This window comes from Ambystoma mexicanum, chromosome 4q, assembly GCF_040938575.1.
Source record: "Ambystoma mexicanum isolate Mex_15411 chromosome 4q, UKY_AmexF1_1, whole genome shotgun sequence".
In the NCBI taxonomy this organism is placed as follows: domain Eukaryota; kingdom Metazoa; phylum Chordata; class Amphibia; order Caudata; family Ambystomatidae; genus Ambystoma; species Ambystoma mexicanum.
The window spans coordinates 294,576,325-294,720,503 of record NC_090928.1 but is presented as its reverse complement, the minus strand read 5'-3'; positions in this window follow the sequence as shown (position 1 = coordinate 294,720,503).

The window sequence follows — 144,179 nt, the reverse complement described above, 5'->3', positions numbered from 1 at the left end:
GACCCTAATACACATCCTGGTTTCTGTGTGTCTGAGTGGTATGCATGAGTGTTCTCGCCAGTGGTCCTGATTGGACCACTGTGGGGTGTGTGTGTGTGCTAGTTCTGCCATTGGCTAGTGGGAGTTTCGACTCCTACCTGGCTTTTAGGATAAGAAGAGGGCGCCTACATGCAATTCTTGGAGATCCTGGAAGAACCTGAAGGAGCCAAGAATCCGTCCAGCTGAGAAGACCTGCAAAGAAACCTGTAACCTGTCTGAAGGAGGTTTGGCAACCAACTTCTACTACAGTCCTGGTGGAGCTCTGTCTGTCTCTTGATCTCCAGTAGGCCTGCAAAGGTGCTACGACCCCTGAATTAGAGGGACCATCCATTCCTGAAGCCTACTTGGTACCCAGTGCAACAACCGCCTTCGGGAGTGCCCGGGAATCGTCCTGTGGCTGACCAGCTTCGTTTTTGGGCTACTGGGTTATCTTCGTTGCCATTCTGAGTTTCCACCTGAAACTTGACAATCCCTCAGCTGACACTGGAATGACACCCTCTGTGAAATGTCGGTATCCTAGCACCAAGGGGACCCGAGGAAGACCAGAAAGTCCGACCGCAGCTACTGAGTCCTGCTGCATCACTGTGCACGACGTGCACAGTCCGAAACCTGCTTTTCTGACCCACTTCCAGTCCCGAGAAGGGTGCTGCATCATTTGTTTCTGCATTTCTTCATCAAGAGTCCTTGCACCAGCAAAAGATCCTAACCGGAGAATCACTCGGACCTGCAACCCGTGAAAATCGAGGACTGTGGAATTCAGTGGGAAAAGCAGGCCAGGACACCCTTCCTTTGTTCTGGAAAGTCTTGGGAAGATTCGGAGTGAGGGGGGTAAATTATTGAGCTTTGAACATACCCCTACACTCACATTGTAAGTCAATGGACTTATAATATTCTTTATCTTAAACCTATTGGCTTCGCCAATACTTGTCGTGGCAAGACGTCTAACTGTTGGGGGGAATTTCGAACACTGTCTATTTTGAACCCTTGCTCTAAGAATCCATCACTGGACCCCAGAGACCCTACCTACATTTTCTCCTGCCTCCTGAGTGCTGTATCTTTGTATCCTGAACAATAGAGCACAAGGCCCCAGGCAACTTAGGGTTGGACAATATTAGTAAGGGTTAAATTCTCTGTGGACCTTTTTGTGTGTAATAGTCACCTGTTCATTCCCTTGCAGGAGTATCTTGAGTTGTATTATGCACTTGAACCTGTGATTGTATATATGTATTTTAGTTTGATGGTATTGGTTGATAAGTCTACTTGCTTGTGTTCATTTTTCGTATAGTGTATTTGGCCATATTCAAATAACTGGATTTTTATACATCCTGTCTAAGGGTAATTTGTGACTCCCATTGTGTGACCTCATTGTGGACCCTTTACACTCACCCCTCTGAAGATCCTTGCCTAGACCGCCTGTCACTACCAACTTAAACTGGTTTGGCTACAGCTTCCCAGAGTTGTCCCTGTCACAATATAGGTTGGCCTTCTATACACCTGTCCACCAGGCCAGAGTATAGGAAATTAGTCTTAACAAATTGGTGACAGCGGTGGGATGACCCTCTCCACATGACATCTGGGTGTTTTGTGAACAGGATCAGCATTGGGTGCCACAGTGTAGATCACTGGTGGTGTGTCCAGATTATACTTACACAAGACACTATAATATCTGATTGCCTTGTGGATATAAGTCACCTACTAAACTAAGTATCATGGAAACAATCACTTTCACCACTTTGAGTGCCTTTAAAGTGGAACAATTGAGAAAGTTAAGTGTTGATAGAGGCTTGACAGTCTCTGGTTTAAAAGCTGAGTTAATTGTAAAAATTCGGGATTTTGAAAGAAACAAACTTGTGCCTATCTTAACTAATGGTCCTGACAGTGGAGCTCAGGGTAGACCCAGCACCAGTAATGTCATTACTGTCACTCCAGTGACTGGTGTTGTAGATGAGGAGGGAGAAAGGGCATCCTCTGAACTTCTGTTTGAGGCCTACTCTAATGCTGAGGCATTGTTCAATTGAAGAAAGACACCCACAGGTTCAAGGAAAAAGAACCTTAGTTGCCATGGCCATATTGGAACTGGAGAGGGTTGAGAAGCAGAAAGATAGGTATCACCAGCTGGAGCTTACCAAGATTCAGGCTTCACACTGTTCTTCCATAGGATCTGGAGATGGTTCTGGGTCCTCTTCACATCCTAGGTTAAGTAAAGATCGCCTGAGTATGTATGAGGAAAAGAATGATATAAATGACTGGCTTGTAACTTTTGAATATGCTTGTGAGGTACAAGGAGTGAGTGATGCTGACAGAATTGTATGGTTGATCAGCAGACTGCCCAATTCTCGCTGTAGTGCCCTTAAGGAAATGTCAAAGGCTGATAGGTTAGACTTTGTAAAACTTAATCAATTTCTTATCCTCAAGTTTGGGAAGACTCCTGCCCAATACTTGGGGAGGTTTAGAGAATATAGAAAGAAAGAATGTATGACCTATGTAAGTTTTGTTGCAGATTCTCTGAAAAACTTGAGTGGCTGGATAGAAGGCTATCAGGTAACCACCTTTGAGGGCATGATTCATTTGGTCACGCTTGAACATATGTTTGCTTCTTGTTCCCCAGAGCCTAAGCAGCATTTGGCTGACTCAAAGGAGTTAAATCCAAAGAGGTTAGCCATTTCTGCTGACTTATGGGTTTCACATCGAGTGTCCCATAAGGACAAGCCTGCTTCAGGTAAGCAGGAGGAGGGAATGAAGCAGAAAGAGAAAGAGGGTGGGGATACTGATAAAACTATGTCCAAGAAGGCCCACAAAATGTTTAATAAGGATAAGTCATCAGAATCAGGTAAGGGTAGTGGGACTAACCCTCCCAAGCAAGTAAGTGGCTACTCTAAGCCTCCCTATGTGTCAAGTGCCAGTGGGGCTTGTTACACTTGTGGAGCAAGTGACCACAGGAAGGGGGACCCCACATGTAAGGGTAAGACCTTGGGGGTCCACTCTGCTAGTCTGGCCTTCTCTCAGTATGAGGAAGAAGAGAATCAGGGGTGTCCTTCCCTTTAGTCTCCATTCCCTCAGAGGAAGAGTCTGAAGTTTGTCTAGATTCCTTGGAAACTAGCAGTGCTGGAGCCTTGCCTCCCATTACTGTCCTACTGCATAGTAATAATTCTGTTGAGGATAGTGTTCAGGTAGTAGGTGTAAGTACCTCTACTGTTAGGAACACTAGGCCCAGTCCTACTGAAGTAGCTTCCTCCATGGTAAACCCACTGGTTCTTGCCCGAGTTCCTGTGGGGGATACTCAGTTGGCTGGTAGGCCCTCTCTTAATGTTCCAGTAGCACATGTCATTCAACCTGTGAATAGAGAAATGGTCAGAGCATCTGTCAATGTCAGGAGAGTGGTTCCTAGAAGAGTGCTGGGTGAGTTGAGTCTTCAAGACTTAGGTCCTGGTAGGCCCTCACCAGACCCCTCAGGCACTATGTCACAAAATCAGGCTGTCTTAGCCAAGTCTAAGAGAAAGCCTAGGCCTAAGGGGAAACCCATGGCCAGTGGAGTCAGAGGAACAGGCAGAGGAAAGAGAATATTCCTCTTTCCTTACCTACAACTGATGTTGAGGCAGTTGGAAGTGTCCCCGTTCCTAGTTTGGAAGAGGGACCCCCAGAAAACCTTGAATCCTATGGGCCTCCTCAGCTGCCTAGTATACAGGTAGAGGAGAGTCCTAGGAGAACAAGAAGTATGGGCCAACAGAAAAGGAAACCATCATGGTTAGGCCTAGGGAGAAAGGCCTGCTTCTAATTAGAGGATTCTCCTCCAGTGAAGCAAAGAATTCACCAGGAAGGTGGGTTACTGCAAAGTAAGCCCACAGAGCCCACCAGAGCAAACCTTGAGAGGTTGGAGGTTACCCAGGTTGTGAGGCCCTTCCTCCTACAGTTGGTGTGTGACATTCCTCTTGTGATGCATCCTAGTGTCAGGATATCACATGTGTGGTCTAACACACATTCCTGCTGGCCCATGATGGGTTTCCCAGAGGAAAACCAATGTAGGGGTCTCACTCTCTGTCACCAGGTTGACAGAAGTGAAACAGGAATTCGATTGCTCCGGAGTTCACTTTTAGGAGTACACTCATTGTTACCAGAAACAAGGCCTAATTTTATTAGCCCTTGGACTCTGGAGACCTCAGGCAATAAGTTGCAATCAGGGATTACTGATCATAGTCCCATATGCCCTTATGCCAACCCACAGGGAATGACTGCCAAGTTAGTCATTGACACCATGCTGAATGACAGCTACAGGGGTAGCTCCTCTGCTGTCATCAGTAGTGGTCAGACCCAGTGGGGGAATGGTGAAGTGACCTATCAAGTGTCACTGAGCTGTCCTCCACAGGATGGTCTGAGAGAGAGATCAGTCAGATCTCTCAGGAGTTTCATTGGAGCTCTCTGTGAGCCCCAGAGAAGGAGATGGGACCTTCTCCTGTCAAATCTGTTCTACAAATCCCTGACTACCTGTCAGTGGTCTGGGCCTGGTCATGTTTCACAGCTTGACAGGGTAAACTATTCTCAAGGCTTTGGTGAACCTGTACAGGTTGCCATACAGTTTCCTGTGAATAGTATGGTGGATTTTATCTTGCGAGATAAAATTGGAGCCCTGCTTATGGCTAGAGAGTGGGAGCCAGAGAAATCTATGTGTCTCCCTACCCTGTGTCAAAGCAGCCTTTCAAATGGCTTCAGTGAGGATGGCCTAGTGTCTCCTCACCTGGCCTTACATCAGCAAGGTGAGCTGGAGAGTTTGCTGAGGCAATCTCCCCTCTTTTTGTCACTGACACCCTTTATAACAGGATGGTGGGATCCAGACTGTATACTGGGAATAAGTGAACCCTCCAAGATTGGGTGTTGTGGTGGTTCAGAACCAAGACAAAGTTCTGACCGTTGGTGTGAGATCCACCCTGTGTTGGAACAAAGTGTGCCTGGGGATTCTAGCTGTCAAGAGTTCAGTTCTGAGGAACGGGAGGGATATACATGTAAAGCCAGTTTTGGATTATGTATGGACACTAGAGCTCTGGGTTCTGTCCCCAAGACAGAAGCACACTCTTCACTAAAGGCTAATACCTTAGTGGTTCAGCTCTGTATTGAAAAGTACAGCGGCTGTTATGATCTCTCTGCAGAGTATGGCAACATATTTCTGACAGTCTGTGGTGAGGAGGAGACAGCAGTTTCTGCGTTTTCAGAGCCCTACTTCAGTGTAAGGTCTTCTGGATTGGTGGCTTCAACTGACACCTGTCAACTGAGCTTAGCCCCTGTTCTGAATGGGAAAATGGATCTCAGCAATATATGTCTGGATGACATGGCAGATTCAACCCCCACTTGGGAGGAACTGGGTCTGACTGAAGAGACTGAGTGTCAGGACCTCCATCAGGCCAACTTGTTCAGAAAGACAGCCAAGTGTCAAAATGAACAGGAGCCATTGGCCTTCCTCATGCATGAAGTTGGTGTATGTGGGGACAAGATGCAACCTCTTGTCAGTCAAGTACTTCATGTACAGAACTGGGAAGCCCCCACTACCCAAGCCCAAGTGAGGACTTTCCTGGGCCTCACTGGGGAAAAACAGGAGTAAAGTGGCAGCCTATAGAATATAGTTGTTCCTCTGACTGCCCTCACTGTTCATAGGGGACCTAAAGATTTCTTATGGACTCCTGAGTGTGAGAAGGTCTTCGCTGGCCTGAAAGAATCCCTAGGTCAGGCCCCTGGTCTAAGGGCACCTGATTGGAAGAGACCTTTCATAGTGCAGACAGATGCCTATGCCACTGGGATAGTTGACAGACTTTCACAGCTAAATGACAAAGGTGAGGAACACTTTATATGTCTAGTCAGCTACCAGTTTAGGAGTGGAGAACTCAGTTGCCTCCAGGTGAAAAGAGTTGCTTTTCCAATGTATGGTGCCTTAGGAAGTTGAGGTCCTACCTCTATGGGACTCACTTCACTGTGTATGCTCCCCCTCAAACTTTGAAGTGGTTGGGCATAGGCCATATCCCAAATGTAGCAACGTTGATGGGCTGTCCAACAGGGTTAACCGACTGGAACAGAGGACCCATCCAGGGTTGAATTAATTCCTCCTTTCCCTTAGTATGGGTGGGGAGGCGTGTGTTAGGAAAGATTCTCTTTACTCCACCTTTCCTTCCATCTTTATGGAACCCCCAAACTTTTTGCTTTCATTTTTCAATCTGACCTGTACTTTTTGCAGTACAGTGAAGCCTTAAGCTTCACTGTACTGGCCTTTGCTCACATGTTATGGGGAAACTGATATGTCCTTAATGCTATCAGTACTGGGAAACAGTGTTTCCCTTAGTCGTGTGACTATGTTGCTACTTGTGGTTACTTCTGTATCACATGTGGTAACTTTTTATCATTGCACACAGCAGCTTACACTGCAATGCAATGGGGTTCATTTTTGTTTTGCCCTAGACTAACACTCAAAGCATTTTTTGGTTATTCTGAGGTGCTTAAAAGATGGGCTGGTGGCAGCAGTGACTTTTCCCCACTTTTTGGGAATTCCGTTTTAGCTTAACCACGTTTACCCCGTTTGGCTACTTACGGTGACTACTGGCCAAACATGGCCGTGCCAGAAGGTTTTTCACTCATTCTTTTTGCATCTTGTTGTTCAGCCTTCTTCCTGGCCTAAGAGGCCAGAAAGATTCTTTTAAGGATTTCCAGTGCCCGGGAAAGCAGGAGCTTTTGGCGGGCTACTGGAGGGCTTTGTGTTTTTGCAGGCAGGATGTGGGCTGGGTCAGTCTGACCCTAATACACATCCTGGTTTCTGTGTGTCTGAGTGGTATGCATGAGTGTTCCCGCCAGTGGTCCTGATTGGACCACTGTGGGTTGTGTGTGTGTGCTAGTTCTGCCATTGGCTAGTGGGAGTTTCGACTCCTACCTGGCTTTAAGGATAAGAAGAGGGCCCCTGCATGCAATTCTCGGAGATCTTGGAAGAACCTGAAGGAGCCAAGAATCCGTCCAGCTGAGAAGACCCGCAAAGAAACCTGTAACCTGTCTGAAGGAGGCCTGGCAACCAACTTCTACTGCAGTCCTGGTGGAGCCCTGTCTGTCTCTTGATCTCCAGTAGGCCTGCGAAGGTGCTACAACCCATGGATTGGAGGGACCATCCATTCCCGAAGCCTACTTGGTGCCCAGCACAAAAACCACCTTCGGAAGTGCCCGGGAATCGTCCTGTGGCTGACCAGCTTCGTTGCCGTTCCGAGTTTCTGCCTGAAACTTGACACACCCTCAGCTGACACTGCAACAACACTCTCTGTGAAATTTCGGTGTCCTAGCACCAAGGGGGCCCGAGAAAGACTGGAAAGTCCGATCGGGGCTACTGAGTCCTGCTGCATCGCTGTGCGAGGTGTGCACGGTCCGAAACCTGCTTTCCTGACCCACCTCCAGTCCCGAGAAGGGTGCTTCATCATTTGTTTCTGCATTTCTTCATCAAGAGTCCTTGCACCAGCAAAAGATCCTAATCAGAGAATCACTCGAACCTGCAACCCCGTGAAAATCGAGGACTGCGGAATTCAGCGGGAAAAGCAAGCCAGGACACCCTTCCTTTGTTCTGGAAAGTCTTGGGGAGATTCGGAGTGAGGGGGGTAAGTTATTGAGCTTTTAACATACCCATACACTCCCATTGTAAGTCAATGGACTTATAATATTCTTTATCTCAAACCTATTGGCTTTGCCAATACTTGCCTTGGCAAGACTTATAACTGTTGGGGGGAATTTCGGACACCGTCTATCTTGAACCCTGGTTCTAAGAATCCATCACTGGACCCCAGAGACCCTATCTACATTTTCTCCTGCCTCCTGAGTGCTGTATCTTTGTATCCTGAACAATAGGGCACAAGGCCCCAGGCAATTAGGGTTGGACAATATTAGTTAGGGGTAAATTCTCTGTGGACCTTTTTGTGTGTAATACTCACCTGTTCAATCCTTTGCAGGATTAACTTGAGTTGTATTACGCACTTGAACCTATGATTGTATATATGTATTTTTGTTTGACGGTATTGGTTATTAAGTCTACTTCCTTGTGTTCATTTTTCTTATAGTGTATTTGGCCATAAATTAATACCTGTATTTTTATACATCCTGTCTAAGGGCAATTTGTGACTCCCATTGTGTGACCTCATTGTGGACCCTTTACACTCTCACCCCTCTGAAGATCTTAGCCTAGACCGCCTGTCACTGCTACCTTAAACTGGTTTGGCTACAGCTTCCCAGAGTTCTCCCTGTCACAATATAGGTTGGCCTTCTATACATCTGTCCACCAGGCCAGAGTATAGGAAATCAGTCTTAACATCAATGACTAATTAAGAGACTGTAATTGTTGCTAGTTTTGAAGGTGCTGCACTATTAACTAATTCTGAGAATGTAACTGGTGCTAGTTTTGAAGGCGCTGACCAGTAATACATTTTTTTAATGCAACTGTTGCTAGTTTTGAAGGCCAGAATAATACCTGCAGCTCTGACGTTGTTAACAGTTTGGAAAACCTAGCTAATGCAGCAGTTAAACCTGTTGACAGCCCATCTGTTCAATCTCTATCTATTCACTGGGGCAAGCTTGCACCGCCTCTGCAGGAAGACACTCGAATAGTGGCAAATGAGGGGGTTGTGGGGTGTATACAACCGGTTGTTATAACTGCTACCCTAGTGACACAATGAGCAAGTCAGATGTGTTGATGACTGCTTTGCAAGACAATGGGGTACAATTTACTATCAGACAGTCACCCTGGGAGTTTTCAGATACTATCTCTACTACCTGGTACATATCCTTAAGGATGCTGGCATTGTTAACATTGCCAGTGAAACAGGTGCATGTATCTATACTACTGACAGTCAAGACTTCAGTGTCATTAATATTGTCTCTGTTCATGCACAAGAGGGGGTTATTCACAAGTATGGGGAGGGGTACAATTCCGGTGCTATAAATAATGTTTCCGTTGCTGCTCAAGAGGGGGTATGCACAGGAATGGGGAGGGGAACAATGCTGGTGTTATTAATATTGCTTCTGTTGATGCACAAGAGGGGGGTATGAACAGGATTGGAGAGGGGTACAATGCCAGTATTAATATTGCTTCTGCTGATGCACAAGAGGGGGGTATGCACAAATCTGGTGAGGGGTACAATGCTGATGTTATTAATATTGCAAATGACCAGCTGGAAAAGTGTCCAGCCTCAGGCTGATGCTTTCTCTAAACTCACATCAACATCATACTCTAGTGGCAACATAGCTATTAAAGCACCTTGCAACGAACCTTCACCAACCCTGGCTAGTGATATTGTTGGTACAACTGAACAGCAGGGTTATGTGACAGTGCCTGTATTTGAATGCTGGTGATCATGATGTGGGGACGGGTCACAACATTGATGACATTAACATTTGAAACGCTGTCAACCCAAATGAAATTACTGTGATTACCTGTACACATGTATCTGTTATTCAAAAGAATAAGAATAAAAAGAACCCACTTTAAAACAAAGTTTTAAGAACATTCTGGCCTTGTCAAAAGTTTAATAACGTACTGCAAGAAGAAGGGGAATGTGCTTTCTGTGGTTCAGGGTATATTTGAAGATGTAGAAAGGAGGGTTTTTATGCAACAAAAGCATCTGAGGGGTGATACTACTGCCTTATCGACTGGCACTTGTAAGTCAGTCATAGGGGTGCAGAGCGTTATTATAGTACCCAATGGAGCAGTTGTTGAGCCCAGCACGCCAGTCACAGGGTTGTCTTTTAATGCATATTCTGAAACATCCACAGGGGCCCTGCCTGACACTACACTAGACAGTCTCCACAGGTTGACAACAGCACATTAACCCCCGAGCCACATAAGGATTCGGAAAATAATAGCGTAACCGCTATCCCACAGAGGCCCATTGTTTCTAGTACACCCATCACCCTGTCAATACCCAACCTGGACCTGGTCCCATTATCAAACATACCAGAGGAGCAAAAAGATGTGAGTATCAACTAACAACCCTCCCTCAAACCAGTGTTATTAGAAAACATAAAACAAATCAAGAACTAACACACATCCCCCAGTGTCCCAGGGAATCTGGTGAAATTAAAAACACTGGTCATGTCACAGAGGAGGTGATTGTTCAGAGCGGGGGGAGGATAGTCATTTGAACGCTGCTCCAAAGACCCAGCACAAAACTTAAAATGGAGCAGAGAACAGGCTCAGAGGGGTCAGATATTTAACATCTTTGAAAAGGCCTGCTTGGTTATATCCAGGCACAATCTGCCTAGCACATCGCAGGCACCAACACCACAGACCCCCGGATACACCAATTTATTTGGAAAGTGTGAAAACTTATACAAGAAGTTATAAAAGATTCTCGACCCTGGGGCATTATGAGGAATTTAGATTTGTGATCTTGAACCACTTGCTCTCCCTGTGGTACAGACTAACGGTCATAACGGATGCTGGGGAAACACTGGTCCATCAGATATTGGAAACTGTCGGCCCCAATGATTTTGTTCAAATAAGAATTTAGGCTGTGAGTTTAAACAAACCCTTGTTTACAAGGCAATGCCCCTCATGATACTTTCTGCATTTTACAGTTTTTGTAGAATCTGCAGAAACAGAGTGAGATCCTGTGGTTTGCGCCGCTAAGAAACGTGGCGCTAGTTGTCAGGCCACGGTACGGCGGTACTTATAAACCTTTAAACAAAATTCTGCATAGCCACATCATAAAATCCAAAGGGAGATGGTTGTTAAATTTTTATAGTGGGCCCTTAAATCTCTGCCTGGAGTCTAGTCTCATAGGTTTAAATGAACCGCAAAGCATAACAGATGCCGATGTATTTGCAAAGGTTTTGCGAATACAAGAGAATCTAGGTCTTCCAATGGAAACTTTGGCAGGTTTTGGCCAGCTGAATCTCTTTGAAAAGTATTTTGATAGACCCATGAAAATACTCTACTTTAACAATGGGGTGTGATGGTATTTTCTGCTAACGGCTAAAACAGCAAGAAATACTTTGCATGTTTTCTATTACGATGCTCATTTCTATGGTGTAATCAATCTAAAAGGTTTTCTGGGGGCTAAACATCCCTGTCAGCACTGCCATCACATTGTCAAAACAAGCATAGACACAATTGTCAGTATCACTGTCACTTGTGTTTAAGAGAAGAATGTCAATCCTCAAGGAAAACCTTGCAAAATGTCCTTGGTGTAACCTATTCGCAAGGTCTTGGGCCTGTCTAGACATGCACACTCAGCGAGTGGCATTGAGAGCTGACATGTGCGAACTGCGCATTGACTGCACCGCCTGCAAGAAATGTCTTCCCAAGAGTCATTACTGTAACACAATAATCTGTAAGGTGTGCAAAGCTTCCATTATCAACATAGCTGAAAACATGTGTTACATGACGGCCGGTAGACCTCAAAATTAAACTGAGGACTACATAGTGTATGACATGGAGGCCCACGAAGAGAATGTAACCCACCAACCAAACTATATCTATGCCAGACATCTAAGTGGTCAAAGCTGTTGGGAATTTACAGATGACTCATGTGTGGCTGCCTTTGTTAGCACTTTTGTAACAAGCAAATTCACAAGGTATACCTTTCTAGAGAATAATTCAAAAGCCTATGATGGATACTTTGTACTGCGACAATTGGGTCGGGAGGGAATTCAAGTGAAACTTATCACCCAGGGTGCTAAGCTTATGGCGATCTTTGTGCTACCTCTACAAATATGCTTTATTGACTCCTTGAACATTTTGCCCATAAAACATAGCAAGCTGCCAAGAGATTTTAGTTTCCCTGTTTCTTTTCACATCTTTTTAACACAGAGGCTTACCAGAACTACATATGCCGTATTCCACCCCCGAACAATTCTTCATTCAATGCATGATGCCTAGTGATATACATCAGTTCAGAATGTGGTACAAGGTGAATGAACATGCAGTGTTTAACTTGCCGCAAAAGAGTTAAGGGCTTACTGCCAAGAAGATGTCAATATTTTAATACAAGCTTGTGATTTATTCAGGGATGGGATCATTCGAATGACTCATCGTGAAACACCTATAAAGGGATGGCTACACGTGTCATACATCAAACATTTTCAAAGTATCATGCTAGATAGTTGTATGCAAATCTACAGACAACTATTTCTAAAACCTGAAACAATTGCGCTGCTTCCCCATGATTCATACCGTGCGTGGCAAAAATGTTACAAATGCAGACAACACAAACATATTCATGGCAGCGTCCACAACCGCTGACGCCTTCTTGAAGCTGTATGCTGTGATGGAGCAATTGCAAGAACGGGTACTTCACCATAATACCAATAGCATTATTTTTGTCAGCCGGCCCGGAGATGTCAACCCACCCATTGGTGATTATCTAGGTGATATAACTTCTGCGCTAGCTCCTGACAAATACATTGTTGAGTTTGTTTCCACAGGGCCTAAAGCATACGCCTATCCCATATCTCTAGGAATTGTCAATATGAAAGTGAAAGGTATAACGCTAAATGTTAGCAACACTGTCACAATACATTTTGACAGTTTGAAAGAACTGGTACAGTGTTGTGTACAAAAAGACACATGAACACCCCACAGTCTGTCATCGTTACACATCTGGGCATACTGTGTGAAAAAATATGGTTGAAAATTAACACTGTTACTCTACAAAAGGTGATTAGTGTTGTATTTAACAAAAGAACGCACCGCTTATGGCTACTAAATATTTTGCTGTTAATCTCTTACCTACCCTCTCACTATTTCACAGTGCCTCTGCAATCTCTACCTTTAAAGCACCCAGGTCACACTGACGATGTGCCCGGCCTCGTTGGTTGTTTGAATATGCATGTTTATTTTTCCTTTCCATTGCAACTTTTTCTCTCTGCACTGTCCTGATTTTACATAATCTTTTTTCCTTTGAGTATTAAATAAGTCTTTTTTACATAAATACATGTATTTATTTTATTTTATTTTATTCTTATACAGTGTGCCACACACCCACAGGCCTAAGGGTGCACACAAAACAATACAACACAAGACAAAGTGGAGCAAAAAATATGTTTTCGTTTCATAAAAGGGTCTGGCTCTTTATAACGCGGTCCCTTGTTGTTATGGATAATGATACCCATCGCTTGTCGAATTTTAAAAAGGTTATTTTATTCATAAGTGTAACGCTAGACTTTGTTGGTAACCAACAATCTGTAATGTGCGAAAGGAACAATTTCTATATTTTTAATCACACAGTGTAAACTAAGGCACAGAGTAGAACACTGTTGTTGTTCCAGATGATGACTTTCTATTTTCACAGATGATGCTACAAGCTCTTAACACCCTTTGTCTTAATATATTTCCAACAGCTTTCTGTCCGTTGATGTTCGCCCCCATAAACGCTCAACATAGAGAACAACTAGGTGTTATAAAAAACACATTTTTATTGACATTTTCATTCAGATTTTATTCACAATAGTTTGGGTTGTCAGATGCTGCACGACAATCCTTTCGGCTACAAAATCTGTAGTATCAGCAATTACTTCATACACTGGCTGTCTTTTACTGCGTCGATAAGCAAACATACACAATAGAGAAACGGTTGACAAAAATCCATAAAGTTCCCTGCCATACAGCTTAACGCATCAGGAACTCTGTTGCATGTTGGCCACCTTCATTCGCAATGAGGGCCCCACCTGTGACCTAAATCGCCAAAACCTCAGTTGTAGTGCTTTTGCCAGTAGTTGTCCATTAGCAGATGGCTGTTTTTGGTGCATATGTTTGCGATACATAAAAGATTGTTCTGGAGAGAAGTGCCTGTGCGTGTGCTGCAAACTCTCATCTCAGAACAGATTATCATCCATGTTCAGAACAGGTTATCATGCTGTGTTCTTTCTGGAGAGGAGCGCCTGCTACCTTTTTTAAATATTTGCACGGAACTTGGGGTTAGTCACCATGAGTTACCTGGGGGAAACCAGATGTGGACTCCCTGCTCACTGTGCTCAGAGAGGCACAGATTCACCTCACTGATGAGGCCCAACAAGGCTGAAACACGTGTGTGGGGTTGCTGTTGGTACTCTTGTTCAGAGAGGAATTGCCATAGCATTTCGGTGCTGGACTGACCATGTGGGTGGGACAAAGACTGATATGCAAATGGTTATTTCCCATCTGTGAAAGGTACAGTGAGCAAAACGCGTGTGCTGCAAACTCTCATCTCAGAACAGGTTATCATGCCATGTTCAGAACAGGTTATCATGCCTTGTTCTTTCTGGAGAGGAGCGCCTGCTACCTTTTTTGAAACATAAAAGATTGTGTAATTCCCTTCTGTATGTCTCTGTTGGTGCTTCCAGATAACACAACATGCTTGGACATATAGGGCCTCATCAGGGTTTGGGCGGAGTGGTAATAATGCAGCAGTAATAATATTACTGCTGCATTACCGCTCCACCCAATCCCGAGTTTGGGCGGAAGGTTGGAGATTACCTCCAGCTTTGACCTACATGTAAATCTGGGCACTTTCTGCCCATTTCTTGGTGCTATTAATTCAGCGCAATTAGCCCTGCAGTAATTGTGCCAAAAAAGCCCCATTGGGTCCAATGGATCCAATACAAATGTGGACATAATGCTTTGCCACAAGTCAGGATCTGATGCTAAAAGCGCTGGACCGAGTTGCGGTAACTCTATTTGCTTTGGACAGTACCCTGGCCGATTTACCACTGGGATACTTCCCAACTTGTGATGACCGCTATAGTACTCAAATGCTCTTTAAGTAAATCCATCAATAATCATTGTATATATCCAATGGTGGGTTTCACATTAAATGGATTACTTTCCAGCAGATGTTCATTTTTTATTTCCTGTACATAAGCGCAAATACATATGAAAACTTCTAAAGTCTCAATCCTCGTATGCCACTTTATGAGGCCCCATGCTCGTTGCTCTACTATATGTTTTTTTATATACTTTATCCCCCCACTTGCAAACTGTTTTCTCAATGATACTTATACCACATATTGGACAACCCTGTCTAAACTGCTTCCTTTTCAGAAGGGGATTATTCAACAATTGTATAGTCCATAATGTTTTAGACATGCATCGTTCAGTCCCTACACCAAACCTTAGCTGTGTTAGCAAGTGTATCACTAGCATCCGTTCTACAAGGCGTTTAGGGCTCAACATGTGACATATTTTACATAGCAAATTATAAGTGTAAGATATTTCCAAACATTCATGCGCATCCTGCCGGGGGTCATCAATTTTGTGCCCAGAACACCATCTGTGAAAGTGTTGTTTTAAACATGTTTTCACCACAATGGCCATAAAACCTTGAATGGCAATAATACCAATCCATGTCACAGAAGATGTGAGCATGTCATCTTTTATGCTATTGGTCTCCATTAGCGAAACACAGGTCTTATAGAGGCTGTTATCGCAATCCCCCGGATTTTCAATTTGGTTTGAACAGTAAGCACAGTAAATATTGATAAACTCCGCTATAGCTTCATTCTCTTCAACACGTCCACTTTTTCGAATACAGACTGTTAACAAAACAAAGATGAATAGTTTTAACTATGGTTATTTGTTACACCCTACAAAATACAAATGCTTGCTTTAAAATATACCTACCAGATAACAAGCCGTCCGATAGCCGAAGCGCTTGAACCCCTGTTTTGCCCCCTGCGCCTTTGAAATGGGTTTGCTCTCTGACACCATGGCCGTATTCGCCTACAGCGTCATAGATTCATATCCACTGTCTTCAGTGCATGCATCAGCCACGATTGGAGGCCCAGATACCACTACCTGCCGCTGGTCCAGAACCACATTGTCGCCATCCCATGTAGCCATTTCCAGATTAACAGCTGTTATGGGCACATGTTCCTTAATGTTTTCAATCCAATATTCAACAGTCTGCCCCATAACGGTAACAGTAAGCAGAGTTTTGCGGTCGACAGAGAATATAGCCAGGTTCTTGCAAAGCTCACCGGCCTCACAATCCACCATCAAGTCTTAAGCGACCTCCAATGAATCAATCTTCATAAGACAATAAGGGGTGTAACTATCCTCAGAACACCTGGGCCTTCCTGGGGGTGTTCTCCCCATGTCATAACTGTAGCTGTTCATAATTCGTGTTTCATGAATATCACGCCTGATAGTCGTAGAAAGGTGAAAGAGCACTTGTGTTTTCCATCCCTACTGCAAAAACAATATCCGGGCTGTAAACCCCTCCCTCGGCCTCGTCATAGCCTTAGAAGAAGCCCAGACCTTTCTATACCTCGATCATTTTTATATCAAAACTATACCCATCTATACATACTCACTATTTAGCCCGTATCCTTGAAATTAGAACAACATGATGTCATCTATATGCTCTATAAAATGTATATCCACTTCCTATCGCGTTAAAGGCCAAACTTGTGATGACCGCCATAGTACTCAAATGCTCTTTAAGTAAATCCAGCAATAATCATTCCAACATCATCGCCGCATCACATCACAATACCCTAAGTTAAAAGTCCCTGTCCTCAGATCTAACCTTGAAATAAAAACAGAATGACATCATCTATACTCTCTTTAAAATATATATCTGCTTCATATCACAATAAAGGCCAAACACACTCTGACCTCATCACCTATAACAAACACCTAGTCGAGTTAGTAGAAACCGTGGCGCCGCTCACCACCAAACTAACTAGGAGGAACAGCAACAACCAAAAATGGTACACACCTGAGCTCCTTCTATTGAAGAAGGAAAAACGGATATTGGAAAGAAAATGGATCGCAGACAAATCGGTGGACAGTAAAGCGAGTTGGAAAAGGAAGGATAGGGAATATAAAGAGAAAATCAAGTCAGTCAAGGCTAATTTCTTTAATACCGAAATTGAGCATGCTGATAACAATACAAGTAAACTTTTCAATGTTTTGAAAAGCATAGAAAAACCTGTTTCTCTTACTCCCCCATTTACTCCATCCAAGGAGGACTGCAATATGGTGCTTAATGCATTCCAAGCCAAAACGGAAAAGGCGAGGCAAAACATTATAAAGGCCAGATCTACCCCTAACCAGGAGATCCGCCCCACTGAAGGGAATGTACCTGTCAGGGAACAACTCTTTAAATTTGACCCCATCTCAGAAGCAGATATGCTAGAGGTGATGAATAACATGAAACCCACTACCTGTGCGGAAAATGTCCTGCCCCCTGGCATTATTCTTCAACATAAGGATATATTTGCTCCCATCCTCCGGAAAATTGTGAATGCGTCATTTCATGAGGGTTTGGTGCCTACAGATCTGAAGAGAGTCACCATCACTCCTCTCATTAAAAAAGCGGGTCTAGATCCCAAGGAACCCGCAAATCTTCGCCCCATAACTAATTCGAATTTTGTTCTCAAACTGCTGGACAAGGTAGCCACACAGCAACTCCAACATTTCGTCGAAGATCAAGAGATTCTGCACCAACAACAATCCGGCTTTAGAGCTTCCCACAGTACTGAAACAGCTATGCTGGACTTGCAGAATCAGATGTTGACGATGCTGGACGACAACAAATTGGGGATGCTGATGCTTTTAGATCTCAGCGCAGCATTTGATCTAGTGGATCATAGCCTTCTTATCAAGGCGCTTAGGGAGAGCGTTGGCTGCTCGGAGGGAGCTATTGATTGGCTACTATCCTTTCTTTCCAACCGCCAAGCGAGAGTACACTGGGGTAACAGCTTCTCCGATTCATGCGACATCATATTCGGAGTGCCCCAGGCGGCTAGCTTATCCCCAATGCTTTTCAACATATATATGCGCACTCTGTGCACCCTTCTGGTGAAAGCCGGAGTGTCATTTACTAACTACGCAGACGACACCCAACTCATATTGGAGTTGGGGGGCAGGAATCACGCCACAGATAGCGAAGTGCTCACCAAGGTTTATAAGCTAATTGAAGACTGGATGCAGGCAAACTGGATGTGCCTGAACGACTCCAAAACTGAATTAATGTTGTTCGGCTCCAGTCGTCGGTTGGAAAAACTGGGGGCAGAATACAACTCTTTTCAAATTAAAAATGCCATTATCCAGGTGGTTCCCAAGGTGAAGACCCTGGGCATGATGGTCGATTCAGTTGTCGACTCTCACGCCCAAACTAACTTCCTCCAAAAAAACACAGCATACTATCTTAGGCTTATGAAAGCAATTAAACCACCGCTTAACGAAGTAAACAGGGCTACGATAGCAAGAGCCATCATTCTCTCACGGCTCGACTATGGGAACGCCCTGTTGTTGGGGGCCGCTTCCATGGATCTATCCAGTTGTCAGGTTATCCAGAACAACGCGGTCAGAATAGTAAAAAATCTGAAAAGGAAAGACCATGTTACCGAAGAGAGGCTAGCTCTGCACTGGCTCAGAGTAGAGGAGCGCATTAAGTTTAAAGCTCTCTGCCTGGTCCACAAATGCCTTTATGGCACAGCGCCTCCCTATTTGAAAACACACTTAAGGCCCTACAACCCCACCAGAAACCTACGCTCGGGTGGAAAATGCCTTCTGCACGTGCCCAAGTTTAAGCTAAAAACAGGGCTGGGTAGATCCTTTCTTGTGCTGGCTCCTAAACTGTGGAACAGCGTCCCGGAATCACTTAGGTCTGAAGTCAATCACTCAGTTTTTAGGAAGAGGCTAAAAACACACCTCTTCAGATAGGATCGTGGGCGCAGGACCTCACTCTGAGACCTCGCCGCTCAATAGCTAGCTGTACCATCTGTCCGTCTCAAACGGGTTTTCCGTTTTGTTTGTTTCGCAGTCTCAGTGTTCTTTGCACAAGCGCCCTGATGCCCTTGGGCTATCGGCGCTATATAAAAACTAAATACATACAAAATACATACACTGCGCCATGCTGCAAAACCCTAAATCCCTGTTCTCAGAGCTCACTTCGCCCTCTGTAGTCGACCAGGCAACACCAATGCCGGCTGCTCCTATCTTTCTATACATTTGATAAAAAAAGATATCAACAATGTTTGTTGATACCCGTTATATATAAAATGTATATTTTATATCAAATTGATATACAAATTATGACCACTTTATATCAAATATGTATTTTATATAAAATCGATATCAAATCATGTTGATATCTTTTTGATATACATTTTACATTAAATTGATATCAAAACCCTATCAAAAGGGGGCGGGACTAAACACAAAGTGGGCATGCCCACCTGTCAAAACTTTGCATTGCGGAAAAGGGGGCCCCTACTACTGTATCCCTAATACTTAGGCTAGTAGAGATATTTTAATACCTATTTCCTTGTAATGGAATACCTCAATTCACGGATCACCCAAGTATTTCAGAGAAAGATTTTGAAACATACTTTTGAGAGATTTAAAGCCCCATCCTGCCACTTTGTTGTGTTGCCACTGTGATTTTTGATTGTTCCCAACTGGTTTATCCAAATCTTTCCCTAACAAGCACAGATCTGAAGCCTACTCAGAGACTTAAATTGTGTTTTTGACCCCTAGGAAACCCAAAGAAAAGGCCATGAACCCTTTTTTCTCCTGCCCAAGTCTCCTTGTAGGACTGGTGGAAGCCAGCTTTTTTATGATTCTCGTGGGATACAATATTTTGTACATGGGACTAGCACTACTAGGATACCAATGTAAAATTCACTGCTTTGTTCTGTGGCAAGAAATTGTTCTTTTAACCATGTAATTGTGATACAAATGAGCACATAGTTGGTCAGTTTTGCTACAGGCCTCGGAGACTGAAGACTACAGTTGCCACGACCAGATAATACAAGTTTGTGAATGGGGTTTATTTTCAAAACTAAGTTCATACCAGCGAGAAACCCTGAGACGAACCTTAAAAAAGTTGAATCTGGCATATCTGGAATCCCCACTGCTTGGGTGTCAGGTTGGTGCCACCTCCACCTGGGATGATCCAGATGCTGGGGAAGACCGCATCTCCGTCTTTCCGCATGTGCAATAGACACACTAAATACCACAGTGTCTACAATTGCCATCCCAGCATTCTCTGCCACAAGCAATGAATCAATGATTAATGCATAAATCATTGAAATTATTTTAAATCAGAAAGTGTTACACCACAATTGAATTTAATTTAACTAGAATATTTTAACACCACATATGTGCAGTCAGTATGTCGGACGATGATGTCTCCTCCTCCATGCGTGACATACCTTCGTCACCAAATGCAATTCAAAATGAAAGTTCTAATGAAGCTCTTCAACTGCAGGCTTTTCTTTGATTGGACTTCACTGACTCGAGTAACTTAGAAACTAGATGGGCCATGCGGGTGAAAGCCTTTGGGTCTGCAAGATGAGAGACGTGCAAGAGGCATGTTGATACCTTCTCTGGGTCCCATAGTACTTAGCATTAACCACAAATTGGTAGAATGGGAGATACACATCTTTCAAGGGTTGAAGGACTGCTTAAATATGTATTTTGCTGCACATAAAGATGTGAATTTTGAGCAACATGTTTTTCATACCTCTGCTCAAGCTAAGGTTGGACAATCTTGTGATGAGTACTGCGACATGGACAAACCCTCTGCTCCCAAATAATTTCTGGATGTGAATCATCCGCTAACAAAAAACTACAGAAAATAAGAACCCTTGAAGAAATACTCATGATAGCTCGTATTGCAATGACAACTGACGCTCAAGCACAAGCAAGGGATAATATCAAAATATCACAATTAACAACAGCTCCTGTAGGTGAAGTATATACAACCCAAATAGTTGAGGTCACTCAAAAACATGAATGCTGTAGATATGGAAATAATGTTCCTCATGTCATCCCATGCCCAACAATTGGAACTATGTGCCACTCGTATGGTGGTGAATACCACTTTAGATCTGTTTGTAATATATAAACGTGCTGATTGCACATTGGACATGCCCTCATCGAACCAGTCCAAATATTATCCTAGAGAAGTATCTAAGTCTTTCCCAGATCATCATCATTGCTCTCCACATTGCTTGAGACGGCCACCTGATCATCACTGACGATCCTCTGCTCGACACAAAAAGGCACCGGAAGAAACCTGCAAGCAAAGATCACATCACAAGGTCAGATACCTTAAGTCAATTTCTCGTACACATATCCCATCAGATGCGTCTTCAAGTGGTGAGTGGATATGTGGCTACTTTTTAGCAATTGGAAATACTACTGCCAGTGAGCATAGCCCTGCCCTTCTTCTGAAACTGAACGAAAGCTCCCTTAAATTTTTGATCGATACTGCCACGGAAAATGTCATCAGCGAAACTGAAAACATATCTCTGCATCATTCACTCATTCATTTGTTATTCATTTTCATCATTTGTAAAGCAACCTTCACCATAGGAATGGTCCCAATGTGCTGTAGGTTGAACGCTCTCGGAGGGGCCGAAGTTCAAAGTATGGAAGGTGCTATTATATGTGTGTGCATAATGGCCATTAAAGGTTGTGGTGGCCCAGTCCCTGCTAGCCAATCATGTCTAACTGGCATGTGAATCGGTGGAGAGAGGTACACTAGAGAAATATACTGAAGTGGGTGTGCAAGACGCTAGTCACTCATATGTCTTGCTACAGTTTGAATTTTTTTCATGAAAGGAAGTTGCATTCTTATGGTAGAAGTACTGTGCAGAGTGTCATTCGAGTTGTGCATGTAAGCGGATGCATGCAGGAATGTGGCTGTGACTTTGACTAATTCCATAAACGTGGGGTGCGAGAGGAAAACATGCATTGGTTATATTCAAAGGAATCCCTAGAACCAGTACATTCTGCAAGATTCAAAACATCTGTGTAAATAAATGAAGGTGGGATCATTCTGCCATCATAAGGCTACATGCTAAACCCAAAATGACCAGTAGAGGCTGCATTCTGTCAACACCTGCATTCCCTCATGACGTGTTCTATAATCGCCTGGAAGCAATACATTGACTACCCTCATACCCAGCCCCAAAACATTTCAAGTGCTATGTGGAGGCTATCACATGATATCTTCAGGGTGCAATGGCTGCAATCTGTGCAATGAAATGGCTACCCTCACAAATCTTCTGCGAGCAACACCCAGGTCACTCTCATTAATTATTCCAGGTGCATTGGCATTATATTGGCCAATTGCTCAAATCCTCTAAGTGCAACGCATTTGATACCCTTATTAATTTCATAGAGCATTACAATGCCACACTTATAAACCATCCAAGTGCTAGACATTTGGCCATCATTCAGGACCATCCAGTTCAACACATTGGCCACCCCCAAATGCATCCGAGTGCAACACATTGTCCTGTCCCCAAAATCCATCCATGTGCAATACATTGCCCATCACCACTATCCATCTAAGTGCAATACATTGCCCACCCTAATAATCATTCTAAGTGCAATACATTGGCTGCACCTAAAATCTGTCCAGGTGCAATACAATGCCCACCCCAATAACACTTCTAAGTGCAATACACTGCACATCCCCCAAATCCATCCAAGTGCAACAAATTGCCTGCCTTCAAAAATCCTTCTAAATGCAATACATTGCCTATCTACAAAATCCATCTAAATGCAACTATTTGCCAACTGCCAGTAATCCATTTAAGTGCAATACATTGCCTAAACTTAATAATCCTTCTAAGTGCAATACATTGCCTATCTCTGAAATTCATCTAAGTGCAACACATTGCACACCCAATGATCCACTTAAGTGCAATACATTGCTAACCTCCAGTAATCCTTCTAAGTGCAATACTTTGCCTATCCCTAAAAACCATCTAAGTGCAACACATTTCCCACCCCCAATAATCCATTAAAGTGCAACACATGGCCTACTCCCAATAATCCTTCTAGGTGCAATACATTGCCTATCCCTGAAATCCATCTAAGTGAAACATATTGTCCACCCCCAATAATCCTTCTAGGTACAATACATTGCCCATCCCTAAAATCCATCATGCACCAAGACTAAAAATCGCTGACATAGATATATACTCAAACGGCTCAGAAATGGCACTCCCATGTCAAGGTGTGCTTACAACAACTTGTTCATATAAAGACAAGGCACCAAATTATACGTCTATGCAATTTAATCTTATGTAACCTAGATTTGCATCCTCAGTTTTAAATCTGCCATAAAAGTGGGACTCATTCACATATTGTATGGACTAATGGCAGCCTATGAGGAAGCGCCAAAGACATTATTATAAAATTATTTCTGTCATTATTACAAGACCTAGGAAAAACAAGAAATCACCCAAAAAATATTCACATCAACGAGAATGTCAATCCTCCAGCTCCACACTACAGGGCAGTGCCCCTAAATACACAGATGCAAGTTGAGGATGAAATCAGGTAGCTACTGGATTAAGATATCATTGAACCTGCAAGAGATCCAACACCGTGTTTATCACCAAATGTGACCAGTGACCAAGAAAGAATCAAATGAACACATTTGCCAATGTGTCAAAATGCGTATGCCAACAAAGACATGTAAAGGGAAAGACACCTAGCACCTGGCATGACCGACATGATGCATTTAATTCACAGAGCCACAGTATTCTCCAAACTTGACTTAACACAGATTACCATCAGTTGGAACTGCATCCAGCCTCACACTATATTTCAACCTTTGCAACATACCTTGGACTGTTCAGATACAAATGCCTTAGCTTTGGCATCTCATCCACAGCCAAGATTTTCCAGGAGGAAATCAGCAAGATAATTCGACACATGCCTCAATGCTTAAACTATAGTGATGATATTCTAGTGTTTGAGCAAGCCAAGAAGGTCACGATGCCACCCTTCACTGAGTATGTATGGCATTAGAAGATGCCCATCTCACCCTAAACACTGACACGTGCAAATCAATCCTAATGTTCTTTGGCCACATATGCTCAAGTAACTGTCTACAACTTGATCCAGAGAAGGCTCTGGCACTTGTATCTACTGCAAGCCCAACAACCTTGTCTGCAGTACGATTGTTTCTAGCAATAGCCAGCTACTGCATAAGATTTATCAAAGATTTAGGGTCTGATTCATGGATTTATTTGAATTATGCAAAGTGACTTTTCACTGGTGCAAAGTGACTTTGCAGTGCCAATAAACACCCTGATTCATGAGCAGTGGAAAGAGTATTTTTGCAGTTGATGTTTCAGAGAACAATTCACACAAGGATACTGCATCACCCGAATCAGGATGCAGATGCCCTTGTGATGGGAAATGTACAATGAACTGATAAGAACAATACATTGAAAATGAAAGAATACGCAGATAAAAGGTGAGGGGCAAAAGAGTGATGCTTCAAAAAGGGGATTGTGTGCGTGTACATCAGCCTCAGATAAACAAATCAATGCCTGCGTTCAGTCCTGTGCCTTTGTCTGTAACAAGAATAAAAGGGTAGATGATCTCTGTTGATCACAGTGGGCACAACAGAACCAGGAATTCATCATTTTTCAAAAGTAAAACTGCCAGTGATCTGGTCACAGACGATGAATTGACATCACAGGGATCTGACGCAAGTACTTCTTGCTACATGCAGGGTGACATTGATACAAGGGGCAGTGACATCAAGGAACACGATCTACCTTGTGTGCAAACAAAGCCCTCCCAGCGAGTCATCCAAAAGCCCATCCATGGATTGAAGAAAAACACATGTATTCATTTAAATATGGGGGAGATGTAATGTCCTCTTTCTTTGTCCATTCCTGGATGATAGGAGGAAGAGGAAGTGACGTAGAGGACAGGGAAGAGGGCTGGTTAGTTTGAGTGAAAATGCAAAATATAGAGAATGCCGTTATTCAAGATTTATGACTTTCTGCTATCATTTTACTGATCTACTTTGTTTATTAAATGACAATTCAACATCGAGGAGCAGAAATGAAGCACGTCAAAAATGTTAAACTAAAGAGCCTATCATGCAGTGTAGGAGGGCTAGCTCCTAAACGGGGTGATGCCAACTGACAGCATTTTACTGGTGAGGTTTGCATTTGTTTTTTTCCAAGAGAATTTGGCAACATACTCAGTTTTAAGAAGGTTAATTGAAATAAAAAAAAATAAAAAAAGAAGGTTATTTGTCCCTGGCCTCTCCTGATAATTCTGGGGTCTAAGGGCGTGTTCCCTTATTTCATTGTCAAAAAAAGGTTTGTGGATTCTTCTGTTGTAATGAAGGCAATGTGTCTATTACGCAATGCTTTAGAGAGTTCATATTAGTTTGAGAAGTACTTTATAAACTTGTGTTTTGCAGTTTCTATTTTTTGTTTCAAACCAGGTCCTCTATGCAAGGGGCGATGGCTGAGGTTTCTGACAGCGTATAACCACCGCTTAGTAGCGAAAGCAATGCAGGCACAAACATTTAAACACTTATATCTGTCGATGCATCACTAAACTATGCTATTTAACATTGTGCTTCAACCTTTCAGTATTCATTAGAAATACCGTAATTACCCAGGGAAACAATTCTGGTCCTGAAATGGAAATGAATGAAGGCAAATGAATCAGAGCTGTGCATACGAAATGAAGTCAATTCGATTCAATGCGTTACCAGAAGCGGCACATTTCCAAGGAAAGCAGTGGCAATGAACAGTCACAATGTGTAATGGGGGACATTGTGTGGGGGCGCTAATAATGGTGGCAAACTACAGGGTTGAACGTTTGTAACTACTTTGCAAATAACAAAGCGTTCTTCTGCCTTCACACTTCTGACTGAGAACTGAGGCAGTGCAAAGTGGGAAAAGGAAATGTTATTGCATGATAATGCAACAGTCCCTTTTCCTAATTGGGCATTGGATCTTTATGTAGCCACCACATGCTTTGCTAAATCAACTTTTATGCACATACACACACACACACACATATATTTAGGACTATACATTTCAAATATTTAAATGAGTGCATTTCTTTGACTTCACAATATGTCCCAATCCCACTCCACACCATGACTACTCTCTCTGCCACACTACTACCACTACACCCCCAACACCTACTCAGGAATCCTCCTTTCTCTCATAAAACACTTCACATTCACCCCCTACACTTTTTATCCTGAACACACTTGCCACTCTTTCATGCACACTCACAATGCAATAACCTTGCACTCACTAACCAATACCTCACCTGCTCCAGAACATTCCTGCACACTCTGCTTCTCCTTCCTTCCCTCTTGCTGGTCTCTTGGTCTGCCACCTCCTCCTCCTCTGATCTCACCCAAACAACCCAGAACCTCCTGCTTCCTGCTGCTCTCTTTATGCCTTCTCTTGCTATCGGATTACTTTCCCTTCTCAATCTGACCCTGTCTTCCCCATCGGGAGGTGCTGCAAGCAGCAAATCTGTTAATTAGTGGGATAAACCCGACACTTTTCTCCATGTGGACCCGCCACAGAATAGTGATGACGGCCCAGACAGGACAGCTTGCATAACTGGATATTTTCGCTTGGATTACCATTGGAAACACTTTGGACTATTTTGGAGGCACTACTGCGTTGTTGATGCAAACAACCACGCCCAACATCCCAGCATCCTACATAATGTCAAGAACTTGCGTATTTGCATGCACACGTTTGGGCAATTGTGTTTGGCTAAGTGTGCTGTCTCGCTGGAGCCGTTGCTTGTCTGCTTGCATACTTGGATATTTTCGTTTGGATTACCATTGGAAACACTTTGGACTATTTTGGAAGCACTACTGCGTTGTTGATGCAAATAACCACGCCAGACAGGACCGCATCCAAGTTTGTACTAGAAGGTATTGCGTTAGGTGCCCCTGAGGTAAGAACAGTCTGTGCTGGTGTCTGTGCCCATTATTTTAGCTCCTGGTGGTCTCTGGCTGTTGTTGTGACCAAAAGGTGATTGCAGCTGCTGCTGGGGAGCATAGTGTGGTCTGATTCTGCTCCATGTAGGTGGAGTTACTTCCCAGCCATTTCCCTCTTCCCACTTGATCTCTGCCTCAGGCATGCTGCACTCTGTGGCAGCCACGAGAGGGCTGCTATCCTTTATCCGGGACCCAGTCTCTGGCCTCTTAATGCAGACAACATGTGGCGTTGATGGATGTTTACTCTCTGCTCTTCCTTGCTGCTGCACTGGTCCAGCAAATTGTTTCTAGAGAAGAGATGAAGATTCTGGTGCGAATCCTGCTTAAGAGACCTGGCGTGACTCATAGGTGTAGTGCCCATTAACAAGCTGGCACAAAGGGGGGCAGGGTTTGGGACCATCTCAGCTGCCACTGTCCACCTCAGTGGTAAGAAAGGCTCTAGATATGTCCCTGGTAGGCCTCCAACACTCAGATTACAGGGATTCCCACCCCCTCTTGACAATAATAGGGTTCTGGCCATGTCATATATTATTATTCTTTTTAACATTTGTCCATGTAGACCACCACAGTTAACTGTGTTCAGTCCACTCTACCAAACAAACTTATTTATTTTCTCTAAGGCAAGGTCATGCCCCATGTCATACGTGATGGGTCAGAGTCTGTGTTTTCTCTGGGCTGAGTGACCTAGCTGTTATGTTTATCCTTATGCTCTCCTAATACTGTATAGTACATGCTCTCAAGCTTCAGCAGAACCATCTTCGGTTCAGGAAGCGGCTCACGAACGTCCTCTTCGAATCCGCTTTCTCACTTCCTCTCCCCTGCTGATAACCTGGCTGTTCCACGCACCTGGTCACCTGGCCACCCTCTGAAATTGGGACCAGGTCCCTACCTGTCCAGTTGCACCTTGCACTGCCTCTTGGCCCCCCTAGCACTTGTGGTCTCTATCTGTAACCCTACAGTCCACCCACTCTCTGCACTTATTAGCCACCCGCTGGCTGCACCCTCTGATTACCGGCACTTAGCCATCCGTTGGCTGCACTCTGTTACCTGCACTTCAACATCTCCCCTCCCTTTTGCAATTCTCCACCCCACCCTCCCTCCTTTTGCATTTCTCCCCTCCACCTCCCTGCGCTTGCGCGATCTGAATGACACAAGGCCTAGTAAGATCGTTGTTTTGTTCTCCCTTTGTTTCCCCCACCTTGTATTGTAGCGCCTAGATACACTTATGTGCAGGCGCTTTATAAATGCCATATCATATCATAGGGTACCCAACTGATATGGAATCATGTTTTAAACTTCTAAGAAAACAATACTGGTGTATTTTAGTTGGTGGCCTCAGGATCCTGAAAGGGGTTTATGTGTACCATTCCGATGGCCAATTTCTGTCTTTGTATGATGGAATGGTCAATTGGTCATGATTGTTAAATGATACTGCTTGTATGGCTGTAGTCAACTCAATACTCAGTTTAAGAATTGACTTCCAGACATTGGGGCAGCTTGAGATCGTCTTCTCCTACCCCATCATCAAATATCCCTTCTCCCACAGAGAAAAAGCAGGTCATGACATCAACTGGGTATAGTAAACCCCCCCAAAACGTACAACTCACAGTACCGTTGAGAGTACCCACACGGCTGCTTACATGGTGGGGGAGAGAGGGACCATGGGAAGACTGGGTCAGAGGGCACACAAGCAGTGGCAAGTCCATTCACAGGAATCATTCTACGTGGTGTCCATGAAAATATACAGGTGTACTCACAGGTAGCAGCTCTCCCATGTCCTGCACTTAATGACTATGTCCATGCTGTGGCCGTGAGGCTATGGACAGTCAGAGGAATGTGGTGAAGGGCACACAAGCAGTGGCAAGTCCATTCACAGAAATCATTCTACGTGGTGACCATGAAAATATACAGGTGTACTCACAGCTAGAAATCTCTCCAATATCCTGGCCTCAATAAGCTGGTCCATACTGTGACCCTAACGTTTTTAAGAGTAGTGTTACTGTGCTTCTGGCACAGGTGCACATTTGAACAAAATGCACTGTGGCTGTGTTGATGACTAAAATATTGTGCCGTCCTCCAGACCTTCACTTGATCTTCTTTAATGCAAAGTACTGCATTGACAGGTTTTTGTGTTCAGGTACAAAATGTAATCTTGTAACCCTCACCTTTGGGATGATGAAACGTGCACAAAACGGTAAACTGGAAATATCCCATGGCACTATGTTCCGTACTGTGCAGCCTTATCTTTTCCCAGTTCTTCACTGAGCTTCTACCAGTCACGGATGGCATGCAAACTCCTGAAATATTACTAAAGCTGTACTCTCATACTCATGCAGTTCTTGCCATCTTGTAGATATGCAGTGCCATTCTGCCTATGTTGCACAATTGCCATGCTTGCCGATGGTGTGTACCATTAGATGTAAAATGTGTGTCTGCCAATGTGGCACAATGCTATTAGTTCTCACTTTGTTTGTGTAAGTAGCTTTGTACTCATGATGAGCCAGGATCATTCTGAAAACTGATGCCCTTTTTGCCACTATGACCAGGCAGTCAGTATTGTAGCCTGTAAGTGTATTATCCTATCCTTTATTGCAGTTTGTGGTTGGGGCATGCTGCAGGGCAGTGGAGCTCTTGGTGCACTCTGCTGTATCTTTCAGTGTGTAGTCATTGGGCCAACCTGAACAATGGTGTTATTCGACTTGCAGCTCTCCAAATGTGTTATCCTACAACTCCCATTATCCCACACCATTGACTAAGGATGATGGGGATTTTAGTTGCAAGCATGTGTGGAGCCTACACATGCAGTCGGAGTTGCCAAATAGCTGTTTGGATCCCTTATTTTCGCTTTTATTTTTATTTCTATTTAATGTATTTAATATAAGGTGTGACATATGCCACAAAAGGTTATTGACTAGCCTTGCAAGAGCTGACAGAATCTGAAACAGAGTTAGCAAGTCAAGACTGGAGAGACTAGCCAGGTTTTGAGTTTACACTGAACTGTAGAAAAAGAGGAACACAGGGAAATGGAGACAGCACGTTTTTTCCATTCGGGAGGACCAGAGAAAAAGAAAGTCCGCCCATAGCTATGGGCTCGATGGAAAGGGCAGGCACCCTGGTCGGTAGAACACAGGGTTGATTGTAAGGCTTACGTTTGGCAGCAAGAAAGCAAGGACCTCAATGGGAGAAAGAATGATATAGCGTGAACAAGGTGCTAAAGATAACTTTTGTTTGAAGGATGCTCCATGAAGCTTCGCTAGCAGCGGAGTGATGTGTATAAAAGTGGAGACCGGAAATAATATAGACAACCGAGTTCTAGAACATGTGAAGCTGGTGGATATTATAAGTAGCGGTTTTGAGTTGAGGGCTTTAATATAATACAGATATAGTGAATCACGGCATTGGCTGAGAAAATGCTTGCCGTAAAAGCATGGAAGGGGACGATTTGGTATAGCAGGCAAAGGTAATAGTGACATGAGGAGAGTGCTTGGTTAATCTGGGGAGAGAGGGTGAGATCAGAATCAAATGTAAACCCCTGATTCAATAGAAACAGCGACAGGGCATGGTCCAGGTGGGTGCACGGTAGGAGGTATGTGGACCCCAGACCGAGGTGGCCTTCTAAATAAACAACTTCTCATTTATCATAGTTGAGTTTTAGTGAGTGACAGGAGATCCACATTGAAATGGAGGCATGCATAGTTGGAGTTTGACCTCAGTGGAACTCAATCCTCATTGACATGAAGGAGGTGCTTATTGCCATCTTTGCATGTAAAATTGGGGAACCGCATAAGATAATGAGAGTGGACAGAAGGAGAAACATAAAGATCAAACAAAATAGAGGAAAGGGAGGATCACTTATGAACACAACAGGTGAGAATACGGGGTGATGTGAAAGGCTGCAGAGAAGCAGAATGGATGTGGTCAGAGATACAAATGCTGCAGCATTAACTAGCATTGATGAAATAAGGTGAACAGTTGCAGAACAATCTTAACAACGACATTTTATTGTTGAATCTAGTGAAACAAGAACGTATTCTTGGTCTTGGAGAAGAAGTTGCTTTGAACTCTTTTGTCAAAAGTGAAAAGAGGAAAACCTTGTGGAATACTTTTGAACTGTTGGATGAGTTCAAGTTGGAACACATGGCACCATACTAGAACTTTTGTTGTCAAGTCGGAACCAAAAGAACAGAGTTAGAACTTTATTATAAAGCAGGATTTCCGTATTCTTTGGTCCACGTTTGGGCAAGTGTGTTTGGCTAAGTGTGCTGTCTCGCTGGAGCCGTTGCTTGCCTGCTTACATAGCTGGATATTTTCGTTTGGATTACCATCGGAAACACTTTGGACTATTTTGGAAGCACTACTGCGTTGTTGATGCAAACAACCACACCCAACATCCCAGCATCCTTCATAATGTCGAGAATTCGCGTATTTTCATGTACACGTTTGAGCAATTGTGTTTGGTTAAGTGTGCTGTCTCGCTGGAGCCGTTGCTTGCCTGCTTGCATACCTGGATATTTTCGTTTGGATTACCATTGGAAACACTTTGGACTATTTTGGAATCACTACTGCGGTATGGATGTGACTGATGAACATCTAGTATAAATCATTACGCTGCCACATTCACGAAGTAATATCGTTGAATTGTGTTCACTTTCAGTTGTTGAGACATATAACCACGCCCGACATCCCAGCATCCTACATAACATCAGGAACTCGTGCATTTGCTCACACACATTTGGGCAAGTGTGTTTTGCTAAGTGTGCTGTCTCGCTGTCTAGCTGGAAGCTGGTGCGAGACATTGCGTCTATGATAACGCACTACTTTGCAGGCGTTTATTACCTTTACCTTACATTAGTGTGTTAGTCTAACAACAGATAAAAGAGAAACGAGGCGAGGAAGGAAAGAGGAAGAGAAGTAAGGTTGTTGCTTGTCTACCCTCTCCCCCAGTTATTTGCTCAACTCAAACACTTGTTTGAAAAGCTGTTTGTAAATTTGATAACGATCTATTTGAATTGATTTAAACTATTTTTCATCATGATCTCGACTCATTATTCCTTGAAATCTGGCATTCTGCCATGCAAACAAGTTATTGAAACTGCTTCTTCTAGAAAGCCGTTGAAAAAACCGTTAGTCACTGCGAATACTTTCCCTGAAATCCCAACGACGTACAATGTCAATGGGAACGGATATACGCACCTATTTTAATGTTGGCGGAATTCGAACAGCGCATGCAGGCGGAAATTCCAATTCTGCCAAACACCCCAAACCACACCAAGAAGTCACTGACATGATTGCACCCTCGAAAAAATCCTTACCCAAAGTCATAACTTCCTTGGACATCGGGTGGGAAATATCAGACTTGAGAATCGAGGCTGCATATTTGTATTGTGATTCGCTTCCTCTTAGCTTGGGCTCCATCGATCCAGGCAGCGTTATGCCTAGCAATAAACCGGGATCCTGTACTGTTGCTGCACAGCATAAGTTACAAGAAGCCTACAATGCATTGACAGTCACAGGCCAGGTTGATGATGATGCATTAGAATTTATGAATTTAAATAACAGCACATGTCTTGAGTCCCAAGAGGTTTTATTTATTCACTCTAATACATGTCATCTAATACAATTATATGGCTATATGGATGAGGATATCTCAGCAAATCAGGGAATCCCTGAAATTGCTCTTACATTGCCGCTGAAACAGTCAGCTCCTGTGCATAATAGACCCAGTGAACATACCATATTACAATCACCCAACATATTTGGCCACTCTGTACATCAGTCATCTTCATTCGCTGTCCTTTATTGCCCCTACTTCATGACTTTCTAACTTTATTTTGAAATCTGCTGGTGCACAAAAATCAACTGACGAGCAATGCAACTCTCATTTTCCACAAGCTGAGATATCTGCGGTTAATAATGCACTTGCCGCAATGAACGCAGCTTTATTGGCTATAGCAAGATTATATGGCACTAGATCAAAAAGTAAACCATCAGACAATCATTCTAGCACAACTGGCTAGTTACAAGCAGCCTGTCGTAGCCAATGATAATGTTTATCTGCCTTCTACGTCATATGAAATCTTTCAGCACTGTAGTCAAACTACTGTAGGCACACAAACTGAATGTTTTGTTGGGGAGATCATGACACACAACAACAATGTGAATCCTATGGAGAGATCTACCATTAAGCAAAATCACATTGAAATACATCAGCCTACCTCTAGTGAGCTGATGACCTTGCCCACTACTGCTGTAAAATCTATAATAGTCGACATGGAGATATTCCAAATTCCAATTCACATCGGTTTAAAATGAATGGACAGCAAACAATCCTTTGCAATCTTCATTTAATATGTTTAGTAAAACAAAAGCAGTAGTTGAGATGAAAAATAAGAACGTGGTGAAAATACTGAAAATAAAAAGAATAGGCAAGATCTAAAAGATGACTAAAACAACAACAAAAACGAGGTGGTTTATTAATGCCCTAACTACTCCTGGTAAAACAACAGAAGCCACGATGCCCCAGGCTGCCCCTAAAGCTAATGAAAAGCAACCGCTGGTAACTGATGCTCAAATTATGCCACCTCCACCTATTTTGAATTACAAACCACTAAATGATCTGATTGAACTATCCTCACAAATACAAGCGCCAGAAAGCACTTTACAGCCTTCAGCTACCTTACAACACCCAAAAACTACAGGAACTGATGAAATGATGTCTATGACGACATTACAATCCGCTCCTCTGACAATTGAACAGATGTGTGAAGAGGAAATCTATAGTTCAGTACACAGCTTGCAATCAAGGTATGGTGATGGATCATTTGGAACCTAATTTGTCACATCTGCCAGTCCCCTCTTTTGATCCTATATTGGAAGGTCCCCACTCACCATTACCTGTACAACAAAAGTGACAAACCCAGTTAACATCATCTGCTGGTAATAGAATGATGCCCCAGAAAACTCAAACATCTTCATTGAACTCAGTGAATAGCAACAGCTTGTTGGCATTATCAGATAAGCAACAAAAGTATAAGAATTGTCATCGCCTATTAATCAAATGCCGAGATCATCCATACTTGAAATATGAGTTAAATCGCTCGAGCATATTAAATATATGTATGGAAATTCCAAGCTTGGAGGATATAATTTCCTCAGATATTGATGCAGTAGACTTCCTGGATGATTTCGATCTTACGAAGGCTAGACTTTTTATTCGTTCAGGGGTGGTATTAAACTCCTTGTGGGGAGCAAGAACATACCTATATGACCTAGATTTTCTTTTGACCCAAGACCATAGCCACTCAAACACTCAAACATTATCGATGATCAGTGTGTAACAAATAGAACTCTGAGAGTCTAAGGTGCTGTCATACCTTCACATATGCAAACTCCAACTCCATAACTACTGGCCAGCATAGGTCCCAAGACCCTGAAATGCAGTCATGGCAACTCTCGGTTCAGGAAGTAGGGTAGCTAGTCTCCTGGAATATGCAAGGCTTTAGACACCTCATTAATTCAAAGTCTAGTGATTTAGACAAATACAACATAATCGTACTCCAGGAGACCTGGCTAGCAGATGTGCCTGTATGCGATGCCTTTAATGTGCTAATAGTGCCAGCTATAACACGTCCTAGAGGTCATCCTATAGCTGGCCTCCTGATAGCCACGAAAAACTCCAATGCCTTAATGCTCAATCATGCAGCTCACCTACTCCATACATAAAAGCTGTCAAAATTGAAAAAAAACATCTACACAATTGCCATAATAAATATCTATTGGGGCAGAGTTTATCTGCTGCCTGATGCCTTTTTTAATCATATTGAAACAGTTCTTGACAATCTGGCTCTTGAGAGTAATGTAAACTATGCTTTAGTTATAGGACATTTAAATCTCCACATGTTGGGCAATACTGATAGTCAGAGAAATGCTGATGAAGTTAGATGGAGTAACCTAATGCCAGAGAGGCAATATGTGATGCTTAAGGTTACCATACAGGGTGACATTCTGTCACAACACACATGGCGTAGAGGGCCCTTAAAGGCTACAATTGATTACATATACACTGATCAGAGGTTTATGGATATAGCAAAAACCCTAGTCATAACTCCAAGTGAGCTGAGTGATCACAGTCAGCTATGTCTAACATGGTCATGGATGTTACATCAAAAGCAAAAAATCAGTTGTACCCTATAAGGACCAGATCTCCGCTAACATTGGGAGACACCGTCTAAAATGGATGGACGGCTCCTTAGCAGACTTTCAATGATCTTTAACATCTCAGACCTCCAGCCTGAGCTTCCACCATGATAGATGCTATTTCACCTCCATGCAGAAGTACGTGCAAGTGAGAACGACTGAGCGAAAGTGTGGCTACAAATATCTTCACATATTTGATCAAACCCTAAAGTAAAGAAAAGCTAATTTGAGGTGAAGCATACGTGACCTGAAATATCTTCCCCAACCAGAAAGACTAGTTCAGTCGAAACAGCTTAGAACAGTCTATACAAATTGAATTAGAGGAAGGAAGGCCTTACAACACCAAAGGGTTGGAGAAGAAATGTTAAAACAAATAGCAGCTAAGACGTCTGCAGGAATATGATCACTATTAAATGAAGCAACATATACATCGCAACCCTCAGTTCAATTAAGTGCCATCACTGAAAGATCTTGGACTGAATATTACCATCAGGTTTATCAAACATACTTGCCAGAATGCCAGTTAAACATTAGTGTAATTTATCAGGATCACACAATACTATTTGATCGAGCCAACATACTATTCTGTATATGAAACCTGAGTGCTTCCAGAGCCCCCGGGCCAGATGGCCTTGATAACTCCATGATAAAGAAAAGTCTGCAGGCCTGGGCATCAATTCTCTGCCTTATTTTCACTCAAGTCATGCGCACAGGGTCAGTTCCACCCTCATGGAAAAGATTGGTTATAATTCCAATCTTCAAAAAGGGCGATAGAACTGACCCAGTTATTTGTAGACCTATAGCATTGCTTGATTGCCCTGGCAAACTCTTTGCCCAACTGGTCTTGAGAGAATTCAACTTGTGGATCACAAAACAAAACCTACAAGATCCATATCAGATCGTATTCATCTCGGGGCTTGGGACAAGTGTTAATCTGTTAACTCTGAATGTGATTTTAGCTCATGAACACCAGAGAGAGCAACTGCTGTATATGGCCTTTGTGGATTATTCATACAGCTTTTGATTCAGTACAGAGAGAACTGCTCTTCAAAAAGCTAATGGACTGTAAATGCCCATGGCATATTTTGAAATGGCAGTACGAATTCCATGAAGAAACAACCTTACAAATACGGTTGGGTTTGGATGGCTCTTTGTCGGCCCCAGTATCTACTGCAAGAGGGTTTAACCAGGGGTGTATACTTGCTTCAGCCCACTTCAATTTTTTTTATTGCCGATATGGGTAAATGCTTTGCAGGCTTGGTGACTGATTCACCTATCTTAAACGGACATAAAATTAAATGGTTGCTCTACGCGGACAACCTTGTCCTGATCTCTAAAACACCAAGATGATTGAGAAACAGGCTAGAAGCATTAGATAAATATGCACAAAGCAATCTTATCTGAATAAACACAAAAAAAATGCAAATAGTCCAATTTGGAAATTTGAGACAACGCGATAAAAGTGGATACTGGCGCCTTGATGATATAAAACTACAGGTGGTCTCTAGTTACATCTATCTAGGAGACAACATGAATAATCATCCAGCAGACCAACCCTACCATACAAGTTTAAAAACAAAATTAGCCATATCGCAAGCCCGTGTTATTAATGATAGATACTACAAGTTCTCAATCTGCCCAATTTTATCATTCTATAAACAGAAAGTAATTCCCATATTACTATATGGGGCGTATACGAAACAATGGAAACCCTACACCTATTGGCCTAAAATGGAAGGGACGTATTGGAAATCTGTACTAAAATTACCTTCATCTGTACCTATTGCCATAATCAGGCATGAATTAGGTCTGATATCACTAAATGCTAATTACAAGTGGAAGCTGTGTTCATTATATCACAAATGTGTATTTGTAGACAGTAACAATGGCCTATTATCAATATTGTCTGGCTATTTTGAAAGTTCTCATGATGCCTTCATTATAAGCTCTGGAGATCAAATGTCCATGAGCTCTTAAACGATGCAAACATGACGCATGAACTTCTCTTAGCTAATCCTGATAAAGCCAAAACAAAGTTATGGGAATACGATTGGATTAGGACAAAGGAACAATGCATGAAATACAAAGACATTAGTCAAAATCCATTCTTACTAAAACGATACGGGGTCATAGCGTCATATTTGACGACATTTTCCAATCCGTATATGTCATGCGAAACTCATGCGCTTTAGACTCAATTGGTGGCAGACAAAGGAAGTTACAGCAAGATGGCATTTATTAGATCAAATTAACTCAATGTGTCGGTATTGTAATCGAGCGAGTGAAACTTTAAAACACCTCATGGTTGAATGTATCGAATTAATATCCTTGAGAACTTTATATTTTAAAAGTTATTTTAAATTCTATACTAAGTTGGATGCACAAACTTTATGGGAAGCTCTTTTCCACACGGAATCCAAAGCAGTATTTGTAAACCTTTTACAGGTCTTAAATTTGGATCAATATGATGTTATAGAATAATAATGGGCCTAACATAAATGCCATGTGATTAATTTAATCTTGAACATTGAGAAATGTAATTATTTTATCATCTCATTAATTGTTCATGTTATATTATTTTTTGGATTTTTTGATTGTGAATGATGTCTTAAATTTTCCGTCATTAATGTGAATGTATTGTTATATGTCATTTAATAAATTGAATATGATTGAATGAGCTAATGTTGAAAGGTTGAGATTCTCAGCCGAATCAATAAAAAAAATATATATATTCATATATATATTCATATATATATATATATATATATATATATATATATATATATATATATATATATACACTTTGGAGCTTTTGAATTGCATCCTGCTTGAATCTGGGAATGGAGAATTCACCCAGTGGAAGGAGAAAGTTATCAGATTATGGATCTAAAAAGAACAATTATAATTATAACTGTTATATTCGTTAATGTTGATTTGCCATACATTACCTTACTGAATTGTTCTATGTTTAAGTGTGATGGACAGAAACCTTTTGTTAGAGTGTTTCCTTTAGTTTATTTTAGGCTGGGAAATCCTCGTCAGGATAGGAATAGTGAGGCGTTTATCCAATTTTCTCAGTTAAGAAAATGGCATCTTTTGAAAAGTCTTCCCAAAGTTGTAACCAGCGATGTTAATGAAGCTGCTCTGTTCGTTCATCCAGCAATGGATGTTGGGTAGTGGGGCTTCACTGAGAAGTGCTCTCTCCCATGGACATTCATCTACCTGTCCTAATACAATTTATTTGGCCCATACACAAATAATTAGTATTAATTAAAGCGAGCAGAGAAGCAGAGCTGTAAAGGGGAGTGGTATTTGTTGTTAAAGGAGAGTAATTTTGATAGCTGGACATATTGTGTTGCCGAAATTCACCTGTTTCACAGCCTGCATTGGTCTCTTAGGAGGGATCAAGGTAGGTGGTGGCTAAATGTATGAGATGGACCAGGTCCCCTTGACTACCAATGCTCTGCCCAACTCAGCAGTTCCGTCTTTTAAATAACTTATCTGTACACATTCACTGGATTGAAACTCCCTTTTTATATCTTGGAAAGATGCAGCACTTAAGTGCACAGTAAAATAAGTGTGTTATGTTATGGTATCTTATGTGGCAATTGTATAGCACCGACTGCCATGTGCTATGGCTTTGAAGCGCTGTGGTTCCAGTGGCCCATGGGTAGACCCTAGTTTTGAGCAGATAAGAAACATTTGAGAATCACATTGCTTTCCATAGCCAATATGTCTTACGCCATAGTGTAGATAATAGCCGATGTGAAAGCTGTAGCGCCAACACATAGGTTGGAAGAGGAGAATTTAGGTTTAAGGGGGAGTGTGTCAGTGACTATGTGACAGCAGGACCACATTTATTTGCGAATCCAGCCGTATTCTATGGGGAGCAACGCTGAGCGAGCTAGATTAAGTTACTTGGTCGGCCCGAAGAACAATTCAATACAGTTGTAGAGTCTGATATGTAATGTTTTGGAAAGTAATCACAGTGAGTGGTGAGGTGGTTGCTTAGAACAGATGAGTTATTATGTTGTGTGCCAGTGTCCAAAGTATTTGAGGAAGGAAAGTGGAATTGTCAGTTAAAGAGCCTGAGCATTGGTCAAAGATTTTTAAGTACATATATACACTAGCAAAAACTACCCATTCTCCGAACGGGTTCTGTAGACAGACTTGACAACATTCTCATCAATTGTTGAAAATCACTGATCATGTAGGTCCCTATTCCAATTTGCTTATCGCTTGGTGGGCTTTGCACTCTGAAGCAAACTACACTGAGAATGGGCATGTGTGGTAGACTGACATACCCCGTAGCAGACATTAGCAGGAGGCGAGAGTTGGTGTGCTTCTGCATACCAGGGCCTTCTGTGCTCTCTCCCAAGCTGTCGCCTCACCCTGGCATGATGCAGTTTGTTGTGGTGCATTGTGGTGTAAATATCTCATAAACCGTGCATCCTTGAGGTCCCCTCGAGTTGTGGTCCTCTTTTCGAGACCGGTCCTTCTACGAACACATTGATGTTTTGCCGATTTCAGGAACCCTCTCATGTGTGAAGGAGCTGAAATCCAGGCAACGGAGTGGGGTGCCCAGATGTTATTTATCCAGTCCTGTCCGAAGGGTCCTAACAGCAAAATTGTGTGTAAATTAGTGAAACAGTGTGGAATTGTAAAAGGGACAATGCTTCGCCAAGCCACAAACCCGTTCTGAAATCCGGGAAAAAAAGGGTAGGGTGAACACATGTAATGCAGCCAGTAATGCCAAAGGGTCCTAACAGGTAACTATGCAGAATGTGGTGCAGATTGGTGAAACAGTGTGGAATTGTAAAGGAATAAGGCTTCACCAAGCCACAAACCCACAAGCAAATTCAGGGTTTTGCTGAAATCCAGGGAAAGGGGTGGGGTGTCCAAATGTCATGTAGCCGGTAATGTCTGGATGGTCCTAACAGGTAACTACACAGAATGTGGCGAAAATTGGTGAAACAGTGTGGAATTGTATAAGGAGCAATGCTTTGCCACAACATAAACCTACAAACTAATTCAGAGTTTTGCTGAAATCCAGGGAATGGGTTAGGGCGTCCAAATGTCAAGTAGCCATTATTGTCCGCACGGTCCTAACAGGTAACTATGTACAATTTGGTACAGATTGGTGAAACGATGTGAAATTGAATAAGAAACAACATTTTGCCACAAACCCTGCCACCCACACATTTTCATTTTTATAAATATAGATAGATAGATGGGTGGTTCTTTGTGATTTTTATTTAGAAAAGGTGATAAGACTCTTAATTTAGATTTTTTTTTATCAATTTTGTATTAAATACATTTGTTAGCCTTCATAACATACACTATAGTCACAAATACAATAGGATAGGGCAGCAAGATTCACAGTAATCATTCCCACATTAAAGAACATACTTACAAAGTTTTTTATTATATATGTTTTTAGCAAATACTTTTGTCAGTTATGTAATTAATGACGTACAAGGCTTATGTCGAGAAACGTCATTTGAAGAAGTGGAAGTACATTTCTGAGTATAAACTGGAATATAAGGAATATATACAGAATTAAATGAATGAGTCCTATCTCGTTCTGGGGGAGGAAAAGAGGCAGTAGTGAAGAATGTAGGATGATGGGACGTTGATGGGGTCCTCCTGGGAAGAGAAAGTGTGATGACAACTGGCAACTGTGAGACTGTGTCAGCAGATCGCCGGAGTGGGATTTGTTGTGTAAATTCCATCAGGATTCTAGAGGCTTCTTAGATCTCCACTCGGCTGAGTTCTAGTCCTGTAGCTCTGTGTGCCTTTTCAGTTTCCATGGATAAAGGTAGCCAAATAGAATTCCCATGGGTTAGGTTGCAAGTAGGATGAGGGATGAATTCAACACTTTGTCATTTGTAGGGGATCACCTAGTACTGGCAGGATGGAGATGCCTTAAGAAGCGCCTGAGGCTCTGAGGGGAAGTGTAGGGAACGACAAGTATTGCATGGTTTCTGCAAAGGGACGGTCCAGGAATGCTAGAAAGCTGAGGCTTAATCAAGCACAATTTCATTCAGGTGATCCGCCACCCTTGTCCTAAAGGAGCATGTAGGGCTATTATCTAGGAAGCGTGTGGGTGGCATAAGGATGGATGTGGGTCAGGACGAAGGCCATGGTTGCAGACATATGTGCTAACACATTAAAATTGATGTAGGTAGTTTATTGAGCAGTGCAAGGCGATCCAATTAACTCTGCAGTGGGAAGAAACATGTTTTCAGGGATTTCCTGAAGAGGAGGCTCGATGGGTGATACACATTATTTTAAAGGTGGTGCAATGACTGCTCAGGAGCCAGTGAAGAAATTGGAGGGCAGGCAATATGTGCTCTCTCGGTCCTAAGTGTAGCAGCAATCTAGACGCAGTATTTTTCACTCTCTGGAGTTTGAACGAGTGTGATGCAGGGGTTCTAATTCAGGGGTTCACTGGGAACCAAAAGAGGCCCTAGAAATTATTTTCAAAGTGGTCCCATATTACACATTTTCAGAAAGCCCAACCCCTTTCCTATGAGAACATTTGAAATGAAATATGATGCCAGGCAGTAGGCTTAGGTAGGGTTTAAAAAGAAGTGAAGAGAGTCAGGCACCTTGGGATACACTGTGGAGGATGGGCAGGAGGAGGAGGGGAATGGTGGTAAGTGAAACATGTGTGATCTGTTAGAGAGGAATTGTCCAATCCAGTTTAGAGCTAGATCCCAAATGCCTATCGAGTGGTCTATGTTGTCGAAAGCTGCTGAGAGATCAAGAAGAATGAGAGCAGCACTTCTGTCCAAGATGGAAACTAAGCATGATTCTGTACCCCGTAGGGGTCAGAAGCCTGATTCAGCAAAGTCTAGAATGTTATTGGATTCAGAAAAATGGCTTAGTTGTGAATTTGCTGCTCGGTCTGTTAGTTTGGCTATGAAGTGGTTGTTCGAGATGTGTCTGTAATCTGTTATTTGCAATGTCAAGAGGGTCAAGGGTAGCATTTTTAAGGAGAGGCTTGACTTAAGTGGTTTTGAATTTTGCTAGGAAAATGGCAGAGGTAGATGAAGTGTTGATGATAGAGAGTGCAAGGTTACCTTCACAGGTTGAGGAAAGGATTTCTTTAAGTAGGGCAGGTGGGCAAGTGTCTCCTGGGGAGCCGGCTCGATGGCTATTAGACAGGAGCTTGAAGAATTCCGGTGGGGTGAGTGCAGAGAAGGAGGAGAAGAGAGGAATGGTTTAGGGGGATTGTGATGATGTTGAAGAGATGGCTGGTGAGGGTAGAGATATTTGAAAGACTAGAAGTGTGCCTCTTGTGGGCTTTGTTCTGGAAGTGGTCGGAGAGTGAGTAGTTAGTAGGTGAGCTAGTGAGGAGGGCAGGGGCATTGCATTCTGAATTGATTTATAGAGTTCTCTGGTTGGGTGAAGGTCTTTGAAGAATTTGTTTTTACAGAATGATTTTTAGGCTTTGCATATTTCTGCATGGTAGTGATTGAACTGACTGGGATAGGCAAGTCTGTTGATTGTTGATTCGCCTGAGCGCCATCTTCGCTCAAGATTAATTTCAGTACGTTTCTTTGAGAATTGGGGAGTACCATCTGGGTGAGAGGCGTTTTCTGTTTGAGCATGATTTGAAGGGTGAGGTGAACTGGGAGTCTCATATTGAGTGTGTGATATCTACAATTACTTTCATTTCTTTCCAGGTGCAGGAATGGATTTGTAGTTCAGTGATCACAGCTGGATTGAATGAGCACAGGGGCTCAGGTTGAAGAAGATGGCTGAGTGGTATGACCATATTAGCGGTCATGATCGGTATGAGAAGAGCTGGTCAGAGGTTCCAAAGATTGCATCTAAGGTAGGTCCAGTTGAGTGGGTGACTCCTGAGATTAGCTGGGCTACCGTCATTGTTTCTAGGTTTTCCAGTAGTGTTCCAGTAGTGTACATATCATGGAATTAAGGGGCATTAATCACATTTGCGTCACACACGCAAAGAGCCTCATATGTAAGCTCTGGGACAAGGAAGAGGGACGTGGAGGTAATTCTGGGCAAGTAGCTGATTTTGGAGGTTGGCTTAGGGTTGGGAGGGAGAGGGGATGTGTGGGGGGCAGGATTGTGCAACAAATCATAATGGCTGTCCGTGTCCAGGCTAAGCAGGTATGATATGTGGTATTAGTGGCTAGAGAGGCATTTTGGTGCAGCCAGTCTAGTCATTCCTCAGTTTGGTATGACTTTATTTTAACTGGGCATTTCTGATAAAGCAGTCCTGCTAAGTGAATTACATGGCTAGACTGTCGTTTGGGTGCTGCCAGTCTAGCCGTTTCTTAGTGCAGCATTGTCTATTTTTCTGGGCATCTGTGATCAGATGATATGATATAAGTCATTTATAATGCGCCTGTACACAAGTATTTCTAGGCGCGACAAGACAAGGGAGGGAAGACAAACGATGTTACCAGGCCTTGTGTCATTCAGATCGTGCTAGTGTGAGAACGAGAAGTGCAAGGGGAAAGGGAGGGGAGAACTGCAAGGTGGAGGGAAGGGAAAAACAGTGCAGCAATGCTCTGAGTAAGTGCAGCCAGGGCACCGCGGCTCTGGGTATTGCAAGGAGAAAATGGGACTGTAGGGTTACAGTTAGAGCCCCTAAGTGTGTGGTAGGCCCAGAGGCATTGCAAGGGTTACTGATCAAGAAAGAGTCTGGACTCAGTGAGACTCTGAGGGTAGCCAAGCAACCAGACGGTTCAGCAGACAAGTAGGTCAGGTAGGCCAGCAGGGGAGGGAGAGAGAGAAAGCAGAGGAGAAGATTAAAGTTTTGAGCTGCTTCCGGAACTTCAGGTGGTCCAGCTCAAGTTTGAGAGGGGCTGGGAGGACATTCCAGAGGGAGGCACCTGCAGAGGTGGAGATCTACCCCCCACTCCCTGCCTGGAGAAGCGTCTGGCCCACAGAGATTTGGAGGTAACTGAGCGAAGGGCTTGAGAAGGAAGGTAACTAGGAAGAGAGAGTTGTATGGAATGCAGGCACCGGCCCAGAAAGCCTTGTGGATGATGCAGAGGGTCTTGAACTTTTATTTATTTATTTATTATTTATTAACATGTATAAAGCGCACAGCAGTCCTTAGGCATTGTGGTGCTGTTACAGAGATAGTTGCTGGTTACAGAACAAAAATACAATGGTAAAAGGAAATACAAATATGCTGAGTAGGTAGGTGGGGGAAGTGGGAAGAGGGGGAGAGGTAAGTTAAAGAGTGTTGTTTTGAGGGTTTTGCGGAAAGCTGTGAGGGAGGTTTTGGCTCTGAGTTCATTGGGCAGGGCATTCCAAAGTTTGGGTGCTAAATGTGGAAAACCTATTACCCCTGCTTTAGCTCTTTTGATGGGAGGTATGCTCAATTGGTTGGCGTAGTGACGTCTCCTAGGACGAGAGGAGGTATCTCTAGTGATAGTTTAAGATAGGCAGGGTGGGGCAGTGAAGCTGAGGCATTTGTGTGTTAAAGTGAGGGTCTTAAGGGTGATCCTGTCCTTTACCAGGAGCCAGTGGGCAGCCCGTCTGGCCTGTGTGATGTGGTCTCTTTTGGGGATACTGAGGGCTGCGCTGAGCGCGTTGTTTTGGACTATCTGGAGCCTGTTTAGATTTTTGGCCGAAGTGCCTACAAGGAGAGCATTACAATAATCCAATTTAGCTCCAATAGTGACTCGGGCGATGGATAGACCGTTTTGGCTGGATAGGAAAGGTTTTATGGCATTTATTAGTTTGGTGGGATGGGCGGAGGTGGAGGCAATGGCACTGACCTGTCGAGTCATCGATAGGGTGGATTCTAGGAAGACTCCAAGGGTCTTCACAGAGGAGGAGAAAGGGATGATGGTGTTGTCGATGGTGAAGTTGCAGTATTTTTGGTCAGGCTTGGGCAGTTTTACTTTAAGGCCTAGGATGATGATCTCTGTTTCATCTCAGTTTAGGCACAGTCCGTTGTTTGCCATCCAGGCTTGAATGGTAGTGTATATTTGAAGGAGAGCGACTGCATCTTGGTGGTAATATCCAGTGAGAGGGAGGAGAACTTGTGTATCGTTGGCATAGGTAGTGCGGAAGTCAAGTTTGTCGAAGAGTAGCTTAGTAAACAGATTATAGAGAGTAGGTGCAGTGCAAGATCCCTTGGGAACTCCGCAGTGGATAGTGATTGGGGGCTGAGTTAGCCTGGTGAGAGTAGACCTTCATGGCTTGGCCTTCTAGGAAGGAAGTTATCCATGAAGAGGCCTGTTCAGAGAAGTGAGCTGCGTTGGAGAGATGGGAGGTAAGGATCTTGTGATCAACAAGATCAAATGCGGCCGAGAGATCCAGGAGTAACAGGAGGGCTGGTTTGCCATTGTCCATTATCTCTGTAGTATGTTTTTTTAGGTCCAAAAGGGTGGTTTCCATGCCATGACCTTTGCGGAACCCTGATTGCCTTTTACCTAGTATAGTGTTAGATTCATGGTAGTGTTGGGTCTGGCTGTGGGCTGCCTTATCTAAGATCTTAAGGAGGAATGGGACAGTGGTGATGGGATGGTAGTTGTTGAGGCAAGTGGGATCAAGGGAGTTTTTATTTAGAAGAGGGTGGACCCAAGCTTCTTTTAGGCTGAGTGGTACGGTTCTTGTGGAAAAAGAGGCATTGATGAATGCTGTGATGATCGGAGTCAGTGCGTCAGTGCAGTCTTTAATGATGTCAGGTGGGCAAATGTCTCCTTTACATGTGGAAGGTTTAAGATGTTGGGGGAGATCTGAGACTTCCGATTCTGAGACTTCTCTGAAGGAGAAGAGAGTGGTGGAAGGATTATGAGGAGGGGTGTTAGGCATGGCATGCCAGTCGGGCTTAGGTAGTGCTTTGCGTTGCATTTGTATTTTATCTTGTAGAAGTTTGATTTTGTTTAGGAGGGATACCTGTATGCTAGTCCTTGATCCTTGCAGCCACCGGGAGACAGTGGAGTGATTTCAGGGCTGGTGAGGTACTATCCCTGGGCTTGAGGGCAAGGACAAGTCTTGCAGTCCTGTTCTGGATTAGTTTCAGAGGGCGGAGAGTAGCGGAAGGCAGATTGAGAAAGAGGCTGTTGCAGTATTCCAGCCTTGAGAGAATCAGGGTTCTGGAGACAGTGAATTTCTGGGGAAAGTTAAGAAAAGGAAGAATACATCTGAGGAGGTGCAGCTGGTGTACTTGAGAATTTTGTGTCAGGTCCTTAATTCACAACAGTACAACAAGCACTCTAGATTTGGGCAACACCTGATTCTGATGCTTCATTTGCTGAATGTTAGATTGTTTGTCGGATTGTGCTAGAGAGTGGCTGAGTCATATTCATTAGATGTGTGACTCAGCTCTGCCTGAGGAATGTGTGCTGGCACTTTAAAAAAAAACTAAATTAAAGAGCTCACCCTCACTTTCCTTTTCTGCTTCTTCGTAAAAGAAATACACTGTCTGAAAGATGGTGATGGAGGTAGGCAGTAGCTCTTTCAATTAGTTCACAATCTTGTGTGGAAGTCACACGCCTCTCCCACGGCATGAGACAGGAATCACAGCTCTTTCTTGTCCATTAATCAACATCCCAAATGTGACTATGCTTCTTCCCGGGACCAAAGAGGGAACTGAAGAAAGGAAATTGAATATATCCCTCAAAGGTGTAACCATGGAAGAGAAAAAAATAACTGGCAGCCACTCCCTCCAGTAGAATCAATGAGAGAAAGAGCCATCGAACAAATAAAGTAGGGGGTAACCGATGTTCACTCTCCTAACCCCTCAAAAGGAAGGCACACAACTCACCAACCTGCTGACTACAGAAGGTAGCCACATCCAGCCTCAGAGTGTAGGGTCCAGAAAGAGGCAGGGAGAGGGAGCAGCAGCAGCAGCCCAGCCAGCCATGAAAACAACCAGGAAAAAGACCCAAGATGGTCCCTGGGCATCATGGAGGCTTCCCTCAGGGGATCAGGTATATGCAGCATTCCAGTTAATGAGCATATGCAGAAAGTTACTGTGACCCCTCCAGTCACGCAGGGAGAAGCTATTGCATACAAGCCCTATATAAGAGCCAGCTCCCAGGACATCAGTGACAGGGACTGTTGGAGGTCAAAGATGGAGAATTGCAGTGCTGCAGAATTGAGTGACTGCTGGAGAAGCAGGCAATGCCTATGGAGATGAGAAGCTGTCAACTGGTGTGTAAGGTAGCCTGTACGACCCCAAGAACAGAGGGAGAGACAGATAGTACGACATGGAGAGAGGGACAGTTTATAAATCCTGGAGAGCAGAGGCAGACCTGGGGAGTAGAGGAGAAGTGGAGGAGGGGAGAGTGATACAGATGTAGGGAAGGGGAGATGAGGCAGAGTGGAAGAAAGGAGATGATGTGATACTTGAGGTGTATAGGAGAGAAGAACTGGAGAGGGCAGAAAGGGGTGGTAAAAGGAAAGAGGAGAAGAGTAGAAATCCTATGAGCAGGAGTATGTGGGAATAGGGGATATAATCTCTAGAGAAGAAGTTGAGTGGGGCATCTCATCCCTGTATAGAGGAGATCGAGCCAACAGCCTACAAAGGGGCAAACATTGTTGTCCACATAAGATCATCTAGATAAGAGCAGAGGCGGCAGCCAGGAGGCAGCTGTGAGATAGCAGGTCAAAGCCATGTAGAAGGAGAGTGAAAAGAGAGAAAACCACAGAAGTTCAATCAAAAGAAGGGCTGAAGAGAGATAGGGTGAAAGCTTTATCCAGGGGAAGAGCAGAGGGATGAAAAGAGAAAGTCATAGCCACAGACAAAGCCCCAAGTGACAAGGTCCATTCTCTGACTGAAGGCCAGACACAGGAAGAAGAGGCCCTGTTCAAGGAAAAGGCAGAGAAAGCAGGGGAAACGGTGTGGCCCAGGAATAAGTACAAAAGGTGAAGCCTGAGGCCCTCACCAAGGACAAAGCAGAGAAAGTTTGGACAGAGGCCAGGGCCAGAAGGTACAGTCACCTGGTGACTGTTAGTCTTTATAGGGAACACTTTCAATATGCCAACCATCCTGGCAACCACAATAAAGTATGTTAACCATAGTTCCTTCCTTCATCATTTTAAGCACCGTTTTACAAATGTCCCAACTCAGAACTGACATATTGGAGAAAGTGGAACAGGTGCAACAGATGTTGGCAGAGTGAATAACCATCTAGCAGCCAGTTCTAGGATTTGTGGCCATGGCCACCACTCCAATTCCATTGGTGTACTATGTCCGGGGAAATCAATGTCTGTTGCATGCTTTGGACACATTTTCTACTTTGTGGTCATTGTGTCAGAAATTATCCCTGTGACCAGGAAATGCTCACAGGCATTACACAATCTGCTTAGTTTGTGGACCCATAAACAAGACATGTCTTTATCCACTTGAGAATTGCAGGTAGCCGTCATCACACTCCACAGTAGCCTGCACATTGTCTGCACTTTGATACTGCCCTTTGAGTAGGCTACCGACCATGTGAGCCTTATATCTGTGTCACTTAGCAAAGTAGTTGCATTGATATAGTGAATGGAAATTGATGTAACCTTTCTCCATCTAACTTTCTCTTCTGTAGCCCATTAATTAAATCGTGTCAGCAGAGTCTGCGTTCAAACAGAAGAAACATATGATATTGTCAATATATCATATAATATACATGAGATAAAACCTTAAAGGGTATCTTTGAATTCTTATGTAAGGTGTATCTCCCTATGGCTCCCAAAAGGAGGGGAGAGCAGCAACCTGTAGGAATCCTGAGCCTGGGATACTTACACCCTACAGCACACATGTGCGAATGAGAGCTCAGGGGGAATGGTGGATGGATCCTCATATGAGGACCTATAGTAGACCTCTGAATGTGCAGAAGGTCTCATTGGCGGGGGTGGGAGGGATGAAGGCCTTTTCCGTATGGCCAGCCCAGCCATGGTGGCTAGCTGTACTTTGATTGAACCAGGTAAAAATAAACAGTCACAGCCTCATGCCATTCAGTAAGAGTGAAACTCAGTATTTATATGACAGTGTGCAGAAAACAAATCATATCATCGCTATGCCTGAGTAATATGACATTCAAAAATGCCCCTAGTTTAGGCGCTACATAAACATTCAGAAGTCCTCCTCACATTTCCTCTGGTAATGGTAAAAATATCTAACACCAGTGTGGTCACTTGAGGACCAGCTCATTTACATTAGATAAATAAACCATTAGTTAGCACCAGTGTGGTCACTTGGGGACGAGACCATTCAAAGTTGATAAATAAATAAATAGGTACATCAGTGGGATCACAGTTGAGCAAGATCATTCACATTGGATACATAAATACTTATCTCACCTCAGTGGGAGCACTTGTGAGCAAGATCATTCACATTTGATAGATAAATACTTATTTGCCTCAGTGGGAACACTTGTGAGCAAGATCATTCACATTCATTCACATTTGATAAATAAATACTTATTTCACCTGAGTGGGAGCACTTGTGAGCAAGATCATTCACATTTGATAAATAAATACTTATTTCACCTCAGTGGGAGCACCTGTGAGCAAGATCATTCACATTCATTCACATTTGATAAATAAATACTTATTTCGCCTCAGTGGGAGCACCTGTGAGCAAGATCATTCACATTTGATTGATAAATACTTATTTGCCTCAGTGGGAACACTTGTGAGCAAGATCACTCACATTCATTCACATTTGATAAATAAATACTTATTTCACCTGAGTGGGAGCACTTGTGAGCAAGATCATTCACATTTGATAAATAAATACTTATTTCACCTCATAGGGTTCACTTGTGAGCAAGATCATTCACATTTGATAAATAAATAATTGTTTTACCTGAGTGGGTTCACTTGTGAGCAAGATCATTCACATTTGATAAACAATCACTTCTATTTTTTGGACCACCCAGGGCAGCTGCAGGCTACCACATTACGCACAACATATAGCACAACATACAGCGCAGACACCAAACACACAGTCCCCCCACGTAATGAGGGAAAGGATCCCTAATGAGAGCAACACAGTTCTCTGTGCATGTAAGGGCCGTTTCGGTAATCGCTGCTGTAGCAACCGTGCAGAACGTAATGCTGGCAGGGTTTGATTTAGTAGAAACTTCCGGTGATGTGCCTTGGCACTCGCTCTTTCCTGATAAGAAACACCATGCTAATTTCACTCCCTACCTATCTTGGACGGTAATGAGGCCCAATGAGGTGCCACCACCTATAAGGATCTCTCTTTTCCCCCTCTATACATTGTTGGCTTACTGCATCCCACACCCCTCTCGTTGAGGGAGTTCCCAATGGTGGAGCGGCAGGGTAATATATCATGGAACCCACTACAGGAACCCTGTGACTCTATGCTGCCGCTTAACCCGAGGGTGGTCGGCTCAGTGAGTCCCCACAGGAGCCCCCTTCCCCTTCACTGACTCTGTTTACATCAGCACGCCGCTGGCTTTCATGGGAGCAACCAACTCAGCTAAAACGTTAACCATTCACACTCCCCAAGTTTGTTTCCTACAGCTGCAAAGAGAAATGACAGTGCAACCACGGCCGTAAGGCGGCCAAACAGTATATTTTTCTCCTCCAATAGTACTGCACTCTGTGGCCTGCTCCGTAAACTTTCCCACTCCTGCCTCAAGTCACAGAGAGGGGAAAGACACGTCTCCTCAGCTACCGTCTGTCCCTCATGAATTGCACGCACACACAGGCACTCTAAGCCCTTGTTGGGCTGCCTCCCTCACAACTCTGCCCTTACCTCAATCCTGGAAAGGGAAGAGTGAGAGTCAGACCGATCAACTGGCCCAACAGCAGAACTCCCCACACACCGGAGGGCCTGGCCGCCCTGTGTGTTCCTTCAGAGAAGAGACCCTTGCGCCCCTCGAAGCGGCTATATACATTTACTGGTCCTGTCCACCGGTCACCCAATGCGGGGAACCTATGACAGGATTTTTTGAGAAATGACCTCATCCACGTTCCCATTCCCCCTGCGGGCGGATCATACCTAGTCCACCCGGATCTCAGGAAGGAGGTAAACAACAGTCATAAAAACAGGACTGATTAACATGAACATGAACACACCATTCATACACAACAATGAAACGCCTACACTGGAATGTGGGGGTTTACACTTAGGAAAAATGTAGCTCCTTTTTTACCTTACCTTCTTTTCTTCTTCCTGTCTCTTATTCATAAACTGAGGTTAAACCTAGCCTCTCAGACATACTTTCCATGTTATCTTGGACTCTCACACTGGAACCCACATCTCAGTGATGTACTCTCTCTTTGGTCTGGATAGTCTGGCTGTCAGGACAGCAACCTCATAGTTTGACCAGGACTTTGACACTGAAGTGACATATTAACAATGGCAGTGGTAACTTCATTCCCCACAGGCCTGTGATGTCCCAGCAATAAATGTCTTTTCACCCCCACAGATATGATCCCACACACTAACTAGGGGGTGTTGAAAGATTTTGCACCACACTTACAGATGCTAGTGCCACATGTGGTTCAGCAGGGCTGGGGTACCTGGATCTTTTGTGTCAATGAAGATGTCCCTCCTTACTGACACCTTGCACTCAGTACACACACCCCACCATTTCAGCTTGAGCTCCGGAATTCCAAGCATTCTCCTTAAAATAATGCCGTACCCAGGAGGTTGCTGGCAAAAGAGGAAGGCTTTTTATTCCTCTCCTTAAATCTCTACATGATTTGCCCCTTAATATGCTGAGTGCCACCTGCTCTCTGCTGTTGTGACTGTGCCCACTGCCACCCTCTCAGGATCCTCCACTGCCTGACCTCTCAGCCTACAAAACCTCTCCATCATTATCCCCACAATCACCAATCCTCCCACCAACTGTCCCAACCTCGGCATCTATAATAATATTTGGTGTTTTGTTTAGTGCTGTACACCAAAATTTCCCGTTTAATAGTGATTAGTAATATGTCTTACTAACGGCAATAAAAATGTTGGAGTCAAAGCTGGACAACAAAGAGAAAACTTGCAAGCTGTCGTTCTCCTGCCACACCCCAACAATCTGGAACACAATCCTGGGAGAGGCTCGACATGCCTCTTGCATCCTCCAATTCCACAAAACACTAAGGGCCTCATCATGAGTTGGGCAGTATCCATGCGCTATTTGCGCCGGGATACCGCCCAATTATATTAGCGCTACTGCAACTCGTTCCCATTGGGTCCATTGGCCACTCTAATAGCGCCGAAAATGGGTAGAAAATTGTGTTTTTTACCTCCAGCAAAAAGCTGCAGGTAATACTCTTATTTTCCACCCAACTCGAGATTGGCCGGAGAGGTAAATGCAGCAGTAATAACATCAACGCCACATTTTTCCGCTGCGCCCAACTTGTGATGAGGCCCTAAAAACGTGGCTTTTCAACAATACCTGCCGGAGGGATTAAAATCCCTCTCTCCCATCCACAAACAATACTGTATAAAATGCCATGCCCAATTCTGGCGCAATCCTTTTGTAAAGCGCTCCGCTGTGCTTGAACTAGATTTGCGTTATAAGTAATAAAATCAAATAAAAATACACACATTTGTGGTTCGCAGTTTATGACCTTGTAAGGCTGAAGGCACGAGTCAGCCCACAGCTCCTTCTCATCCGAGACATTTACCCCATTATGTGTAGAGGATACCGCTCACACGCAATCAGAGCTAGATTCCTTGTCTGCACATTTCTTGGCAAAATATTCCCTTCTCAGCCCAGCAGAATAACATCCAAATGAATCCCCTGCCACACAATCGCACTAGTTATGGAGATGTGCACCTGCTCCTGCTGCCCTGGCCCTTTTTAAGCCAACAAAGACGAAAAAGAAATGAAGGAAAGCTGATGAAAACCTTCACAATGCCCCTTAATAAAAAAGCAAAGAAAGCATTCCTCTTGATAAATACAAGACGAGCACTTTAAAGGTTTCCCTGACTAGAAATAAAATAACAAAGTAAACGTCTTAATGAAGAAGACTTCATTTAAGAGAAAAGCAAAGCCACATTATAAAACAAGGTTTCACCCGCTAGGAAAAGGCTACAAAAGAAGGTTTCTCCAATACAAAAGAAAAAACACGTTTTCATTAACTAATATAAACACTGTAAAAAAAAAAAGAAACAGAAATCAAAGAAAGGCCTGAGTCCATTCAAGAGTGTGGGTCCTCCCTCCCTCGCCTGCCTGCAATCTAACTAAACCCACAAAGAAACCCTCAGGTTTCTGGACTACTTCCATGCATGTCCAAACTTGTTTGCTTTCACCAGACTCGTAGATGCGTCTTGACGTTTTGCATGTGAGGTTTGTGCTGTCCGGCTCATGTTATGGTATTGGTCACTTGTGGAGAATGCTGTCACTAAACGGTTAGTCTCCAACACTGACAAGCTAACAGCAACCACAGTCCTGTTTGATAAAGAGACAGGACTTCAAACCATTTTTAAATTGCAGGTGGGAGGACCGGGTTCGCGGACTGGGGTGAATATGACTCCAGAGATGTTCAGCATGAGAGGAAAGGGGTCTTCTGCCCAATCTGCAAGGGGAGAATCTTGGAACGGAACGGGGGTTGGTGGCGATACATCTTAGCTCTCTAGGGGGGCAGGAGGAGTGTAATGAATTATATGTGACTTATAAACTGAGGGCTGTTCCCATAACGAGAATGATGGCTACCCACAAGGCATTACATTCATGGTGTTTCCCAAACAGTAACCAGTGTAGGGAGACGAAGCCAGGATACATATGGCCAGTAGTGTGTGTTTTCATCATCAAGTGAACAGCAGCATTTTGAAGGCACTCTATAAAATGCTGCCCTTTCCAGATATATGGCCTTAACATTATCGAGACTTGATGTGGGCACTTCCATGACAGAGTAGACACACCATGGCAAGGCCACACACCAAGGAAGACATTTCAACTATTTGCAAAGGTAAAAGTTGGTGCATGTCTGATTCATATTCAAGTGTGAGCCTTATTACAAAGTAAAGACCTATATCTTTTACTGTGCAAAAGGCGGTAGGGCCTGGGCACCAAAAAGGCTTTATTTATTTATTTATTTATTTGCATTTATAAAGCGCACAGAGCTGCCCTGAGTCATCGTGGCACTGTTACAGAAGACTTGAGAACAAACATAGCATAGGATGTAACAGTCGCTAGCAGTGGTACGATGACAGTGGTAATCAATAAAGTTATACTTGCTAAGGTTGCAGTGCAAGCATAACTGTGCAAGTCAGTTCCGAGACTTTAGTGGAATAGGAAGGTTTTTTTACATTTTTTCGAAAGGTGGTGTATGATTTTTCATGCCTTAGTGAGGTTGGCAGGGCATTCCAATTTTTGGGTGCTAGGTATTGGAAGCTGGACCCTCCTGCTCTAATTCTTTTGAACGTGGGAACATACATCTGGTTGGCAGGGAACATACAGCCTTTAAGTAAAGGTGACAGTGACTGACTATTAAGAGCTCTGTTTTTGCCATCCATTGTCCCCTATTTGTCATCGGGATATTGGAGGTTATGTAGAGACACCACCACTACAAAGATGTCAGTGTCACCAGAATTCAGGAAATCCATGGCAAGAAATTGGATGAACATTCCAAGTGGTTTAATATAAATATTGAACAAAAGATGAGTTCATGATTGCCACATTGGAACCTTGCCCTTTACATGGCATTAATTAAGAGGAATGCATTGTGATCTGTGCCAGTCTAAGTGAGTGATTTCTTCGTTGTCATGACAAAGAAGGGGAGTATCATAGTTTACCATGTAGAAGGTGTCAGCCATATCCAAAAGGACCAGGGCTCTGGGACTTCATCTGGCCATGAGAAGGCACAAACAATCTTGTGCCACATTGATAACTGACTCACTACCATGTCCATCAAGGTCCAGTTGTAACCTGTTCTTAACAAATAACTGTGTTTGGGTTACTACTGCCTTTACCATTAATTGTGCTAGATATGGCAGGTTGCAACTTGGACTGTGATTGCTAGCTCCAGAGTGATCAATACAGTATTTCGTTAATAGGAGTATAATCAGTGGCATCAAGAGATAAGGTGAGGGGTACACACCCTTTGGTAGAGAAGAGTTTATAATGCCAATCAGGTGAAAGGGTGGGATAGGTGGGGTTAATAATGTCTTAAAAGACTTAGCTAAACAAAAGAGGTGATGGCCGGAAGAATTATAATTAATCCTAACCTCAGGCATCACTCTGGGCAACCCTCCAGACCATTGTCCTTTGCCTGCCAAGCCATTACGAAAGGGGAAAGACTGTCTGCAAATTAGGCTTAGTTCCACCCCTAAAGGGCCAGTCCGCCCGAAATGCTTGGTCACATCCCTAATTCACAAGACCACAAGCATCCCCAGACATGTTTTGGCCTCATTGGGCATCATCAGTGAGGAGTAGCTTTGGCTGTAGTCCCAGCAGGCACGGGACCCACGTCTGGGCATACCCGTCTCATTCTGGATGACTATAACACAACTAAAGAGGTGATGGCTGAAAGAATTCAAATCAATCTCAACCTCTGCTATTTCTCTGGGCAACTCTCCAGACTATCGTTCTTTGCCTGCCAAGCTATTACAATAGGTGAACAACAATATACAAATCAGTCTTGGTCCCACCCCAAAACTGGCAGTCCAGCCCAAACTGCTTGATCACATCCCTTCTGCACACAACCACAAGCATCCCCAGACATGTTTCAGACTCATCAGTGAGGAGTAGCATGGGTCTCTATGCCTAACAGGTACGGGACCCACGCATGGACATACCGTTCCCATACCAAAACAAAAGAGGTGATGGGTGTAAGTTTTAGAGTTAATCTTAACCTCTGGCATTGCTCTGGGCAACCCTCCAGACCATCTTTCTTCGCCTGCCAAGCCATTACTGAAAAGGAAAGAAATGCCAATTAGGCTTCGTCCAAACCCAAAAAGGCCTAGCTGGCAGAAGGTCAAATGGGGAAATATGAGCATTTCCAATTTAGCATTAGAGAAATCAACTCCACCAGAAAAAGAGCACGTCCATCTTGAAGAGAATTAGAAACAGTGGTTTCCCTGAGATTTTCAGCCAGAGCCTGTGAACTGTGAGATGATTCCTTCACTTGCTGTTTAGTGGAGATTTCATGATAGACTGTGTGCTTTGTATTTGTGAAATACTTGGCTAAGACTCTGAGAAGGCATTGACTAGGGGATTAAACTTGATGAAAGACAGAGGATTGAAGATAGTGAGCAGTGTTTGTTCGCCTGTTGGGAGTTAGCGTGTTCTAGACTATTGCACTGCAGATCATATTTGTGTAGTGAGTCAAATGCCTCAAAAGAGTCATTTTAACCAAAATCAAGTAGAAGCAATGTAATTTGCATATTTTGCAACTGTCTCATTCATTTTTGCTCCTTTATGCAGATGGTTAAACCATGGAAAACATTGCCTGGTGGAATTCCTAAAGCTTCACTGGGTTGGGGACATTTAGAACATCAATGAAAACGCAAACGTTCATAACAAGAATTGCTTGAATGCCTTTATTGCAGTATATTATTAGAAGGGGCAAGGTAGTCCAAATCTAAGTTCTGTGGGGGCCCTGAGCTGATACAAGGGTCACATTTTAAGATCACACATTGTGCAAGTCTGCATGTAAAATGAAAGGAAATAGCCAGGTGATAGGACTAGACCATAGGGACGGGATTATCTAGCAATTTAGTGTGTGTACTGTGGTTCATCATTATGAATCTATTTATAGTAAGTTACTGTGTGGTTTGTTACTTCGTGTGGGTGTAATAGGTAAGGGTATGCAAAGGGGTTGGGAGTATAGAAGTGAGGGTAAGGTTAATGGCAGGAGTGGGTAGGGTGTAGGATGGGGTTCGTGGGGGAGGACCGCCATTGAAAGAAAAATGTAGCTACAATGAAAACTTAACACAAAGGGATTTCTTTCGAGGAACCCATATATAACCACAGAATGAGCATGTGCCTGTTTATTAATAGGGTACTGTGCCAACTGCATAACTTCTAGGGACTTTTAATTTTGGCAGTTAAGCTACTACAAGATACAATGATATGATCAAGATCACATACTTTAGCTAAGTGGAGAGGCTGAGATTTGAGTCTAGACTGCAATTTAGGCACATGATCACATATCTTCCTCTGCTTTATGAAGAATAGTTGAAAATACACATATGAAATAATAAGCTGACAAATATTAAAATCGTTTGTAAAAATATGTTAAGAAAAAGGTTGATCATGTTATGTTCTTCCTCTTGAAAGTCTACAAATACCAGAAATTCAAAGTACTTTGAGCCACAAAATATCCTCAGTGTTTTCTAAATGTACTTTCAAGCATTAAAGGAATGGTTCGGTCAACATTTTTTATTGTCCCTACGTGTCGGCCATGTGTTTTCAAGCCTAAGTCGCTCGATTTTAGAAACATTTCCTATGGATCTTACCCGAGTTTTCGTCCATTAAACGCACGCGAAAACAGGCACCAGGGTGCTGCCATTTTGTGATAAACCTATCACTTGCCCCATTGCCCTGACCTGCTTTTGCGACACTAAATCATATCTCCCGCCTCTGAGCCTGTCATCAGCAGACGCGTACCGCCCATTTCACAACGCCAAAGCACGTCTCGTGTCAACAATCGCTGCGCTTCAGCTAATGACGTGTCGCCATGGAGATGGCAAGACGCCTCTTTCCTCAATAAGCATAAACAGACCGTTTCACAACACACAGCAGCAGATTTTCGATTCCATTTCTCTCTCTGTGTTACTTTGAGTATTCTGTGACTCGTTTCTGTGCTCTGGTCAGCTACCTTTGCCACTTGTAGCCCGTGTGAACACATGTACCATCGCTATAAATTATTTTAGTTTGTTTACCACACAAGGCTACAATAATGCCCTACATGTACGAGCCCGAGTATACCGAGGAGGAACTACTGGAAAGGGAAACACGCGAAAACGATGGGGCTTCGGACGGCAGTTGGCAGGACGAATCAACGGATGAAGACACTGGACCTAGTCGCATGGACGGTGTTTCCACCTTGTGCACATGCAATCGGTGCGAGCTAATGCCAATCGAGGAGGAGAACTGCTGCTGCTGTGAAAACTCGGGATGCGTGGCCTACATTTCGGAAGACGAGCCACGGCTGCAATGCATCACCGAGCTGCCAGACTTCAGGGCAGCCTGCCTCACACGGTCCGTGTTGAGGATAATGATGGTGCTTATGCACGAACTTCGCGCAACTGTTCGTCCTTGTAATCCGAGTAACGAGTAAGTATAATCTGCTTGTGATGCCACTACTATTTCATGGTCGTCTCCTATATCCAAAATGACATCTATATATCATTGTATCGCATGAAAGTTGTTCAATAGTGTGCAGTGTCTAGATAGCATTTGTCCGAGCAGAATACCATTAGTTACAAGAATTGTCATTGACAACAAACATTTAATCAACTTATCTTGGTCATTTAAAAACAGTTTGTATCATTATTTTTCACAGGTGGTACCGGCTCGTGGCCTATCATTCCTTTACATGGTGGCTTCACGGGAGGCTTGGACACCGCGTTCGAAGAGTAATACCCGCCTGTGCCGTTCGTGCCATAAGAGAAACTTTCCCGAGTGACAGCGGTCAGTACAGGGGATTTTCCCTCGCTGTGCCCATCGCTCACATGGCCTGCTCAGACTCTGTGTCTCCAGGTAGGGCTCCCCTTGAAGCAGGCCGCCCCGTGCAATCCACATAAGTGTGTCTCCATTCAGCAGTCTTCCTGTGCCTTATCTGCACGCCCCAGGCCCAGCCATCCCACCCCCTCTATCAAAGGCGGTTCGCGCCAGTGGATGCGCGCTGCCATGGGGGGCTGTCAGGGGCGCGAACGGCCAAGGTGCCAAACAGCATGTACACTTCAAAAGGTATCCCACGCCAAGGGCCCATCACTCACATGGCCTTCTCAGACTCTGTGTCTCCAGGCAGGGCTCCCCCTTGAAGCAAGCCGCCCCCCTGCAATCCACATAAGTGTGTCTCCATTCAGCAATCTTCCTGTGCCTTATCTGCACACCCCAGGCCCATCCATCCCACCCCCCTCTATCAAAGGTAGTTCGCGCCAGTGGATGCGCGCTGCCATGGGGGGCTGTCAGGGGCGCGAACGGCCAAGGTGCCAAACAGCATGTACACTTCAAAAGGTATCCCACGCCAAGGGCCCATCGCTCACATGGCGTCCTCAGACTCCGTGTCTCCAGGCAGGGCTCCCTCTTGAAGCAGGTCGCCCCCCTGCAATCTCATAAGTGTATCTCAATTCAGCAGTCTTCCTGTGCCTTATCTGCACGCCCCAGGCCCATCCATCCCAACCCCCTCTATCAAAGGCGGTTCGCGCCAGTGGATGCGCGCTGCCATGAGGGGCTGTCAGGGGCACGAACGGCCAAGGTGCCAAACAGCATGTACACTTCAAAAGGTATCCCACGCCAAGGGCCATTGCTCACATGGCCTCCTCAGACTCCGTGTCTCCGGCCAGGACCCCCACCCCACGCTGGCCGGTCCCCGGCAAACCACATAATACCACGACATACACACGTCATTCATTCAAAACACACCCCTTTTTGTAATACTTTATAAACCACTTGATATGTCTCATGACAACATCTTTGTGCTTTGCAAGTCAACTCCTGAACGTGCTACCTGAGAACCACTGAGATCTATGCTAATCTGCTCATTGTCGTGCTATCCGTGAACTTCTGTGACCGCTTCGAGCAAACTCGTCAGTGTGCTACCTGTGGCCATCTACCTGTTCCCCTGCAACATACTGCTCTGCTTGCTGAATCCAACTGTTTGTTGGTCAAGGTAAGGCCATGTATCCTAGTCATATTTCGCTGATTTTTAAATTTCTATCTATTTGTGAGTAGAGTACTCAATAGTGCTATGTTCATTGGTCTCATTGATATTGACTCGAGTTTCCATTGTTATGCTATCAATAGGTCTATTTATTTTCATCTGTGTCAATTGTCATCGAATTGCATCCTTCGGGGTCCAGTCTATAATGTAAGCATGTTTCCTTCTCGTGCAAGACAGAACATCCAAGGGACGAGTCACATGTTCAGAGTTTAGTCACATCATTTATACATTTCTGCAATTTATGCAAATGCTAAGCCGCACATGATGAACTGGTATAGTTCCTGCGACCAAAACAAACCTTGCATTGAACATTGTATGGTTCATTTAATTTTGTATCACATTTTTATCCATCAAGATTGTATAATAATGTCGATATTTACTTTTCAGAATTTTCAACAATGCCTGCCTGTTCGATTAGCGGTTGCCCTTCGAAGACCCATGCTAAATCTGAAGGCACTACAATACATGTATTCCCGAAAACTGTTGATCGAATAAGAGAATGGGTCAGACATTGCGGATATCCACTGGATGAGTTGGAAAGTAGAGTCCAACAAGTCTTAGAGGACAAGAGGGGTGATCGATACCGCATCTGCAGCCGGCACTTTTCCTCGAACATGTACACAACTTCTTGGGTAACAAAGAAGAAAAAACGGCGAACGACACGAAAATTGCTCACGAACACTATTCCTATCCTATTCGTCCACATTCCGCCACTGGTGAGTCAAGTGTCCGGATTTAGCTTTAGGCCTTGCGGTAGTGTGTAGGTAGCCAAATTGATTCATTGATATTTTAGGGGTTGTGTCCCTTGCAATACTTTCAACATTGATATGAGTGTATAGCTTTTTGAATAATTACATTTATCAATATATTCTTTTTCGATTTCATAACCCAAAAATGATATCTATATATGGGCACAGGGAACTGTGCTATATTGCGCATTTTCAATAGCATATCTCTCAAGTATTCTGTCTCCTTACATGGCAATTTTTAATATTGGCATTTCATTATCTATCAATAATTTACCTTTACAACTGCTTGACTATCCCTTGAATCTGAAGCAAGAATATTCTTCATCAGTGACATGCTCGCAGTTATCAACCACTTCTAGCGCGTATCAGGTAATCTTACTTGGCTATTCCGCTACAGACTTGTTTTATGCATGTCTAGTAATATTTTTATTGTATCGTGTAATTATTTTACCGAATGTTTGGTTAGTGCTTTCCAATTGATATACACCTTAGTTATTGCCCACTGGTGTTTTTTTTCAGTTATGATTAGTGCTATCCATAGTAATGCAAGTACTGTCTTTCAGGGAGATGCTGAAGCATCCACCACATTGACAACATCCCTAGATGTTCTTCAGCAGCCTGAGGTATGGATACTGACAGCTCCATCGAACTAGATCATCAGAGCTGTAATACTTGTCGTTTGATTGTTCTACACAATGTTTCATTCATGGTTAGCCCTTGATATGTACCTGTGCGGTCGACCCCAAGTGTGTCTTATGTTTTCAATATTGTAATCCTTACTAATGCAAGTACTATCTTTCAGGCAGTGGATGGAGCGTCAACCCCTGCACTTGATGCAGAGCCTGATATTCAAGTAATTCCAGGGGAAGTGAAAGCGGGACCTTGCATATACGAATCGGTGCAACAGCTTTCGGAAGTGTGCACTACATTTACAACTTCCCTACATATTCTTCAGCAGCACGAGGCATGAATACTGACAGCTCCATCGAGCGTCATCATATAACGTGATTCCATTTGCTATACTTTCTTCCCTATTAACGCAAGTACTGTTTTTCAGGGAGACGACGGAGCATCCACTACAATAACAACATCCCATTTAGATGATGCAGATGTAAATAAATCAGAGAAATAAGTCGATGAAATCTGATCATATTTAGATATTCCTTGATTCTTTTAGACAATGCATCATTTGTGGTTATCACTTTATATGAACCTGTGCCGTCGACCCCAAGTGTGTGTTATGTTTACAATATTGAAAACCATAATAATGCAAGTACTGTGTTTCAGGGAGACGATGGAGCTTCCTCTACAATTACAACATCCCTTGTAGGTGATGCAAATGTAAAGAAATCGGAGAAATAAGTCGATGAAATCTGATCATATTTAGATATTCCCTGATTCTTTTAGACAATGCATCATTTGTGGTTATCTCTTTATATGCACCTGTGCCATCAACCCCAAGTGTTTGTTATGTTTCCAATATTGAAAACCATACTAATCAAGTACTGTGTTTCAGGGAGTTGCTGATGCCTCCTCTCCAATACAACCATTCATGGCAGTCCATGCGGAGCCAGAGGTATGGATACTGACAGTTCCACCAAACTAGATCATCAGAGCTCGAATACTTGTGGTTTGATTGTTCGACAGAATGTTTAATTTGTGTTTAGCTATTGAGATGTACCTGTGTGTTCGTCCACACGTGTGTTTTATGTTTTCAATATTGTGATACATAGTAATGAAAGTACTATGTTTTAGGGAGTCGATGGAGCGTCATTCCGTGCTGTCTATGTGGATCCAGAAAATATAGTCGTTGCAGCGCAAGAGGAAGGGAAGACATGCGGAAACGAATCGGAGCAACAGCGTGCATATGTTGAAGTTCCAGTCAAGAAAGTTACAAAGAAAATGAACAAAAATAAGGTTAGTTAGAAACAGTTCATAATTTTAGGAATTGTTTTGTGTTGGGGACTATATTATGTTTTTTTCTGTCAATTGTACTATACTTTATATTGTGTTTAAAATGAACATCCCTTTTCCAATCGGTCCTCTAGTTACCCGTGGGTGTACGAACTATACATACACAGACAGTGAAGAAAATGAGAGATGTTGCTTGCCAGACCATTTACACTATGGAGGAACTATTAATTCAGATGCGTGTTGAGACTCGGGATGCTCATGTCCAATGGGCAGAACATGAATTGAATGTGTCCGGAGAATCCCGTAAAGTTGTATTGGACCATTGCTTCAGTTCGAAAGCACCACCAAAAGAAGATGATACTGAATGTATTGAAGATAGCTCTGAAGTAGTCGCAGATCAATTCACACAATCTACATCTGCCAAAAAAATGCCACCCAAAAAGCTGTCGACAATGTTGTGTTCTCCCATCAATGCTGAAGTAACAGATGTTGAAATGACAGAGAATGAACCAGCAGCAGCACCCAACGACGCATCAGAACTTGATAGCAGCGATATTTCTTTCGAATTTCTTCATATGTCCTCAACGGCACAGTCCAAAACAACTTTCACGCCGGATGACAGTCTAATGAAAAAGGGCAAATACATAGTATTCGACAGTTGTTGGATGGATATTATAAGTATGCTGAAATGTGGGCATTCAGTTGGAGGGGAAGTATGTGGGGAGCCATTGATTCATGTGACTCGTCAAAAGCAAGGCAGTAACGTCAAAATACATGCCGCCTGTAGATTTAATCATGCGTTCTCATGGTCTGCACAACGGATGCTGGGGAAGCTGCCAGCAGGCAATTTACTGTGTGCAGCTGCCTCACTTTTTAGTGGGTCCACTTTTAGAAAGTTAGAGTCTTTCTTTCAGTTTGTGGGACTCCATTTCATTTCTAAAACACAGTACTACAAATACCAACATGATTATCTGTTTCCAGCCATTAGTGATGCTTGGAAAACTGAACAATTGTCTCTAGCAAGTACATTCGAAGGGAAACGATTCCGGCCTGCCGGCAATGGACAGTGCGACAGCCCTGGATTTTCTGCCAAGTACTGCACCTACCACTTTCAGGACATGGATAGTAAGAAAATTGTTAGTTCGGTGGTCGTGCAGGTGTCCCAATGTAAATCCTCAGTGGCCATGGAGAAACTAGGATTATAAAATCATTGCAATATCTACAATTAAGGGGAATGCACATCGACCTCATAGCCACGGACAGACACGTTTCAATTGCCAAGACAATGAGAGAGCAGTTCCCACATATTAAACATCAATTTGACGTATGGCATCTTGCTAAATCAATCAATAGTAAATTCTCGGCTGCAGGGAAAAAAAATGGTTTTGAAAGTATTTCACAGTGGTCCCAGTCTATCAGCAACCATCTTTGGTGGAGCTCCAAAACTTGTGAACGGTCAGTGGAAATCCTACTTGAAAAATGGCGGTCACTGATGCACCATTGTACCAACGTTCACCGCTGGACAGAAAATCAACATTTCCACCAATGTGAACATGGCCCTTTGTCCACAGAGGAGGCACGGAAGAAGAAGTGGTTGATTGCATCTTCACCTACACACAAAGCCATTGAGAAGATTGTTTTCGATAAAACTCTACCAAGAGATTTGAGGGGACTGACAGAATTCTGTCATACAGGAGAATTGGAGGTGTTCCACAATATGTGCCTAAAGTACAGGCCAAAGTGATTGCATTTCAGTTTACAGGGCATGAAACATAGGACTCTACTAGCGGTCTTGGCCCATAACGAGAATGTGGGCCGTGAACAGTCTAGGACTACGGGAAATGTAGGGATGCCTCGCTACACTACGACCTTTGGAAAAATAACTGAGAAATGGGGGGTAAAACCAGTATATGAGGAAATGGAGTTCGACTTTGTTAAAGGCCTTATTGTTAGTGTACTAGAGAAGCACAGATATGGAATTTTGAGCGTTTCTGTGCAGAGCACTGATGCATTGCCACCAAACATTGCCACTGTGCCATGTCCACCCAAAGCAGAGCTTGTTGAGATGTTCAAATCCCGGTTTAAATAAATCATTGTAATCTGATTGTCTTTTTGAAAATAATGTTATTGTACAGTGTGCATACAAATTATGCTAACCCTAAACCCTCCATTCACCATCCTGGGTGGCGAACAACATGGGTGTCATCTTTGACTTCTCTCTCTATTCACCTCATATTGCTGACCTTGTGAATATGTGTATGTATATATTTTTGTTGCTGTAACTAAGTTTCGCAATCTCATGTAAATGCTGCACACTGTTAACCGAGGGGAGGCTTGCGTATTGCAAATAATAAAACAAATAAACAATAAATCTCACTTTCAACTCAACTCCTCGGGTACTTTATACTTTCCCTGACCTTCCCCTAAAAAATCAATGTCTCCATAGTTATGGTTCTCTAGGTCTGCAAAGCTCGCGGACAATGAGGACAAAATTGGGGGCCTTAGAATGCACCAAGCGAGGCATTGCAGATGGGAGAGAAGCCAGTTCGCATTTGCACATTGAGGCCTTGTACAAACATGGAGTCGAAAATTCAAGTTCTCACAGATGGCTTTACACGGGATGTTGCAAAGTAACAATGTACGCTCATGCAGAGTGAAGGTCAGCGGCTTTGATTTTATGCTTGCGGGCTGAAGAGGCCCACGAATCGCACTGGCAGTATAAGGTTCTATTGTTTTTTGACCTTGAGAGACAGGGACCATGCCGAAAGGACTTCATTTGAAGGAGGTGGGCAATAACGTAAGAGACGATAAGGCTGAACATTCTGAAAGTAGACCGAGTTTAATGTTAGTTCAGTATATCAAAAATCGTTGGCATGAACACAGTGGGATTTACGGACTGCATTACGCAGAGATACAATGGAAATGGCAAATATAATGTAAGTAACTCTTTAGACGCTTTTATACCGGAATGAATGAATGAATGGATGAATAGCAAGTACAACATTTGTGGGATTGTCTTTCTATCGGGCACATGGGCATGCATGTGCCCATTCGACATGCATGTAGACAAACAGTCGTTTCTCAGTGGTTCAACGGTAAAAAAAAACATTAGTTTGTGTGTTTATCCCGATTTATTCTGTTAGTTTTCGCATTGCTTTTAGAGCCGAACATACTCCATTGCACTATCCTTGCAATCAGCTCGCCCATAATAAATAAAATGAATAATAGTAATAAAGATCGGCTGGTGAGACTAATTTCAATTTTTATTTTTTCTAAACAGGTACATCCTACCATATTGTCACTGCCACTTATTCCAGACCCCGGCAGAGGCTTCTTCAACCGCCAACTGCAGCTTCTTGTAAACAACTGTACTACATTGACCATCTTATGGGACGATCGCCAAAGAGCCATATGCCCTTACGCTGTACTAGCGGCTAGAAGCAACATATCGACCTTTACAGTGGCCTAGTGCCTAGTTCATGGAACAGCCTTGCGGTTCACCCTGCGTCCAAAGTGCTTCTTTTAACGAAAACCAACACCCTGTGTAACATAAAGGAACAGCGCGTGACTCACGATAAACTTTTACGGATTTGCGGATCGAGAGAAAAGAAAAAAAATTCCATTCGATGCCAATTGCTGAATATGCTCTAAACATTTAATGTCAAATAAATGTCAAATAAATGTACTTTACCAAATGTACTGTATTGCTGTTTGATTTTAAAGTACAGTTTCATATTCCGAATTGTGGCGCGCTGTGTTGTGAGTTGACCTGTGTTGGTTTCCGGGTTCTGTGTGAAGTCGCGTAGAAGATGACTGGGCGCGTTTGCCTACGTAGCACAGTAACGTCACGGAGAGAGGCGGGGAATAAGAATGTTTTGATAATGTCATGCTCAGGGGCGGGGGATATGATTTAGTGCTGCAAAAGCAGGTCAGCCAGGGCGATGCGGCAAATGATAGGATTATCACAAAATGGCATCGCCCTGGTGCCTGTTTTCGCGTGCGTTTAATGGACGAAAACTTGGGTACGGTCCATAGCCAATTTTTCTAAAATCGAGCGACTTAGGCTTGAAAACACATGGCCGAAGCGTAGGGACAATAAACAATTTTGACCGAACCATTCCTTTAAAGACCCACAACAAAAGATACTTTGCGATAATGTGAATTACAGCTACTTTTTGATATCGGCATGTTGTTGTTATCAAATACGGTGTGAACAAACTTCAAGTTCCACAAAAAGCAGACCAGGTTTTGTTTGTGCCAAAAAACAAGATCACATGCTGTGATGATCACTTCCAAAGTCTGGCCTTTAACAAAGGTCAGATGTGCAATCCACTGTTTAAGGTTTCATTTGTCAAGGTCATTGAGGAAGGTTCATTTTAATGGTGGGATGACGTCGTCAGACAGGATGCTATAGTGTTGTGCCAAAACACGTGTTTGTAAGTGATCAGTAAGTCAGTGACGGCATGAGAGAAATATTTAATCAATGAATTGCAAATTGGAGGTTGGGTGCATACGTCAGTAAAAAATAGATTGTAATTGTCAAGGACACAACACATTTCAGTGATTTGCAATGTGAAATGGCCTCTGCTTCAACTACCTTAGAATGTATATAGCCTTTATTGAAAAATGCAATAGCCCCACTGCTTCGTAACAGGCACTTTTGAAAATATGATTTTACATGATAATGGAATTAGGTCATTGAAAAGAATTGCAGTTTCCATATGGAAATAAGAGTTCTTCGGAAGAAGGAAGTCAAACATATGTTCTTTATTTTTATTTGCCGACCGGTTCTGTTGAAAAGTAAACAATTAGACCTAAATTGATATGTCACTTTCTTATCTTAAATTGTGGTTTTGGTGGCATTTACCTCTCTTTGTTGTAAATGATTGGAAACGGGTAAGGAATTCTGTGGAAGAAAATGGCCAGGGTGAGGTTCAGTGAATGGTCAGAATAGAATGTGTCTCCCAACCACAAGCTAATGAGGACTTAATTCAAATAAGCGATTGCTGTTGAGCGATTGGGGAGAAAACATGTTGGCAAAATCTGCGTTGTCTGCAGCCAGCCATGGGCAGGCACAGCTATTAAGGCCTTTGGCAAATTTATGGTCGACTGCCTAAACTCTGCATCTAAAACTAGAGACATTGGGCCTCGTTACGAGTTTGGAGGTAGCCATGCCGTTTTTAGCTGTATGGCTACCCCCAAGCTCGGGTCCGGGTCCCGCAAAAGGGGACTTACTAGGCCATTCCGACCTTGGAGGGCCCAGTAATTCCCTTTTGCGGGACCCGGACCCGGTACGTCCCCATTCTCATTTGAGCCCCCATAGAACTCAATGGGAATGGGGAGGATGCTAACAACAGGCCCGTTAATGACAGGCCTGTTGTTAGCATCCTGTACTGCTAGCAGGTCCCGCTCTGCACGTCTGGTCTGGACAGGCGTCCAGTGCAGGACCCACTGCCGAACTCGTAATGTGGCGGCCCGGAATGAACGGTGCCGGTCCCTTACCGGCACCGTTCATTCCGTGGCCGCCAGCCTCATAATGAGGCCCATTAACTCACAAACAAATGTATTCCTCGACCTTTTTAAATGCAGGCTGAACAAACTTAAAAACCGGAGACAAAAATACGTTATACAGAAAGGCACCTTTCAACTCAAAACAATGTCATAGAGTCAGTGGTTAAAGTGTACAAAAAGGAGTAGTGGAACTATGTTCAACTGCCCACAAACCCCATCTCCACGCCCCCTCTCACGTGCTATACAAACCCCTAAAACAATCCACCTGCTGTTTAACAGAATATTCAGTTCAGTGCTCTGAGTGCAAGTTTCAACTTCTTCCTACCCTTTTATTTTACAATGAAACCATTCCGGAAGTATAGGAAGAATAAAACTTAATTTATAAAAGTGTTGAGCCCAACTATGTTTTGGGGTTCAGGTAGTCACAACACACAGCACAAAGGCAAATTACCATAAAAAAAAATGCCTACTTGCCTTCTGTTAACGACTGCACAACATATTCTAACAATACTGGAATTCGATAAGTAACAAACGAGTGGGAAAAGCTGGAATGCATACTGAAATGATCACTGAACTGAAATAGCATTATGTGTGTTCCGTCTTGCTGGATCTGTCATCAGCTGCACCCTTACAATTATTTATGTTAACAATGCACGGACCATTATCATACAACATATGATCGACAATGGCACATATTGAGAATGGTTCAAGAGGGTTACTAATATTGGTACTTTTGAGAAATCTATAAGGACAATGACAGAATAATATAAAAAGGGAGGATTAGTGGTAAAGGCTTAACATGACAAACAAGACGAATTGATAAATGGTGTAAAGTATATCTGCTTGCAATGGGTTTTTCATTAACTTGGTATTTTGATACCGATATTTTATAATGTGCATTGAGTGGTGCTTATGGTGAAATTGCATTGAGTTGCTATTCTTCTTCAGCAAACAATTACACAAATGCTTGTGCCATAGTACTGCAATGCAGGAGGTCAGGATTCAACCTGATTGGAAGTGATAATAGTGTAGTTAATTATAGACCATTCATAGATTAGGTGTTGACAAACTGTGCATAGTTGTATGGGCCATATCTGTTCATGAGCTAGTAAATTGATAGATGGATGTATCAAAGATACTGTTCCCTGGATGTGCCCATTGCTTCCACCATGGATTAATTATCACAATCAGGTAATAGCACATACTAGGTGTGAAATAGTATTGCCATTTCCATTCCCTTAAAGCATTTGACACATCCCAATGATAAGGCCCTTCACCCAGTGATAAACCGGCAATGCAGAGCAAGGAAATTAAATCTGATTAAACCATGGGCCGTAACAATACATTTCACAGAGCTACACGTTATTCTAGAAAAGCTCAATATGACAGCAGAACATCTGATATGTTAAGGGTTTTGTCAGAGGGCTATTACAAAATTTGAGTGGTATTTTAGTACTGTCGTAAAATGGTGGTAAAATAGTGTAATGTGTTGGCACAGTGTATTTATGGTAATGCCCTATATAATGTGACAAGTCTCCCCTCTGATATCTGTATACAGCTTAGGGTCAGCTGTAAATGCAAGATAGCAGTCTTTGTACCTGCAGGGATTGACAATGCTGTCACTCCAGTCACTTATCTACGAGAGTGGACTATTGTCTTTTACAGATCTGCTCAACTGTCAGCATGCACAGCCGAGACATCACACGCACACAATCTAACTATAAACCCACAGTAAACAAATGACACAAATCGGGTACCTTGAATAATGTAAGTAACTTTTAGAATGTGCATTTATAATTGTTTACAAATGACACATCACAATTTGCGCCAATGTGAGCCTGAGTTTATTGTTAGTGTAATTAATTAATTAGTGAGAATGGAACTCTAAGGATGAGGTTCGGGGAATGCACCCATTGATTGGTTAACTTAAGAAATATGGAGAGAGGCGAACTGTAATGACCAACTTGTAATATATGTCCGGCTGAGAAAAAGGCCAACGGCCGAAACACGTGTCACCAACGGACACTACCTACACTATCAATAAACTCAGGCTCACACTGATGCAAATTGTGCTGTGTCATTTGTAAACTGTGTATAAAAACAGGCAGTTGGAACCCTTTGGCCACATGCAGTGTGACAGTGCGTAACAGGAAACAATCTCAACAAATACAAGGCAATCGGGTGCGCGAGAAACCCCTCACAGCAATCCCACAACACTAGAACATGCATTTATAATTGAACTTACCGATTGAAAAACAGCAACATTTCATAGCGACACAAATAGTCATGGAAACATGATTCAGCAAAAAAACAAAAAAATAAATAGCAAGAGAGAAATTTCAACATGAACTCTGCTCAATGCCACAGTGTAAGTTTCACCCACTTCGACATTGGGTTGTGAAAACATGGCAAGTGCCACGCTTAGTGAAAAATACAATTTCCCAAATTAAATTTTAAAGGCGTTGAGTTCTTTTACATAAAAATAACACTTCCCTAGCTATCTCAGAATACGTTCGCACATGTGCACCTTAATTATCACAAATATACTCACATCAAATAGGAGCAAGGTTCTGCCAGCATGCAGCAGTACTGCAACTCCCACACTCAGGCAACCCAGATAGAAGGTCAAGACCTTCCTCCAACCTGTCTTCTCAGTCTGCTGCTGGGAGAATCTTGCCTCTCTGCACTGCATGGCTCTGCGCCTGGCTGCTCACAGCTACCCTCCTGATTTCCTCTGGACAGAAAGGACCCCACCTCTTCTCTCTTCTAAATTTATAGGTTAGCTGTGTCACTCCAACTAAATCCTGCCCTTTCTCCTGATGTCTACACATCACCCGAGCTGTTTTCTCTAGAAGCATAGCTCCATAAAATACACTCACAACAATACTTCCTCTGCAAACAATGGGACTGTTCATAGCCCATATTTCCTTTCATAGTTTGTGCACTAAAAGACAGCCAGAAAATTGCCTCATGTTAAAACAGCAAATTATTTTTACATTTCATCAGCCGCATTTTGCACTGCTTGGTTAAGGGTAAATTATCAGTTACTGAGCAGTGTTAGTTGATTGTTAATTAGGTTAATAGGTGTATACAGTGCAAGCTGGACAGATGATCTATTCAGCCTGAATTAAATCATTTTAAATGTGCTTAATGTGCATTTCCATGTGCTGTCTGTATTTTGCATTCAGTTTACTGCCTCCTCTGAATATAATGTCATGTCCCACTTACTGCTTTTCATATATAGTGTCTCTACATCTCCCTATCTCTCCCTACACATCTCATCCTACAGATATCAGTATTAATTCACTGATCCAAACTCAAAACAATAATATCATTTAAACATATGATATTGTGTAGAAGAAACTAAAAAAGGACGTTTAACACACATTCGAATGAAGAGTAGAGTATGGTGCAGTACAAACTAAAGCGATACCCCATACTATGGGCTCACCTTCTCTGTCATGAAGATTGGGATTGTTATTTTCAGGTTAGTTGAGACTCCTCTTCCTAGATGCCTAATGAGCCCTCTTATAGGCGTCCCTTTGACCTCCAACATAGGAAGGATGCTCCAGGCAGCTTGATGGTAGGGCAGATGAGTTCTGTGGTCTTCATGCTGGCCAAAGGAGGGGAGGCCTCATTGCGATTGTCTTTGAGAATTGGGGTGAAAATGGCATGTGGATCTGATGATTGCCTAACGAGGACAGCCAGTTCTGGGTATCAGGAGTGAGGAATAGGCAAATAGTAAATGAGCGAGTTAGCCAATAGCAAACCCAGGCACCCCCCTCATCCTTACAATCCCTATGACTCAAATTCAAGAATCACGGGAAAGCACTGATTCTCTCTGATACATTGATAATGAGCATTGCATAGCATATGATTATAATTGTAAGGTTGCAGGTAAATGAACATGTTTAGCACAGGTGACTAGTACCATAGTGTTTTACTTGAAGTTATATGTGTTGTTTGTAGGTTGCTCAGTGCAAATTGCTTTGTCAGTGACATTTTTGTAGCTGGACCCATATTTACTGCAGGACTCGGCCTCCTGATATGAGAGGATGCAATAAAGTTATGCAATCAGTGTGTACAATGCAGCAAACAGACCCTATATGAGCTGTTTAGAGATGATGGCTTTGCATGCACATACCAAAGGTAATACAGGGTGTACACTGCCAATTGATTCTGCATGAAGAAATAATAGCTGAACTATTCCATTAATAGGAGCCATAATGTTATGGTGTATGCATTTCCATCCATCAAGTGTTTCAGTGGGCGATGGCAACAAATATAAACGTAGATAAATTGCAACATGACAAAAGGATATTGTTGACTCGTAAATATATACATTATTTATCCTAAAAGATGAGAGATGGTGGCAAAAAGTCTGAATATTGGAGTATGTATTGAAGTATGACGGCTATGACTCGGTAAGTGGAGAGCCTGCGAGTGGTGATAGGTATACAGGATGTGATACGAAGGGTCCTAGAATAGAATATAAGATCCTGGTTTTGTGGGCCCTTCTATTAAAAAGAAAATGTTTAAATTCAAGTGGGGTGGAAGATAGTAATTAATCAGAGCAGATCACTGCTGGCCAATAGCAAGCTTATAAGGTTCAGAGAGGTAGGAAGACTCCATCATTTAGTAACCAAGAGAACAGAACTCACCAAGAATGCCTATGTTAGTTGGTCTGAGGAAAGCAAGAGGCAGACATTGGAGCAGAGAACATTGTGAAATACAAGGTTGTCAGCATTTAAGGATGAAACCTGTGGTAAGTGGAGTGAAGGGGGATGGGAAACGACAGATGCCCAGGACAAGAAGGCATGAGCGATCAGTTGGGATAAAACATCGAGGGCATGGCATGATTATGTAGTGAGAAAGTATATGGGGTAAATAAGGGAGGTATACAGAAGGGAAGAACAAGAAACAAACCTGGACAGAAAGATATGTGGTGTCCCTTGAAAAAGGGTAGTGTATTGTAATGAATAGTTTAACATAATAATAATAATTTGCATGTATATAGCGCTACGAACCCTCAGGTATCTGAGCACTGCTTTTTATTACCCACAGTGCGTGGTGCTCATGTATCGACTTCAGAAGAATGAATGCCTGAGTTTGGCCCTGCCAGGGAGGCTCTGCATGGATGTCAAAGCAAGCGCTCTACTCGCTGTGCTATCTGACTGGACCGACGCGTAAGGGTGATGGCTGTATCTATGGTATCCATTTTAGGAATTATATATTTACAAATAGAGGCTGTGTGTGGTCTTGTGTATGTTCATGTGTGTTTGTGTACACTATCAATGATGCAGCAGTCGCAAAAATTAAAATCCTAATGGTGGTGGCCAGTGTCAGCCTCTCATCCAAAACTTATCCAAAACAGGACTGCAAGACTTGTCCTTGGCCTCAAGCCCAGGGATCGTATCTCTCCAGGACTGAAAGCTCTGCACTGGCTCCCAGTGGCTGCAAGGATTAAGTTCAAAACCCTCTGCATTATCCACAAGGCCTTTTGGGACCTGGGACCGCATTACCTTCAACTCTCTCTTCCTAAATACCTTCCTTCTCGGGCTCTTTGCTCATCTGCCTCCAACTCCCTCAGGGTTAGCTGCTTCTCCAAGCAACAAGTTGGTGGTCGATCTCTCTCCTCGGCTGGGGCCTCCCTCTGGAACAGCCTTCGTGCCTCCCTGAAACCCGAGGAGAACCATCTCCGGTTCCGGAAACACCTCAAAACCTTCCTCTTTGCTTCTGCTTTCTCTGCCTCTCTCCCCTGCTGAAATTCCCTGCCGATTCTGCACCGGTTACCTGGCCACCCTTTTTGATCTTGGGGCCAGGTCACGCTTTTTGCTCACCTGCCCTGCCTCCTGGCTACCCCCTGCACTTGGGGACTGGTTCTGTATCCCTTCAGTCCCGTTACCAGCACTTATGCCACTTGCCACCATCAGGCCGTTTTATTTATCATATTTATTCTTCCTTCCCATGTATTGCATTGCACTTTCCCCTTTCCCTTCCCCTGGCACTCTTCCCTTTCCCCCTACCCTCGCACTTGCGCGATCTGAATGACACCTGGCCTATTAGGATCGTTGTCTGTCTTCCACTGTTTTCCCCTCCCTTGCCTCATCGCGCCTTGAAACACTTGTGTATAGGCGCGTTAGAAATGCCATATCATATCATATCATGTCATATCGTCTGCGCCTCACCACGGTTATATCACACACAGAAGACCAGAAGTAGACATTGATCAGACTCTTTCCTGTAAAAGGTCCACTTGTTTAGCTATTACTTTAACTCCTTATCTTCTTATTAGCCTTGCCAATTCTATAGCTGCCTTTCTTCTCTTTCCTCCTTCCCTCTATTCCTACTCCAATGGCATGCTCATCTTCACTATGGAGTCACGAATTTCTAACTATATTACATACCAAAGCTGACATTTAGTCCTGTCTCTCTCTCTACCTTAGATAATTGGGCACATTTGGTCTTCGGACTCTTTCCACATCACCTACATTGATAACAGGCCTCCATTGACTATCATTTATTTCTTACCACTTGGGGCCGATTCGTGGAAAAGTGTGGAGAGATCCTGCAAATCCTGCACCCTGAGAACAGCTCTTCATGAGCCTGTACGCAGAAGAAAATCTGTACACTCTGGGTATTAAATGAATTTGCCCCCAACATGTCCCCAAGCAAAGAAAAACAGCCACATTCACCTACCTTTGTGGCACCCCTGGGCGTGAACACATGCACTCCATGAAAACTGCATGGGGTCTCCCCAACCAAGCTAGCACCTCAGTGACACTCAGCAGGGTCCCCCGTAACTGTAACCCGCACCCCGAGAACATGCATAACGTTTCTTGCAACTCACGTCACATTTCTGTCCAACTGCATGCGGACCCCTGTAAACCATCCCTGGACCCAGCTACGCAGCGTACAAGCACCCCTAAGTCCAATTGGAACCACGTGCGTGTGCACACACCCCTAATTCCAACATGTGAACTCATCTCTGTGCTGCGTATCCTATGCGCAAGTGTCGATACGCCTGCCTTTGGGTGGCTCAAAGATTGAGGGCTTTGTGCGGGCATTTCGCAGGCAAGATCTTGCACGGTCACATCCATGAATACGGTTTGTCATGCGCATTCATGGAAGTGCTATGGAATGCCTGAGGCCCGTCCCTCGTAACGTCCACTTTTCCCCTTGTTCTTCCTCATTTTGTGTTGTCCGGTCCCTACTCTGGTCCCTGCGCAGTCCACGCCCATCCCCTGCGTGGATTCTCACACAAGGCACTCGGTCGATGGCAGAGCCGTTCTCAGCCTGCGCGAAATCCGCCCATAGTATGAAGAAATGCTGCGCAAACGATTCAATGAATGAACAAACGGTGTTTTGCACGTGGTTTGGCGTGCAAAGTCACTATTTACCATGCAGTAAATTCTATGAATCAGGCCCTTAGTCTGTTAGTCATTTTTGGCATCTGTTGTGTCGCAGTTTAATTTCTTGGGTCTTTCTTCCCTTTTTTCTTTTCATATTGCATTCTGGGACTATTGTATTTATTTACGCAATTTTAATTTACACCATAGTTGACCCCTTGATGACAAACAGCAATAAACACCTCCCTTACAATCTGTAGTTTGTGGCAGCTTCTTTTGATGATTTTAGTTTTTATTTTATGGCGACATCATAATATATATGGCAATAAAAAAGCGTTGATTTTCCTTTTTTTTTTTAATACCAACAGGATTGTAAACTGCCTACAAGGAAAGGATTTGCCTTTAGGAGTAGACCCCACTTGCTTGGTGGCCCAGATCGTGATTGGCTGGATGGGAGGAAAATCATTTTTGGGAATGTCCAAAAACCGCCAGGGTGGGAATACACATGATGTTTACTAGTGCTGACAGGTGTGGTATCTACTTTGGTAGAACATGGCCATAAATCGTTACGGGTAAGAAATCTGAGGCAGTGAAAAATCAGCTTTTGACAACGTCCTGATGCATATGGGAGCTTGGATACACATAAATGAGGGCCATCAACCCTGCCTTACCCGAATATACTCCTGTGATAGGCTCTTCTATGCATCAAGAAGCTACTGTGACTAACTCCCACTCTTGCTTCTGCTTTGCTTACTAGTAGAGAAAGAGGAGTATGTCAGTTAATCCAATAAATATCTGTGTGAATTAAATAGCACTGTCCAAGATGAAATCAGTGTTAATCATAGTAATGCTTTGCGAATAGTTCCCATATTGATCATCTAATCTTTGATAATGTATGCTAAAGCTTGCTATATTTTTACAGGATTCGAGAATTGTTAAATTGTGGAGTTCCTGAAGTAGTTTATGACTACAGTTTATGTCATAGAAGGTTTCTATCCAACCAATCAAAGGTAACATCAGGAAAGCGAGCATGACAAAATAGTAACATAGGATTTACACCAAAAATCTTGAAAGTCTGGGGGTTGATAGACTAAATGAAAAGCAATTGAAGTGAGGTTAACCATTAATTGGCAAGAAGCAAGTGAGTGTTCATGTGTGACTAACATATCATTTGCATGAAGATTAAAGTGTCTGAAATTGACTATTGCAAGGGATCACATATATACATAAACCCACAAACTACTTGCTATGATCTTTTACTATTTTGCTTCAATTTCATCCTTATCTTGTTTGGCGAGACACCAGTACTTTTGTGTTTATGCGAGACCCTATAAATCGTCTAGCAATCAGTCATTTACTTGTGGAGATTACAGAGCAAATTCAACAACTAACGGAGCATCTGACGAGTTTGCCTGAATAAAACAAGTATTTCGTTCCCTAAAAGTAATTACAGGCAGACATGTGGTCCATAGAGCATAGGTCCAGAAAGTGAGCTAGGTCAACTATGTGTGGAAAGACAACGATGGTGGAGCCTCATGTTCTGGTGCATAATATATGCCTGTTCTACGTTTATCATTGTTTTTCTGATTTTGCTAATCCACACTGTGTATTTCATTGTTCCCAAGAAAACAGTGGTCCCTTTGATCCTTCCCACTACAGCCACCTTGGCAGAACTAGACATTGGGCCTCATTACGACCCTGGCGTTAACCATGGTGTTATTAGGCCATGGTTGACGCCGGTATTTTACCAACTCCGCCATGGTGAATGGCGGAATTACCGCCCCATTCCAAGGTTGGTGGGGCAGTAATTCCCCATTCACCATTGGCCCTTCCCCATTCCCATTTTTGCCCCCATAGGGCTCAATGGGAATGGGGAAGGCGGTCATTACGGTACCGCAAATTGCGGTACCGTAATTACCTCGAACGTCCCTTTGCGGGTTCCTTCCTTAACGGCTGGTAAAACCAGCCATTAAGGTCGGGACCCACAAAGGGACCTCGTAATTAGGCGGTAAGGGTTTAATGGCGCCGACACCTTTTACTGCGCCGTTAACCCCTTACCGCCTGGGTCGTAATGAGGCCCATTGTGAGAAAGCCAAGACCTTATGTGATTGACCCTACTCTAGTAGCTCATGAGAAGTCACCAATTTCTCTGACAAATGTCCCTAGAAGCATGGGGCAGCAGTGATAATGGATAACTACTGGGCCTGTGGATCTAGAGTTTACATGAAGCTGTCCATAGATTGGGGAGGACTATGTTCTATAGTGATCGTTCATGACCCAGCATGGTGATTCCTAAAAGTGACTTGAACATTGGTGAGTTTCTGAAAGCAGATGCTCACCTGAGGAGGAAGAGATCAGCTCAGCTCTTGAATTGAATGAAATGGGAGAACTACTTCTCATCCAAATCGATAGAAGTTTTTGATGCCATTCCATATGAACACTGATTGTTCACTCAGACTTCAGCAATATTCACAACAATTTTGATGCCCAGGATCCAGGTGATGACGAATGCCATATGCTTACAGATAACCAGATTAGAGCTTCTGCAAACGATCAGCACCAATATAAAGGGATTCAATGCAATCAAGGAGTAACTGAGAGCCATTAGACTGATTACTCTCGAGAATAGATATGTCCTGGACATGATCACAGCTATGGATGGAGGTGTTTGTGCCAAAATTGTAGAATCATATTGCACATTCATACCTTCTGTCGATGACTAGAATGGCACCTTGATGGAGGCCATAACGATGCTGACAAACCTACACGTCAAGATGGAAGACAAAATGGAAGACATTGGTGATGACAGCTGGTTTGGATCAATGTTCTCATGGGTTTCACGATGGATGGCAAGCATTTTACAGTTGCTTGGAGCCCTGTTGGTGATGATCATGTTTGGATTTTGTGTGATCAGGATAATAATCACACAATGCAAGAAGACTGCAAAGAAATGTGATTGATGTTGAATCAGGATTTGAGCCTAAAGAGCTGACGGATCAAGAAATCAGAGACTACGTAAAGGCTAGCATCCATGCACCTGAGGGAACGAAGTACCCAAAGAACCACAAGACGTATGTGGGAAGATGGATCTACTGCAGTCCCAATGGACAAGGCATGCTTATGACATGGAGTGTTGATGAGCATGTAAAATCAGCAGGATGCCTGAAAGGAATTATAAAGATATGGGTCACAAAGAAGCACTTCTTCAGACGAGGATGTCTTGATGTGAAGACTGATGAGAGAGTGGTTGTTGAATGGCCCAGAGGGAGGAGTGTAGAGAAGGAGTCAAGTACCCCCACCAAAAGATCCACCCCCATGTTGCATATAAGTTGGGAACCGGAAATTGCAGTACCAGTGAAAATGCATGTGCCGCGAACAATTCTTGAAACAAGGTATCCACTGAGAAAACCCTATATGCTTTCATGAAGATATGATGGCCTTTTGGATAAAGTCCCAGAAGAAGTGTAAAATAAGTGAGAAAGAAGACTGGTGATGTCACATGAAGCAGAACTGACGTACCCAGAATAGATGCACGAGGCAAAAGAACATAAACATTCTATAAGATCTGAAGAGGAGGTGTTAAAGATGAGCAACATTTTGGGATCGAGATGAAGATGCTCATGCTAAAAAAAATGCTGAAGAAAATGCAAAATCAGTTTACACTTGTACAGATGCAGTATTGCCAGTAGAAGAAGTGACCTTAAGGCTGGCTACGTAGTGATTAGTTTGTGGCGATGTGCCACTGTATATACCTAAGAATGTATAGAGCCTGGATGTTCCACGATTAACTTTAGGAAAGGGTTTTCAGTGTGGCAGAGTTGGAAAATAGCTGATGGCAAAGGAGAAATTCAAGAAAGGCTTGGCTGGCCCAGCACCAAGAAGCCGAGGCCACGTGAGCCTGGTTGTCCATCCAGTAGATACATGAACGTGGGAAAGAAACAAACTTCTGTTTGAGGTGGGATGGAAAAACACTGAAGGTGTCAAGAGTTCATCATTTAGTAGTATTAAATGCAGCAAAGGGCTCGAGAACGCGGTCTCCAGTCACATAGTCAGATCAAAATAGACATTGGGTTGAGCTACACCGAAACCAAGAAGATACTTGCTTTTATTCTCAGGCACAGAGACCTTCTGCAAGGCCAGTTCAAAGCCTTAATTGCCTGGCAGACTGCAAGAGTGATGACAGATGTTGGGATAATTGGGAGGGGAAGCATGATCACGCCGACCCTCCCTACACCTGAGTGGTAGCCTGCGTGCTGCTAGCATGTAGAATATTCCAGAAGGGTACAGAGGTGCCAAACAATTTTAGAGGGCCAACTTTTAAAGAGCCTTATAGTTTGTGTAACCAACTGATTATTGTATATTTTGTGAAAATTAAGATGACTTGCACTAGAGGAGGGCTTAGTTGTCCACCTGATGTTAGAGACCCAATCACTTTCTCCGTCAGTATGGAATGTACACTTAGGTGTAAGCCTATCACATTCCCAAGTAGGTTTTAGTAGTTTGCCATATAAAGTGCGTTGAGAGAAATCGAGTGAATGACCATTGATGTCAGTTGGAACATCCTGTTTTAGATAATTGCAAATAATATACACCAAGTTTGCCAACTTCCTGAGTTGGTTTGATTATTGTTGTTTGAGTAACTTCTGTATCCCCATCCATCTTTAAGTATTGCTAGCTCGTCTTAAAGCGCCCTAGGTCTATGGGTTCTACACCACCTTCTCTCCCTTGTTTTGATCTCAGAAAAGATATAAAGGAAATTAAAAACAAGGAAAATAGGAACAAATATAACTAATGGAAAGAAACAAGAGAGAACTGACTAATGTCCTTAACGACAAACATAATCCTTCAACTTCTTTGATAAAAGTTTAACTCTTCTAGAACATATGATGCCATTCACCTCCTCCACGCTTTGTCATGCAACATCAACTGGAACATCATCAGCATTTTCTGCTCCTTGCACTACTTCATCAGCAATCCCTGCCCTTTGCACTGCCTCCTGTGGCCCTTCTATAGTTACTTCATCAATTGCTTTGTTGGCCACCTCTTTGTTCATTACATTTTTTTACCCCTTAATTTCCCTACCTCATGTCTATTGCATCCCACCCCCCTTTCATCTCTGTCAAATGAAACTCCACTCTTTGTAAAATCATTGGGCACATCATCAACCCACCTTGCCCCCGATGAATAGCAATGCTCCTTGCTCCAAATTGTGCCGTCACTCAATTTGACATACCGGGTCCTACCCCTACTACCTTCAAAGGTGCTAGAAAACACTGGTACATCCTTCCCCATGAACCTAGGACTCATCACCATTACTACATCTCTGACTCAAACCTGGTATTTTCTGCCAAATCTACTGTTAGCCCTTTCTGCCATTTCTCTTAGTCTCTCTCTTACTTTCTGCACTACTTCTCCTAACTTTACCTCAGATTGTACACATCCACCTAACCATATAGGTCTCAACTGAAACCCTGGCTTCCTATATCTCATCACTTCAAAAGGTGTCTACCCTGTAAGACTATTTGGTGTGTGCCTATGCACCTTGACCACCTCCGCTAGAACAATTCTCCAATCCTATCTACCAGCTAGAGCTAACTGTACCACCTCCTTGATGAACCTGTTAAGGCATTCAACTAAGCCGTTGGCTCTGAGGTTGTATAAAGCAATTCTATGGTATTCAATCTCTTTTTCCTTAAGAAAAGTTGACAATTCATGCAACACAAATTGTACTCTATTGTCCGTAACAATACTCTTTAGCACTCCTTCCCTATCGAAAACTCTCTGCAAAAAATCTATGACATTGCCTGTAGTCACAGACTGTACGGATGCAACCTCTATCCACCCAGATGTATAATCCACTGGTACCAGAAGATATCTGGCATCCTTCCCTAACACTTCAAACAAACCCATGATGTCCAGAGCTATCATACAGCACGCTTTATCAAATACTTCTACAGGATGCACAGGTTGTTTCCCACTACTTGGCTCTTGTCACTAATGGCACATGGTGCACAGTCTCTGACCATTCATTTCACATCGTTGTTCATGGCCGGTCACCAATATGACTCACATAACCTTTTACTGTAAGTGTTCTTCTCAAATATCGGTCATGGGTGAGTTAGACTAACCGGTTTCTGAGGGAGCCTCCAATCTATCATCTCAGGTAACTTCTCACAGGCTCTCAGCCAACTCTTCCAACATAATACGTATTTCTTCCCCTCAATACCGCTCTCCACTTTGGTCAACCCCACTCTCAATGAATCCATAACTCTGTAACCTTTACACTTTCTTTCCATCATTCTTTCTTATCCACAGCAGGTAACACACATTCTACCTGTTCTCCTTCCTCTTCCACTGGCAATCCCTTTTTCTGTACAGGACTAGAAAGGCAATCAGCCACTGCATTTCTCCTTCCAGGTACATACTCTAATGAAATTAAAATCTTGGAGGTGAACCATCCACCTGGCATTCTGTGGTGATACAAAGCCCAAACCCTTGTTAGTAAAAATGTGAACAAGTGGCGTATGGTCTGTCCTTACTACATAAGGTAAACCCCACCAAAGTGTACAGAAATGTTTAAAATGTCAAAATCATGCCAACGCTTTCTTTTCAATAACACAATACCTCGTTTCCAGATCCCTAAGACCCTTGAGGCAGAATCTATTTATCTAAACTTTCCTTACTTCCTTTGCGATAATAAAGCCTCAAAACCTGCTTCACTGGCATCAACAGTTAACACTGTTTTGGCTTTAACATCAAAAGTGGACAGCGGCGCTGGAGCTCCATCCACATCCTACTTCAAGGTATCAAGCTCCCTTTGACAAATCTCTGACCAATTAAATGAAACATTTTCTTTTTAACAATTCCCTCATGCGAATGGTTTTCTCTGCATAGCCTGGAATTAATTTCACATAGTATTTGGCCATTCCTAAAAATGATTGTAACTGTTCCTTAGTAATAGGAGCAGGTGCATTATTCATGACCTTCCGTAAACCCTCCCTGGGTTTGATTCCATCGCTACCCCCTGGGTTTGATTCCATCGCTACCCCCTTTGGCTAACGGGGCTACATTCCTCACTTTGTGTGCTTTAGGCACCACTCTTCCTTTAAATATTATTTTTTGTGTGAATCCACTTAGCTTGCCTAATTTGTCATTAAAAATGGTTGGATAAGCTGTCTTGAGATTTGCACATGACATTGGCGCCTCAGCATTTATGTATAAAATGGGAACTTCCTTCCACTGGCATATTTATATTTCCAACTCAACTTGCTCGTCCCTCCCTAAAACGTGGGCGCCTTTGTGTGCAACATACAGTTTCCCCCTGGCTTTTCTGCTTTTGTATTGAATGCATCCCTTCATACCCCAATACGGTGATGGGGACTTGTCAATAAGCGCTTGGATATATGTCAAAAGGAATAAGTGCATTCACAAACTTTCCAAAACTGTCCCAATAGAGCTCTGACAATATCTTAGGGTAAAAAGATCCAGAATCTACCATCATCTCCATGTCTACACGATTGACTCTCATGATGTCCATGGTCCACTTTTCTTCTACCCCTGGACTTGTAACATCACCCTTTATTCCATGGTTGCTATCTTGTGGCTATGCTGGTCTTCTATCATGTTAATGTTGGTTATGTATGTGGTAGGCCTGTCTCATCCATCAAGTTTAGGAGTGCTGTTTGATTTACACTGTCTAGCGAAATGTCCACTCGCTCCACAATGCCTGCACTCCACCCCCATTCCTTGGCTCGAGTTATGTGACTGCTCCATCCACACTTACATCCACATCTCCAGGCAGGTTTTCCTTTGACTGGATAGTGGGTACTGCTCTCGCTCATGTTTCTGGGGTCGTTTTTTGAGGAACCTCTAATAGTGTCTGCTTTTCTGTTTGAGTACACAACCTGTACTTCCTCTGTCGTTATGTGTGCATCCTTGCGAGCCACTTCTCGTATGCTTTTGGCTGACTCTTCAATGGCTCTCTCAAATTCCAGTGCTTGCTCTAAAGTAGGATCCTTGTGTATCCAAATTCTATCCCTTATTTTTGTATAACATGCATCATGATCTGGTCTGTAATGGCTACTATGGCAGTGGAATGACATGTGGCTATCAGTATCCTCAGCACTGTTAGATAAGTATCCATGGACCCGTCTACTCTTGCGCTCAGGAGAAGAAATGATTTCTCTGAAAGCACTACGTTTATATTTTTACAAAAACTTTTGGTGAGTTTTGTCAAGGCCATTTCATATGCACTCATTTTGTGGCTGCCCCTTCGCCTTCACCCTGTATCATTACATCATCACCGGGTAGCTTCCTTTTGGCCATCTGTGTAATATGTCCTCCTTCTGCACAGAGGTATCATCTGTGTAATATGTCATCCTGCTGCACAGAGGTATACCTTAAATCAGTCCAACCACAATTCCCAACATATTGGTGGTTCCCGCGGGAGTGTGCAGAAAACATGATGGGGCTTTGCGGCACTGTTACTTGTGCAGAACTTTGTTACAGTTACATATCACAGTTTGTGGCTTAGTTACAGTTACATGTCATAATACATTGTACATTTTCTTACAGGCATAATTGCAGGCTAGGGGGGTGAGGTGAGAGGTGATCAAGCAAAGATCAATGTTTTTATAGCTTTTCGAATGCTAGATGAGAGTTTTCAGCTCGTACGGGTGGAGGAAGGGCATTCCAGTGTTGGGCTGCTAGGTAGGGGAAGCTAGCACCTCCTGGTATATGGATGGTAGAAGAAGAAAAAAGAGATGGTATGTTTGCAGACTTCGCAGGTATATATAGAGAGACAGAGAGAAAAAGAGTAGACAAAGGACAGACCCTTAAGAGACCGGTATACCGTCATTTCACCGCCGCACTTTTCCTCGTGGGATTTTTTGCCGCGATTTTTTTTTGTTGAAAAAAAACATCGCATTTTTTGGAGGGATACATTTTTTAAAAAATGGGTTTGGGTGTTCGGGATGTAAAAAAAATAAAAAAATAAAGGGGGGCTTTGGGTGGATTACCCCCCACCCCCAAAAAATCACAGCAAAAAACACTGCGATGAAAAGTGCGGCAATGAAATCACGTAGAACCAAGAGACCCCAGCTACGAAGGTAGATGGCAGAGTAGGTGGCAATGTGGCATGAGATGGAGTAGCACTCATCCGAGGGGTTGGAAGCCATGCAGTCCAGGACAGTGCCTTCATTGTACAGGATTGAGAGACAGAGAGAGAAAGGAAGGGTGGTCCACCAAACCAAATGTGGACAGGATATAAATGATAAGGATAGAAGAGACCTTGCAATAGTGGCCAGTAATGATGACAGTGGATACGTGGGTGGGTGCCATTGCTGTGGAGTGACTACTGTGGGAACCCAATTGAAGTGGTTCAAAGGGTCAGTTGGTCTCTGGGCTTAATAACACATATTCAAGAATGTTGCAGTAGTGCGGCAGATCAGAGACAGGCCAATAGTGGGCTGGCTTTCTGGGGTTAACACACTTTTTTTCAATCTGCAACGGTTGGTAGCCAACTTGCAAGAAGCTGTGAAAGTCTAATACATAGGAAACAAGGAAGAGGGGCAAATGGATTCTGGTTCTTTAATCATATGCAGAGCAAATGGGTTAGAACGAGCACATCATTATTTAATGGCCTGGTAGATATAGATGCCAGTCTAGATCTGAAAGTGCGAATGACCGTATTGAGTAAAGCAAAATGGTGAGAGGTCAAAGGTGAATTAGTGAGGAGGAAGGAGGGAGTACTGGGGTTATCCAAGAGAACATTTGAGGATGAGTACAAGGCAAACATATCAACAAATAAAGAAAAGATGTCATGCCTGCGCCATGGGCGCATACATTGGTGATCTTTATGGACTAATGGTTATTCATTTATCTACAGAAAACTGTTGGATCAACCGCGATTCACTTCTTGGACCTTATTTCTCATTTGCGAAACTTTGGTGCTTTTCTCTTTTTCCCAACAAACTACACTTACCACAATGCACTTGGCTATAACTATCTATTCCTGGCTATTCCTATGTGTCATCATCGGAACTACAATCCCCAGAAGCCCTAGGGATCAGCTCTGCTTCCACCAGCTCAGGAACAGAGAGGGAGGAGTCAGATTGTATGCAGGTGTGCTGATCCAGGTGCGACTAATTAGCCTGCCTCTGTGCTGGGCAGGGTGGTATAAAAGCTGCTGCCTGCAGGGGCTCAGTCTCTTGCATTAAGAGTCCTTCCAGCACCTTTTTGCTTTGAGCTATGGATCTTTGTATGCTGTTCCTCCTTACTCCTGCTTTGGATCCAGTGCCCTGCCGGGCTCTCTGCATTGCAGCCGATCACGCTCTGCTGCTTTCCAGCCTCCGCCTTTGCCCTTCCGGGCTCCTGCCTTGCAGCCGATCACGCTCAGCTGCTACCTTCCGCCTTTGTCTTCCAGGCTCCTGCCTTGCAGCCGATCACGCTCTGCTGCTACCTTCCGCCTTTGTCTTCCAGGCTCCTGCCTTGCAGCCGATCACGCTCCGCTGCCTTCAACCTACAGCCTTCGTCCGCTGGGCTTCCTGTCTTGCAGCCTGCTAAACCCTGCTGCCTACAGCCCTAGCCTTTTGGGCTCCCTGCCTCACAGCCCTGCTTCTCTGGGCTTACTCCTTGCTGCCCGGCCCTTCTGGCTCCTTGCCGCGCAGCCTGCTTCACTCCGCTGCCCTAAGCCCTTTCCCTCTGTGCTCCCTTCCTTACAGCCCTGCTCCTTTGGGCTTGCTCATTGCTTTCCTGCTCCTCTGAGCTCTCAACCTTGTACCCTACCGTCCTCTGCTATCCACAACAGTTCACCTACATTATTTACTTTCAGTTATTGCAGTCCTCCTGTTTACTGACTGCTGCTCCCTTGTTTCTTCCTTGTTTTCAACCCTCTGTTCTTTATCCCTATCCAATCCTGTTATATGGCTTTCACTTCATTTCCTTCTGCTGGTTTGCTTATCGACTTCCGTTTTCCTGGATTTGTCTGTTAGTGTCTTCTCTTGTACTGTTTGTAGGCCCCTTTGTACAGAGCTAGTCTGTTGGTTTCCGTCAGGCAACCTCTGCCCCTTCCCTTGTCTCATTTTTCTGCGTTACAGACACCCATAGCTGTTGTTCCAAGCCATGAGCAAACAGCGTGGGCCTCTGTTATAGCAAACTGTGCAGAAGGCTAGAGTTTTTCCTAAGGTCCGTGGAATACTCTTTTCCTATATCTGCATACACCCCAAGAGGGAATCCATTCTGTTGTACCTTATTTCCTTGCTACACTTGCCTACTCTTCGTTCTCTTTACTTTCAGCTGTGTGTGCACTTATCTGGCCACCTTACTTTGGCACAACCACCCAAAACCTTCATGGGTGTCCTCTGCCACTCTGAACAGAGTGCCATCCGTGACAGAAGAGAAGCAGGATGGGAAAAGGACCTGTATATCCTAGATGTTGAAAAGCTTGAGAGTTTGAGAGTCCAGAGTCGTTATTAGGTCGGTTTAGTATGAAGACTTGTCAGAGCCTAGGCCAGGGGAGTGGGCACCAAGTTGTTCTTTGTTGAAGAACAGTGAAATAGGAGAATGATTCTTATGCCAGCAATTCTCATGCTCATGAACTTGCACATTCATCCTTAATTGTTGGATTAAAGGAGAAATCCATGGAGGTGTTTGAGAGAACATGGGAGAAAAAGAGTAGCCAAGATCCTTGTGTTCAAAGGGAGAAGAATGTGCAGAGTAAAAGTCCAATACGGCTTGCTCGATTGTGATGGCGTGTAGCAGGGAGTTGACTATAAAGGAAGAACTGTATTTGTCTAGATGGCGGTTACACAGAGTCAGATTTCAATTTTCATTGGTCTCTGGAGGATTGCTTAGGGACAACACACTCGCCTTGGAAAATAAACGATGCAGAGCAACACAGGTCCGATCGCCGGGTCCATGCTTAGAAGCTTATGGGTATTAAGCGCCTTATAAATAACCATTTACAATTACAATTGCGTAATAGGGGTTATGAGGGTGAGAGAAAAGTGGGGGAGAACAGCGGGCTAGAGAAGTGAATTGTGGAGACTTCTTGGGGAGAGCAGTCAAATAATGGGACAAAAGAGATAATGGAAAAGGAGAGGAAGACAACATGAAGATGGTTATCCCAGATGTTGGTTTGCTTGTTTTGGAGGGTGACTCTGAATTGGTCAGAAAAGGTAGATTTTAGGAACAGACAATGGGTGTAGACAAGTGTGGGAGGCTGAAATCACTGGGCAGCCACTGAAGTCTTGATGGGTACAGATTCCCAGAAAATGGCAAGATCAGGGAATAAAAGGTTTGTTGTTCCAGGTGGTCAGTAGATTAAGGTATTAGTAACAGGGTGTGGTGCAAAGAACGGAAAAACAAAGTATTTTTTTATTTTTTTTATTTTTTATTGGTTAAACAAGGTTAAACCTTTAACATTCCTTTAACATTCCCTCCACAAAGAGGTGGAAGCCTCCCAAATTAGGTTTAGTTCAAATTCAAATTCACTAAATCACCCCCCCCCGCCCAGGCCAGAATCTCCAAATGTTTGGGTGACATCCACCTCAGGCTCCCCCTCCTCCTGCTCCAGTTTTAAGGATTCAACAAATTTTGATGCGTCCAAAGTACGGCCCACTTTCTCGGCTGTGATGAGCCTTTCCCAATACTCTTCTTCATTCTCCTCCGAGATCAGCCTCATATAATTTCCCATGTACATCAGGCATTTTAATACCAGGTTCGGACAAGTTAACATCACATGCCTTATAGTTTCCAGTTGTTCCTTCTTTCTGCAAAATCTGCAATATGCTAGTGATTTGTCAATTTGTCTTCTTCGCCACCTTATTTCTCTTGAGTGCCAGATGTTAAATCTACAGCGCATAAGCAGATTTCGGTAATGCTGTGAGGGAAATTTCATCAAATATGGAGGTAGCATGTTCAGAGCTTTGCGTTCCCAGATGACAGTATGACATAGGTCTTGTGATAATTTCTTTTCCTGTGTTTCCTCCCAGTCTTTTTCCCGATTTGTTCTTTTAGCCTTTTCTGGGTTATTTTTCAGGGTGTCTTCAGAGATCGCCAGGTATTTTAAAGTAGCTTCACATCTCATTTTCCAGTCTTGGAGGATTGTATCACTACTGAAAACCCCTGACTTTGCTCGGATTCTGAATGGCAAAGGTGGATTGTCCAAAATACACTTTGTATAAAGAGATAGTGATTTCCACGTCGTGATTGAAGTGATGGATTGCAGACTTAGTTCCGATCTTATAAGTTCCAAGGGTAGCGAATTTGGAAGGCGCAAAATCTTTCGCCAGAAATAGGCTTTGCATAGGTTCTAGACCTCCCATCTTAGGGCTATAAGGGCCTCGGCTCCATATGTAATGACGGCCACTACCTTTTGCTTATAGAAGGTTGTAATCGGCATCAGAGAAAATTTTCCATATCTACGATGTAGAAGTAGACCTTGATTAACTAGACTTTTTAGTTTTTCTCTGATCAGGGTATAATGGGCCTGCTCATTGCAGATCCTGTTAATTCTTATCCCGAGGTAGATCGTGGTATCCACTACTGCCAGTTTTTCTTTTTCCAATGACCAAGTCTGGATTTTCCCTGCTAGTTTCCTTCCGCGGGTTGATTTCATAGTCAAAATCATGGATTTTTTTGCATTTATTTTCATGTCATTGGCTTTAAGATAGTGTTTGAAAGCCTCAATCCTGCGCTGAAGACCTATCGGCGTCTGATCTATAAACACTGCGTCATCTGCATATAGCATCCATGGTAAATCTATGCCATTTACCTTCGGTGGGAAAGCCCGGATCTGATCTTGTGAAGACTTCATGTCAGCCATATAGAGTATAAAGAGAAAAGGGGCAAGGGCACACCCCTGCTTGATACCTCGGGCTGTCTTGATCCGCCTTGATAGTCCTCCATTTGCAGTAATTTGAACCTGGATCGAGGTATCAGTATACAGTGCCTGGATTGCCTCCAATAGGTCCACAGGGCATCCCCAATTCCTCAGTTTTGCCCACAGCCGCTCTCTATTTATTCCATCGAACGCCTGTTCGAGATCTATAAAGGCCAAGTAGATCGTTGTTTTTCCTTTTAGGGCCTTTGCTTTTAATATATTGATCAGGAACAGGTTGAGGCAAGTGCCCAGGCCACTAACAAAAGCAGTTTGTCTCTCGTCCAAAATTCCGATTTGAGCTGCCCATGCTTTAAATCCCTTAAGAGGATGGAGGCGAAAAGCTTGCCAATGGAGTCTAGTAGCGCAATCGGCCTGTAATTTCTTGGATTACCGCGGTCTCCTTTTTTAAAAATAGGCACGATGTAGGCCTCCGTCCACGTAGTTGGAATTTGATTGGTTCTCACTACTTGTTTGAAAAGCGCGTATATTAGGTCAGACCAGCCTTCCACGTTCTCTTTCAACATCTTGTTGGAAGCGCCGCCCGGACCGGCAGCCCTAGAAGAGCTTAATTTTTTGATTAGTATTTGAATGTCTTCTCTATCGAAGTTCAATGCCCAGGCGGCATTTCCTTTTCTTTTCTCAACTACTTTTTCCTCGGTCTTCCCTTTGAACAGGGCAGTATAGTGGTCGAACCAATTTTTCTCAGAGACTTGGTTGATACCTATGGCCGATTGATTTGAATCTCTTTTGTTAATTAGATCCCAGGTACCTTTCGTATTATTTGTTGCTAAGGCTGCCATCATTTGTTCCGCGTCTCTTTGAGTTCTTTGGTATCTGGTTGATCGCAGCCAATTCTTGTAGGTTTGTCGGCATTTTCTTTCCAGTTCACATTTCTCTATGCTGTGTGACTTTTTTATACGCCTGAGGTCAGCTCTATATAGTTTTCGTCTGGCGACTACAAGTTCATTAAAGGCGTGTTTCATTCTGACCTGCTTCAGTTTGGATGAGTCGTACTTGATCTCATAAGCTTTAAACAGCCATTTATAGTCAACCACCTCCTCGCCCTTTTCTACGGCTTCCTTAAAGTCTTGCGCCAGTGTTGGTATAATCTGATCTTTGAGTCCCAGCCTGTTTCTTCCCCACGATATCTCTGTTTCCATCACTTTTTCTCCCTTTGAGAAAGCTCTTGAATCCCATGCAAGCTCAGTTTCCAAAAGAGAGTGGTCGCTATTAGCTTGCTTGATGACTCGAAATGATTTTATCCAGGCAAGCGTATCTCTTCCCACAAAACAATAATCCAGGCATGCTCTCATTTTTCCACTATGCCAAGTGTCGGCCCCCATAAGGTCGCCATTTTTTCGGCTGTTTAACATCATCATATCCCATATGCCCATTTCCTTCATCCAAAGGCTTTCTTTTCCTGAAAGATTTTCAATCTCTTTAATTTGGCCCCCTTTGTCTAGGAGCTTGATGTTTAAATCACCATTCAATAGTATAAGCTGATCTTCTCCCTCCGTCATGGACTTGTCAATGGCATTCGTGATAGATTTTAAATATGACCCTGGGTTTGGCATATTTTCCCTCCAATATCTATTAATCAATAGCAATTTGGCCATCTCCTCATGATTATCTGTTGTAGAGGCTAATTTCAATATTTGAACGTAAGGGTTTGGAACTTCATGCTTGAGTATTTGCAAGTGGCTATCGATTTTGTTTAATACCAAAAGGCCTGCAAACGGTCGGCCTTTCAGTGACTTTTTTGCCGCATTGAAGTACACTTCATATCCTTCACATATTGGAGGTTCACACATCCAAGATTCTTGAATGCAAATGATATCATATTTGGCCAAAAAAGAACTTTCCTTCGAGAACAGATGATGAAAACCTCTGGTATTCCATGAGGCGCAGCGAACAAATCCATTTCCAACTTCCTTATTCTATTGTTTTTTTTTAGTTGTGGCTGTTTGCCGTAGAAGGCCAATCATTTGTTTTATTTTCAGGTTTGTTTTCATTTATTTGACCCTTTCTTGGGTTTTGTGAATTATCCACCGTAAACCTCAAAGTTTTTAGTTTTTCAACATTTTCTTTGTTGATGTATGAATGGTTTTCGGGAGTTTTTTTTCCTTCTTTTTATTTTGGAATCTTCCTCTTCCTTTCATCCTTTTCTTGACCATTTTTTTCTCTCTTTTTTCCCATAGATTTTTCTTTAATGCAGGATGAGACCTCATCATTAGCACATCTTCTATCCTTTGTTGATATTTTAGTACTATCTGGCTTGATGACATCCTCTAATTCCGTCAACCGAAAGCCCTTTTTTCTTAGGATGTCAGTAGCCTCCAGATATTTCTGCTTGATGTCATTTGAATTAAGATGCAATATAACTAGGTCCATTCTCTGTTCTCTTGGGAATTCCACAACTTTAATATCCTCAGTAGATATGATGCGTAGGGCTGAAGTTTGGTTACAAAGCGAGACTACATAGCTCCTATTGAGCAAAGCCCTTCTTGGTCCATTGGATGTCGTCTCTAATTTCAAATAGCATCCTTTTGATGGAGCTTACCTCGAAGGAGGGGCGGGTGCTTTTTTTCTTTCCTTGATCTCCTTTGTTTCTTTGATTCTATTTTTGCCATCATGTTTTGGTCGAGAACTTTCAAGTTGAAACCGTACCCTCCTTTCTTTGGTAGCTAGCTCCTGTCTTTTTTTTTCTAATGTTTTGAACTTAGCAGGATTGTCATCAGCCTCATTAACCTCGTCCCTTTCCAATGAATCGGGCCGTCTCCTTGCCTCCTTTGTGATATTAGGCAGGACATCTACAGATGGAGTTTCTTGCGATCAGAGGGATTTGGGCTCCTCTCCACCATCTCCCAGTTGTCCATAGTTTTCCATTCTGATGGGCTGATGCTTTCCCACTCTTCGCCCTCCCTATTTTCCTCCATAAGGTCAATCAGGTCACTTAGATCTTCTTGTTGGTCTGACTCATCCCCTTTATCCTCCAAGAAGGGAGGAGGGTTTTTTCCCCCTCCCACGTCCTTTGCATTCCCGTCCTCCGAAATGTTCGTGTCTCCCATTACCAGTTCTCTCCTCGGCTTCTTTGCCTGTTGGAGGTTTTCTCTTCTTGGTGGCATTCTTAGATTCCTTAAGAATGCCCTGGAACCATTTATCTTCCGTTTTAAACCTTCATTTTTTGTTTTTTTACCATTATAATTTGGTTTTTTCTTCTGCTCTTTTCCCTTTTCTGAGGACAGGTCCTTGGATGTCCCACCACTAAAGATAGCGAAATTAGATTTTTCTAATTGAATATTTGAGTCGCGATTTCCCGCCCCCTTACAACCGGGAGAGATCAAAATAATCTCTTCAGTCATTAACTCAGTTTGCAAGGGTTGGGTTGGTTTATTTTGATTCAATTTCATGGGGCCTTTCCCTCGACACGGATTTTCATCCAGGCGGACCTCATCTTTTTTCTGTTTGCATAAATTTCGCAACCACTTGCAATCTTCCAGGACCGCCTCCATCAATAAGGATTTATCATTAGCATCCCTCATTGCCAGATCAGTGAGGCGATTTTGCCATGTATGGGATTTTTCTGCTTCTTTGTCCATTCGTACATTCAAAGTCCGCAGGGACAATTCCGTTTGTATATTTGCCTCTTTTATTTGTACATTGGTGGTAGTCATCTCTTTCACAGAGTCATTTATCATCTCATACAATTTTAGGTATGGTGCCAGTGTGATATTTAGTGAGGTCATGATCACTTGCTGGAGGTGTTCCATATCCTTTTCTCTATCAATTTGGTAAGCGTCTTTAATTAGATGTATAATTTGATCTTTCACAAGGATTTCAGAACACTGATTTCGGTCATCCGACAAGGGCGTCTGAGTCGTTTTCGTTATCATTTGAGGTTCTACAAATTGTCCTTGTGGTTTTGAACTTAACGGTCTGTCTTCGAGGCATAGATTTCTCCTCTCGATTGAAGATCTTTGTGACAAGTTCATTGACCTGAAATCTCTCAGGGATTTTGTTGCAAAGACCTCGGCCCCCACAGCCTCAGTCTCCAGGGAGCTCCCTTTAGTTTGCTCCTTTTCCAGATCAGCCATCTTCTCACTTATTAGCGAGAAACTCCTCCTTTTTTCTCTTTCTATTTTCCCCGTCAAGAGAGTGAGGTCTTGCATAATTTTGTTAGCTAAACCTGAATTACTCAAGTTAGCTGGTCGCAACGTTGTATTTCCTTCAGTGCCTGGAGTTTTTGATGGAGTTTCACTTCCGAAATCCAACAGGGTTTTCTTTTCAAGTCTGGCCTTTGGAGGGAACGTCCCCTTAGGGTAAGGCGTCGCTGGCATATCCTTGTGTAGGTTCCGAGAAGAAAACTCTCGACCAGTTAGGTCATTTGGGAGCAGGACATTAGCCCCCAACTGGATATTTTTTTGGGGACTCTTTTCCTTGGGCCACTGACATCTGTAATCTTCCCTGTATGGCTGGAAGATATCGCTTGTCGTTGTGGTTTTCTCCATGGCTCTTAGATGTTGAATTTTATTTCCTATTTCCTTATTGGGATCCTGCAGGGCTTTCTCCCATAATTCCGAGTCATTTGTGTCCCACTGGTCCTCATTTTCCCACACAGTCTCAGTCCGTAGAGATCTGTTTGTGGTTTCCTTTAAGGTCAGGGGAGGGGAGTTCAATGCCACAGCCGGACAAGAATGTTCACCCAACATGCTCTTGCACATGTCCGCTCTAGGTGTAATTCCATAGTTGACTAAGTCATTAGTCGGCATGTTTACGGAATCATTTTCCCTTCTTGGGGAAATTAAAGATGGGATCGGACAACACGAGTCACTCCTAGCATCAAGGTTGCTAGGTGGATCTAGTATTTCCATCTTCTTTTCAAGGTTCATATGTACCGGGAGGACTGAGGCTTTCTCGAATAACACCCCTACCGTCTGGTTTTGCTCGACCATACTTTTTTCTTTATCTCCTAGGGGCACAGTATTGTTCGTTTGGCTGGAATTTCCTTCATCAGTAATTAGATCTAACTTCTTGACCTGATCAGTACCCTCCTCATGCAAGCTTGGTGTTTCAAGGGATGGAGGGAATTGACTCACAGGCTCTTCGAGAGTGGAAACTGTACAGGCCATAGGTTGAACAGGTGATTTTGGAGCTAACCGCACAGGGTCTTCATTAACCAAACTCGACAATTGTTTTTTTTTCGCTAACCGTATCGGTCACGTTGGCCCCCACAGATAAGCTTTTAAGCTTCTTAGTACAGAAGGGCAAGCAAGATTGCTTCAGCATCGGCATTGTTGGTGCACGCTCCGGACTTCCATTCACTTCCGGGAGTGATGCAAATCTTTGCCTTACCTGAAGGCGAGTTCGCAAAGCTGTTCCCGGTGCATCCATATGTACAGCAGCAGGTTTCATCCTGTAGTGCAGCTCCTCAGTACAAGCTTTATTTCCTCAGTCCTCAGCTCAGCCTCGCGTGACTGCTAGCTATGCAGAATATTACAGTCACAGCGAGCAGCCCAGCAACCAAACAGCACAACAGCAGGATAGTCCGTGGATTTGATGCCCTTTGCGCGCTCGGGCTTAGCGCCACAAGGGTGCTTGGGAAGTCTCTATGTAGCACTTTCTGGAGGCGGCGCCCGTGGCAGGGGGTGGGAATGGGCGGAGCCAACTCAGCGCTACAGCGCCCTTTTCCTTTCTCACTCCGTCAATTGCAATGCGCAGCACCTCGTTCTCCTCCCACTGCAAACAGCTGATGGCAAGCTGATGGGGGAATATAGATGCATCCACAGCACAACAGCAGGATAGTCCGTGGATTGGATGCCCTTTGCGCTCGGGCTTAGCAAAGTATTCAAATAAAGAAAGCATTTACTTACACATACAAGAGGGGCATGTTGTTAAACGGAAATCATATAGTGCCTCCTTTAGATCTATATTGGCATAAGCCTAGTCGCTCTATGAAGAAAACCATGTTGCAAGGTTTCGATTTTGGATCGACTTCGCCGCCATTTTAAAATCGTCTGCCATTTTTATTTCTGTTCGTACATTCTCTGTTCTAAAATGGTGGACTGTGTTTTCAACCTGCAACCAAGCTCCTGACCTTTGAGTTCTGTTAATGGTTAGACTGTCCAGGGGCCGACTGTTTAGACTAGGTAATGAGGCCTTGCACTATATGTGAACTGTTGTCCTAGCATTGTTTGCGCTAACAAGCCTCATCCACGAATACACATCGGCGACAATGAAATGCAAACGCCAAGCATGGACACAGGCCGAACTACATTGTGTTGGCATATGGACTAAGGCTTACTGCGGGACCCAAGAATATACACCACCATTGTAACTTGATGGAAATACAAACTCAGGTAATCCTTCTGTATATTATTGTATAAGCTGTATGTGAACTAGGCATGAACTCTAGACAACAGATCATTAACATGAAGAGGAGCTGGACAATATTATTCGAAATTGTATAATGGCACAAATGTCTAGATGTCCAGCACTCTCTCTCCTCTCTTTGACGGGCTGGTACTCATTGCGGGGTGTTGAGAGCCAGATAGTTATCTGTTTTTCTTTGTAACTGTGCACAATAAAGATCTGTGAATCTTTCTAGCCTGTGATTGGTGTATTTCCTTTGTGGTACTCAGCCTAGATATTTCCTTGCTTTTACAATGTGTTAAGTTGTTATCATTGAGCTCACACCACTGCTTATGGAGTTAAGCTGATGGGAATGGAACGAAAGCAGCAGTGTCATTATGGAGGGCAGCAAGAGTGGCTTTGTCAAGGAGGAAACACCATGCTTCTGTAATCACCAATACTGAGAGCTTGAGTGGTCTGAGTCAAAGTGGTCTGTGAAGAAGGTCATGTTACACATAAAATGGGCATTCTTTATTACCAGATTATTGAGCATGGCTCAACTGGAAAGGGAGAAATGAAGAGGGGATGAAGCCAGGAAGATAATAGGGATACGTGAAGTTGAAGCTATTATAGATGAAGGAATCTAAATGATTGGAGGTGTGATGACTGAGGTGTCATTTAGAGGAAGTCGTTAGATACAATGGTCACAATTTATGGGGCAGCTCTGTCTATCTGTTGGTCCATTTGTAGTCCTGGGTACAAGAAACAAAGATAATAGATCATAGGCAGACTGTTTTCTGAAAAGGAACTGGTACAATAGACCAAGGATTTTGGTTATTTCTATTGATTCAGAAATATGTAATGCTAAGGAGACAACAACATTATATGCTATGTATTGGCTTCAGGACAGCATTTGATGCTGTTCCCAGGAGAGCTCTATGGGAAACGCTGAAGACATATAATGTTCCTTCCCCATTACTCAAAGCAATAATAGGTTTCTATAGAACAATGTGGGTACATTGGGTCAGATTTAAGATTAATATCCAATCATGAAAGGAGTAAAACAGGGCTGTGTATTGGCCCATGCCGTGTTCTGCTTGTCCATAAATGAACTGGTGTGTTCGACCACATCACATCCTACTGATGTACCGAATTTAGGACAAGATAATTTCAGCATTTTATTGGATGCTGATGAGGCTGCCCTGATTCCAAAAACGCAATCTGAAATCAAGGAAAGAATTTGACAGGTCGCACTGCATTTTGCAGGCAAAAGGGGCTGGTAATAAATCAAGATTAATCGATAACTATGACTTGTTCAATTGACAACTGTAAATGAAAGAAAATAAATATAACCCTAATTGAAGAAGTCAAAAACTGTGATTGTTTTGGTATTAGAATTGTAAACTCTTGCTCCTGGGGTGACTAGATTGAAAATGTAGGTTATCTCCCCCGTGGGACATATCAGCAGTTTTCAATTTGCAAGTAAATTTGGCAAAAGGGCAGTAACTCCAAAAATACCAGTACATGGGATGCAGGCCAAGCTGACCTCTTTCTCGATGACTCTGAGCTTTGGGACTGCTCTTTGCACCACACGTTGACCACCACTGAAATTCAACTTCTTAAAGGACTCCTGGCTTGCCCAGATGTGCTCCTAACCTTCCACTTCAATTAGAATTGGGTGTCATTAAGATCAAATGTACTGCAACTTTTAAGCCAGTGGGCTTTTGGATCTGCTTGCGGACTTAGAGAAACACAGAGAGGCCATGATGGGTGTCCTAAAACAGAACAATGGACTATTGCTCCCTTGGTTTGGACACATTACACAAACATCTTTGTAAATTAGGCTTATGAGTATTTGGGATAACCCTCAAAGTATTAACATTATTAGTCTTCATCCATTAAAAAAAGCATATGTGCAAATACTGGATGACCAGATGTTTTTAAGTTCTCCCAGCTCGTGTATATTTGCTTTCCAAAACAGAGGTTTGTCTTGTAAAAATGGGAATGTTAGAAGTTTATTCGCTAAATAATTGTGTTTTAATGATTTTACAGGTATTCCACTGAATGAAAATTAGGTAGGCTGAAAACACTGACATGTTTTAATCGAATTTCTGAAATGCTTTTTCGTTTTTTTCCCCCCACTTTTTTATTTTAAATGTGGTGGGAGACCTCCACGGACCCCTCCCCCCAAAAATTCCCCCTACCGTAATGTATCCCCTTACCCAACACCCATCTATTTTTTGCAAAAAATTGCAAAGAAGTAGAAAAATCCGATTTTAAAAGTTTTCGGCCCCGTTATTCTATCATTTGTTTTTTTGAGCGAATACATTTTACAGATCCAGTTCCCAAAAAATGTTGCTGAAACTAAATCATTCAGTTTGTTAATTGGCTTTAAACTGTTCAGCATTCATGTGTGAATATATTCAGAGACATAAGTAAAACTGTTGGATAACGGAATTTTGATGATGCTGAAAATGATGATAATGATAAATGTTTAATTACATGGCTGGTAGAGAACAAAACATTAAGTTACTAGTTGGTTTTGACCAATAATTATTTTGCAGGCTAGTAACAAACAAAAATGTAAATAACAGTTGGGTAGTGACCCCGAAATTAAATACCAAGGCTGGACTAACAAAGAACCTAAATAATCTCCCTGGACTGGTGGTTATCAAAAATATATATTACTGTTTGTTAGCTTCCACAAAATTAGATAACATATTTAGTAATTATTTAAATGAAAGACCAATAGCGAGCACAACATTAATGAACTTAGCCACCAAATGTATTTATTTCAGGCAGTTAGAAACCACAAAAACAAATCACAGCGCGAAGCTACAAAATTACTTACTAATAATATGTTGCTTCATATTTGTGTAGTATCCTACTGCCATTGTTGTGGCTTCAAAGTGCTTTGGGGTGTGTGGCTTTTGGAAGGTTGTACTGTGAACATATATGAAAACGAACAGAACAAATGCATTCAACTGTAGAGTTTGTTAGGTGGATTTTCAATTATTAGCAGAGATGACTAGAGTAGAGACATATTCATTGTAGTATGTATAGTGTTTGGGCTCACTGTGCATTGCTCTGTCAGTGGCTATGAGATAACTGGACTGGCTTTTTTGCGGGACAAAGCCGTATTCTATGGCGTACGGCACTAAAGGTGGAAGTGAGTCTATCAATTCCAAGGGAAAGTGTGTACCATTAAGGACTCTGCAGCACTTCACAGGCGATCATCTACAATCATGTGCACATTGCATGCTCTCAGTGGTACATTACTATGCATGTCCATTTTATGTCCTCCACATGTGTGGCTAGCATGCATTCTTGTTCATCGAAGTGCTCCACCTAGGATGTATCTTCAGTCTGCCTGCTGCCTTTTTGTTTGGTTCCGGACTGCCACACTCCGAGTCTGCCTGCTGGGACCGCTGCGCCTGACAGGTCTGACCCTGCCAGGCTGCGCAGCCCCAGTAGGCAGGCTCATCACGGAACCACTGTTAGTAACGGTGCCAGTGCCTCCGTGAACCCAGTCCTATGCAGTCCTATGGCACTCCACAGGAATGGGGATAAACATTTTCTGGCACCCAGCTTCCCGGTCTGCCGGGACTTGTAATGTCCCAGTGGCACCAGGAAGCTAGGTGCCCGAAACAGAGTTACGCGGTAGGCGGCAACCCACCGGTCGCACCGGCAGGTTACTGCCAACCTCTTAATGAGGCCCAATGTCTTTTTTTCTGTACTTCTTCCTGTGAAACATACAGTACAAAGGTTTAACGTTACGCCCATGTTAGTGTTTCTTGTCCCAGTCCATGGGCCTCATTCCGAGTATGAAGGTAATCATGGCACTATTAGCGCCATGACTACCTCCCATACCGGTACCAAGTCCGCCCTGGTTCAATGGGGACTTAATGGTCTATTCCGAACTTTGTGGGACCGGTAAGTCCCCATTGAAAAAGCCATTCCCCATTCCCATTTGAGCCCCCATAGGGCTCAATGGGAAGGGGGAAGGCGCTAATAACGGTACTGCAAATTGCGGTACCGTTATTAGCTCTAAAGTCCCTTAACGGGTCCCGTCCATAACGCCTGGTAAAGGAAGGGACCCGCTAAGGGAACTCGGAATAGTGTGCAAAGGGATTACCAGCACCGGTGTCCTTACCGGTACTCGGTATCCCTCTGCGCCCAACTCGTAATGAGGGCCCATATCTTTAGGGTGATCCACCTCACAGACCAGAAACACTTGAGGTTATATCCCCTTTTTGCATGCCATCGGCTCCACAGGAGTGCTGCAACACAAGCAATTTGCCCCTATTCCTCCTGTCTCTCAGCAAGGTTTGCGATTACTTCTTATGCATGTTTTTTGTGATGCCGGCATGGAGGTAATTTGAGTAGCTGGAGTGTATCAGAACATATATTTCCTGGATCCCTCCTTAAATTCCCAGGTATGTAAGTGATGTAATCCCGCCAGGACATCAAGACATTGATACACTTGTTTGTTTGCTCAGCTGTATTTCCTTCTCTGTGTCTGTCGCTGCAGTGATGTTGAGACCTGATCATTACATCTACAGACATGCAAAGTGCATTCAGCAAAGTGAGAAACTCCCATCCTGGGCAAACAATTCTGGGGGAAGGTACACCTTAGCATTGGACAAATCAAAAAAGAAAATAATAATTGCACAGGTAAGGTAATTAAGGCTGTGCAAGTAACTCGATCAGGGCAAAGACTGATTCCTGTCACAATGTTTAGCCGAGGCATGGGAAAAAATATTGCAAAAGGGAAACGCACCAGGAAGGATTTCTTTGGCCCTTATTTTTTTGAGAAAATGTGTCAATTACATGTATGGCACCACCAAGGGTTGCAGTTTGGGACAATCGTCTGATTCTTTGACATTTGTAAAGTGTGTTAAGCATGTTCTTCCACTACCTTGGACAAACAGTGTACATTTCTCTGACAATTAACCGCTGAGGGACGCAATTACAATGGATTCCTAAGGACTCTGACTACTTTTAGTTGCTGCCAAAAACAGATGGATCCAATAGGAATCAATTGGTTTAAAACCAGCATAAAAGTACTATGCTGCCGTTAAACCATTTGGGTTTTTTCAGGCGCAGTACTGGCACAGACAAAAAAAAAAATTACAGACTCACCCGGGTCACTAAAAAGGTGAAGAAACAGGTGTTGTGCTTTAATTCCTGCTTTAGCACCTATTTTAGTGATAAAGGGAACTAAAAAATGAACCCATTTATTTCATCTTCATTTGAGGAACTGTAACTGTTGCCTACAAAAGGGGGTAAAGGTGGAAGAGGAAGTGAAAGCATAGCGCCCCACTTACATCTGAAATGCACATACGGTAAATTGGAAAAGATCAAACAAAAGAAACCACACAAATAGCTTCAATCAGGAGAGTCATTGCCATCTTCTTCTTATGTCTTATCATTCATTTGCAAGAAAGATGAAGAAACAGAGGTTGAACGAATGAAGAAGTATCTGGACAAGAAATGATAGGCTGGAGAAACATGGAGTCTCCGGTACCAAAGGAGCCACACTGTGCAAAAGATTGCCCACACACATTTTTCAGCATAGACTCTTCACCACCACGAAATTCACCCACAATATATCATTTTTTTAAATGTACAGAAGGTAAGTTTAGGAAAGGTTATCAAGTTACTTTAGTTTTGCAGTGGCGTTGGGAGGTATTGGTGGCTTCGGGGGATACCCCCACATTTGGCTTTTGCTCTGAAATGAAAAACAGTAAAAATTCTAAACAAACTGAAATATTTGGGGATACAAAAATGGGGGTGAAAGCACATGCAACCAAGCAGCCAGTTCCAGAAGCGGATTCATCTACAATTACCAATCATACCAACGATGAACAGGGCATCTATTATGTAATAGAAAGGACCAGTCAATGCTGCACTGTCCTAGTCATGATAAAACTCTATTTGTAGGTGAGAGAAAAAGACACATCACCAGAATAAATTCCTATCGACTCTCTCCTATCCAGCCTGGAGCAGAGGCCTTCAATGTCAGCAGATGATTCCCCACCAAGAGACCCAAAGGAAATGTCGATTGAGCCTCGAGGTGCTTACAGGTGCTCAACTTTCTTTACAGGCCAACACGTATATAGCATATACTGATCAATCCCTATCAGGCAAATTCCTGCAGCCACACAGAACAGTGGATGAAGGAGCAGAGCGTTCTACTCTCCTGGAGGATATATGCGTGTAGGTGGAGATAGCTCCAGATTTGGATTTGTGCAAATCTTCACCGTTGGCATCAGGGCTGACTGTAACAGCCAGAAGACTTTCATTTCACAAAGATGCCGCCCCGGGTAGAGAGCCGCGAATATATCACTTCACCACCCTAAACCTTTTGGCAGTAAGCTTGAAAACTGCGTTCACCTGGAGTTTAAAGAACAGAAACCTACTGTGGCCACGAGGAATCAAAGAACATCCAGTGTGGATCCAAAAACAACTTCCTGTTGATGTCTGGGCAGGGGATACAGGACTTCACCTAACGGTCAGCACTACAACCGAAGAGGGACCTCTTATCCTACGCAGTCATCAGGTCATGCTTTTTCACCACAGAATATCTCCAGATTCTGACTATGCTCAGTGGAACGTGCACTGCATTGCCAGTCAGGAGCTAACTGCGTTTGTTTTATCGAGGCTAGTCAACGATCAAGCAGAGATCGGTGGGACTTGGAAACAATTAGAAGACAGATCGATTTGACCTAGTAGCCACAAGAGACAGGAGCTTTGGTCACACCCCTGACTCAAGATGCAGAAAATAGGCTGGCACCGGTCAAGGGCACCACAGCATGGAACCCAAGAATGCTACATTGCCAGTATCAGAGGAAAGAACCCAAGAATGACAAAATAAATCTTGATGATTCCAGGAAAGGTTTCATTCACCTTAAGAGAAACAACTGTTGTAGGATGCACGAGCAAGACTTATGATGACAGGTCCTGGGGCCTGTTGTGGGAGATTACCTACACCACAGACCAAAAGAATGTATGGACATGGACGGTATATGCCCAGACATGTTTCCACAGATTTTCTCAGCATATGCGTCTTCCGAAATGAACCTTTGATCAGAATTCATGGCATTTCTCTATTACTGATGAACTTGCATGAGCCCCACTGATATTTATGGTAACTTATAAATTCAATTGCAAATGGTTACGTCTGTTTTCTTTTCATCTTCTTTCTTTTCAGGATTGATACGATTTGGTTGTATTTAGCTTATAGATTTCTAGGTTTTATGATAACCTTAGCTTGGACCGTCAATTGTTAAACTTTTACCTGTATTCCTTCTTGAGCTGTGATGCAATATCTTCAACCCCAGCGCGCCATCTGTAGTTCAAGCCGCGAGTTTATTCTCGACTTCGAAAGGTTGCCCAAGGGTGCTTCCAGATGCCTTTTGACTTGCATATGTATACAACACATCCATTAAGACTGCTGTTACAGCTCAACCTCATGTCACTCTCCACTGCAGTCAGTTCATCTGATCTATACATTCTTTGGTTCTGTCCTGCTCCTGTGGTGTATTTCCCATGCCAGACCTTCCTTTGGTGCACTTTCCTTGGCATGCTTATCCGTCAGCTCTTGTGCCCCCACGAGCCTGTGCCTACTCCCTCCTGCACCCATGTCCCATGTGCCTGGTTTGCCCGCTCCTCTCACATGACCCCCTTCCTCATTGCTGCACCCTCCAGCCCCAAACATTCAGCCCACCAAGCCCTTCGCTCCCCACACTCCCCCCCTTACTCTCCCCCATGTGGCCTATTCTCCTCCGGCTCCTGAAAGAGGGCCTGTTCTCTCTGCCTCCCATCCTGTTTCTGCTGCACCCCAGACCTACGCTGCGATTGTATTGTGGTCAAGTAATACGAAACAATAGCAGCTAACAGTTTCCCTATTTTCCACTGGCCAATTTTTGCAATGTTTTTAGTGAATGCTATTTGCATCATCACACTAACCAATCAGGTGGAATACATTCACAAGCTGGTCCTCGCTACTGCAAAAGTGGCATATCCGTATGTCAGATGTGTGTGTTTGTGTCACAAACATGGGGCACTGAAACCTGCATCTACACTGTAACCTGGTGTCTGTCCCATTAGACCTTTTCGTCCTCACAATATTGCGCACCTCAGTAATGCAGCCTAAGGTGCACATCACAGTGTCCTCTCCGAGTTTGTGCAGACCTTGTTAACCTCTCAAGTGTAAGGTGTATGATACCATTAAAATGTTTGCCACAAAAGGTTGGAACTGTATCAGACATAATTTGGTGGGACTAATGTGTGTGAGACTTATGTGTGACAGGATGAGCATGATGTCAAAGAGTGAAAGAGAAGAGCATCTGAAAAGTATCTCTCATGATGAATTGTTGCTGTCGCATGGCATACGCCACGCATGCTAACCATGGTTCCTTCCTTATGCATTGCTTTCATTTTGTATTCTTGAACAGGTGTGGCCAAAGTGTACTTAATGTGTCCCAGACTGATGACAGAGAGATTGTCTGACAATCTGAAGGATGACACGGCACCAGAAAGAGCTTTCCTGGAGCAGTTTTCATCTTTGTGGGCTAGACATGTCATCCTGCATATCTAACAAACATGGTTTGCATCTCTTTCGTTGACAGCTACTCATGAATTTTAATATTCAAACTCCATATTCATGTCATTTCTGGGTTAACTGCACTGCAGCGGACTGGATTCGGGCCAAAAACACATTACAGGCTGCTTGTACATATTGATCATTCAATATACAAACAATTAGTGCACTTTATCTAAAGGATTATCTTCGGGTACTGAGTTCATTCTTATTCAGGCAAAGCCAAGGACAGAAAGATTCCATTTTAATCTCCATGAAACAAATTCTAAAATGTTTCCCAGTTGATTTTTTGCCAATGTATCTATGAATTACTTTAACAAAAAAAATCCAGAAATATTCATATTTCCTTTTTCGGAAAAAATATATATTTGCAAGTGTTCTTAGTAACAAGTTGCTGATCAGTGTTAATAGGAACAGTTGCCTTGTCTGTAGTTTTTAACTGAGAAAATATCATTTCAATGTATTTCACAGAAGATTAGTATGCCACTTTGATTTCTAAAACGGTGACCATGCAACTTTCACCCCCATTGTACTGTCGTGAACTTTGTAAATGCTAATGAGATTGTTTGCATTGTCATTATTTACAAATGTTATGCCTGGGTGCAAAGCAGAGCATCTCTGTACACCGGTCTACTGATGGGCAAGCAGGTGCAAATTCAAACAATACAAACCCAGGACAAACAGGCAAAAAGCAACAACAAACAACAAATGTAAAATAAAAGAGAATACAATCCAACAACAAAACAGGTAAAACAAGATAATTGAACAACAATATGAAAAACATATTAAAAGCAGAAAGCTAAAACCAAAAGCTTAAAAAGAGAATGAAGCATGTTGCATCATGTCCTTTTGTCAATCAGTCCTCTCTCTTTGATGGGAGACATGCTGAACTCCTCACTGCGATGAAACTCTGACGCTAGCCAATTATCCACTCCTGATCGATCTTCTGAATGTCTAGATGACGCTCCATAGATAACGTCTCCAGATGGTTTCTTATCTGAACATGTAAATATCGAGCGAAAAGCAAATGTCACACCCAGGAGGTAGGGTTATGTAAGAATTCTCTCGGCATCAACTATCTACACGACTAGAAGAACTAGAACAATCAGCACACCAATATTCTCAAAGTAAGCACATCTAAGCCATGGCCAAAATAACTACTGAATGGCTCTCACAAAGCAGGCACTTCCCAGTTTCAATTCATACTCACATTTTACTAGGGGAAGTGGCATTGTTCACCTCTGGAGCCAGGTGAGTGTGTCCCCCTGAGCCTTGGTGCTCCTACCTCAATTTTGGGCCTTGTGGGATTAACCACCTGTGCCCCCAGGCCCTCTGAGGCCCCATCTTGCCTGCTCTCCCCCACCCACTCCCTCTTCCCAAATCGAGCCCTCCAGCCTCCTGCACCGCCCCCTGCACCAATTGGAGGATCTCAATGCTGTTTCCTGCTCTACAGATCAGCGTGGACCTCGCCTGCTCCATTCCCATCCGGATCCAGGTAAGTGTGTCCCCCTGAGCCTTGGTGCTCCTACCTCCATTTTGGGCCTTGTGGGATTAAACACTCGTGCCCCCAGGCCCTCTGAGGCCCCATCTTGCCTGCTCTCCCCCACCCGCTACCTCTTCCTGAATCGAGGCCTCCCGCCTCCCGCACCGCCCCCCTTCCCCGATTGGTTTACCCAAAGCCCATAGCTGACCCTCCCAGGGCAGCCCTCTGCCTGGCAGCCCCTTCGGCTAAGGGCCCTGAGGCACAGGGTAGCTCCAACATTGGCAGCTCCAGAAAGTGTCTGCAGGTGTCCGCAGGGAAAGCCAGTGGCCAGCCATCAACCAGCAACTACTAGGTCCAGTACGGTAGGAATGGCCTGAGTTGGGAGTAGAGCAATTACTCTACCCTGGAATCCTAGCCCCTTAAGCAAACTTATCTAAAACACTGTGATTATTTTCCACTGCCTCCCTCCCTCTCTCCCTCCCTCCCTCCCTCTCTCTCTCCCTCCATCCCTCCCTCCCTCCCACACTCTCAAATCTAACTGTGCTTAGCACTGTACTCAACTGTTCTGTTAGGGGTAGGCCTCTGTCCCACTATACAGGACTCTAAAATCTAGCTGTGCTTAGCATTGTACTCAACTGTCCAAATGATCCTCAAATATAGCTGTGTCTAGCATTGCACTCAATTGTTCTGTTAGGAGTAGGCATCTCTCCCACTATACAGGACACTCAAATCTAGCTGTGCTTAGCGTTGTACTCAACTGTTCTGTTAGGCATAGCCCTCTGTCCTACTATACAGGACTCTCAAATATAGTAATGCTTAGCATTGTACTCAACTGTTCAATTGACTCTAAAATCTAACTGTGCTTAGCATTATACTCAACTGTTCTGTTAGGCATAGGCCTCTGTCCCACTATACAGAACTCTAATATAGCTGTGCTTAGCATTGTACTCAACTGTTCTGTTAGGCGTAGGCCTCTGTCCCACTATACAGGATTCTCAAATCTAGCTATGCTTAGCATTGTACTCAACTGTTCAATTGTCTCTTGAATCTAACCATGCTTAGCATTATACTCAACTGTTCTGTTAGCCGTAGGCCTCTGTCCCACTATACAGGACTCTCAAATCTATCTGTGCTTAGCATTGTACTGAACTATTCAATTGACCCTCAAATCTAGTTGTGTCTAGCATTGCACTCAATTGTTCTGTTAGGTGTAGGCCTCTCTCCCATTATACAAGACTCTCAAATCCAGCCGTGCATAGCATTATACTTAACTGTTCTGATAAGTGTGAGCCTCTCTCACTCTCACACTGACAGGCAGATTTGTGGATGCTGGCATGTGCAACACTTGGACAGAACTGTGAATGTTAGCCATGCAGGGTTCCCAAAATCTAGACATTCAGCCATACTGTGAAGATTAGCTGCAAAACATATAACCCACTAACCAAAAAGCTCAAACTTTCTGCACAGGAATTGCATTGTTAGGTGAGGGCCTCTCTCCCACTATACAGGATTCCCAAATCTAGCTGGGTTTAATCCCATACACAACTTGCATTGTTAGGTTGCTGTGTTAAGTCTTGTATACAAATTGCATGGCTTGGTGTAGGCCTCTCTCCCACTATACAGGATTCTCAATGTAGTTGTGTTTAGTCCCGACACAACTTGCATTTTTAGGTCTCTGTATTTAGTCTAGCCAATGGACTCTCAATTCTAGACCCGTACAAACATGTATTGCTCACACCATTGGCATGGACACAGGCCACATGCACGGCTAAACATCCATGCACGATAGAACACGTCTACGGCTAAGCACATCCAGCCTAGTTCACACATAGCTGTCCAGACTGAAACACCTGACATACAACAACATCTCTGGCACTAGCATATAGCGACCACCACCCGGTATGGCTGGCCTCACACAGACTCTCCCAACAACAGAAATCTATCCCTAACCGCAAAAGCACCCACCCACGTGTCTGACCGTTACTGGGCTGCTTAGTTCGAGCCTTGCCAGCCACCCAAGTCTTAGAATGGCAAACATGCACACACGCATCTAAGATATTCCCCTAGAACATCTAACCACATCGACTACGGTCACCAAGGGCGTTCAACCAAGGAAAAACCTCATTGAGGCCACACAAGTGTGGAAAGAGCTCTATATAAATAACAAAATACAATACAATACAATATACCTCTGTGCCTCTAATGAAATCATGACTTTTCAGCAAGATAGTATGGGAAATCTGTATTCTATGGCTTTTATTATGCTAGTTTCAAGACTATTTACAAGCAATGAGGCTACTGGTCAATCAGTATAAAATACACATTGTTGAACATTAATTTTCGTGCTATGTCTGCTGCTTTCATGGGGCATCCTAGGCTTGCTCCCACAAAAACAGATTTGGAAGCCATGGTGAAGCACGTTCAGTGAACGCCAAAAAGGAATGTTCCATACATTCTGTCTCAGGAGGATAGCTCAGGGGCAACGTCCTCGCCTTAGAAGCAAGAAGACACTGAGCAACACAGGTCCGTGCTTAGAAACCGATGGGTATTAAGCGCATTATAAATAACCTAATCCAGTAAACGCAATGCACAGAGGTAAGACAAGACACTTCTTCGATTAGTCTCCTCATTGCTATTTGTAGTCATCAGTCCCTTGGAAGTTGCAGTTTGGCCATTACTCGTCTCATACTCCTGGAGGTATTTAACGATGCCCCCCTGGGAGAGAGATTGAAAATGCAGGCTAGGAGGCAGCCCTCATCTCTTTCTTTGTTAAACGGGAGATAACACCCTCTGCAGAACACAATCCCTTGATAGACGTCTATAGCCCTAAGGTCTGACATTCTCTAGCACAAAATCAGACACACAAGCATCATCAGTTTAACTGGCTAGGCCTTCCAAGAGACAGCCACTTATCTGGCTTATGTAGGAACATCTCTGAAATTCTGTTCACGTTCGACATGGCTTTGTATTTTTGCATGTGGTGTGTTGATAAACTGCTGCCATTAAGGAGACTACAAACCAGCAGGTGGTCCCCGAAGGGGACACATCTATCAAGCATGTATGGCTGTGCGGCCGACCTACAGCAATTCACAATTTAGTGAGACCTGCCCTCCATTGATATCTCTGACAAGACATTCAGGACATATACGACATCCACAAAAGCAGCATATGCTGGTGGCGTACCAGAACCAGATATGCCAAGACACACAGCTGGAACTTCAGCTTCCCATTGTGTCTAGAGCCCATGTCACTAAGGAATTTAGCAGTGTCTCCAAAAATGCATGGACTTCACAAAATATCCCTGACATTCTCTAGGCTCCGACTTCGATCATCAGGTGAGGGTGCGCTGTTTGATCCATCAGGAGATATGGGTCATGCTGAAGAAAGACTGAAGGATCTGTGAAATGTTCCAGCAGAGATGGAAATAATGTGTGATCCTTATATGAGAAGGAGACCAGTACTATCTTTGCCCCTTACCTCGTCACATGGGCTATCGTCGGTGGAATCACTATGAAGAGGGGAATGCAAAGTCTGTTTTTGGAATTTCAGTGAGCAGAAATGTGCTGCTACAAATGTCATTTATGACTCATCGCTCTAGGTAATTTTCAATTGGTACATTTAAGCTGTCAGTATGGTGTGAGGGCTTTTGAGTACCATCCCCAGCATTGCACATGATGGTTTTCAACTTACTTGGATTTCACCTTCTTTCTAGGTCACTGGGTGCTATTGAGTGTCTGGGTTTCAAACCAAATGTCCCTGGGGCTTCAACAAAATGTAAATAGGGCATAAACAGATGTCTCGTGTTAAAACAATAGTGTCTAGGACTCAAACAGAAGTCTCTGAGCTTCAAAGAATTCAGGGGCCTCTTCACTGGATAGTCTCCCTTGTTCATATTTTCTTTGCTCCTTGATATACATATATATTCAGATCCTCATCTTCTCATCCTAATTTGTTTTTGAAGACTTTTTTGCCTGGGTCTTGGAACCTATGTGCATCTTCATGTTTGACTTGTCAGTGGCAGTAGCAAGCAGTGTACTAGCATCTTACACTAAAAGGTTCGGCCATTAGAGATTTTTGATAGACCGGGTCTGCTTCTCTTTGCCACCTACCTGTGTTAAGGTCCTGACTTTAGTCCCAGACACACTAGCTCAATTACCTTCTCAATAAGTGGTAACAATCTTGTGCCTATGAGGACTTCATCTTCAACCTCTTGTCACGGTTTTATAACACGGCACATTCCAGTCAGGGACTCCTTCCCCTGACAATGAATGTGGCGCACAATAAAAACGCTTTTTATCTTTAATAAACCACGGGTTCTTTTACTTGAGTAGGCCTCCAGCCAGTCTTGCACCCAACCTTCACAAACACCCCGTGTCACAGTGGACTAGGAACCAGGCCGGTGTGTATCAACAAGATATTTATTAATTTATGGTTTAATGAAACAGAAAAATCAAACAATTTTACAACAGCCACCAATGTTGTGGCAACAAAAATGCAGTGATTCCTACAGAACAATTGGTTCAGAAATCCTAACACAGTTTACACAGATCTTTAATGGCAAAACAGGAAAAAGAACAGTTTTTGAATCAAGATAGCGCTAAGGTTTAGCACTCGCCCCTGCAACACTAACCCCCAAACCTCAGCTAACTTAATTCCCTTTGGATGGAAGCCATTGACAAGAAGTAAGGATACAGGGAGACAAATCAGATATGAAATCAAGCCCACCACCCCAAGAAAGGAAGCCACAAAAGAAAATGAAAAGCCGTTTTTGGAGCAAAACGGCAGAATTGGATTTTGCTTATCACTCGCACGGCTACTTACAACTGCGGTGGGAGAGAATAAAGGAAATTCATGTTGCTACACTTGAGGAGATAGGGAAGCGTACAGGCTACTAATCAGTATACAGAACAACGTGGAAATGAGGTAGGAAAATCGATTTTGGCGAGAAAGCAAATGCAAAAGTAAAATCAAAATGGCAAATGGAAATTCGTTTTACACGGGATTTACAATGACAGGTAGCTATGGAAAGGGTTTAGCTTTCAAAAACTGAAATCGGTTTTCAAGGATACGCACAGAGGCACATAACAGATAGGATTCTAGACAAAAGAGGTTGCTCTCAATGGGACTAAGGTTTGGGTTTTTAATGGACAGATGCAAGTTAGGAGTTTGTGGGGTCATGCACGCAATACATGGCAAATTCGTTTTTCAGTTATACAGAGACTAATTCTGTTGAAGCTATACTTTAATGACAATAGTTATTAAAGAAAGACATTAGGCAAAAGGGGGTTAATTTCCAATTTTAACCAACTCGTACCATACATTTTAATGGGGAATCCATTGATTTACTTCAAAATAATGCTAAGGATTTATACAGACAACTGAGAGATTTATCACAGGGAATATGCTAGCATACATATGCTAATACAGATTCTTCTATGGACAGGTGAATTCATTATTCTGGGACTTTCAATGGGATTTCACTGGGGTTTACAATGGTGTTTCAATGGGGTGAAATATTGGATGCAATGTTACAAAAGGAGAGGTTTATGCAATTTAGGGCTGGGGTAATTTGCTACTTATAAAGTAAGCCTTGGTTTGGGAATCTGGACAGCCAGCTGGATCTCAGGACTTTCTGGACAGCTAGGCAAGGGGTCTGGTCTCTGCAATCTGAAAGGTGGTATGGTTCAGCTGTCTCCTCTCCGTCCTCCTTCTCCTGTATCCCTGGATTTTTGAGTGTGTGTGTCCCTGTGTCTAGTACAGTCCACCGTTATATAGCCCAAATTACATCATTCACTTTACAATCTAGGGGGAACACTCTGGAATTACTCCTACCCTGAGATAGGACAGTTCACTATTTCTCTCTCCGCCCCCTGGTCTTATTGGTTCAAGGGGAGAGAGCATCATCTGTCTGCTTGTCATTTACTATAGATCTTTGATCCTAGGTCCACTTTTTAGCAAAACTGAGTTATGTATCATAACTTCAAACGTATACTAGCCACCAGCATACAAAGTAGATATGCGGTTTCAGTGGGTCATATGGAGTTAGACAAGCCGATCGCCAACTCTATGTGAGGTAGCATGGCCATTCGGCGCATTTGTGTCCTTTTCATGAAATGCATAACAGTTACAACTCGGCAAATGAGTAAGCATGTTCATAACCTCATTGTCGATCTTTCCACCAATGTTCATATTTGTCCGACTTTAAATCAGCCAGAAACTCATCTTTACTGGCCATTTCAGTCTACAAAGTCCTAGGAACATGCACTTAGTCTCTTAAGAACCCCATGGAAATCACATGGAAAAATAACATAAAATGAAATTATTTCTTATTCTGGGTGCTGGGAAAAATGCCTAAAATGAATCAATCCTTTAATGTCAATTTGGAGGATCTGTCACATATGGGAGGGCAGTGTTTCATCCCCACAGCCAACTGTCTCTGCCTGGTTTAGCTTACAACAACATACTTTTATTACACCCTTTGAAGTTTGTCAATTTGTCCTTGGTAGTGGGTGCACAAGGAACTCACACTTCTTGGTTAAGCTCTAGCCACACTTGCTTTCTTTGTCCTCACTGCTAGTACTGCTTTGCAGTCTGGCAGAGAAGAGAATTATAACGCCCTCAGCCACATCACATGTCACTGCGGAATAATTCACTTATTGGTGCGACTTCCAGTGGGTGGCAAGGTATTCAATTGAGAAGTTTCCTGTCCGAGCCAAAAACTGGTTTTACTGGTATTCTGAGCCTCTTCCAATTTGATTGAAGTCTTGTGGGGGCAAACATAATGTCATTGCTTAGCAAACTCACCACCAACAACATATTTCACTGACATTTTTGTGCGAGCATAGCTATTATGTTGGCTTTTAAACCAAATTTTTCTTCTTTTCTTTCACACGTATGCAAGCCATATTTTATCTAATGTTAGAAATGCGGTTCTGTAGGTTTTGTAGGCCAGGGATTTTTTTAATTTGTCCTTTTGAGTGGGGTTGCCTTTGCTGCTGGTCCATTGACACATAGGGGTAAGCCCCCTGCACAGAGCTCTTTGATTTGACACGGGATAAAAAGAAAAAGCCAAACTGTTTTTTATTTGCTGTTTTTTAGAGCGCTTCTGTTGATATGAAAGGGAAAACAAAAGCTGTGTCAGGTTGCAGTTTTGAAATCCATTCCCCTCATGTGATTTAACAGTAAGACAAGGGCGTTTTGGATGTAGTGCATAACTTTGATGTTCAGATGCAAGAAAAACAAACGCAGGGCCGTTTTTCAATGCAGTGCATAACTTCTTGGTATTTAGATGAAAGAACAGCAGAAGCAGGGCCATTTTTCAATGCAGTGAACAACTTCTTGTGGCAGGTAAAGCAAAGCACATCCATTTTTGGTGGCACTGTTTTAATGCAATTTTTCAGGTGATAGGGATTTCTGTTTCAGGGCCTTACATGCACCACACACTCGCAACTCTATAGCTCTCCTCTATGTCCCCTCCTAATCTCCTGGTACATGTTTTCCTTCTGACCAAGAGATGGTTTCTGTGAGTCAAGGCTTCCGGGTGATAGGCTAGGTAGCTTTTGCAAGGACCTCAACCCTCCATCAGCTCCTGACACACTGTGTTGTCTTGGTTTCTGTCACTGTAGTGTGCAAGATATCAGAAATTCCAGTCAGAAACAATATTTTGCAGACTGTGGACATACTCTGCCTGCACCAACATGTTGCTTTAAAGGAAGAAATGGCTTGCAAGAAGTTTTGACTTAATAGCCCCAATACAGTCTATATATCATATTGCTGAAACATTTTTCAACCAAAGGAGGATGAGGTACTTCACGCCAATTGGTATCATGAATTTGACCACAACGGGGGCAGATGAAAGCACCAGACAAGTGGTGTACAGCTCCAGTTGAAATGGGACAGCACTGGCTTACTAATCTGATCTGCTGACTCGATTCCACCTCTAGAAATGGAGAGCCCCGAAGATTGCCCTCCCAATCCTAGACCCTATGTGGTGCAGGTACAAAGCCATTTCCTTACGAGATTCCTCAATCAAAGGTACATAATGATCCCTTCTTCAGATGTCTGATATTGTACCTCTGAAGGGCCTTGTATTCAAGGAAACTTGAAACAATTCTTCGATGGAGAAGGCCAAGAGATTGACAAATCAGGCCAGTTTGTGCAGAGATACCCTTACTTATCCTTTAAGGGCTCTGATCTTCATTAACCTTCTACATTTTCTGTCACAGCAGGCTGTGGATGGAGTTCTGTGTGTCCAGAGGAAAACATAGAAATTCCAGATATTGGGTTGGCTCAAGTTCATACTTCCGCTGATTAATCAGGAGGTCCAGCACTTACAGAAGAGCTACTGCAATGTATACATCTGAGGATAACTGATCTCCTGTGACATGAACATCATATTATCCAGATAGATTACCATGCAACTCCCCCTTTCTCTGAGCCCTGATGTTCATGATCTTTTTGAAGCACCAGGTGGTGAATGAAAGCCTGAAGAGGTGGCAGGGGCATTTTTGCAACTCACCTCTTCACTGGAATTGAAGATGTTGCTTGTGAGGACAAAAGTAGGAATCCTTCCACTCTATCTTTCCAGCTAGTACCCCTCCAAGAGATCCATGAGCTGATGGATGCCCTCCATCTTGCAGTGCATGTAGAAAACCTAGTTTTATGACTGGACACACTTTCTGTTTCCAGGTTCTCAGAAACATGTTTCTGGCAAATCCCTCTCATTTATCAAAGAACAAGCTATTGCATGTTTCCAGACTAGCTCTGAAATCTCAAGGGCCATAAGTAATTCTCTTTCCTTGGAAATAAAAAAAATGGGCATTAATGGGCTGTCCTGTCCTGTGCTAAATCCTACATGCAAAAGCTTTGAACGGTTTAGAGAACCCACAGGTTCCTGTCGAGTTTACTCAATTATGCAAATAAACTGTATTAGCCCTCACCTCCATGCTAGTTGTGTGCTGCCAATTGAGACTCTAACATGCAGCAATAGTTTGATTATTTGGCACTCCTCTCCAGCCTCTATTTCTACTGCAGCCACTGGATGGGAAAAGGGGTGGGCCGCCTCTGGTCCTGCCAATAAATGAAGGTGGGCTTTCTTCTCTGGAAACTGTTCCTCGATCTTTGGAGGTGGCAGTCAAAAGGTTCACATGTTTTCCCGTCTTGCAAAGGACTCTTGAAGCAAAAACATTCTTGATTGATGTCTTAGGCCTTCTCCTGAGGCGTGTAAGTGCAAATAAATGTTCCCATTTCTTTCACAAAAGGGTCACTGGAAAGAAGGACATGCGTCTAAAGCCTGATTACCAAAATGGGCAGAACTTGAAATGTATAATTTACGTTCATGTGGATGCTTCTCCTTTCAACTGAGAGTGACCATTTGACATCACATTGCATCACCCTCTGGACTCACCCATCTGGATTGCCAGGACTGACATACATGTCTAATTCTCTTGCAAAGACTGCTATGCCCAAAAGTGTTGTCAATGGCTGGTCAGGTCTGTAAGTATATTCTGAAAGGCCTTCCAGGATCCGGTTAATCATTTCTTTGACTCCTATCCATTCTTCTCTATAAAGGTCAGCATCCACGTGCCCAACTGCAGAGTACAAGCCACTCTGTCTGAAAAGTTAGACATGCAACATTGAGTTGCAAAGGGCTGCTAACTTCTTTGTTGAAGGGTTTACAGAGCCGTATACACGTATGCCCTTACACCATTTCCAATGGGGCCTACTCAGATTGGCAAAATGCACAATGTAGTTGTTGATAAATTAATCTGACAGTCTCAACCCAAGAAGGGCCTATTAACTGTTACTCCCTTTTCTGGGTGGTGGGGGGTATCGTTTAATCCTTTTGTGCACATTCTCAGGCATGACCATGGCACCCCAGTCCATTACCAAAGGATCACGTCTTAAGGAGGGAATGCTGGAAATGTAGGTCATAGAGCTAGAGCAGTTACTATTTTTATTCCCCTATTCTTACTCTGGGAAGGAGGATCGGAGCATATATTACTTCTTGTGCATCAGTAATGTATCCCTGATTTTTTTTACATGATCTCTTAGCTCTGTGAAATGAGGTCCATTCACAAATATTTATCCTTAGAGGGTCAAAGTGTGTCTTCTCTTTCCTGCATACAGTCTTCCCCCTTTCAATACAGGACCCTTTTTGAGTGTTCACTTTCTGCTCCTGGTTCCCTGACAAATCTTGTTCTGCACCTACTGGCCTCCATGATGCCCAGTAGAGGGGAAATGAACCATGCTTCCTTGGAAGCACATCTCTAATGCATTGCCTCCAACCCAGCTGAGGATGCTTTATGTATGTTTGCAACCTCTTAATGGCCAAAACATCACACCACTGGGGGGGAAATGCTTTCTCTTGGTTAACTTTCAATTCTCAGGCTATCACAGAACATGGATGGTAGGAGAGAAGAACATCTGCACTTACTTTTACCCCCTCACAGCCAAATGAAGGGCAGACAACAGGAACATGTCCTTATTACACAAATGTTCCCCATCCAGCCGTAAAGTGGTTTGAATATTGTTACTTTCAAAACCATTGTACCTTCCTCTGGAGGATTTGTCTTAGTCAAATCGCATATTTTGCCTATCATTGTTTTTCAATCTTTATATGAAGTCCTTGGGAGTCCTACATGTTGGGCAAGTAACCGCAGCAGCCTACTGAGAAGACATAATTAAATGTATCAGTCATTGGACCCAGCAATGAAGTTGACACCCTTTCAAAGAAACTTGGATGACAGGCATGCACCTTGAACTGTACTCTCTTAAGCTGAAATTCTTCTGAGAACCTATACTAACCCCACTTGAGAAAAAGGGAAGGTGGTGGGATTGGGCCCCCAATCTTGGCCTGTGAATTTCATGCAGCCATTAAGCCCTTAGGGGATCCAGCAAATACGACTGTGTATCTCCGGTATGCGCTGATTAAAAAAATTCACAAATTTGGTTTGAAACATTAATCTAATTGTAACAATCCTTCCTTGCTTGCAACATATCTACATCACTTGCAGCCTTTTCTATTTTCATTGAAGTTTTATTCTTTGTTAATCTTAACAGCATTATAATTTTACAATTCGATTTGGATCCATTTTCCATTAATGCCGCCAGTGACCTGGGAGGCATTCTGATGCTCATTCCAGTTATCAGATCAGAGTGACCTCTAAAATTAAGAAGCAGCAAATTAAACATACCTTACATTAGGAGACATAAAAGGAGAATAAATAAACGTGTGAATTTGACAATACTTAATATATTGGGCTTTTTTAAAGCTCACAACAATGTAGCTTGTGTTGAACATTAGGATTAACACGTAAACAATTCAATAAAGTTGTATACTTTAAAATTCTACAAGCAGTAAAGATCTGTTGCAAATTGATTCAAGATTCAAGTTATAGATACACCTTGCAGTACCACGAAACGGAGAATTTCTCCAGTGCCTGACGGAGAAATGTTAATGCAATGTACAATCAGAGAGTTTGCATATTTCACACGGGGGTATACTGCAAAATAACCCAAGTTAGAAAGATCGTAAATACAAGATGGTCTGCATGTGCGACAAACTGGAGCATTTTAAAAAAAAACTCTAATATTTAGGGTTATTGCATAATAATTATTATCAACAACAATTGTAAAAGAACACGTGTTTTGAGCAAAATGTCCTTCTCTGGGTAGGGGTGGGGAAAATGGTTGCCCGCGAACAAAAAGTGCAGGATTCGCAATGCATTTCGCTTCAACTTGTTCCTGTGAAATCTGCAATACGGTTCTGATGCCACTGAAATTTTGCCCGGGTTTTTGTGCGGTTCGGTGTGGAGCGTGGTGTTTCGTTTCAATGTTGGTTTCATGCAGCAACATTGAGAAACCTTGCTCTGGTTTTTCTGATTGCGCTAGTTTTGTGCAATGCCATGAGAAACTCAGGGTTTCAAATCGTGCTAGGTTCATGCAGCAAGACAAGAAACTTTGTGCAGGTTCTTTGCAATCTGTGCTAGTTTTGCCCAGCCAGTCGAGAAAATGCGTGGGTTTTTTTTGACCCGTGCTAGTTTCGTGCAGCTACAAGAGAAGCTTTGTGCGGTTTTCCTTGATCCTTTCTAGTCTCGCACAGCGGCACAAGGAACTTCATGCCATTTTTGTTTCGATTCGTACTAGATTTTCACAGAGCACAAGAAACTTTGCTCTGCTACTTTCGACTTGTGTTAGGTTTGTACAGTGGTACGAGAAAATTCATTCCGCTCTTTTTGATTCAAGCTAGGGTTTGCGCAGCAACGCATGAAGCTTCAGGTGGAACTTTTCGATGTGTGTGGGGTTTGAACGGCAGCACCAGAAATGTCGCGCAGCACTTTTCAGTTCATGCAGCGGCACGAGAAACTTTGCTCAGCTCTTTTCGGTTCACGCAGCAGCAGGATAAACTTTGTCTCACTCTTTTCTATATGAGGGGGTTAGGAGAACAGCTTATGGGGGCAAAGCAAAACTAATTTGGACAGATTTTGCATCCACGGCTAGCAGAATGGAATTTAACAATTTTGCTCAGCTCTGCTCCTGGGCTGGCAGTTTAAGTTCTTGTCAGAAGTGTCAGTACTCCTGTTATTGGGGCCTTGAGCTGGAAAACATGTGGGTCCTAGGAAGTGATCAGCAAGAGTACTGCTTTTGGCAATAAACATGTTTTTGAATCATCATAAACATGTAAAAAAGTCCTGAGTGGAAAATAAAATAGAGGAAATTTGAGAATGGCAAAACACAGTGCTTGAAAAATAGGGCGATAAGGAAGAATTTTATGAGATCTGAAATGGCTTCACAGATCTCTACACTTGAAGGCTGCACTGGAGTAGTATGTGGAACTTTACTATGTGCCTTTGGTCTTGTTTTCCTTTTGCTCTTTTGCATATTTGTCTTTTGCGATTTATGTTTTTTTGTCAGAGGATGGGTCTTGTTGTGGACTTTACCCTATAAGTCTTAAATTATGCATGCGCCATTGCTGGTTGATCATTGTCCTGGGTTTAGTTTTATACTGCATAATCTGTTGCACCTGCAGCTGGATCTACGTGATTTGTCCGCGGCTGATTTTCCCGCGACGGAAATGTTTGCATGGAAAATGTATGCAATAAAAAATGTTTGTACATTTTACATTTCCCATGCAAACATTTCCATTACAAATCACACAGATTCAACACACACCCTCAAACACACCCTCACTCACACCTCCAACACACCCCCACCACACGCTCGTCCCCCTACTTACCTTTCCTTCAGAAGTGCTGTGTCCCTGCAGCTCCGGTTCCCTTTCACTTCTGTGATCGGGAACCGGCGCCGCAGGTTCTTTTCTTTTTAATGTTGTTGTTGTTGTTGCTTGGGTGAGCTGCAGGGGTGTCCCCCACGACCCTCGCCCACTATACTGTAAATTGGTAACTTTGTATAACATTGTGTTATTTGTCCAAAAAAAAAGGTGTGCGATTCATAAAACATAATTCATCAAGAAGCCTGCTTGATGCTGTTCAGCCTGTTTAAGAGATTAAGATATTGAACTCACTTACTTTATGCCCCATTCCGAGGCATTCTAGTAATAGCTTGTGTCCCTGGCCTTTTGCAGGATCACAAATGAAAGTGCTAAGGACCAGCAGCCCACATTTCCGCTTGACTGAAGTGTACTCCATCTTGCAGTTCCATCTCACAATCCAGCCCAATCCGGCAAAGTAGAGCCCACTGCAAGCCTTCCTGTCCGTGCCTTGCGTGCCAATGTTGGCAGCCATTTGAAAGACATTCAGGCTTTTGACTGGCCAAAGATGTCACATGACCTTGGGCACTTCAAGCATGCCCATATAGAAAATTGACAATTGTTAGTAGCCCTCATTTCCTCCTTAGTGCAACAACCTCGACCTCATCCCCACTGTTATCCATCCAGCACTGTTGTGTCTACCCTGCAAGCCATCTCTTTCCCTGCCTGGACTTGTCCCTGTCTGTGCTTGTCCACCTTGATGGCCATTTGAAGGATATTCTGGCTATCTATCAGCACATGAGATCACACTATGTCCACCTGATCACATAACCATAGGTATCCCATCACCTGGCCTCACAGCCGAGGGCAGGACTGAAAAGTAAAAGTTCTTTTTGCCTCTGTTTGGGGTTGTAAATTACTAGGTGTCCCACCCCTTGCCACCCTTTCCTGAACTGCCCTCACCTCCAACCCTAGCTACCTCCTTCCTCATTATAAACACACCCAGCCAACTGGACCATCTCTGGATTTGGAATCAATACAGACTGTGAGTAGGACCTGTCACTATCTTGCCATTGCACCTTCATTTATTGTTGGTCTCTACTAGTCTATTGCCCACCTACTGGCCTATTGCCTAATCCTTTTAAATTGTGGTCACTAGCAGTCTATTGCCCAATGAGTTTTATTGCTGATCGCTAGCAGCCTGCTGCATATTACTTTTCTATCCCTACCAGCCAAGACTATCAACACCCCCTTGTGCTCTACAATATTCCACCAATGCGCTTCTCCCTACTTCCCTCTGCTTTTCAGGCTCCTATGGAGCCTACTTCTATGCCTCACTGTTCTTTCCCTCGCCCCTCTGCATTTGCATACAATATTACATGTATAGTTAACCAAATGTGCATATAATGTTGACGAAATATGCATACAATGTTTACCAAATGTGCATGTGGTGTGCATGAAATATGTAAGTATTACAAAGCCCACAACGGCAGTCAGTTGCACAAAGGTTAGTCACAAGTATATATGTTGATTGCTCCATCTATTAGTTCATAATCCCATATTATATTAATTAGTTGAGTGCCACGCAAAACTTTCCATGCCAGCAACAACATAGTCCACATAGTCCATGAGATAGAAAATCAACCAGCACCCCACACCCAAACACACATATATATATATATATATATATATATATATATATATATATATATATATATATATATATATATATATAGCTATGTCCTAGTCATCTCTACCAAACATTGAGCCTTGTTACAAGTAGGGTGGTGAGTGGAAAAAGTGGCAGTAATTCTGTTACTGCAACTTTTACCACTCCGCCGAATTAAGAATTCCAGGACATGGATGCTAATTCCACGGGTGGAATTAACACTCGCAAATTCACTGCTGGCAAAATTGCTGCTGAAACACAGTGGACATTCCTCCGGCGCTAATTCTTCTGGTGTAATTAGTGCTAAACATAAAAAATGGTAATTCCACTACATTAGAAGTGGAACGATTGCTGAAAGAATGCCTAAAATGGGCCGTAATTCAGCCAAAACAGGTGTAGGTAAATGCATTCAGGTGAAGACAATGAACCCACAGGTGCACCCAATGGACTCATACAGGATAAGAAAGGGACTCACTTCCAAGCACCATGCACCCCATGGCAGTTGCCAACTATGAGACCCAGTGACTCCTACTATATATTGACCTACAGAGGACAGCACTCTAGCAGCAACAAAGGAACCCAACCAGGGCCAAGGTGGAGGAGATGCGATGGAAGGAGGGCACCTATTTCCAGAGTTCGACCATCAGCCTGTACACTGACAGATGCACAGTTGATAACAATGTATTGCCTGAACAGCCACATAATTGCAGAACTGCTCACCCTTATCCAGCCGGACATTCAGACTACCATCTACATACAAGCAGTCATACCACTGCTGCTGAAGCTGGTTTTAGTGCTGCACCTCTGTGCCACAGCCAGATATCACAAGACCGTCAGCATGCTGTATGGCATGTCACAGCCACATGTTAAAAGGTGCTGAATGCGCAACTGAAACATGTGCACCAAAACATTTCTCTGCTCAACACTGCTGCAAAGGCACATGCCACAAAGTTCAAATTCCATGCCACTGCCCACTTCCTCATTGTAATAGCAGCTCTGGACTTTGTGCATGTGGCATTGGTAGCATCCCAGGTATCAGAGCATGTGTTTCGAAACAGATAACAGTACCATTCCCAGAATAATCAATGTACATGCGATGCAGACCTCACTGTGACCCACTGCTGCACTCATTTCCAAGTTTCAAGTCAGGATGCCAGGGTCCTATGTAGCAGTACCCTGGCATCCTGACTTGAAACTTGGAAATGAGTGCAGCAGTGGGCCACAGTGAGGTCTGCATCGCATATACATTGATTATTCTGGGAATGGTACTGTTATCTGTAGACCGACAGAGGACAGCACACTTGGATCCCCGGTATGTATCCATAAAGATGAATGTGGAATTGATAGGGGGGGGGCAAAGATCCACCATGCACATATACCACGAATTATCCTGGGGCATGACCCACATGGCCTCGTAAATGCCCCATGCCATTCCCCATCCGCACAAGTCGATCAAACAAGAGCACAGGTCCCAGAATGCATAGGACATCATAACTCAAAATGCATTTTGTAGTAGAGTGCCCCCTCTCTTAGCTCTCAGATTTGATGCGGGGCCCAGGTAGCCACCCATGGAAGCAGAACATAAAGCATCCCACCATACTCAGTAGCACACAACAGTATAGAGACGTGCAAAATGGCAATCAAACACATTGCCACAGGCATCAAATACACCAAAATGGCCAAGAAAACGGCAGAAAAGACCACAACATGCATAGTAACCATTGGGATGTACAGGGACAATTGGTGAATCCAGATTATAGTGGTAGATACATATGCTGCAGAGCAGGATGGGCACAAGTCATTGTGCATTGTCAAATGCAAGGGAAACACACCCCAATGGCACTGTAGTGTACGGAAATAGCTGCATGGAAGTGAAAAGCATGCATCACTTAGGATAGGGAAGTACAACCATTACCTATTTATGAGTGACACGGTTTCATTCCACAAGCAGGTGACTCTGGTTACCCACAACTACCTTGGCTCATGACCCCAATAAGGAACCCTGGGCTGCCACCTGACATTGCCTACAATGAGGTACACACAAGGACCAGGGTATGCATGGAACACATGGGCATGCAACAGTGTTGTAGAGTATCATCTAATGTCCTCATCATTCAATGCAACACACTGCTTAGCATATATGTTCAGAGAACCATCAGCTGACTTCTGTAACATCCCAAAAACACTTAAAGGCCATGAAAATGGTAGGTAAACATTATATGATTACTGAATAACATAACATAACTACCCACCTTGACCCCCATCACCCCAAACTCTCTGCAATGGCTATTCTTAGAACAAAACTCTGTCCAATCCCTTGCTCTCCCCACTTAGTATTCTTCTCATCTAATGACTACCTAGCATCATAAACCTCTTCTTGTCTGATGCCAATCTGCTACAAAGAAAGATGCCCCCAGCTGATGCCCCTGCCCTCATAATAAGTGACCTCCAGCTCTCCAATATTTCTCCAGCCCTTCAACTACCAATTGTCCCCATGCTCTCAAACCACTCACAAATCAACATACAAAACATTTCCATCCGCAATGGAAGTAGCTCACTAGTCTTGTATGTCTATCCTCCAGTCTTGAGCACTCTACTCTGACTGTTAATGATTCTGCCTCAGGCACCTCACGTATCCACTACACCGTCTCCATTCTGACTCCTCTCACACTCCTCTCTGCCTCATCCTTCACCATGCAATATTGTAAGCCAAACTCCTAAATGTCTCCATCAAAGCTCTTTCTCCTCCACTTTCCCATTCTATCAAACTTCTCTTGGTTGCATTTAACACGTAACTTACCACCCCCTTTGATAATTCCTATCTTGCCGACACCTTCGCTTACCTCTTCCAGAGCCCGCAACCACGGATCATCAGAGCCATCGAGTTGCTGAGCACCATGATGTGATGCTGTCTAATTACCTGCCATAAAGAGCACCCTCACTCTTTCCTTACAGACTACAAAAATGCTCTTCTTACACTCATGAATGCTGTTGCCTCTGGAAAATCCTCTTGTTACACAGACAGCATATTCTTTCTCCAACCACACCCAAATAAACTATCCATTACCCTAGCAGCCATGATTGCCCCTGCCCGAAAGAACTGCTGTTCTATCTCTAGTGGTTACTTTGCCACCTAGGTTTCCTCTAAAATCACAAAAATACCATCCACCCTTCTATTTCCACCAGCCTCTTGTTCCTTCACTGAACTCCCAATTTTCTGCCAACCTCACATCTCTCCCACCTCCCCAAACAAACTTGTAGCCAACGTTTGCTTGGCAGTCAATCTTGATCTGCTATCGATGCCTCTACACTGCAAACAATCACAGAAAATGTACTTGTCACCTCCTCTTACCTGTCCACTCATTTCCACCGCTCCATTGCAACTGGAAGCTTTCCAGCATGCTACAAAATAGCCACAGTCAACCCCAAACTTAAAAACCCACTGCCAACACCCACAAATTGCTTATTCTACTGAACAGTATCTCTACTATGCCACCACTCTAAAACTCTAAAGCGTGGTCCACTGATGATCATAATAGACCTGGAGGCACATTCACATTTGTTCACTGAACTTCCCTAATTTGATTGCCTATTTCTTTGCTTTGGGGCAACACATATGGCAACATGAACTGTAAAGTGGGAGAGAAAAAATGTGAATCATAACTATGGGACATAAGGAACCCTTTTAGAAATTACCAAGAATACTCTAAATTATTGTGTACTTTATGATTAAGGTGCGGATTTTAAGGATTGAATTGTTGCTGAGAATCAACAGCACAATTGCAATTGTAATAGTACATAATGAGTCTAATATCCCCTGTGTAGCTGGCTTATTCTGGGTGAAGAGTGTCAATCTGTGGACCAAACGTTGGTCTCATGAGAAGGGGACACTGTTTAAAATGTTAATATAGTAATTTTGGAACCATGAGTTAGCAAGTAAAATACAATGGGCCTCATTACGACTGTGGCGGTAAGAAACAACGGCGCTGGTAGTGCTACCGGCGCCGTTGTTACCATGCAGCCACATTACGAGTTTTGCTCGTGGGTGCTGCTCTGCACGCCTGGTCAGACCAGGCGTGCAGAGCGGCACTCGGGAGCAGATCTGGATGGTAGCAACTGTACCGTTATGAACGGTACTGCTGCTACCATCCTCCCCATTCCCATTGAGACCTATGGGGGCTCAAATGGGAATGGGGACGTTCTGGCTCCGAGTTCCACACAAGGGGAATTATCGGGCCCGCCGAGCTCGGAATGGCCTGGTAATTCCCCTTTCGCGGGACCCGGAGCCGGACCCGAGTTTGGGGGTAGCCATGTCGGTATAAACGGCATGGCTACCTCCAACCTTGTAATGAGAACCAATGACTAGGGAACATATATAAATAAATAAAACATGAAAGGATCTTGAAGGAGGTGCAGAAAACCAATTGCTATGATAATCCGGATAATGTAGTGCCACAGTTAACACAGGAATGGGTTTTCAGTCATGTATATTGTTCTATTTACAGTTTGTACAACATAATGACCATCTCGTTAAGAACTTAGTTTTCCCTGATGAAGGCTTGGCCTCACAATCCTTTTGGCCATTAGAAGCCGAAACTTGAGTAGGCGAGACAAGAATACCTACTAGATCTCCTCTTAGCGTTTGGTGTTTAGTAACAGTTCAGGGACAGAGACAAATTCAGTTGCCCATTCTACCCTCTGGAAAATGTGTCAGCAATATAAATGTGTGCTTGATTGCAAGGACCAACGTGTCTATGTAGTCCTAGTTGTACAACCCTCTGGGTGTTAGAGCCCAGCTAATAGCATTTCTTGTTATTTGTATTGGCACCCCAGCGGGGGAAGTCAGCCAATCAGGTGCCTAGGAACGCAGGCTTGAAGCGCTTATGCAAGCCTGCATTCCAACCAGCCACCGGCCCCCCTGCCGCCATCTAACCCTTGCGCTCTTTTCCCTCTTTTTAAAAAAAAAACCCTTGCCACCGCCCACTCACATTATTTCGGCTACGGAGGCACTCACCATCACAGCCAGCAGGCTGCCATGGAAAGGGAAGAGGGGATTTGTACAGAGCCCTGCCTTCCCTTTTCCTTGGTGGCCATCTCTGTAAAGGATTTTCCTTCATTCAATGAGACGCGCGTGGCATCCCATTGAATGAAAGAAAACCCTTTTATTTACCACCCTGTGTTAACGCTTTGGCAACCCACCGTGCTAATAGCCTTAAGCCCCCGTTCCAAGGGCTGGAACAGGGGTTAATGGCCTGGAGCCAAAGATTATCCACCCTTCTTTCGCTCAGTCCAATAACTTGGGCTGCCGGGTCATTAAACCCTGTTCCAGCCCTTGGAACGGGGGCTTAACGACATATTATCATGTTTCATGTATTGTTCACACCACTACAAGTCACTGGGTCTTGGTGATGGTAGCACTCCTTGGTCGGTTGCGTTTTCTCTCAAGATGCTTTTGTGGTGTTAACAATGAGTTTTCCAGCAGTTGCCTCCTCGATTTCAGATTTTGTTTTTTAGTTGAATTTTTCAGTTGTGTTCAGTCTTAATTGAGTATTGTGTTTAGTCACTCTGGATATCTTCAGGTTAATCCTTTTTCAAGATTCAAGTTTATTCTATTAAAACCAATCCTTTGAAAAATCAACATTACATTTAGTTTCCGATATTTCTCTTGCTTAATAAAAGAATATCCACATGAACCCTGAGTTTCTTTGTTTGTAAATACGCAATGTGGCAGTAGTTCTAGTCATGAGGTATAAGTGTGGTACAACCAAGTGTAGGTGTCACCAGGGGAAGGGTAGGGTAAATGCCATTTGGTTAATGTATGCAGTCATAGCAGAGTTAGAGCTTCTGTTCATGCAAGTATACAAGTAGGCACATGTTTCTAGTGGGAACCACATGATCGACTGAAGAAGGAATACAGGAAAAAGCGACAATGAAAATGAAGTCATGTGACCAGGTTAGGTAGAAAAGTACGAACAAGAGATGGGTTGCTCCTGAGATAGCAACATCATCAAGAACAAATAATGTGATAATTATACTACAATGTTATGTAATCTGTGACACATCCATGTGTATATTTGTTATCTTTCAATTGAAAAGCCTATCAAAGTATTTTGAATATTGGGAACTTATTTTCTAAACAGGGTTACCTTGTTCGATTTCTTTCTTGCATTGAATGAAATAATGCTGACTCTATCCCATGTTGCTAGCCAAACTCGTCTTTTATTTCATCAAGATGCTAGGCCTGGCAAGTACCTACATGTGTTTATTGTGTCCCCTAAAACTAAGCTAAAGGACGAGTATTGGATGTGATATACCTGCATTCAGCAAGGGTTTGTTTCACACAGAGACCAATGGCATGCTGCTCCTGCCTGTTCCTTCTGGAGAGTGAATTCTATTGGAATGTATGATGTTACTGTGCTGCTGTGATGTTACCAGTGGATAGTTTTTGCCCTAAGTTTCCATCACTGGCATTATGAGCACATCCTGCCTGTATATCTTAACTACAATAAAAAGACTACCTGTTTTTCACACCTCACACTAGTGGAATTACTACATTTCTTGTTGACAAATTTTAGGTGACGAGGAGATGTAGTGGACCCAGTGAAGTGCTCTGTTGGGGAAGCAGCTAGCTGCAGGACTTCATTTATTTATTTAATGTATTTCTCAAGCGCTAGAGACATGAGGCTCTGAGGCATAGGAGCGCTGCAACATGACAAATAACAGGGTACACACAAAAAAAAATGTCAGGAAGGACAGGGAGGACCAGGCTAATCAAAATCCAGGAGGTTACTCAAAAAGGACAATTTTCAGATTTCGTTGGAAAACGGGTAGGTTGGGGCAGAGTCGAGGGCCAGTGGAAGGGCATTCCACAAATGTGGGGCAGAGAATGGGAAACAGCCACTCTGTATCATCACCAATTTGGACTTTGGCATCCAAAGTAACCCTGAGTTATTTGACCTCAGGCAACGTCTGTCTGGGAGCCATTTCAACTGTTCTGCCTGGTAGGATGGACTCTGGCCAGAGAGGCAGGAGTGTGCAATGCAGAGGGTGCGATACTGGATTCTCTTGGCAATGGGCAACCAATGCAGAGCTCTCTGAGTTGATGACACATGATCCGTTCTGTGTAGTCCCATTACCTCTCTTACTTCATTATTCTGCCCCATAATTCCCCCAAGGGAAAGGTAAGCTCAATCACCAGGGCTGAATTATGGGAAGTAAGGTAATGTTTTGAAGCTCCAGGCACAAGCTGGAGACATGTACGTTATGTAGGCGCTTTGGCAGGTTGAGGTAACACAGGTGTAGAGCTTGTAAGCCAAGACGTGGTCCAAAGACAGCAAGTCTGGAGTACAGCGAGTGACGGGGCTGTGGCAGGAGTATTATGCAGATTGTTTTCGATGCTGTGTAGGCTAAATTTTAATGGGCACACAGGAAGTGTTGAGTGGAGGGGTCGGAATGTCTTACTGCAGCTGGGGCCAAGGTTGCTCTCCCCTATTGCTATAAGAAGTTGCTGGTGGACACATGGCATTATTGTCGATGGTTTGTGGAGCCTGGTAGAAGTCTCACAAGCTTTCCAGTGAGAGAAGCCGCTCGAGGGGCACACGCGTTCTGCTGCCCTGCACCGAGAATAACATTTGCTGGCATGAGTGTGCTACAATCAGGCTCCCCATGGATCAAGTAAGTAAGCCAATTGAAGCAGTGCCCTCGGAAAAGTCCTGTGCATTCAGGCAACACAAGCAGCGGTGGCCTTGGGATGCCTGGTGACGGCCTGCAATGAGGCACACATGCAGTGTTTTTGCTACCGAGGAGGGGTGCAGTGGGGCTCGCACAAGTGTGAGCAAAAATGACTACAAAAGGAAGCGTGATATATATATGAGGGAGACAGTTTCATCGAGAGCACTAAAGGCTGCACTGTGCAGGTAGGGGTTGGGACAAATTACAGCAGAGGTCGATTAGCGGTTAGACCATGCCTAGGACCACGCTTATATACTATTGTGGCCGGTATTATTGCAGGAATGCTGCGTGTTGTAGAGAGTCCTGATTAGGGCAACACATGGTCCAAAGTGCATAGTTAGGTTGTCATAGCATGATAGGTTACTTATACAGTTGTAATGGAAGCCGGGTATATATGGGGCCAAAAGGTATTAATGTGAGTCGTGGCCACTTCTGTGGTCATAGTCATGCTCAGTTATGATGGTTTTAAATGTTAATGTTAATATGATATTGCATGATGTGGTTAAACAAATAATTAATATAGTATAATGTACGTCTATGGTATGTATGCCTACATTTCTTTCTGTTACTTTTACAGTTGGAGACACTTTAGAGTATTGCCATGCCTTAAATTAAGGGTGTTCAGGTGGCGTAATGCTGTTTTAGGCTGAGAAAATAGGTGTTAGGATGTGATAGTATAACCATTTTGAGTTTTTGTCGACTATAGTGGTACATCCTGCAACAATTAATTTGAGGTTAAATTGCATTTTTATACAATTCATGGTGTTACGGTTTCAGTATAAGAGTTAATGTGTACTTTGTTGACCCTAGGGTGAATATTTGTGCCCTTCTGTCACTGGTTGTGTAACTTGTAACTGTCCTCGTGGCAGTTTTGTCCCAGATATGTGTATGTGTTGGTGAATGAAGCATCCATATGTTCTGTGGATGGGAGCCAGGTATTTTCCAGAGTACGTGGTGTATGAGTCGATGAGTGGAGGCTCTCTTCTGCAGTTAGGAGACAGATATTTGCAGGAATATATGCTGTAGGAGTGTGTGAATGGAACATATCGTCTGTGTTTGGGAGCCGGACATTTGCTGGTATGTAAGGTGTATTTGTGCCCAGGGAAGTGAGCTCAGCCAATCAGGTGGCTGGAAGTGCGGGCAAGAATACACTGTGTACTGCCTGCTCTCTCCAGCCACTCCAGGCCCTTCCCTGGGTGGCACCTTCTTGATTGTATGGAGGCAACAGGGAGACTATCCCTGTTACCTTTCCACCTTCCCACTCTCCTCCCACCCCCAAAACTAAATATACCCTTTCCCCACATACCTACCTCCATCCTCATTAACCTGCTGGATGGATGCTTTGTGCTCCGGTCCCACCGCTCGTTGTAGAAACCGCCATATTTCTTGATTTTTTTCTCTCGGGAGATTGGCATTGCGTCGTATGCGCGAAGTCCAACTGCTGAAAAGAAAAGAAAAAAAAAACTATCTGCACCACGGGCCAACACAGGGTTGCAAATAGCTATCAGCCCCTCATTGGGGGTCCATACATGGCTGTTAAAGACCTGCAGCCCTCGCCGAGACACTCGCTTTGCTCGGGCCTGCCTGCCTGGCGGTCCATTACCAGCCATGTACACTCGCCCGACTCGGGGGTGATTTCTATATGAATATGTGAATGGAGTGTCCGTTCTGCAGCTAGAGCCAAATTCTTACCCAATTGTGAGGTGATTGTGTATTTGGGTGTGTGATGTTAGAGAGCAGGACAAATCAGGGGGATGCATGGGGCATCCACACCGCCCCTTTTTATGAATTGTGTTTTCCTCCCTGACTCTGCTTGCGAGTGCATGGGGTGGGACATGGGATCTCACTGTGCTGGTGTGATGTAACCAGTGGATTGTTATTGTCCTAAACTTCCATCACTGTCGGCGGGAGCTGGTGGGTCCTCTTCTTCTATAAACCTATTTAGTGTTTTAACTTTCCCCAGTATCTTTCTGGAGCCAGTTGTAGAAACGGATACATCCCTCTACTGAAGTTGTGACATAGATTAAGTAAAACAAAGAGTTGGACCCCCTAACTGCCACCATCCAGAAAGATGGGATCCAACTGGAATCTAAGCCTACAATCCTTCCAAGGTTGACAAGTTGAATATCATCACATTGAGCACTAATGACACGCATCCCCACAGTTCTTAAAAGTGGGAATGTTCTATCATGCAGCACTTTCTGATAGGTTGGACTATGTATACATATGTGAACTTTGTGGCTCATTAATTTGCCCAGGAACAAGGGCCTCTCCAGTCCCCTGACAATGAGGTACAGTCGTTGAATTGAAGACATACTAGTGTGCACTATCCAGTCCCACTCTTAATGTGACAGTAGAAAGGAATAGGACAAACAAATGAACACATTACCCAGTGTATTTTTTGGAGAACCACTGCAGGTGGTCCATGAAGTACACTGCAGGTATGACAGCGAATGCTTCAACCGGGTCACACCACTGAGATTGTCACTGCTGGTGGTGGTGTTTTTCCTTCGGCTGCTTTGCAGCACTGCTGTAATGAGTCCCTTTGTCAATAAAAGCCTTTCCGCCGTTCTCGTTGCAGCACGCTGGATCACAACCCTGTAGTTTCTCTGTCATATGTAATATAGTATTTCTGGGATGTCCGCCATTTTCTGAAATGTTGTAATGGGGTGTTAATAAACATATACGTCTGCCAAAATGCATGCAGTAATTCAATGTAACTGCTTTTGCTCAATGTTTTAATGTGAAAGGATGAAATGAGCGGCATTATTTCATGATACATGTGACTTGTTTTCACCAATATTTTATGGCCATGACATGGACGGATTCCACATGACATGTCACAGCTCATGGTATGGTACTACCTTGTGTGTTTTCTGTCTATTTATGAAAGTGTTTGTAACATTCTCCTTCAAATGTGAAATTGTTTTTTTAAGATGTCACTCTGGAGTTATGTGGAAGATCCTCACATGTGTAGCCCCATTTACACAGGCACAACAGGGAGGATTACCAGAAATTATTGCAAATGAGAAAAACGCAGAGGGCTCCCTTTTTAATTTGGGGTGTTAGGTTGTGCTGGCAACACCTATAAATAAGCCCAAACTATTGCAGATAGGGAGAAATGGCATGTGAGGAGGGACACACAGCATGAGGGTGTTGTTTGGTTATGTACCCACTCATTGATTGCCCATGGCCATGCTAATCCCTATGGCCAAACCCACCCAGTTCCTGCCCCTCCCCAACCAGAACACCTCCTCTTGGGAACTCTTTGAGCTTGCTTCACTCAAGCCTTGCAATGAAACTTTGCACTCGAAGTGCATGGGAGTGTTTTTTAAAAGCAGCCTTCTGAGAGTTAAAAACTAATTGGAGTTGTAAACCTGTTGCAGGTTTAATACAAATGTTAACCAGGTCTGCCTTCAGCCACTCGATTTATGGACACCATGCATATCCTTCAGTGCAGTCATGTTAAAAACAAGCAATTGAAATGTGTTAGACATTTTCATTTTCCAGGCACTGCTTTTAGATTCTCAGGTACTCACACCATTTTGCGCCTGCTACCGTTAATATGCACTAACCTGATTCACAGATGCGTTTATAATGGCGCAATCCCATAGGAAAACGTTCTGTGACTGAGGCCTTTAATACCACTATGGCAGTGCCTGGCAAGTGCATTTGGCATGCCTACACGAAAGCCCAAAAAGTTGGCATTGACAATTCTTGTTTCATTTGGGTTCACTTTCTAAATGTGCAGGTCATCTTATACTCGAAGGTGAGCGGGATGTATCAGGGGGGCTCGAGAGTAGAACAAAGGATGCGGTGTCCAGCCTCCTTGCCTGAACTAATGTCATGAGTAGGCGCCCAACACTAATGCATGACTGGTATACATGCTGCTGTTGCTGTGTTTCGAAAACCAAAGCATGACAAGACCAGGAATGACCTTGTCATTCAATGCAAATCCATACCCGTTACAACAAAAGCAAGTGGATGTCTTTCTTTTCTGAACATTTTAAAGGTCAGCACATTCATACATTTGGAATACACTTTAAAATGTGCAGAAATTACTGATGATTTGAGCAAATGCTGGGGGTGGTGGCGTGACAAAGGCTGCTTGAATTTGCGCATCTATGATGCGCAAATTGAAATGCTTTTCAGAACAGGGCACATCTTCCTTAAATAGCGTGCCTTCAGCATTGAATGAATAGGCTTTGTTTCGACGTATAAAGTCAGAAGCATAAAACCGAGTTTAGTAAATTATTACACAAGTATTGCAGTGTGTAAGGAAATTGAGGATTGCCAGTTACATCGATTTTAAACAAACACACATTTCTTTTTATTATTACCCATGGATGTTTGCGGTAAGGAGCAAAACTGTGCAGGAATTCAGTTTGAATATTGCACTATGCAAGAATTGCCCTCGCAGTAAGTCGTAGTCCCTTCTTTTTCCCCACCTCCACTCGCTCAAGCCCTTCTTCCATTCCTTCCTGCACACATTCACTTATTCACTTATTTACATTTTGGCAAAGGAGTATGGTATCTGAAAAAGATAACGGCATGTAGACCTGAAGAGAAAGTTACATGGACGGGTAGAGGGGCATAGCCCCCAACTTTGGGGGTTGAGGAAGGATTTATCTCCTCCCCTTCTTTTTTAAACGGGGTGATCTCGGGCAGAAGAACCCATAGGGGTTTACTTTCTCAGGTGCTGCTTCAGTGACAGGCCCATACAAACTTTGAAATACAGAAGGATGTGCACATGCTGCCCTGGCCATTAGCATCCACATACCAGTGAGAATGTCACAGACAGGGGCATTTTGCAGCTGCAAAGGATTGACCTGCATGCCACTCATCCATGCCCTCTACCACATGGTGTTTTTTGTTGTTGTCTGACTTACATTCCACACAGTTGTGGTTTGTGGAGGAGATGCGTTTCGTGAAAAACCATACAAGCAGAAAACTTCTTTACAGATTGTTACATTTGGTCTATTGTGTTCTGTTAAATTTTCTAGCATAGGGTTGTCCAACTCCAGGCTTCCAAGGCCAGATCCATGTTGGATTTTCAGAATACCACTCATTAATATTCTTGAGATAAATCTGAATACAATAATTCTAAATGTATGCACATTTTTCCTCATAAATCTTAATGAGGGATATCCTAAAGACCCACTAGGGTTCCAGCCCTCGAGGCCTAGAGTTGGTCAATTCTGGTCTAGCAGGTCACATACATATTGTTATATTATGAGCGATAAAGGCAGGCTCAAATCGGAATATCAAACAAATTGCACTAACCTGGTCGGTCTGTCGGTCCGGGAGCAGCAACGGCAGAATGCAAGAGTCTCCCTGAGGATCCTGCTCCCCAACCGTAACGGGACAGCCAGCGGGGAAAGGAGCACGAACCCCAGGGAAACCCTCTGGGGAATAAAACCCTGGACAAAATGGATGGAAGTTCCTCGGGTGGATGGAATCCTTCAGACGTTGAATCTCTGCGGTACGGAGGCCTAGGTTCTACAGAGTAAGGAAAATGATAGGTGAGTATGTGAGATGACAGAAGTAATGTAACAGAGGTAGAACGGAAGGAGTAAGATCTTACGGGATTTCCAATACAAGAAAAGGCGTTAAATGGGATGATGAAACACCATGGATACGGAATTCATCTGAGATCTGGACCCCGAATACTCCGGAGGTTCCTAAAAGGTGCAGGTGAGTAAGTAAAGGCTATGGGGAGAGAATGTGCAGGTCAAAGAAAGAGGTAACTCACTGTTTTAGAATGGACTGGGACCGAGCTTTAACCCGATCGCTTAAAGAGGCGGAGAGGATCAGCTGGATCAGAAGGACCCGGAAGTACGAGTGGACTCAAGAGGGTCTGGAAGATTTGGTGCTGTAAAGGTAATCTGAGGTAGCGGGAGAGAACAAATAAAGAGATTAGCATCGGAAAGGGAGAGTAGCAAGTTCAGAGAAATCAGAATTGCCCTGGATGCGAACTTACGGCGCGCCTCTGCAAACAGTAGCGACGCTACGAGGAGAGCGTCACTGGTGCTTTAATGGGATCACATGACTTGCTACCGGCGTCAGTTGCGGACATGAATAGACTAGACTGCTGATGCTCGTATAGCCGGGATCGGCTGTCCTCGGTGCAGCAGAACATTGTATTGATCCACAAAGCCTTCTCCCGTAGAACAAGGACCAACATCTGAAAGGTGTAACAGTATGCCCCCTCACCCTGGCTTCCCCGGGTGTAGATGAAAAAATCATCGCACCAGGAGAGGAGAGTGGACACCAGAGGCAGGTTCCCAAGTTTTTTCCGCTGTAGAGTAGCCTTTCCAGTCTACGAGGAATTGGAGGAAACCCCTATGGTAGCGAGAGTCGCAAATATTGGCCACCTCATATTCAGTCCTTGTGTTGGTGACTATTGGGGAAGGTCTGGGTTTTGTGGATCGTTGGAAACGGTCCTTAACCGTGAGCTTCAACTGTGACATGTGAAAAACCGGGTGAATCCGAGACCAAGAAGGTGGTAATGCTAATCGTACAGTAGTAGTCCCCACTCGGGATACTATCTTGAAAGGCCCAAAAAACCTAGGGGACAATTTGGAAGGAACCAGATGTTTAGGGAGAAATCGGGAGGCCAACCAAACACTGTTCCCCACATTTAAGACGGGCATCTCACAGTAATGTTTGTCAGCATAAAGTTTGGCTCGGTCCTGGGCTGCTTAGAGGGCCATGCGGGCCAAACGATGTGCTAACTGAATGTCAGCTATGAGACAGTCCACTCCGAGAAATTTGGAGGAAGATGGAGAAGCAGTGGGAATAAAAGAAGGATGAAACCCATATGAGCAATAGAAGGAACTGGATTTGAAAGCGGTGTGTTTGGCATTGTTGTAATAGTGGTAATAGATCCACCCAATCATCCTGAGCTACAGATACAAAACAGTGTAAATAGCCTTCCAGTGTCTGATTAAGGCGTTCAGTTTGCTCGTTGGTCTGGGGATGGTATCCTGAACTCAGAGCCCTCTTAATTCCCAAAATGTTACAAAGACCTTTCCAGAATTGCGAAGTGTATTGGGGCCCTCTGTCTGACACAATGGCCTTGGGTAAACCATGACGAGAAAACACTTCCGCAATGAATATTTTGGCCATCTGAGCTGCTCCTGGGACCTTGGTTAATTAAAGGAGTGAACTGTGCTAGTTTTGTGAAATAGTCTATGGTGACCATAATAGTGGTAAAATGGGATGAGGGTGTAAGGTCCACAATGAAGTCCGTGGATATTACCTGCCAAGGCCTTTCTGGTATAGGCATGCGAGCGAGTAGACCGAATGGGAGGGCTCATGTGGACTTGGACTGAAGACATATGGTGCATGCGCTGACATAGTCCCGTGCATCTGATTGCAGAGTAGGCCACCAAAAATGTCATTTAATCAGATCAAGGGTGGTCTGAATGCCCCGGTACCCAGCAGCCTTGGAATCATGACACATCCTGAGTACTTCCGTTTGGAGGGAATGAGAAGGAATTAAGGGCTGGTCAGCATGAAAGTACAGCTCCTACTTCTTAATGAGGTGATGAGTAGAAGCTAGCTTCTCGCACAATGACTGATGTTTGATAGTTTCTTGCTTAAGATGTAGAAAATTGGAAATAACGGCAATACATTTTGCTTTGGGAAATATTCTTTCAGAGCAGAAACGGGCGGTGACAGGTTTTTTCCAGGAGAGTGTATCTGCTCTCAGATTTTGATTCCCCGGCAAAAAAGTAAACTCAATCCGATATGGTAAAAAGAAATGAGCCCATTGCGCCTGTCTGCTGTTAGTGGTATGAGCTTGTTGCAAGACTTTGAGATTTTGATGATCTGTACGGACCACTACTGCAAAGGGTGACCCTAACAATAGATGCCTCCATTCTTCAAAGGCCCTCTTAAAGGCCAATAGTTCCTTTTCTAGCACTGAGTAATGTTCTTCTGAGGGGGTAAAAGTTTTTGACAAATGGGCAACGGGTCTTTCTTCCCTCTGGTCTGTCTTTTGTAGAAGAACGGCTCCTAAAGCATGATGGGAGGTGTTGGTTTTGACAATAAATTGTCGGGACTGATCTGGATTGAGCAAAATGGAGGCAGAGGTAAACAATTTCTTTAGGGTCTCAAAGGTTTGTTGGGCTAACGGCTCCCAAGAGAACATTATTCCTTTCTTGAGTAATCGGGTAATGGGTAGGATTGTTTCTGAGTAACCGGGAATACATTTACGGTAAAAATTTGCAAACCCCAGAAACCTTTGGACCTCTTTAATGGTTAACGGGGAAGGCCAATCTAAGACAGCAGAAACTTTTTTGGGATCCATGGAAATTCCCTTAGCGGATAATACGAATTCGAGGTAAGTGATTTGAGTTTTATGAAATTCACACTTCTCCGCTTTACAGTATAAATGCTTGGCTTGTAAGCGGTTTAGGACGGTGTTGACATGCTGGATGTGATTCTCTGTAATAGTAGAAAAGATCAGAATGTCATCTAAATAGACAATGACAAAATGAAGGAGGATGTCCGAAAATAGATGATCCATAAACCGCTGGAACACAGCAGGCAGTTCACCAGACCAAACGGCCTTACTTGGAACTGGAAGTGCCCAAAGGGAGTACGGAAGGCAGTCTTCCATTCGTCATTCGGTGCAATTTGAATAAGGTGATACACCCCTCGAAGATCCAATTTCGTGTAAAGAGTAGCGCCACAAACTGCTTCAAGGATGTCTTTATCAAAGGCATAGGGTACTTGTCCGGTATGGTGATTTTGTTAAGACCTCTGTAATCAATGCATGGTCTAAGTTCTTCTGTGTCTTTCTTCGGAATGAAGAACAGCGATGCACCAGCAGGAGACTTAGATTCAGTTATTAAGCCATTCTGAAGATTAGCCTGTAGATTTTCTTTAAGGGCATTCTTCTCTCTTTGAGAAAGAACATACATGCGTCCAAACGGTATAGGTTGATCTGGGAGTAGGTCGATATGACAATAGTCCCGTTGATGTGGAGGAAGAGAGGGGAATTGGGGTGTAGCAAAGACACTACGGTATTGTTGGTGACATGTGGGAATCAATCCTAACTGACCTATGTAGGGAACCTCGGGTGTGCCTGAAACCTCAGAAGGAAGATGCAGGCCTACTGAGTGTTGAGACAGACAATGGGAGACACACTATTCAGGGCCCAAGAATAGATTTCCAGCCTTCCAATGTATATATGTGTTGTGAAGGCGCAACCATGGCAGGCCTCAAATGACAGGAAAATGGGCGGCTCGGATCAAATCAAAGACCAACATTTTCTTGTGTGAGGCAATTAGGCAGGTCAACGGAGTGGTTTGTTCCCGAATGGGTCCTGAACTCAATGGGTTCCCATCCACCCCTTGAATGGGGGTGGTAAAAGACTTGGAAATGCTAGCCAAATCATTTTTTGCTGCCCATTGATCATCCACGAAATTCCCTGCAGCTCCACAATCAAGTAAAACAGGAATCCCTGGCAACGTCTGGTCTGGCAGAATGATTGTTAAAGAAAGGACTACCATGGAATGCTGGTTTGTAAATGGATCTAGTGATGATTCAATCCTAACAGGGGAACCCTAATGCTGAACTCCTACCGTGGTTCCCCTTACGGTAGGGATTTGGCGTTTCCCGATTGCAGAGGTCTGGTTCTGCGGGGAGGAACTATCGGACAATCCCGTAAAATATGAGAAGCCAGTCCACAGTACATGCAGAGTCCTAAAGACTTTTGTCTTTCCCTCTCTGTAGCAGAGATGGGTCCCCTTACAGACCCGATCTGCATAGGTTCTTCTGCGGAGATCAGTTTGCTGGAAGGTGGAATTGGATCGGGGTTCAAACAAAGCCCTTTCCCTCTTTTCTTTTCGTGAGAGCACTCTTGGAGACGATAGTCTATTTGCATAGTTAGAGTTATCATCTCGGCCAAGTTACATGGTCACGGAACCTTTGAGACCTGATCCTTCAGATCCTCAGCGAGTCCCCGTCGGAAGAGGGTCAGTAATCCGTCATCAGGCCAACCAGTTTCCGAAGACAATTGTTTGAATTGAGTAATGTATGTCATTAGGTCCTTATTGCCTTGTTGGAGATCCAGGAGTCTTTCCTGTGTGGTGACTGAGATCTCTTGTCGGCTAAACATTGATCTAAGACTATTGGAGAATGCTTGGTAAGACCCCAAAATGGCATTGCCTGAAGTGACTAACGGGGTAGCCCATGCAAGGGCCGGACCCATCAGATGAGAGATCATAAAGCCTACCTTATCCTTATCGGTAGGAAAAAATAGGGATTTAAAGGTGAACTGGACTGTGCAGCTGTCCAAAAACTCCTTTAGCTTGTGTGGCTCTCCATCATATTTGCCTGTGGGTAGGGCTATAGGAGGGGATTCAGAGAAAGCCCTGGCAACCTGTTGCCTTAGCTGAGCATTGTCTTGTTTGAGGGTCTGCATCCCTAAGGAGATAGATTGCATGGCTGCCATGAACTGCTGCATTTGCTGCTCCATGTCAAAGTCTACCAACCAGGCACACACAGGCGTCGCTAACTGTTATATTATGAGCGATAAAGGCAGGCTCAAATCGGAATATCAAACAAATTGCACTAACCTGGTCAGTCTGTCGGTCTGGGAGCAGCAACGGCAGAATGCAAGAGTCTCCCTGAGGATCCTGCTCCCCCACCGTAACGGGACAGCCAGCGGGGAAAGGAGCACGAACCCCAGGGAAACCATATGGGGAATAAAACCCTGGACGAAATGGATGGAAGTCCCTCGGGTGGATGGAATCCTTCAGACGTTGAATCTCTGCGGTACGGAGTCCTGGGTTCTACAAAGTAAGGAAAATGATAGGTGAGTATGTGAGATGACTGAAGTAATGTAACAGAGGTAGAAAGGAAGGAGTAAGATCTTACGGGATTTCCAATACAGGAAAAGGCGTTAAATGGGATGATGAAACACCATGGATATGGAATCCGTCTGAGATCTGGACCCCGAATACTCCGGAGGTTCCTAAAAGGTGGAGGTGAGTAGTAAAGGCAACAGGGAGAGAATGTGCAGGTCAAAGAAAGAGGTAACTCACTGTTTTAGAATGGACTGGGACTGAGCTTTCACCCGATCGCTTAAGGAGGCGAAGAGGATCGTCTGGATCAGAAGGACCCGGAAGTACGAGCGGACTCAAGAGTGTCGGGAAGAGCTGGCACTGTAAAGGTAATCTGAGGTAGTGGGAGAGAACAGATAAAGAGATTAGCATAGGAAAGGGAGAGCAGCAAGTTCAGAGGAATCAGAATTGCCCTCGATGTGAACTTCCGGAGCGCCTCTGCAAACAGTAGCAACGCTATGAGGAGAGCGTCGCTGGTGCTTTAATGGGATCACGTGACTTGCTACCGGCGTCAGTTGCGGACGTGAATAGACTAGACTGCTGATGCTTGTATAGCCGGGATCGGCTGTCCTCGGTGGGGCAGAACGTTGTATTGATCCCCAAAGCCTTCTCCTGTAGAACAAGGACCAACATATTAAAGGTGTAACACATATGGTGCCCTAGTGGCCCTCCCAACCACAATTGCTACGTGTACTATGCTCCTGCGAAACTCAAAACCTTAGCAGGGGTCTGCAACCTGCGGCTTGCCAGCTGTCCTGAACTAATACTCCCATGATCCGTCATCATAAACTGTGCTGGCTAGGGCTGGTGGGAGTTGTAGTCAGAGACATCTGTTGAGCCCAAGATTGCAGAAACCTCTCTTAGTGAGAACAGGGGAGTAGACGAGATATGAATGAATGGAATAAGTACTACAACCTCGCAGCCCTGCAATGTCTTCTCTAAGATCACTAGGAACACTCCTCCTGCACACTTGCACAACTGTGATTACGATAGGGCAAATCTTCCTCTCCCTAGTGTATTTTTTCCACTTGGTTTGCCGTACACGGGAGTGCTTATCATCTCAATGCTGCTTCTCTGAAAGATGTCACGAGCCAATAACAATACAAAAAGACATGGGGCATCATTAGAAGTTTGGCAATAGCCCTGCCAGTAAAACCGTCAGGCTGCAGTAAATCTCCAAAAATTTCCGGTGCCCGCGAATGGGCAATTACTGGGTCATTATGACCCTGACAGACCCGGTAATTGACCATTCGCGGGTGCCGGAACAGAATGCTCCCCATTCCCATTTGAACCCCACCGGGCTCAATGGGAAGGGGGAGGTCAGATGCCCGGGCACCATTACAAAATGGTGCCAGTGCATCCGACATGCTGTGCTCACGGGTGCCTTTCTGCCTGCCATGTTACGCCAGGTGTAAGAAAGGCACCCGCGAGCACAACTTGTAGCTTGCTGGTCCGGGAAAAACGGTACCGGCAAGCTTACCGGTACCGTAGTTCCAGGACGGGCAATCCTATAATGAGGCCCATGGCCTTCAAAAAATCTCCTATGACCGAATCAGACAAAACATGTTCAAAGTGACATGCAAAAACACAATCTTAAAAACATCATCACCCCAGTGTTTTTTGTTTATATTGTTTTTTCAAAAATGACCGTACATGTTTTCATTCTGTATGCATATTCTAGTCATGTAACATTCTCCACTAACTCGTAAATAAAAATACACTTTCTCCCCGCTTTGAATTCGTTGAGCCTCCATCATTTGATGAAATCCTCATCAAAGTGCTCTCTAATATCTGAAATGCAATTAAGGTGTTGTTGTGCATTGGCAGAGAGCCATGAAGCAACCACTAGCTTGCAATCAGGGGACAGGTCTGCCATCGAATCATCATTAGAATTTGTGATCAAGGGTAAAACATGACTTACAGAGGCACATATGAAATGTTTGGCCTTCAATAGTCTTTGATGGAGTGGTGGGGGAAAGCGGGAAGGAGGACGGGGAGGGCAATGTTCTATGCACGAAAAAAAAAAAGAAACCCTGTAAGGCGTAAATTATTATTGATTTTGTCTAATTTCCATAATGTCACTCATGATGGATATAGTTAATTTTTGCTGTTCTGTATTTATATTGGATGTTGTCATTTACACCATTAATCATGAGCATAATTGTCAAAAGAGCAGAAATGCCTTTTCTAGACATTTCATTCTAAAATATAATTATCCAGACATCCCGCTGTTAATGACATTGAATTGCAATTACAGCAAAATGGTGCCATTATTCATACATTTTGAGTCTGTAACCTGTGCTTCCAGTAGAGGAGGCATTACAACACGTATTTTGCCTGCATGCCCCGTTACTTGCTTCGCACTCATTTGTTTGTCCCTCTGCTCCCAGGTACAGTTTTGAATTTTTTCTCCTCTCACAATGACAGATGACAAACCACCTGAACCCGCATTTATTCTGGTTGCGGTGTACATGAACCCCACTTTCCTGACAAATTAGACTCGGAATTGTGAAACATTTGTTTATTTTGAACCGTTTTTGCTTTTCTCTCTCTGCTTCAGGGGAAATGAAAGTAATGCACATGGATTGTTTCCAAGTGTTCCATACAAAAACACCTGATGTATCAAAATGGCTGCCAGTGAAAGAGAGATGTACCAGCACAGTGCAATATCATAAACATATGCTTTTGTTGTGGCACCTCTAATTACCGGCAGCCTGATGCATTTTTACAGCTTATGGTAGAAGGCTCAACGAGGTGTACATTGTCTCATGCTAGGAAAGGCACAGCAGAACCACCCGTTTTTCTGCAAAATGTCATAATTTCATGATTACCCACTTCTTTTTTATTTGTTTATTATTTTAATGTACAGAACAATCAAAAGGTAACTTTCCCCCCACTCCTCCTCCCCCCCTTCCCCTCCTGCAGGAAGATAGTCTCTGAATCTGCTGGCAACTACTCATTTCGCAAATATGTCCAATATTCTTATTTTGTGTGGGCACCACTGTTCCATGTAGTCCGATTGGAGCTATTCCAATACCTTACCCCATTCTTTTGCAAAGGAACCTCCTGCACCCTTCAGGGTGTGGGATAATTTTTCCATTGTTACCAACGACCAGACCTTCTGAAACCAGCCAAAGATCAGGGGGGGATCCGGTTGTTTCCAGCTCTGGGCTATAGCCGCCAAGGCCACAGCAGTCCCATAAAACAACTCCAATGCGATTTATATAGCTTCTTTGCTGCTTGGTCCTTGAGCCCACACATCCACACCCGCTCCCCCATTTGAGCCACGTTTGGGAACATCCCCTGCATCTGTGCCTTTACCTCGCACCAGAAGCCCTGAATCCCTTTGCAGTCCCACCAAATATGCCTCCAAGTACCTTCGCCAGCCCACGCTCTCCAGCACAGATTGGACACCTTCGGGAACATCACTTTCAACCGCACTGGAGTCAGGTGCCACTGGGTCATCACCTTTACCCATATTTCCCTCATTTGGACTGATCAGGTCAGCCTTGGGACACTGCCCCATAGTTTCTCCCACTGCTGTTTGTTGATGGTCCCCCCCAAACTCAAACTTCCCACTGCACCTCCTCAGAGGTATTCTTCCTTTCCTCTCATTCCCCCAGAAGCTCACTGTTTCCCAAGGTCTGGTTCTCTCTAAATTGGACTATTGCAACAACTTCTTTCTTAATATACCTGCCTCTACTCTCCGCCCTTTACAACTTATCCAGAACAGGACTGCAAGACTTGTCCTTGGCCTCAAGCCCTGGGATCGTATCTCTCCAGCTCTGAAATCTCTCCATTGGCTCCCAGTGGATGCAAGGATTAAATTCAAAACCCACTGCATTGTCCACAAGGCTTTCTGGGGCCTGGGTCCAACATACCTTCAGCTATCCCTCTGCAAATACCTCACTTCTCGAGCACTCCACTCCTCTACCTCTAACTCCCTCAGGGTCAGTCGTTTTGCAAAGAAACGAGCTGGGGGTAGATCTCTGTCTTCGGCTGGGGCCTCCCTCTGGAACATCCTTCCTGCAACTCTAAAACTTGAGGAGAACCATCTCTGGTTCCGGAAGCACCTCAAAACCTTCCTCTTTGCTTCTGCCTTCTCCTCTCCTCTACCCTGTTGATTCTGCTCTCCCTCGGCACCATGCACCTGGCAACCCTCTGTCCTCCGGGCAGTTTTTGTTCTCCCCTGTTCCCCTTCCCTTGCCTTGTCGCACTCTGAAACACTCTGAAACACTTGTGTATGAGAGCGATAGAAATAAAATATCAATATCAATATCAATGTTTGCTCCCACTTCACCATGTAGTTCTAATTGACCATTTCCCCCTGTACATTGATAAACGTATAAAGTGTCGAGACCAGTTTCCTGGTTCCAGGATTGGATATAGCATATTTTTCGAAGTGGGTAAGATCCTGTGTTGCTGCCTGTTTAATCGTTGGGGTAACGAGTTGATCGTATTTAAACCTATCTGATTCCTAGAGATTGGGGCTCCTTTTGCATATCTCGAACGGGAGCACCTGTTCATCCTCCATCATTTCCCCAATTTTTGTACACCCCGCATTTTCCCAATTTCTATAGGCACCCTTTTCCATTCCCTGGATTCTGGATTCCCGAACATAGGGGTAAACGGGCCCGGCACCGCTGTTATGGAGCTGATCCGTGCAAGTTCATCCCATACGTCCAGTGGAGCCCTCATGACCTCACTTACTCGCAGGTTTGGGTGTCTAGTCTGGTTCCCCTTCCACAGCAGCTCTCTCTAGCCACCGCCCTATCCTGTTCAGTCCAGACCTTCAGTTGCTCCTCCCCTAACCATTCTTTCAAAATCCACAGCTGTGTTGCCTGATAGTACCTGTAGAAGTGCGGGAGAGCCAAACCCCCTCCATTATTGGAGCCGTTAATACTGCCCTTGAAACACTTGGTGCCTTCTTTTTCCAAATGAATGAAGTTATAGCCTTTGCAAGGGCCCTGAAGAAGGACTTGGGGATCTTTATTGGAATAGCTAGGAAGAAGTACAGCAGTTTCGGGAGTATAGTCATCTTTACAGAGGAGACTCGCCCCCACCAAGAGATCGCCAGCGGGTTCCACCTCTCCAGGTCCCT